This window comes from Lucilia sericata, unplaced genomic scaffold, assembly GCF_015586225.1.
Source record: "Lucilia sericata isolate MDLA Ls3-8-SP2 unplaced genomic scaffold, ASM1558622v1 Contig000628F_arrow, whole genome shotgun sequence".
Lineage (NCBI taxonomy): Eukaryota > Metazoa > Arthropoda > Insecta > Diptera > Calliphoridae > Lucilia > Lucilia sericata.
In genome coordinates, this window is record NW_023994634.1 from 86,487 (window position 1) to 189,067 (window position 102,581).

The window sequence follows — 102,581 nt, forward strand, 5'->3', positions numbered from 1 at the left end:
TATCATCAGGGTCACCCCATAGGATCTTCGTGGTTCTACCCACTGTTTCATTATTCCAAGAGGCCTTATGGGATTCTCACCCATATTTTTAGTTCAGCTTTTGTTGCGTCGAATGGTTTTGCGTTTGTCAGGTTAAGTGCCTCGAGCTCCCTTCCCTTTAAAGCTATTACAAATATAGCAAATATAATAGTTTTCATTTTTTGCTTTGCGTTCATAACTAATAATAAATTTTACATTTTCAAAAACACTATAAAACCATTAAAAATACTTCAGCTATTAGATAACAAAAAGTGTTAACATTTAAAATGATACTATTGACATTTTATTAAGCACACCTAACTCTAAATTTACACCATAAATTTTTGCACAATTTCACATTATTATGGTTTCTTATTTCCAGTGTTTTTTAAACTTTTGAAGGAATGATTACGAAAGTTAGAAAATAATTTTGTCTAATAAGTTGTTTCTAATAACAACTCTAACAACACAATCCTGAAAAAACTCAAACGATCGACGAATCTACATATATCTAGTTTCACACATATGAAATACATGAATAGTTTTCGTAAAATGTTATAACAAATAAACGATTTTAAAAATTTATTGGTGTATGCTGTTTAAAACGAGGTATAGGTGTAGGAGTATAAAATTTACTATTATATGTTTAACAACAGAGAGGGAAAGGGATAAGTAAAACTGCTTGGCTGATTAAAAAAGTAGTAAACACAAAAGTTAAAACTAGATAAAGACCATGAACTATAACAACTAACAAATATTTTTCTTGTTTTATTTTTTTTTTGTTATATTTTGCCATAAACATTCTTATCATGTTCTAAAAACTATAGTAACTAAAGACAATAAAGTGACAGCAAAGAAAAGTGGTAGAAATTTCAACATTGCCCTTAACAATCAATAAAATGTGTGCATTTTTTTGCAGATTCGAAACACGATAGTTAACTAATAAAGTTGACATTTAATAAACTTTTACCTTTCAGCTTTTAGATATAAAAATAATAAAATTTGTTGTTATGTATTTAAGTGCTGCAACAAAATTTGTATCACTAACACTAATGATCTCAGAAAGGCCTATTTCAGGTTGTATTGTTTCAGATTGAATGGTATCTTTGTTAAATGAATTTTATGTTTAAAAATTTAATAGACTTTTCTATGATTTTACTTTCTTGTTAATTTAACCTTTGCTTGCAGTATATATGCCAAACACATGTGTACCTAGAAATTTCTGTAATTAAATTTTACCATTTTTTTCATACATATGACATGAATGTTTCACAAACATGCCTGTATGTCGGAAAAAATGTAACAAAAAAAAAAAAAAAACGTTATCTCACATGTTGACTTCCGTTTCCTGCCATGAATTGTTAAGTGAACAAATTAATGACATTTGCTATTAAACTGATTTTCAATATTGATATTTGTACCTTTAAAATAGTATAGATATTTTTTAATTTGAATTCTCTGAAATCTCATTAATATTAATGAAGAAAATTAATTTTCCATTTCAGCGCCATGAAGCAGACATCGAAATTATTTGACATTTTGATATGGATTTTACAACATTATAAAGTTGTCAATATATTAATGTATATTTTAGATTAACACTTTTGTGTGAGTATCAAAAACAAATGCATTGATGTATTAAAATGTTGATATTAATCAAATTCATTTATCGTTGGTATTAAAATCGATTAAAGATTTCTGGCAGAGAGCCAAACGGACATAGGTTAATCGGCTCCGTTTTCTATAAGGATCCTGAATATATATGAGTCGGGACTTTATAAAATTGATTTCAACACTGATTTCAGATAGACAGACAGACAGACAGACAGACAGACAGACAGACAGACAGACAGGCAGACAGACAGACAGGCAGACGGACAGACAGACAGACAGACAGACAGACAGACAGACAGACAGACAGACAGACGGACAGACAGGCAGACGGACAGACAGAGATTCGCTTGATCGTCGCCGCTAGCTATAAAATTATATTTTGGAAATTACGAATAGAATGACAAACTTATACATCCCCAGCAAAAACTGGGTAATAGCTTTCAATTGCAACTACTTACCTAACAATATACTTTTCAATGACTACTACATATCGTCTGGATTATATAGAAGTAGTCTAATAAGGTCTTACTACTAATGTATTATATTAATACTTTCTAAATCATTAGTCATCTTGCCAGTGAAGATATAGAAGCTGTATACGTTTTTTCAGGCGATTTTCAATGACTACTTTTTCAAATTACTTGTAATCGTTAGTGGTAAGTACTTGCCTCCAATGACATCACCGTGTTAAAATAATGACTTAAAATGCTATTGTGTAAGTAAATTTTGGCATTTTAACCGCTTACATGGTAATGAAAGTTTTTACTGGGTCCTTCTCAAGAAGGAGAAGTTTATAAAAAGCAAAAAAGATATTAGAATCTTCTTTCCGATTTCCAAATATTCTCTGGAACATATGCGATATTAACCAAAACTTTCTACTATCTATTAATTTCCGATTATGTCATAAATTTCTATATTTAACAATGAATTTCTAACTAATTTCCTAAGTCATAGGACATTTCTAAAAACTCCACGTAACTTAAGTGCACTTGTACTTAAAATAATTTATATTCAATATCTAATTCAATATGATTTTGCCGCTACTAAACTCGCAAAATCATATACTATTCACCTTTGTCAGTTTCTAAGTAAATTCGTAATCATTTCTATGTACCTAATATTTAATTACGATATAATTACAGATACAACTAACTGAATAGTAGCATGAAATTATAGAGATTTGTTAAGAATACTAATGAATACAAGTGCAAGTATTTGTTAAATGATGTTTTGAAAATTGTTTTCTTTTTATTATTTTTACAAACAACAGCAAACAAGTATTTATTATTTGACTGATTTTGTATATAATTAATATGGTTAGAAATGTTATTTAAAATATTTGATGGAATTTTTATAACTATCATTAAAATGAATGAGGTATTATTTTGTTGATTTTGTCATTTCATGAGTAATACATTGAAATATCGTAAGGAGACCCATTTTTACTAGAATACTCCAAGTTATATATAACCTGTCTATGTTTTTTGTAACAATATTTTGTTGTCATAAGCAAACAACTGTTATTTTTATTGAATTTCATCAATACTTTAGTTTCTGTAAACATTTATATATTTATGACAATAATAAATTTGAGAATGATTCTCTGAAAAATAATTATTTTTATAACAAATAAATAATGATAACTATGTAAACATATTATATTATTTAGAACCATTTAAGCTTTCAAATAACCATTAAATGGTAGGTTTTTACATGTTTATCCACAATTGTGAAAAAAACAATATCTAAAAATATTATCCTAGACAATAATGTAATTACTTGAAATGATTATATGATTATATGAAACATAATATGGTTACTTCAAACTACAATAGGATGCTACAACATCACATTATGATTAATAAAACTATATCTAAATCGACTCAGAAAATGATTCTGAGCCGATTGGTATACTTTAAGGTGGGTATAGGACCAATATTATTGTGCGTTACAAACATCAGCACAAACCCAATATACCCTCCCCACTAAAGTGGTGTAGGGTATAATTACTTACAACATTTTCATTATATTCATGACATTTTGATTCATACAGCTGCTGATTGCTGCTGATCGCAGTAATTTATATTTTCACAATAACCGGTAGATTTGTTGTTCAATTTCTTATATAAAACGTTTTTTGATTTCAAGGTAAATATGTTGTTAATTCATTTAAATTTTTTAAAAATTGTATTTTACTGTTTCCTAGAAGTTGTCTTTAAACTTGTATGCGTTCCATTGAACTAGTGTAGTATCAAGGTATAACTAATGCAAAAGAATTGATTCCTTAAACCTCTTCAGAAGAACTTTGCATTCACAACAATGTTCCACAGAAAGGGTTCTACAAATAATAGCAACACCGATGATAACAAAATTTTTGTTGAAATAAAACTTAATTATGCCGAATCAGTCGTTATTCAGGTATGAGTTGGGGATCAACTCTCACGTCACCGTTATTATTTCTTAAGGACGGTCAGGCTTGTGTTTGCTGTCTGGCTAGAATGTTTTGCGTCTCGCTCGCACCAGTGTGGTGTATTACTTCGCATAACCGTTTAAAGTAATGCGTTGTTTTTCATCAATCTCGTGCTTTTTAATTCATGTTCAGGGGGCTCCTACTTCCTATATGAAGGTGTAGGTCGATTGTGGACTCTACCCTGAACCAATGTGTTAACCTGGTAAATTGTGTGTCTCTGACACCGCCATTAAATTTCGAATCACAAAAAACAATTTCATTGAAATACACGTGTTTATAAGGGAATTAATGACGGTCAAGTATTTTAAGAGGGAGACTAGGTTAGGGGGGTTAGGGTCAAATAACGGCCGCTCATTATGAAATTTTGTAGTCTTATGTTTGCTTGTATAAAATGTAGTTGTGCCTATTTTTGTAGGGATATTAGTATATTTGGCATAATTATGAGCTCCAAATCCCAATTTAGGGGGTCCGGTTATATGGGGGCTAGGTGAAATAATGAACCGATGTCAACCAAAATCTATAGGTTCCGTGGGTCAAAAGTGTACCAAATTTCATCTAATTATCGTCAAAACTGCGACGGACCGACAGACATACGGACGGACATGACTTAATCGACTCAAAAAATGATTCTGACCTGATTGGTATACTTAAAGGTAGGTAGGTTTAGGTTAAGAAGGGTTATACACCACATAAAAACAACGGTGTATATCCACTCGGGACCATAAGGTCCATTGTGATTCCCTTCAAGAAGTGAAGATTCAAAAACAGAGAAACAAGGACCACTACAAAAAGACAAGAAAGTAAGAAGATAGGTAAAGAGAATAGATGAAAACGGGTCCATTACTAAGGGGATACAACCTATAATATCCGATAAGGATAAATAAATAAATGAGAGAGAAAATCCATGTCCCCCTATAAAGCCCAGTAAAAGAAGGGACTAATTCCCTTGACAAAACCAAGTAGATTGCGCAACAAGTGCAACAATTTCCCCCAGTTTATCGTGGATTCTATTCGCTAGCAATTTCACCCTGAGATTCTGTATCCTATGGGACATTGGCAAATAATATGCTCGATCGTCTATATTTCCTCCTCAACTTCGCATAACCTGCAATAGTCCGGTATACTACTGTCCCATTTACTGACAAAGTTTCTGACTGAGCAGGACCATTAATTCTATACGTTAGAAATATCAGCACAAATCCTCCCCAATAAAGTGGTGTAGGGTATACATTAATATATTTACCTATTTTTTGTATTTACTTATTTTTGTCTAACTGCAATTTTTTTAGCAAATACATATATTTTGAAGGTCATTGAGACCTTAAGTATTTATATACTTCAGCTTTTTAATTAGATTAATTAATTATGTGCTTATACTAACTATTTAATTTTACTATACATACAAATGGAAAATTATTTGGAAATAAATTATATACCAATAAATATCTTATATATTTATTCTGGGAATTGAAATGGCTCTAAACAATTACTAAATTAGCTATTAAACAAAATGTTAAACTAGGAATATATTTACGAGGATAAAATGTTATAAAAACAAGAAATTAGCATTTTAATTAAGAACAAGTAAGAGTGGTATAACTAGTTAAGCTGTATTATTTAATTATAAATATCCTCCAACACAATATTTAATGAGTTTGTAATACAGAGAAATATTGGTCCTATATCAAACTTAAAGTATAGCCATAGGTTCTGAATTATTTTATGAGTCCGTACTTCTTTCCGCCCCTGTAAACCTCGTAATCAAACTACAGATTGAAATTTTTAAGATAATTTGTTTAAACTCGTTACGTGATCAAGGATAGCATCTGTTTACTATTTCACCTACATAATCCCCATACAAGCATGTTAGAACTTCTTAGAATCTTTAACATAATTGGTTGAACAGTTTAAAAACAATTGAACCGTTACTCACAAAATGAAAAAACCACAATACCACCCATATTTTCAACGTAAAACTAAAAAGCGTCTAAACGGAATAAAATGATTATTATTATATACTACGAGTGCACATGTACTCGTACTTGTTATTATTTTCTATGATTTAACAACAAGCAGACAACAAGCTGCAATCGTATAGAAGTTCATGCAAAAAAAAAATAATAAAACATTTCTTGTACATATATTGTTTCTTTCTATTTCGTGTGTACTTTGTGGCAGCTGTTGTTTCTAAAGACCAAATGTATGTGTGAATATATGGCAAATGTGAATAAACAAACACACACTTTTGTTCATGCCTCAAAGCAATTAAACAGCAATAAAATAGAAAATAAAAGAAATGAAAAGTTTATATTTTCATACAATCTTCAGCGACACTGTTATAGTACATGTGTTTTTAAACGTACGTGTATAAGTATTATGAAAGTTAAAATGAATAACAATTCTTTTGCAAAAAAAATATACATATTTATTTTTATTTATTTATATTTTTTGTTATAAAAATAAAATTTAATAGACAGCAAAAATTTAAAAAAATTGTTTGCAAATAATTTTCAAACTCATCACCAAATTATAATTTTCATACAAATTTTTATAAAAATTTAAAGTGATGAAAGTAATAGTTATTGACTTAAGTTCGAAATATTATGGCAAAGTGTGTTCAAATATCCTTTCACTTAAAAAGATATCTTGGGCCTTTAGAAAATTGATTTCAACAGGCATTCAGACAGACAAACAGACAGACGAACGAACAAAAAGTCATATAGCCAGAAGGATGGACATAGCTTAATTGACTTCGCTTTCTAATCCAAAAGATACATATCGTCACCTAAAACGCAAGCAGCCCTATCTAACATTTTTAAAAGTCTACAGGAGAAGAAAAAAAACTATTGAAATTGAAAAGTTTGTTTCTATCAACGCACAAAACTAAACCGTTGGACTTTTTATGAATATGACTTCACCACACACTTTATTTTGACGTATATTGATCATTTTTGATGAAAAATGGAAAAAGTGTTTTCGAAGGATATCAAATTCTAAAAAAATACTTGTATTTCTTTAGAAATAACCATTTCCAACTTAAAATTAAGCTCAAAATCGAGAAAAATTAAAAAAAATCTTGGGACACCGGTGTCCCGTATACGTGAAAGGGTTAATAGTGAAACAGATTAGTTATTATGATAGTTGAAAATGGCGTATATAAAAATGGATAAGTTGGACTTTTTACCTTTAATATTTAAAAGTTTTTGTAGATAGGGCCTTTTGTTTTTTGTCAATAAAATCGCTAATTTTGTTTTGATGCAATACATTATAATCAACAATAAAATCGATTTTGAATTTTTCGTTAGTTAGGGCCGTTTGCGTTTCAGGTGACGGTATAAACACTTTGTACTCTTATTGATGATTTGAAACCGCCTTGTGTTATCAATGATATTAAATTTGTAGAAAGTACCAAATGAAACTTACCCAGCAAAAACTCGTTAATGACTTGTACTTACATAACCACTTACTTTTCAATGACAACTAAATGCCATCTGTATTATTTTAAACTATTCTTATAATGACTTACATATAATAAGATAAGTAAGTACTTTATTTTTTATATCCACCATCAAAAATGATATCGCTCAAAGACCCCATATATTGTATATATTCTGGGTCCTTGTAAAATTCTAGACATGTCCTTCCGTCCGCCTGCTGAAGGCACGATATAGACTAATGTAATGGACTTAGGAAGATTAAATTTTTCCAAAATATTCTACATTGATCAGAAATGTTTGGTATTGAAAATGGGTAATATCGGTCCATGCTTTCATATAGCCCCCATATAAGTTACCCCCGTTTAAATCGTAGAAAAAATTTTAATTTGTCAGTAAATGTAATGAAATTTCGCACATGTTAGCTTTAAGTACCCATAAATGATTTTATAAAGTATGGCTGACATTCCCATATAACTGACCTTACCCCCCATAGAAGCACCACTTTCAGAAAATGACTTTAACGCTCACAACTGGCCTAAAAGTACAAGTATAGCAATGAAATTCGACGGAAGTAGAATTAATTTTCTGAAGGAGACTTTGTATGGGGCCTATAGTTAAATGAGGACCGATCGTCAGTATTATTTAGTTTGAAAGGAGGATATATATACATAAAATCCGAAGAAATACACCTAGGCCTCTATCGGGCTGTTGTGCGCTCCTTAAACAGTGCCTCAGATGGGAATCGAACCCACCACCTCCGGTCTAGCAGACTAGAATACTAAACACTAACCTACCGGAGGCCACAGACTTACATAAAACTATGTTTTTATTTTTTTTTTAACATAATTATGAGTTCAAAAGCTCTATTCGGGGAGTTCGGTTGCGTTGGGGCTAGGTTAAGTATTGGACCGATTTCAACCATTTTTAATAGGCTTCTTCCTCAGGGCTAATAGAAGAGTATGCATTTTATTAATTTAACTTAAAAATTCGACCTGTAGCATGTGTACAAGGTTTACATGGATACAGACACGAACAGACAGACAGACGGGCATAACCTAATCGACACAGAAAGTTATTCTGAGATGATGAGTAGAATATTGGAATAGTATTTATTACATATAATTAACTTAAAAAATGCGACCTGTAATAGACTCAGAAAGTTATTCTGAGCCGATTGGTATACTTTAAGGTGGATGTACAACCCCGCCACTATAGTGGTGTAGGGTATAAAAATAGTGTTTCTGTGTGAAAACCATTAAGCCAAATAAAAACTAAGCAGTGTCGAACAAGAAGCCCACGTTCGTGTTCTGTGTGAGCAATATTTTGTGCGTTAAGCAAAACAACTTTTTAACTTCATATTTGTAAGTACTTAAGTAAGTAGTTATATGTGTAAGTAAGCATGGTAAGCACTTGCCTACAAATTTTTGCTGAGTAGCTTAAAGAAGAAATATTTCATATAAAAATAAACTCTTTACAATTTTAATTTAAAACACAAGGATGTAACGAAATATATTTCCCATGAGTCATATTAAAAGCCAACAGGAAGATGTGGGCAATTTAAATTCTAATGAAAATTGTGGTTATAAAGCGCCACAATTTTTAATGAAATTTATAAAACTTCATTAAAAAAACTGTGTGGTAGCCAGCAAAACCCACACCCTAATAAAAAAAATGAAAAAAAAATTAAGTTTAAATTTTTAAAGCCAACAGCTCACAAATAGTCTAGAATATAAAACTTCTCTTCCAAAGGTTCTAACAACTTTTTTCGTTTATTATCACTAAGCATCATAACAGCAAAAATTTTTTTCGCTTAGTTTTGTATAAATAACAAATCATTTATAGACTGATTAGAATAAACAACAAATAAAAATATTTGAAAAAAATATTTAAATAAAAACAAATAGTTGATGAGCCAGACAAAAAGATAGACAAACAGCCAGAGACATAGATTTTTGTATACATATTTAAACGTATGTTTGTATGTATATAAGTATATAATATTTATTTAAATTGTGTATAATTTTTAGTTTTAAATGAATTTTTTTTGCAAACTCATCTGATAACAAAACACTAGACACGAGCGTAGACGTCACAGAGTCTAGGAATTTTACAATGATGGCAAAAAACTGCTATAGGTACAAAAGACAACAATTAAAACACAACAGCAAACACTCTCCTTTATTTTAAAATATGTACCAATTATTAATTGCATTTGCAATAGTGAGAAAAAACACACACACACTCACAATTTTAATTAAAACAATAGATACAAATTTTTATTTAATTGTATCTAAAATATAAAATATATTTTCATATATAAAAGTAAAGAGTAACCCTAGATAAAGAGTTTGAAATTGAGTGATATAAAGCCAAAGAGAGCACAAAAAAAGAGCAAACATCCTTGTTGGGACAATGAAAAGTAGGTCCTACCCTAATTTCATTTTTAGTAGGTGTGTTAGTTTCTTGCAAAGTTGGTATCCTTGTAAAAGTGTGTTTATAAAACTCTTAATATAAACTATAGGCTCTCTCTTTAAACTCTTTTTTATTTAGTTTTTGTTTTCCATTTTTTTTCTCTTTGTGTATATTTGTTTTTATTTTTCTTTAGTTTTTGGTACAGGAAATTACATTTCATGCCTGATTTATTCTCTTTTATACTCTTTTGCTTTAGGAAATAAAATTAGCGTTTTTTTTTGCTATTTGATAAGAATTGATTTCTCAATGAATTTTTTATTTGTTGTTAATAATTATGTTGTATAAAATTTCAATATAAAATTGTGCATTGAATCTTTCACAAATTATGAAACCGAGCTGTTTATTAAGAGCCTGGCCTTGTTTGTTAATTTAATATTTTATTACAAATGGTTGGTTATCTGTTCATTTTGAAATGGATATACAATTTTGTTCTAAAATCTATGGGGAATGGATTAGACATATTTTTTTAATTGTGTAAAATTGTATATATCAGTCGCCCTAAAGAATACGAAACTTATAATTTTTGTAGAGAATCTAACCGAATCTAATCTAACGTATTCAACTAATACCGGTATTTTAGATGAACCATCAGAGGTCTTACAAAGCCAAAACTTATATCAATCTTACTGACATAAGTACTTTTGATTATGGAAATTGGAAAAATTTGCTTAAAAAAAATGCAATATTAATAACAAATTTAGAAACAAATAAACAATTCTTCAAAGTTTTTCAGAGAAGAGTAGAGTAGAGAAGATTCCAGATCGTACGTTATACCATAGGGCGGGATTTTATCGCCATTACTCTGGTTAACCACAATTAAATGAGGAAGGACTTTGATTAGTTTACTATGCTGACGCTGTCGTTATACTTTCTAAAGTAGTAGCTCAACCGGAAAGCAGCATATGTGCAACCAAGAGAGCAGAACGTAAACCAAACTAAAATGAAAATCTTAATATTAGCAAAAAAGACTGAAATTCCTGTCTGTACCGAACTTAGGTTATTGAAGAGGAGTAAATTTCTCATAAAACTATTCTTCATAAAACCTCCCTACAATTACAAAGTTTCCGAAGAACAATTCTTCAAAGTTTTTGATTGATTATAAGAACCCTTCTATGATTTTAATGGAAAGTCAATTTACGAGACACAAAATTCTTATCGACCCCGCTCGATCGACGGCGCTTCGTGACTGGATCAACCAAATCCGAAGAAATAGATAGAGAAGATTCCAGATATTTTGCGATATACCATAGGGCAAGATTTTATCGCCAGTACTCTGGTTAACCACAATTAAATGATGAAGAAGGACTTCTGTCTGTTATACTGACGTTGTGTTAATACTTTTTAGAGGAGAGGAGCTCAACCAGACGGCAGGATATGTTCTACCAAGAGGGCAGAACATGAACTCAACTAAAATGAAAAACTTTTTATTAGCAAGAAGAACAGAAATTCCTGCCTGAACTAATGAATTCCGGTTTTTGAACAGGGCGATATTTGAGAACGACAGGGATAAAAACCTAAGCATTTGGTTTTCGGACACTAAAATGGAAATAGCAAATAGAGGCTAAAACCAGCAAATCATATCGATGTTGAGCGCTATGTACGTTAGGCTCGCCTGAGTCCAAATAAGAGTATTTACATGTTGCTTGGGTGTAAGTGAAGCCATGAGCACTACATCGACCAAAGTTTAAGAAACATCGCTGGATGTTCTTGGAAGGGCTCTTATCTTTAAGCGAATTGACCAAAGCCGTGTTTAGGGCACGTCATCAATGTATACCTGACATAATGGACGGCTAATATAAATAGTCTGAAAGATCAGATAATAACTAACAAAATCGTCGTCAAGTGAAACAGCAGATCAAAATACCGAGGGAATCCTACAATCATAATGAAATTACAGCAATATCAGGTGATCAAGTTAAATCTAAGTTCCTATTGGACTGTAAGATAGTTTTAGTAGAATATTTTAACAGATTTAAGATTTGCATTATATTGGTACCCTGACTACTCGAAAATGTACTTTTATAAAGGAAAGGAAACTATATGAAATAAATCTAATGAGTTAAAACCCGTTTGACTCGACGAGGACCGAAATAAGGAACTACATCAAGAGTTTCTGAAGACTGGATAAGGTTTTCCACCAATATTTTTCATAAAAGCAGTGCGTATTTTTCTTTTGATTTTATACTCCTATCAACTTAATCTAATATCTTATACCCAGCAAAAACTTTCATTACCATGTAAGGGGTTAAAATGCTAAAATTTACTTACACAATAGCATTTTAAGTTTTTAATTTAACACGGTAATGTCATTGGAGTCAATTACTTACCACAAACGCTTACAGGTAATTAGTTAAATTGTATGTCTATCCTTATAAATTTTTATAGAGGGATTTAAGTTAACATTAAAGTAATTTATGGAGAATTTAATCGTAATACTAATGTTTATAAAGGAATTATTAAATTTCAAGTCATTTACAGAATTGGTCTTTATATGAGTGCCAGGGTCAAATGAGGCCCGATCATTAAGAAAATCGGCAGAATAATTTAGACTTAAAATGGATCATTCCAGTAGAAGTACTTTTTTCAATAGCCTTTTTTGACAGATCAAGTGTGAGTCGTGTCAGTTTTGTTTGGCATTTCACAACTGAAGCCTCTCGACAAAGTTCCAAGAAGATTGGACGTTTTCGAGGCAAAATTTGTTTAGCGATGAGACCTATTTTTGACCCAATGTCTATATAAACAAACAAAATTGCCGCATTTGGGACGAAGATAAGCCTTAAGAGATTCAAGAACTGTCACTTCATCTAGAAAATTGCGACTGGTAATTAGAAATAGATGAAACTAAATCGATTTTGAAAAATATTTTGAAACGATAGGAAAACTTTAAAGTGGGTGTAGAGCCAATATTTTTATGAGTTACATACATCCGCACAAAGCCATTATACCCTCCCTACTAAAATGGTGTAGGGTATAAGGAAGATTAGTAATTTGGGTAAAGTATATATAAAAAATTTAATTTTGATTTTTGCTAATCCAGCACACAACTCATTATACACCTTAAAGTATACCGATCGACTCAGAATCACTTCCTGAGTCTATTAAGATATGTCCGTCCGTCCGTCTGTCTGTCTGTCCATGCAAACCTTGTGCGTACGCTACAGACCACATTTTTCAAGATATTTGGACCATACGAGTTTTTCGGCACAGTGACGATGCCTATTGAAAATGGTTGAAATCGGTCCATTATTTCACCTAGCCCCCATACAACCTGATCTTCCGATTTTGGGTTTTTAACACATAACTATGTCAAATATACTATAATCTCATATATAAGCATAAATGACCATGCCAATTTTTATAATGATCGGGGCGTCGTTTGACCATAGCCCCCTTTCAAAAATATCTTAAACGTCCAAAAATTTACTTATAACCATTAGTATCGCGATGAAATTCAGCATTACTAACCTTTATATAAAATTACATCCCTTTTACCAATTTTTTGAGGATCGGCCCATATTTGACTTTAGCTCCCATATAAAACCTCTTTTACAAATTTAATTTTTCATCAATAAATTGCTTAAATACATCGGAATTAAGGTAAATTTCAACGAATTTTTTATGAAAAATAAATAATTTTTAAAATATACCCATGGTGTAGGGTATCAAGTAGTCAGCCATGTTCGACTATACTTTCCTACTTGTTTTATGTATGTTTCTAAAATTATGAAATATTTTTCCTTTCAATAGCCCTAATATCATGTAACCAAATTTCTAACCCCATATGCAGCATAAGCTAAAAATTATGTGAAATAAATTATTATTCAAACAGTGTTCTGCATTAAGAAACATTACTACACAACGACCTTGAGCGTTTAAGTGGATCCTTTGCAAATTAATTAACTTTTCTTTTTTTTTTCTACAAAACTTTTCATAACTTATTTGCTATATACTGGGAAAAACTTTAAACTAATTTGAATGAAAAAGAAAGAATAAAAACAAAGATACTTTAAACTCAGTGTGGCATAAAAATTATTTTAATTGGTTTTACCGGTCATGACACCTACACAATTTTTCACCTTAAGACCACTTGCAAAAGAAATGTACCAAAAAAAAGGCAAGAAAAAAGAAAAAGCAAAAAAAAAATTCAACAATAACTGCCATTGAACCCATTGATGAAAAATTAAGATGAAAATCACTATAGAATAAAAGCATCATGTAACAAATTGAAGCTTAAAATATAAAAGAATTTTGGGCGCAGAATCCTTAAGAGCAGAGGTTTTACTTTCTCTTAAGAGAAATGGAAATACCAGGTATTCTTTTTTTTCACTGTTAGCTGCATGGTTTTTGTTAAATTTTTAATAAAAAATCTATAAGATTCTTTTTTCTTTTTTGCGAAATATCCAAAAGAAAAACTGATGTAAAAAGAATCTTGACCTTATTTTATTTTACTTTTTATCGCGTCTGATATTCTTGATATATTTAGGAGAAAATTTAAAAATTTTCATACTAAAACACTTTTATAAATTTTGTTTACATTATTTATGTATTTTTTTTCATATAAACAAAAATTGTTTATAAATTTTTGTTGTTATTGTGTGTATATAGAGAATTTTTGCTTGAGATACACTAAAACAAAACTATAGATACTAATTGTTATTTTGTGTTAAAAATGCTTTTGTTGTTTTTGTTATTTTTGTTTAAGATTAATTTATTAAGACTTGTGGCAATGCTGATGAAATATTGTATTTATTACACTGCTAAATGATGAATAAAATTAATTACTTTTTTTCCAATTTAAATTTTTTAATAATTTTATATTCTTAAGATATTTCTCTTTTTTGTAGCTTTACCTTTTCAAATTGCAAGCAGATACATAAAGATTTAATGCTGCGTATAGTAGATTCAAAATTAAATATTTTTATTTCTTATTTTTTTAAGGGTAGAAAATCTTTTTATTTATTTCATTCTAACGAATTCTATGGTGAAATGAAAAATATTATAATTATTATAAAAAAATAGTAAAATTAAAAAACACACTATATGTTTTGCAATATTTTTATGCTTTTGTTTAAAAATCGACAAACATATATATATAAACGCGCAGATACACAGAATACAAGTCGAATTTCTTGTTTTTTCTTTTTTTTTTGTATCTGTTAGATACAACAACAACTCTACTAAGTAAGAACACACTAATCACAAAATATTATTCCAATATATATATATTTATATGTCTATGTATAAAATACAAATAAAAAACTGAAACAACAATACAACAAACAACTTGAACGCTACGCTTACAAATAAGAACTGAATGAGCATTCACCAAACAGTTGGGTGCAAAGCCAGTGTTTGTATTTATTTGTATTTGGTAGATACTCTCGATACATACATAGATGATGATGATGATGTTGTACTATTATATGTACTATACATTTTATAGTTGGATGAATAAACGTGTACACAGAAATATATAGTCGTACAACAGCAAAAGCAACGGCTGTAGCAACATTCCACATTTGTTTGTGGGTTAGGGAGGTTGAGACATATAGAGCAAAGAAGGAACAACATGAAAACACAACAAAGAGTCAGCTGTGCGCAATCAAAAAAGTAGCACGCAAACATCTCTAAAATGTGCAGTTTTTTCTGTTGTTGTTTGGTTTTGGTTTTGTTCATTTCTTGTTGTGTATTCTATAAATAATAATAACAAACCATAACAAAGTAATGTTGCTGGGAACACTGTTGCTAGCAACATGCTGCTATTCATATATCTAAACATGTTCATTTTGTATCTGTAAGTATGTTTTGTATAGATAAAATTTTTTACTTTGTTCTTATACATACGTAAATAGAGTCGCAAATGGAAAGAAACAGAAAATACTTAATCGCAATAAAACAAAGGACGTTAACCCCATGAGTGGTGGTAATGAGAAAGTGAACTTAAAACTAAAGTTATTTACTAACTAACTACCTAACTTACTAACTAACTACTACTAACTAACTAACTAACTAACTAACTAACTACTACTAACTACTAACTACTAACTAACTAACTAACTAACTAACTAACTAACTAACTAACTAACAACTAACTAACTAACTAACTAACTAATAACTAACTAACTAACTACTAACTAACTAACTAACTAACTAACTAACTAACTAACTAACTACTAACTAACTAACTAACTACTACTAACTAACTAACTAATAACTAACTAACTAACTAACTATAACTACTAACTAACTAACTAACTAACTAACTAACTAACTAACTAACTAACTACTAACTAACTAACTACTAACTAACTAACTAACTAACTAACTAACTAACTACTAACTAACTAACTACTAACTAACTAACTAACTAACTAACTACTAACTAACTAACTAACTAACTAACTACTAACTAACTAACTAACTAACTAACTAACTAACTAACTACTAACTAACTAACTAACTAACTAACTAACTAACTAACTAACTAACTAACTAACTAACTAACTAACTAACTAACTAACTAACTAACTAACTAACTAACTACTAACTAACTAACTACTACTAACTAACTAACTAACTAACTAACTAACTAACTAACTAACTACTAACTAACTAACTAACTAACTAACTAACTAACTAACTAACTACTAACTAACTAACTAACTAACTAACTAACTAACTAACTACTACTAACTAACTAACTAACTAACTAAACTACTACTAACTACTAACTAACTAACTAACTAACTACTAACTAACTAACTAACTAACTAACTAACTAACTACTAACTACTAACTAACTAACTACTAACTAACTAACTACTAACTAACTAACTAACTAACTAACTAACTAACTACTAACTAACTAACTAACTAACTAACTAACTACAACTAACTAACTAACTAACTAACTAACTACTAACTAACTAACTAACTAACTAACTAACTAACTAACTAACTAACTAACTACTAACTAACTACTAACTAACTAACTAACTAACTAACTAACTAACTAACTACTAACTAACTAACTAACTAACTAACTAACTACTAACTAACTAACTAACTAACTAACTAACTAACTAACTACAACTAACTAACTAACTAACTAACTAACTAACTAACTACTAACTAACTAACTAACTAACTAACTAACTAACTAACTAACTAACTAACTAACTACTAACTACTAACTAACTAACTAACTACTACTAACTAACTAACTAACTACAACTAACTAACTAACTAACTAACTAACTACTAACTAACTAACTAACTAACTAACTAACTAACTAACTAACTAACTAACTAACTAACTAACTAACTAACTAACTAACTAACTAACTAACTAACTAACTACTAACTAACTAACTAACTAACTAACTAACTAAAACTAACTAACTAACTAACTAACTAACTAACCTAACTAACTAACTAACTAACTAACTAACTAACTAACTAACTAACTAACTAACTAACTAACTAACTAACTAACTAACTAACTAACTAACTAACTAACTAACTAACTACTAACTAACTAACTACTAACTAACTAACTAACTAACTAACTAACTAACTAACTAACTAACTAACTAACTAAGAATAATTCTTATTGATAAATATGTATGAATGTATAGACGGGAATGGCCGACCTTATGATAGATACCTATACCTGTGAGTATGTTAAAAAAATTATAAAACATTTATTGCTTTTTAATTTAATTCCGAAATAGTTTTACAATTTGTTGACAAAACAAGATATCGTCTACAAGAGGTTTTATGTGGGGATAAAGGTAAATATGGGCCTATTCTTACAAATTTTGGTTGAGAAGTTTACGTTTACATAGAAGTAAATTATGTAGAATTTCATCCCTTTATTAATGTTTATACGTTTATTTTGACCTTAAAGTCATTATCTGAATGGGAGTTTGTATGGGGCCTTGAGTCAAATGAGGCCCAAAGAACGGTTGTATGTGGGCTTGTCGTAATAATGGATTTTAACAATTTTCAATCGTCCTTGGGCAAAAAGAAAAGTATATGCCAAATTTCATCAACTTATTTTGCAAATTTGTGGGTGTTACAAACATCAGCACAAACGCATAGCACCCTCCCCACTATAGTGGTGTAGGGTACAAAGATTTTTTAATAAAAAAAATTATGTAACAAATATATTAATTTTCTTAAATATGTACTTAATACATACAAATAACCTTATTTGTAAACAATCCAATCGTTTATAATTCTCGAATGCTTTGTCGTTTACAGAATAGTACTTAAGCTTAGTACCATTGTAGAATTTTATAAGTTCTCGCTTTTTGGAGAATAGTCTGGTAAGGGCATGTTTTGATAGGGCGAATGATTTGGAGGCCATTCGGATGTTTAGATATCTATCGCCGGTGGATTTGTTGACCCTTAGGGGAGCTGGCCTCCTCTATGAGAGTGCAGACCTCTTATTTTATCATAGGAGAATCCACACTCTGGATATTCGTGATACGGTATATAATACCACACAATGAGATTGTCTTTCCTTTTGTATATAATTTTTATCTATTTCTTGTCTTTTGTAAATATCTTTTATCTGTCTATCCTTTTGTGAATATTTTTATTCTAGTTTGTAAGTTCTTTGTTATTAGATGTAAGTTTTAGTAAGTAAGCTTTGAATGTATCCCTTTTTTAATCCCTTTTTTGGGGAATGTATCGAGAGTGAACAGAATGTTTTAGTAAGCGTCATAGCATAGCTATATTTTATGAGGATATTGGAAAGTCCATTATTAATACCGTAGTATGTAGGAAGAATGTATTAATTGTTTTAGTTTTGTAAGAGAACCTAAATGTTATGTAATGAATTTTAATGGGTAAATAAATGAAATCTTGAAATCTTGAAATCTAGAATTTTATAAAGCATGATAAAGCGATTTAACATGAGCTATACAACAACAAAAACGACAGCTGGTTTTATCATTAAAATAAAGTTGGTATATGAAAAAATGAGAAGTGAATAGAAGGTAATCAAAATTGTTATAGAGTTTTAATAAGAAAAGTTATATTTGAAAGGATTTTATTGAGTGCAATTAAGACAAAAGTTAGGCATATTATATATCACTCGATAGGTAATTGTGTCTAGTATATAATTATGATTATACATTGTAAACATTTTACAGCATTTATGAGATAAATATTATATATATTTTTACTTGTTTTTGAAAAGCTTAGTACAGCTTCCTAAAGTTAATTTGTATGAGGACTTGATGAATTCATTGTAGTTCTTGAATAAATCATTTAAAACAATAAAAATCTAACAATAATAAGACAAACGAAGCTATTTATAAAGTCGACTGGAACAGAGGTCAGTGGAATTATCGTTATAATCATAGCCATTATGAAGTTTCAAAATAACTTTGCTTCCTAAAGGGTTAAGTAATTATCGCTAATATTTTATTGAATTGTAATTTTACATTCTTCTAAATTTAGTTCCTTAACGTATAATTCGTTTATTTTTGCAAATAATTCTTAATGAGTCATTTATATCCATTTGCTATTGCTGTTGTTACCACTATCAAATCATCATCGAACGTATTAATATTCAGCCTTTGTTTTTTAAACCACGTAAAATTCACATTATACTGTATTGTATCATTTAACCGACATCAATTGTATCTCAACATTTAAGTGCAAATGCACTTAGAGTATATAAACTAAAAATAAATGTTTATAACACGTTTGAGTACTTTCAAATAAAATTGTTTGTTATTATTTGCTTTTGCATTTGTTTTTCTTTTATAAATTTTTTATTAAACTCTCTGTAGTTCTCTGATGTTAGAGCACTCTCTCCAGCCTCTAAAAATTTTCTCTGGTTAAATATTTTTAGTTATGTACTCTTATATATTAAAATTATAATGTTCTCTTAGTTGTTTTATATCTTCGTACTAAGGGGTTGCAAAATTTGTTGTTTTACTTTCACTTAAATTTCGGTTGCCTTTTTGTTGTCCTAGGTGTTATGCTCGCTCCTATGTCCTTTTTAGAAGACGTTAATAGTAATTTTTTCCACAGGAAGCATTTAGTAGGTATGAGAAACTTTTTTATATATGAAAGGAAACTTAACGGATATATGTATGTAAATAAAGTATTGACATTATTATATGTATTGAAATTGAATAAGTTTTATTGCATTCAGTCCTTATACAGGCAATAGTTTCAAATACGATATTTTATATAAAATATAGCATTGCTAGTAAAATTTTGATATTAATTTAGTTTGTTACAAATCTTTGCCTTGATTAGTTTGAAATTGTTTCAGTATTTCCCATAGGCCTCATAAACATACATGAGTATTTCCGAAATGTTATACTCATGATTATAGGTCGTAGTCGTTTAGACCAATAACTTTTGTTCGAAATTGTCAACTTTGGGACTGGGTATGCAGAAGTATTAATAATGAAACCAGAACAAGAATGACAACTAGTAAATCAGATAAAACTTTGACGGTATTCGGTGGGAAATCTAGTATCTAGTATTTTGGGAAGCTCAAGACCTACATAATTATGCAAGGAATTCACCGCCTACTTGGCTATGTACAATGGTGCGATTTAGGAAAATTTACAGCAGTAGATTTGGTCTTTGGATTCTTTTCTCCGGGAAACCAATGCACAAGTTACCCCGATGAAGTTGCTCCAATTAAGTAGCGTTGGTTTCATACTATCGAAACAAGTGAATAGATTTTGTCGTTTGACCAATGTCACGACCCCATGATCTCAACTCAACAAAGAAATCTTTTTATGACCTTCCCGATAGTGTCTTTGTAACAAGGAAGACGTTATCATTCTAATTGGAGTTTTTAACGCTGAGGTAAGTCTCGAAGTTGGCAATATGGAGAGCACAATGGGCAGGCATGATCTAGGTTGACTGAAAAAATGTTTCTGGACAGCTGCCAATTTTTTCATAGGCATTACCTTATTCCCTCATCCAAGAACACTAAACATCATCCGGGTATTCCATGACAGTCTCATGGAAAATCAAATAGACCACATAACTATTATCAGAAAATGTCTCGGTTCGTTTTGGATGTGCGCCATGAACAAAGTGCCGATATTGCTAGCAATTTTATCCTTTGATCCAGCTCACGAAATATTGACGCCAGGACAAAAATTTTGAGAAACGGTATCCTAAAATCACTTAAACTTTAATTTTAGTTAGGAACATTGACACCTTAATTTTCCTACATACAAACGGAGCCACCCTAATGTACATATATGATTTGATGGTGGGTATATAACGATCTTAATTGTTTCAATAGAAAATAATTCTATCTAACAGAGAATATTAGCTTAGAATTTAAAATTAAATCTTTAAAATAATATTACAGTTTGTTTCAGTAATAAAAAAAAAAAATTATAAATAAATTAACTTTACACAACCTTTGAATTCTCTAAGTACAAAGTAATAAATCAATGAAATAAACTAAATAATTACAAATACGTTTTGCTTCCACAAAAATGATGATGATGATTGATTTGAATCTTTATTATTGTTATAATTACTAAATAAATAATTAATGGAAACTTTTTTTTTTAATAATATTAATGTATTATGCTTTATTGCAGTTTTTGAGAGTACATAAGTATTCATACAATTTTTATTATTTCATTTAAATCAGCAGTTTTTTGAATCAATATATACACTTATCATAGCATGTATATATGTATATATTTTATTAATTTTATTATATATACAAACTAAACAAAAACTATAGATTAGTTTATAACAGTGATTTAGTTTAGTTTTGTTTTCGTCTAAATAGTTACACAATCTCAAAAATTGTAACGCTATGAGGTGGTGATTGAACCGTAAATATTTTTTTTCATACAACGAAACTTAGTCTCTGATGACTGACTAAGAGAAATATTTTTTCATACACACTCAAACATTTACAGAAACTAAATATTTTTATTTATTTATAATTATTCATTATTAATCCATTATTTTGATTTGTTGATTATTTCTGTTGTTGTTTTTTTTTTAAATTATTTCTTATTATAAACGTCAATAAACTTCTCATTTACATTTTCATAGATCATGACGATTACGCACAGTGGTCGAAATATAGCAACTTCCGTACTAGAACAATTATATCTATTTAGTACTAGCATACCCAAACCAAAATTAAATACATAAGAAATTTTGTTTACTTTTATAGAAAATTAAAATTGATTAAACAATATCACGTGAATAAATTCGCATTCTGTAAGAAGCTTGTATTTTTAGTTTCATTCAATTAGCTTCCACATTTTAGAAACTTTCGAAAGTACTATTTGAAAAAAGTACTATAAAATACCTCTTATAGATTCTTATTTAATCAAAAATTTTATGTTTCTGTGTTCAATATTATATACAATTAAAAAAATATAATTTGATGTACCAAAAGCCCTTTTCAGTAGATTCTGATTCACTAAGGTCCCTAAATTTTAAATTTTATATTTCTATGTTCAATATCGTAAAAATATCAAAAAGTACCATCGGAAAAACGAAAAAGTACAAATATCCCTCTCAATAAATTCTCATTTAATAAGGGCCGTGAGTCATGTGTTCGGGTTAACCATTATAGAGAATCCAAAAGGTACCATTTGAAGAATGGAAAAGTACCAAAGAGTTCCCACTTACAGAATATTACTCAGTCAAGAACATGTATGTTAAAATTTTTGTTCCTAGGTAGAATATTTTAGAAAATTCATAAAGTACCATTTATGAGATAAAAAGTACTAAAAAGTTCTCTCTTAAAGAGTCTTATTCAATGAGGACCGTATATGTTTACTAATCATGTGTTTTGAATTCATATTATAGAACATACAAAGAGTATCATTTGAAGAAAGAAAAAGTACCAAAAGAGGAATAAATTCTACCTTAGTGGAAAGTACTAATAAAAATAGTAAATTTTTTCCAATTTTCGCTTAAAAATATTTTTTTATGAGAATTAGGTTTACAAAATGTTCCGTATTTAAATCTCTATATCGCAGATAAAACTCTAACGATTCAAATCTGCATTCATTTGTTCCAGAAAAATTGTGCTTTCAAATAGTACCAAACAATTTACTCGAATTTGGTCCTATATAGAAATACTTCAATAATTCGAAAAAGTTTTCGTAATGTGCTAAAAAAAGTACCAAAAATACACTTTTCTCCATTTTACACCCAAAAAGGGCTGAATTTAAAAAAAGTACGAAACAGGTGTCTTCTAATTTTGGGAGATATATTCAAAATATTTACAAAAATTTTATTTTGTTTATTAGTTAAAAATTTATAAAGGGCCAAAAAAGGTACCAAAATCACCTTTGTTACACATTTTCACCCCTTAAAAGTACAAAGTAGATACATGTGCATTTAAAATTTGTCTTTTATCACTAATATTAGGTAAGATAATTAAGAAAACCTGTTTTACCCGTTTTTCCCTTTTTAAACCCTAAATGTACAAATGTCCAAAAATCCCTCCTTAGTGGATCTATATAACTAAAAACACATCTACTATCAAAATTTCATGATTCTAGGTTCAGCCGTTTGGGCTGTGCGATGATGAATCAGTCAGTCAGTAACGCTGCTCTTTTATATATATAGATTAAAATTGGTGGTTTGATTAAAGTGGGCGTGTACCTCTCAATTCGACAAATATTGCACTGAGAGTATCAAAACACTGCTGGAATTTAAAAAAATATTTATTAGAAATAAAAATGATGGGAATTGAATAGGGGGCGTGGCATGTTATTGTAAAATTATTGCTTTTAAATAATATCTAAAATTAATTGTGTCCCAAAATGTTACAGGAGTAATTTCATTTTTATTTTACGTAATTTATATAAAAACGGGTGGAATTGAAAAAGTGGGCGTGGCACTTTCTAAAAAATTAAAAAGGTATTATTGAATATTTTGAAATGTTTAATTGTTAAATAGAGATTTTTTCAACAGTATTCAAGCGTTTTGATTACATCTTCAGTAATAGAAATTAAAATGGGCGGTATATATAGTGGGTGTGGCGTTTCACTTAAATAGTTAGTTTTGTATTGGTAAAAATGATGCGTCATGTTAAAATAACGCCCACCACACTTAAATTACATTCCTATTTTTGTCATAATATGTAAAAAGGATTTGCGGTCTCAAAATAGTGGGCGTAACGGGACCCAAATCTTAAAAAAAAACAACAAATAAGTTTTCGAATAAGCAACTTTTGTAATTCTGTCGAAACTGACATCGCTCAAAATCAATAATTGAAATTTTCTAATAAAATTCAGTTTTCATTGGACTTTACACAAATCAATCTGAATCTCAATTTAACTTCAATCCATTTAATTTTTGTTACAACCATTCCAAATAACAGTAAAACAATAAGGGTTACATTAATTGAACTCTTATTGATTTGATCTGTAGTTTTGTTTTTTTTTTTAAATACGACAACAACATCAAGAAAACATTTCAACCGCAATGACTCGAAATACATACATTCAGTGCATTGCAATTAAGTACAATAAAGTGCAAAATAGGTACAATTTAAGTGCAAGTGACCCAAAAATAGCTTAAACAAAGGAAAAAAACAATACATTCAATATGAAACCTTATTACTCAAATGACTAGACAGAATTACATAGTCACACTCAATCATATATACTTACACATTTAGTTGGCAAATGTTTTTCAATTGCACTTTGTTTTATTCTTTGTTGTTGAGTTGTTTTTCATAAACAAATATATTTTTGTTGTAAATGTTGTACTATTAAGTTTAGTAATCGTTTCGATGTTGTTGCTGTTGTTTCTAATTATATTCAATGCAACATAAATTTAAGAATCATATTACAAAGTAGAAGCAAATTTATGTGTGTAGTTCAGTTCAGTTCTAGTTCTATACACATACAGTATAAAAAGGGAGGGTTGCGTGAGAAGTAAACACCCACAAATTCAGAAGCACAGTCCCGAACTAGCCATTTATTCTCCCATTTAGGATTACCTCCTAACTACTTACTAATATGTGCTTGTCCTAAAACAATGTCAATCGTCACTGCATAGATTACAAAGAGATGGTCAGAAAGCTAGACCAAATGAGTCAATACATAATAATGAAACATTTCGCTCAAGTTTTTTTTTTGTTAACTTGGGACCGGTAAAGTGACGACTGTTTACGCTCTCGCTTCCAAAAGCGACATTAAAGTGACGTATGTCTTCCCTCTATTAGTTTACAAAGAGTGCATTCATGTAATTTCGAATGTATCTGTGGAACTGCTGGGTATATTTTTGTATACCAATAATGATGATAATAACTGTCAGAGCCCTTTCCATATCAACTTCTCGACCAGGGCATGTTACCTTGATGAACCATTTCACCTTGGTGTTATTGTAATCCTGAGTTATAGAGGTGTTTCCCATAACTATTGTCTTTTAGGGACTACAAACTGGAGTCGTCACCTCGGATTAAATCGTTGGAGTTTTTTGACTCGTAGTCCGACCACAGAAGCGTTTAATCGGGTACAATGGCAGTCGGTGGGTCGCAGAATTCGTTCTATGTCGACAATTTGATGAAGAACCTTTTCAGTGTTTGAAACTCAAATCGCAGAAGAATGATGGTAAAAAGACTGAAGCACGATGACTGTGCAAAAGTATCCCTCAGAGGAGTGATTGTAGGACTGAATTTCTTGTTCAATTCTAGTTCAGTTCAGTTCTAGTTCAGTTTTAGTTCAGTTCTAGTCTAGTTCAGTTCTAGTTCAGTTCTAGTTCTAGTTCAGTTCTAGTGCAGTTCTAGTTCAGTTCTAGTTCAGTTCTAGTTCAGTTCTAGTTCAGTTCTAGTTCAGTTCTAGTTCAGTTCTAGTTCCGTTCTAGTTCAGTTCTAGTTCAGTTCTAGTTCAGTTCTAGTTCAGTTCTAGTTCAGTTCTAGTTCAGTTCTAGTTCAGTTCTAGTTCAGTTCTAGTTCAGTTCTTAGTTCAGTTCTAGTTCAGTTCTAGTTCAGTTCTAGTTCAGTTCTAGTTCAGTTCTAGTTCAGTTCTAGTTCAGTTCTAGTTCAGTTCTAGTTCAGTTCTAGTTCAGTTCTAGTTCAGTTCTAGTCAGTTCTAGTTCAGTTCTAGTTCAGTTCTAGTTCAGTTCTAGTTCAGTTCTAGTTCAGTTCATAGTTCAGTTCTAGTTCAGTTCAGTTCTAGTTCAGTTCTAGTTCAGTTCTAGTTCAGTTCTAGTTCAGTTCTAGTTCAGTTCTAGTTCAGTTCTAGTTCAGTTCTAGTTCAGTTCTAGTTCAGTTCTAGTTCAGTTCTAGTTCAGTTCTAGTTCAGTTCTAGTTTCAGTTCTAGTTCAGTTCTAGTTCAGTTCTAGTTCATTCTAGTTCAGTTCTAGTTCAGTTCTAGTTTCAGTTCTAGTTCGGTTCTAGTTCAGTTCTAGTTCAGTTCTAGTTCAGTTCTAGTTCAGTTCTAGTTCAGTTCTAGTTCAGTTCTAGTTCAGTTCTAGTTCAGTTTTCTAGTTGTTAGTCAGTTCTAGTTCAGTTCTAGTTCAGTTCTAGTTCAGTTCTAGTTCAGTTCTAGTTCAGTTCTAGTTCAGTTCTAGTTCAGTTCTAGTTCAGTTCTAGTTCAGTTCTAGTTCAGTCTAGTCAGTTCTAGTTCAGTTCTAGTTCAGTTCTAGTTCAGTTCTAGTTCAGTTCTAGTTCAGTTCTAGAGTTAGTTCAGTTCTAGTTCAGTTCTAGTTCAGTTCTAGTTCAGGTTCTAGTTCAGTTCTAGGTTCTAGTTCTAGTTGCAGTTCTAGTTCAGTTCTAGGTCAGTTCTAGTTCAGTTCTAGTTCAGTTCTAGTTCAGTTCTAGTTCAGTTCTAGTTCATGTTCTAGTTCAGTTCTAGTTCAGTTCTAGTTCAGTTCAGTTCTAGTTCAGTTCTAGTTCAGTTCTAGTTCAGTTCTAGTTCAGTTCTAGTTCAGTTCTAGTTCAGTTCTAGTTCAGTTCTAGTTCAGTTCTAGTTCAGTTCTAGTTCAGTTCTAGTTCAGTTCTAGTTCAGTTCTAGTTCAGTTCTAGTTCAGTTCTAGTTCAGTTCTAGTTCAGTTCTAGTTCAGTTCTAGTTCAGTTCTAGTTCAGTTCTAGTTCAGTTCTAGTTCAGTTCTAGTTCAGTTCTAGTTCAGTTCTAGTTCAGTTCTAGTTCAGTTCTAGTTCAGTTCTAGTTCAGTTCTAGTTCAGTTCTAGTTCAGTTCTAGTTCAGTTCTAGTTCAGTTCTAGTTCAGTTCTAGTTCAGTTCTAGTTCAGTTCTAGTTCAGTTCTAGTTCAGTTCTAGTTCAGTTCTAGTTCAGTTCTAGTTCAGTTCTAGTTACAGTTCTAGTTCAGTTCTAGTTCAGTTCTAGTTCAGTTCTAGTTCAGTTCTAGTTCAGTTCTAGTTCAGTTCTAGTTCAGTTCTAGTTCAGTTCTAGTTCAGTTCTAGTTCAGTTCTAGTTCAGTTCTAGTTCAGTTCTAGTTCAGTTCTAGTTCAGTTCTAGTCAGTTCTAGTTCAGTTCTAGTTCAGTTCTAGTTCAGTTCTAGTTCAGTTCTAGTTCAGTTCTAGTTCAGTTCTAGTTCAGTTCTAGTTCAGTTCTAGTTCAGTTCTAGTTCAGTTCTAGTTCAGTTCTAGTTCATTCTAGTTCAGTCAGTTCAGTTCTAGTTCAGTTCTAGTTCAGTTCTAGTTCAGTTCTAGTTCAGTTCTAGTTCAGTTCTAGTTCAGTTCTAGTTTCAGTTCTAGTTCAGTTTCTAGTTCAGTTCTAGTTCAGTTCTAGTTCAGTTCTAGTTCAGTTCTAGTTCAGTTCTAGTCAGTTCTAGTTCAGTTCTAGTTCAGTTCTAGTTCAGTTCTAGTTCAGTTCTAGTTCAGTTCTAGTTCAGTTCTAGTTCAGTTCTAGTTCAGTTCTAGTTCAGTTCTAGTTCAGTTCTAGTTCAGTTCTAGTTCAGTTCTAGTTCAGTTCTAGTTCAGTCTAGTTCAGTTCTAGTTCTAGTTCAGTTCTAGTTCAGTTCTAGTTCAGTTCTAGTTCAGTTCTAGTTCAGTTCTAGTTCAGTTCTAGTTCAGTTCTAGTTCAGTTCTAGTTCAGTTTTAGTTCAGTTCTAGTTCAGTTCTAGTTCAGTTCTAGTTCAGTTCTAGTTCAGTTCTAGTTCAGTTCTAATTCATTTCTAGTCAAAACATGCAAAAAAATTTTTTTGATGAAATTTTCAGAGGTTGTCTCGGATTATTGCCCATATCTCCGTTATTTATGGACGGATTTTGCTGATTATAAATAAAATAAGAATGGATGTCTGATAAAATTATTGAAGATTTGGATCCCGAAGATATCTGGGGTCTTCGGAAAATTGATTTCCCCAGACACGGACCGACAGATAGACAGATATGACGGACATGGCTGAATCGACTCCTCTATCTATAAGAAATTACTTTGATACTTAAAACATATCATAACCCTATCCAAAACCACCCTCGTAGGCTCTAAAACATTTTGTGGATATATTGTGTCTTCAAACAAAAGCATACAAAACAGAAATAGACCAAATAATCTAAACTAAAATTGACACACTATAACCATGTTCAAATTAAATACAGGGAGTGTTTGTGTATCCAACATCTGTGAGTAAATAGATTTTAATTTATTTATAAGGATTATAGATTACAGATTAAACCCACATTCGTTCGTTCAATTCTATTTTATTTTATTTTATAAAATTAAACAATTTAGATGGATGTCTTCGCAAGTGTTATTTAAGAAATTAAAATTGAATTATTTAAAACTATTCGTAAATGAATTTTTAATTGTTGTCTTATTGTGTCCATATTCAAACTTAATTCTTAAGTAATTGTTTGTTAAATTTTAATTTGTTTTGTATTTGTGTAAAAATAGTTAGCATCCTTTTTCTTGCTCCAAAAAAAAAGACTACAGTTCCTTTAGCTTGCACTTGACAACTACATATAAATGTATGTACGTATGTGTGTGTTTTGTATGAATTGTTGTGGTGTCAGTTAGTTTTCCGCCTTTTTGAAGTTTTTGCAAAAATATAAAATAATACTTATGTAAGAAAAACTTCAATCTTATATTTTTGTTTTCAAACTTAAATTGCTTGATAAAGGACAACAATAAAAACCAAGGATTATGTATAGAGTAAATGTTATTGTTAAGATAAAGGTTATTAAAACAATATTCTTAGTTTGGGGTTAAACTAATCATTTTTTAGGTTAGAGCAGAAGACATAGTTTTAATTTCATTTTGTAGCTAACTATAATAGTGTAAAAATGGAAAATTTTTGTAATTTTTTGGAAAACTTTTTATGAAATATGTGTCTATAATGTCCATCTAATTAGTTTTTATTTGCATTTTAAAAATCTATCTGTTATTTTTAATAAAGCTTTTGTTGCTAAAAAGTTTTTTGATGCTGGCAATATTTTAGACTTAACATTTTTTCTTATTCTAGCCATCAACCTTATTTTACAAATTTTACTTTATTAAAGTCCCACACCATTTATTTACATACTTATGTGCATTAATTTTATACAGTACAAAAGCTTTCTTATTGGATTTTTGAGAAAATGCCGCATATTGTCGCTCTTCCATATAAATCACATTTTATTTCAATTCAAGCAGCAATTGGAATTGAATAAACTAATTGCGTGCATATGGAAATATAACAAAACCAGTCCATATATATTACTTCTTTATATTAAACCAATAAAGATTTTCCAAGACAATTTGAAATTGGAAAAAGTGAGAAAAAGTTTGAAAGATTGTAAAATTATGGGACCAAGATATAGTTGGACATATCCGTTTTCCTAATTTCTATATATTAAAGCAATTTTGATTTGCTTAAAGGGAAGTTAGGGCCAAATATGGACCCATCCTCATGAAATTGAATGTCATAATACTTAAGAAATTAGAATTATAAGATCAAATAATTTTCTAAAGAGGCTTCGCTAGACGGGATCGAATAAAGCCCGATCATTTTAAAAATCAGAAATATCATTAATGTTAGATGCATACATTTGAGTGGTCAGTTTTTAGAGGACCTATGTGTAATAATGGACTGAACCAATATTTCGACCTTGGTGAAATCTTCTATACATATGGGCAATTTCGTATCAAGTGACCCAACTTTTAAAATCGAGAAGCTCATCGCTCTAGAAGCTCTTAAAGTATAAGCTTTCTATTAAGCAAAAAAAAAGGCCCATTTTGAAAAAAAAATTAAAATTTAATATTTGAAGAAATAGCTATCTGAAATCCTTGGACAAAGGGCCAATAGGTGAAAAGTTACACTCATTTGAATAAAACCCTGTATAACCAAAATATTCAACTTTGACCTCCTCTAAGTACGGTAGTTGTTAACCGATAGAGCTGAAAATTTGTGTCTGATCTACTACCCAATAGTACTAATGCAAATTTCATTAAAATCGAAAGACATCGATTTTTAAAGTTATGTCACTTGACACGAAATGACCCATATATAACACAACCAGCCAAATATTACTTCTTAATGTTAATCCAATAAAGATCTCCCAAGACTGTTTGATATTGGAAAAAGTTCGAAAGATCGTAAAATAATGGGATCAAGATATAGTTAGACATAGCATAAAGGAAGGTTAGGGACAAATATGGACCTATCCTCATGAAATTTAATGTCGCAATATTAAAGCTTTTACGGAAATCGGGATCGAATCATTATATAATAAATAATAATGTTAGATGCATACATTTTGGTGATCAGTTTTTATAGGACCTATGTATGTGAAATAATGGAAATAATTATTTCGATCCTGATAAAATCTTATATATATGTATATAAACATGAATTTGTGTGTTTTAAGTCTGTAGACGACTTAACGGCTCGACCGATTTTATTAACATTTTCACAGAATCTTCTTGTATGTCTGGAAGGAATTATGGGATACTTTTAATTTCGAAATTTTGAGTAAGCGAGATGTCACGCCTACATGCAATATAAATATTAGAATTTGCATATCTCAGAAACTGCATCAGCTAGAGTCCTTAAATGTTATATGGTCAATTTTGACATTTGTGGTCAAAATGGGCGGACAGCATAGAAGGGACGTGGCACCTCCCATATAAAAAAAATATTAAAGGAGTATATCTGAGTAAATATAACAGTTAGAATCCTAACGGAGTCACTTTGTTATCATTATGAATATTTAAAATATAATGGGCGGAACATTTGGGAATAAAATGAGCCTACTACCTATAATGGTCGGGCACTTCCCATATAAAGAAAATATTAACTTAGTATATCTAAGAATATAAAACTGTTAGAGTACTCAAATTTTCGGAACCGCATTAGAATCAATTGGAATATTTACTCCCCAAATGCACTGACTAGTAAAAAGAGGCGTGGCACGAATGAATTAAATACAAAAATTCGTATATCTGTGAATCTACCAGAGCTAGAATCCTCCAAAATTACATGAATAACACTTTAACATTTATGTGAACATTTGGGTAATATATTTGCGGATAAAAAGTAAGGGGCGTCCCACCTCTCATATGAATTAAATACAACAATTCATATATCTGGGAAACCGTCGGAGTTGAAATCCTTAAACGTTAAACTACACTTGAATATTTGGAAAAATGGGTGGTGAACTTACAATAGTTGTACCTCCCATAAGAATAAAATACCAAATTGAATATAAAATTGAAAAGGCTTTCTTAATTACATTATTTACAGAGTAGCGAAGTACACTGGGTATTGCTATTAGACTATAAATTTGACTTAAGTACAATGTTTAGATGGAAAGACAGACAAACGAACGGATATAGCTAAATAGTCTTAGAAAACTATTCTGATTGATTGCTAGATTATAAATTTGAATTAAGTATTACAATTTGTAAATAAAAAGACAGACAGACAAACGGATATAGCTAAATAGTGTTAGAAAATTATTCTGAACCGATTGCTATACTTTATCTATACTTTATCTATAGCCATCGAAAAACGTTAAGTAAAAGGTTAAAATGCTGAAGCTTTCATGATCAAGCAGTGGTTAAAATGCTGAAAAATGACTTACACAATAGCTTTAAGTCATTACTATAACACGGTGATGTTATTAGAGGCAAGTACATCAGAATCGCTTATAAATTATTAGAATAATTGGTAAATGTGAATATGACCACAAAGCTTTTAAAGGAAATGGTCAAAGCTTTCTTTTGAGTAAAAAAGTGGAAAAAATTAATTAAACAAATATATTGAAAAATCTTATTTTTGAGTTAAAAATTATTTTTTTGCTCGGTATCCCACTCGCGTCCCACTAAACGCCTATAAAGTCCTTAAACGAAATTGTATAAACTTTCTTTTGAACAAAAAAGGCTCATTTTGGAAAAAAATAAAAAAAATATTAAAAAAATTAAACACACATTTTTGGAAACATTGAAGAAATAGCTATCTATAGTCCGTAAACAATTTTTTCTAGAACCAATTGGTGAAAAGTTACACACATTTGAAAAAAAAACACTGTATGAACAAAATGTCCAACTTTGACCTCTAACTCCGGCAGTTCTTGATCGATAAAGATGAAAATTTGTGTCTGGTCTACTTACATTAGAGCAAATTTCATCCAAATTAATTTTTAAGTTTGGTCACTTGCCCTTATATGTATGTCTCTCTGTCTCCGGTTTATGATTGATAATATCTAAATTTAAAATAAAATTTTTATGCACTGATAAATTTTATACATATATAAAATAGCCTGCAAAAACTGGGTAATGGCTTTCAATTGTAATTACTTACCTAACAACATACTTTTCAATGACTACTACATATGGTCTGGATTACATAGAAGTAGTCTAATAAGGTCTTACTAATAATGTGTTATATAAATAATTTCTAATTCATTAGTCATCTTGCCAGTGAAGATACAGATGCTGTATACGTTTATTCATGTGATTTACAATGACTACTTTTTCTAATTACTTGTAATCGTTTGTGGTAAGTACTTGCCTCCAATGACATCACCGTGTTAAAATAATGACTAAAAATGCTATTGTGTAAGTAAATTTTAGCATTTTAACTTCTTACATAGTTTTTACTGGGTAAGTTGTACTTACAATTAAAATTGTAAATTAAAGAATATGAAACACAATTTTTATTTTTATCTTATTTATTTAAAATTAATTTCGAATTATAATATCGTAATTTCAAAGAAGACCAACATAACTACATACTATTATTTTCATATCAGATTACAACCAAGGTAAATAATACCAATACTGCTGTGGAATTCAAAAAATTAATAAATACATACAAATACAAAAAAGAAAAATCAAAGAAATTAAAAAATAAAATGAAAAAAAAAAACACACACGCACAGTGTAACTACTAGCTTAAAGCGAATGGCAAACTTAACATCATTATTGTCATAATCATTGGCATATACGGGGAAAAAGGCATAAATATCGAAAAAAAACACAAATATGTATATTCATGTCATGAATGGTGAACGATTCGGAAAAACAATAAAGCAGCACAGAAAAAAAGTATTAAAATACAAAAACAAACAAACAACAGAATGAAAGAGGCAGGCAGCAGCAACTGCAAAAAAAAACTATTCAATATAACGATATGGAAATTCGTAATTAATTTATTTTTTTACGTATTAATTCTGAAACTGCCACGTTATCTCGTACACTCAGGTATTATTTATCTTTTCTGTATCGTGTGTGTGTTCACTGCTGTCACAACCATCCTCGATGGATCCATCATTAATGCCAACATCTTTGCCAGCACTGCCAATATCGCCGGTAAATAAATGCAGCAAACAGCTGCGTTTCACATACAAAAAGGCCACCAGTGCACACAAAAGAAAGGCGACACCAATCGAGCTGCCAATTAGTAGAGCACGCATTTTACGCTGCGATGGCACTTCAATTATTAATTCACCACTCGGCACTTGGTCGCCATCGGCGGAAATGGCCAATACACGTACTTTAAATGTGGAATCCTCTTTGAGGTGTCGCAATTGATAGAAATTGTCAAATGTTTCGACTGTGCCAACAAGATGATGTTCCGGTTCCTTCCACCAACGTACCGTATAGAGGCGTAACATGTCCAACCCCTGCTGTGGATGTTCCCAGTGTAGAAGCCAACCTTGTTGATTATTAATGGCACTTAAATTCCAGGGTGCACTTAAGCTACCCGTACTTGGTGAAGGATTGTTGTTGTTAGCGATGTCGTTGTCACTACTACTGCTGGGTTCACGATGCTGTGTGTATTCCACTCTAGTAGACTCTACGACGCCGACATTGTCTTCATCTGCTGTTACTTTCGATGATGCTGCAAACAGAATTGAGAGCGAAAAAAATTATATATAAAAGTATTAAAAAGTTTAATTTAAATAAAAGAAATAAAAACGAATTGCGAAAAAATTATTTAGATTTGTTTTTGTAGGACATATTGTAAAAAAGGAAAGTTTTATAATTTAACGTTGGCAAAAATAAGGACAGTAATAACTAAATGAAATAATTGTATTTGTATTCTAGCAATAATGAAGTACAAAAAAGTTTTTATTTAAATGCAACCGAAGTTAGTGTAATCTGAATACTAAGTCTGAAAAGTTAATGATCACTGAACTAGAACTGAACTAGAACTGAACTAGAACTGAACGAGAACTGACTGGAACTGGAACTGAACTAGAACTGAACTAGAACTGAACTAGAACTGAACTAGAACTGAACTAGAACTTAACTAGAACTGAACTAGACTGAACTAGAACGGAACTAAACTGAACTAGAACTGAACTAGAACTGAACTAGAACTGAACTAGAACTGAACTAGAACTGAACTAGAACTGAACTAGAACTGAACTAGAACTGAACTAGAACTGAACTAGAACTGAACTAGAAACTGAACTAGGACTGAACTAGAACTGAACTCAGAACTGAACTAGAAATGAACTAGAACTGAACTAGAACTGAACTAGAACTGAACTAGAACTGAACTATGAACTGAACTAGAACTGAACTAGGACTGAACTAGAACGTGAACTAGAACTGAACTAGAACTGAACTAGAACTGAACTAGAACTGAACTAGAACTGAACTAGAACTGAACTAGAACTGAACTAGAACTGAACTAGACTGAACTAGAACTGAACTAGAACTGAACTAGAACTGAACTAGAACTGAACTAGACTGAACTAGAACTGAACTAGAACTGAACTAGAACTGAACTAGAACTGAACTAGAACTGAACTAGAACTGAACTAGAACTGAACTAGAACTGAACTAGAACTGAACTAGAACTGAACTAGAACTGAACTAGAACTGACTAGAACTGAACTAGAACTGAACTAGAACTGAACTAGAACTGAACTAGAACTGAACTAGAACTGAACTAGAACTGAACTAGAACTGAACTAGAACTGAACTAGAACTGAACTAGAACTGAACTAGAACTGAACTAGAACTGAACTAGAACTGAACTAGAACTGAACTAGAACTGAACTAGAACTGAACTAGAACTGAACTAGAACTGAACTAGAACTGAACTAGAACTGAACTAGAACTGAACTAGAACTGAACTAGAACTGAACTAGAACTGAACTAGAACTGAACTGAACCTAGAACTGAACTAGAACTGAACTAGAACTGAACTAGAACTGAACTAGGACTGAACTAGAACTGAACTAGAACTGAACTAGAACTGAACTAGAAACTGAACTAGAACTGAACTAGAACTGAACTAGAACTGAACTAGAACTGAACTAGAACTGAACTAGAACTGAACTAGAACTGAACTAGAACTGAACTAGAACTGAACTAGACTGAACTAGAACTGAACTAGAACTGAACAGACTAGAACTGAACTAGAACTGAACTAGAACTGAACTAGAACTGAACTAGAACTGAACTAGGACTGAACTAGGACCTGAACTAGAACTGAACTAGAACTGAACTAGAACTGAACTAGGAACTGAACTAGAACTGAACTAGAACTGAACTAGAACTGAACTAGAACTGAACTAGAACTGAACTAGAACTGAACTAGGACTGAACTAGGAACTGAACTAGAACTGAACTAGAACTGAACTAGAACTGAACTAGGACTGAACTAGAACTGAACTAGAACTGAACTAGAACTGAACTAGAACTGAACTAGAACTGAACTAGAACTGAACTAGAACTGAACTAGAACTGAACTAGAACTGAACTAGGACTGAACTAGAACTGAACTAGAACTGAACTAGAACTGAACTAGAACTGAACTAGGACTGAACTAGAACTGAACTAGAACTGAACTAGAACTGAACTAGAACTGAACTAGAACTGAACTAGGACTGAACTAGAACTGAACTAGAACTGAACTAGAACTGAACTAGAACTGAACTAGAACTGAACTAGAACTGAACTAGAACTAGAACTGAACTAGAACTGAACTAGAACTGAACTAGAACTGAACTAGAACTGAACTAGAACTGAACTAGAACTGAACTAGAACTGAACTAGGACTGAACTAGAACTGAACTAGAACTGAACTAGAACTGAACTAGAACTGAACTAGAACTGAACTAGAACTGAACTAGAACTGAACTAGAACTGAACTAGAACTGAACTAGAACTGAACTAGAACTGAACTAGAACTGAACTAGAACTGAACTAGAACTGAACTAGAACTGAACTAGAACTGAACTAGAACTGAACTAGAACTGAACTAGAACTGAACTAGAACTGAACTAGAACTGAACTAGAACTGAACTAGAACTGAACTAGAACTGAACTAGAACTGAACTAGAACTGAACTAGAACTGAACTAGAACTGAACTAGAACTGAACTAGAACTGAACTAGAACTGAACTAGAACTGAACTAGAACTGAACTAGAACTGAACTAGAACTGAACTAGAACTGAACTAGAACTGAACTAGAACTGAACTAGAACTGAACTAGAACTGAACTAGAACTGAACTAGAACTGACTAGAACTGAACTAGAACTGAACTAGAACTGAACTAGAACTGAACTAGAACTGAACTAGAACTGAACTAGAACTGAACTAGAACTGAACTAGAACTGAACTAGAACTGAACTAGAACTGAACTAGAACTGAACTAGAACTGAACTAGAACTGAACTAGAACTGAACTAGAACTGAACTAGAACTGAACTAGAACTGAACTAGAACTGAACTAGAACTGAAGTAGAACTGAACTAGAACTAAAAAGAACTGAACTAGAACTAAACCAGAACTGAACTAGAACCAACATTTCAAAAATAACTTTTAGGTCGTTCATACCCAAATAATTTTGTTACTCAAAAATGCTACAGCTTACACTAAATGTTAAACAAACATTTTTAATTTTGCATCTCTAAATAATTGTTAATATTAAACAAGTATTCTTTTACTTCTTTCACAATTCATAGAAAACAATGGCAGAAATTCTCTTATTGAATTAAACTTACGTTGCGTTGAAAATCGAAATTGTTTACTGAACATGCCATCGCCATATTTATCCTGGCTCAGTACCATAAATTCATATTCGCGTCCCGGCTGCAGATGCTGTATTGTTGCTTCCATAACGTTCTTTTGTACGATACGCATTGTACGCCATTCTGGTGCATCCGTTAGACGATACCAAACAGTATATTCGAGATTCGGCCGCAAGTATCCTGTATGACAGTGCAAAAATAAAAATAATGCAGAAAAAAAAAATAAAGGGAAGAGGGTATTAACAAAACAAAAATAAAAATCATATATACTATATCCAATATATAGAACGAAATATGTTTGTGTGTATGCATATAAACTTAAAAAAGCAAACGGGTAAAAAATATTTAAATATACACAAATATGTGCGTTTAAACGGTAAAATGAAAAATTTTATTTGAATTTTTAGCTGCATAAGGAAAACTACTATCCATGGGTTTGTATAGCATATAAATATTTCTAGGTATGGTTGTATGTTTATGAAGAGAATTTAAATTATTTCTTTATTATAATTAAATTGCAATATAAATATTTTATTTCTGTATGGTAGCAATATATTTTTTCGTTAAATCATAACAATTCAGCGGGAAATATTGCAAGGGCTTCACTGTATAGGCCTTTTAAAGGACATATTAACACATTCTAAAAGTGCAATACTTATTACACCTTGCCTTCTAAGTATAGTTGTTCTGGACGTGGAGCCTCTAGATTAACATTGTATAATTTAAGCTGTTACAACAACATATTGCATTATTGCAAAAGGTGTTTAGGAAATAATATGAAATAGTCTAGTCTTTACTACTCTATAGACTAAAGACCTTATTCATAAAAATTTATCAAAAACAATTTTTAATACAAAATTAAAAACAATTTTTAATACAAAATTAAAAACAATTTTTAATACAAAATTAAAAACAATTTTTAATACAAAATTTGAACTATAAACCTTTGATAAATGTTTATTAATAGCACCCTAAGTATACATATATTGGCTTAATGGATTAGTATATTGGCTTGTCTATGGACTAGTTCATTGCCCAGTCCATGGGTTTTTAACTAGTCTATGGGCTACTTTATTGACTAGTTTTTGGACTTGTCTATAACTAATCTATCTAGTCTATGAAAGAGTATATTGACTATTGATTAGTATATTGACTAGTAAATGGACTAATCTATTGACAGGTCTTTGGACTAGTTTTTGGTTAGTTTTCATTAGTTTAACTTTAGCACTAACCAGCCCAGTCCATACACTAGTGGACTAGATTTTCGACAATGGAACTCTGTGATCTCCGATTGGAGTTGCACCTATTTGGTGCATAACCGTAAAGTTCACATATAAAGTAGATTCCTTCAGTCCGTAATCAAACTACAGTTCGCAATTTTCAAGATAATTTGATAAAATTTGGCACATACGTCGTTACTTTTCACCTAAGGACGAAGCCATTATTTCACCAAGCCTCTATACAACCGCACCCCCCGAATAGGGCGATCCAGTATCCCTACAAAAATCGGCATAACTAAGTTTTATAAGAGCCTAAATTATACGTCTGATTATCGTAATGATCGCGGTTCATTTGACCCTAGTCAGAAACAAAGCTCTTGTCAGACCTTCAGCAGAAGACAATTCAGTAACGGTTTTGCAACTTTGCGGTGTGTCCCTGGTCTTTACAAAACAATGCGCTTAGGAAGGCCTCTTTATTGCATAAATTTCCCGATGTTATATGTTTTTTATGCCCACCATCAAAAAAGATGGGGGTATATTGATTTTGTCATTCCGTGTGTAACACATCGTAATATTGTTCACAGACTCTATAAAGTATATATATTCTGGGACCTCGTAAGATTCTAAGACGATCTAGCTATGTCCGTCCGTCTGTCTGTTGTTGCACAAAAAAAAAAGAGATATTGAGATGAAATTTTCCTAAAATATTTTTTATTGATCAGAAATGTGTGGTATTGAAAATGGGAGCTTCAAACATTCACAAATTCGTTGTTTATGAAGCAAATACCAAAAAATTTCCCATAAGTCAGTTTTTTGACTTCTGAATTATGGCGGACATAGGACCATAATTGGCCCTACCCCCCATATAAGGTTCCCTTTAGAAAATGACTAAAAAGCTGATTACTGGCTTAAAAATGCCATAAGTTTTATGCGAGCCAATATCTCTCCACCAAATTTTATGTGGATCGGTACATAATTGACCCTACCCCCCATATAAGGTCCCCTTCAGAAAATGACTTTAACGCTCAATACGAGTATAGCGAAGAAATTTGTTATATGTTAGTACCTTAGGAGTCAAAACCTTTCCACCAATTTATATGTGGATCAGTCCATAATTGACCCTCCCCCCATATAAGGTCCCCTCCATAAAATTACTTTAACGCTCATTACTGGCTTAAAAATACGACTATAGCTGTGAATTACGTTTTATACTAGCCAAAACCTCTCTACCAAATTTTATGTGGATCGGTCCATAATTGACCCAACTCTCCATATAAGGTTCCCTTCAAAAAATGACTTTAACGCTCATTACTGGCTTAAAAATACTAGTAGAGCGATACCATATTTTATGAGGATCGGTCCATAATTAATCCTAACCCTGTATAAGGTCCCTTTAAGAAAATGACTTTAATGTTCATTACTAGCTTAAAAATATAAGTAGAACTATACAATTTGAAATAAATAAGGAACTGAAATCTTCACTGTCAATAGTTGAACCCCCATTAAGAGAACTATTTCAGATATTACCCTGATGTTCACAATAGTATCGATATATAATAATAAAATATTCAAAATATCAAAGTTTATTTATATGGCAGTGATTTGATGGTGGGTGGATAAGATTCGGCATGGCCGAATATAACACTTTTACTTGTTTAATAAAGTTTTGTGCAAAAAAATGTATGTGAAAATAGAATTGGAGTAAGAATATTTTATTAGTTTATGCCGAAATTTATTTATAATAATTTCTTCCAAAGGATGAACAGTTCTGCCCTTCGTTCGTTATTGTGCTTAATTATAGAATAAATTTTGTAAATATTAAGTTAATTTAAATACTCACAAAATTTATTAACTAAAATAGAATTGATACTAACTACGTATACATATAAAACTTTATAATAATTAATTAATGATAAATGTCTACAAATTACAAAATTTCTCAATACTCTGCCAATAGCAATTAATAACTTATTTAAGAAACACACATACATACAGAGGTATATGTATATAATGGAAATTATTTAAACAATCTCTAAATTGCAAACAAGACATTATTATTATGCTTCAAGATGAATTTCTAATAATTACTTTGAAAAAAAATTTAAACAGAAACTAAAGTTCAATTACTGAAAATTAATTAAGGACTAACAATAAGCCTGAAATATAAATTATTAAAGAATATGTTATGTATAAGAAAATAAATACAAATGTTCTTCTTTCCTTGAACACTTACCTGGTTGCCAACGTATGGTTATGGTAGTTTCACTACTATTTGCTGTTAAATTATATGGTGGCCTTGGCGATAAATTCTCAATCATTAATTCTGTTTCCGCAGTTATAGTGGCTGCTTCATTAGTTGCCACACATTCGTACATGCCACGATCTGTTTCAATGAGATTTGTTATGGTCAGTGTACCATCTTTGATGGTGGCACGTTCTTCGGGTAAGGGAGAACCATCCTTCTGTGGAATTAAAGAAAATATTAAAAAGAAAGTGGCATATTTTTGTGTGAGTATTACGGTAGTTAAAGTTTTGTGGGAACATTGAATTTAGGTATTTTAAATTTGAAAAATTTCGAGTAATTTTTGTTTTTAAATAGCTATCTGAACTCCTTTGGACAATTTTTGCTAGGACCAATAGGTGAAAAGTTACACTCATTTGAATAAAACCCTGTATGACCAAAATGTCCAACTTTTACCCCCTCTAAGTAAGGCAGTTCTTGACGGATATAGCTGAAAATGTGTGTCTGACCTACTATCCAATAGTAGTAAGTTTAGTTCAAATTTCGTCGAAATCGATTTTTTGCGTTGGGTCACTTGACATATATATAAAAAATGAATGTGTGTTTGTATGTTTGTTGGTTTTGACTTTATAGGCAGCTAAACGGATGTACCGATTTTTCTGAAATTTTTACAGTGTTTTCCTGTATGACTGGAAGGAATTATAGGCTACTTTTTACATCAAAATTTCAAGTGGACGAGGAACCACGCCCACATACATCCTCCCATATGAATTAAATACAAAAATTCGTTTATCTTAGAATCTAATAATCTAAAGTCTGGATTAAACTCTAATTAATTGTCTTGACTATATTATTTACTATAATTTAGTTTATATTAGTAGTGTTTTGTTGCTAACGTTCAAAGGCAATTTCATATAAATTTAAAATTTATAAACGTTAGGAGTTAACGTGCAAAATTATACAAGTTAATTTTAACGTCGATAAAAGTGCTACCAATTCAAAACTAAAAATACAAATATTAATGTGTTTATGTCAAACAATAAAAAAATATTTTAAAATCAAATTTAAATCAAAGAAAATTACCAAATAAAAAATCCTTTTCAAGAAATTGTAAATAATTTCAAGATTTAGCAGATTTCTTCTGTGGAGTGATGCCAAGTCAGGTAATGTTCGTTTTGTTGCTAACTTTAAGTGTTAACACTCATTGTTAGCAACAAAACACAACTATTCTATACTAGTGACTATATTTTCTATACTAGTGACTACGTTCTATGTTCATACATACATATGTATTTTCTATAGTCTAGTCCATAAGCTTTTTAAAGAATTAATCTAGAATATAATCTAGCCTAGTCTTGGGCAAAGTAATTATATAGTCATGACTATAGTCTAGTCTATAGCTTTGGCGCTACGAACGAAGTCCCCAATGAACTAAATCCTTAAACTGATATTGTTTAGTCTATAATTAAACTAAACACTATATATAATGCGATATACTATATATATAATGCGTTGGCTAATTCTCTATTCAAATAACACAGGTCTGTGTACAGAGCAGCATATGCTGGATTCCTGAACCCGATCGGTATTTCTTACCGGCCGTGTAGTAGGGAGCCGGTATATGCTGGGGAATTGTCAGGTTAGCGTTCAGTAGAAAGATCTTTATGATCATGGAATGGAACTGATGCAAAAAATGGTGAAAGATTATGAAGTCTCCATATATTGGAGACTAGTACTGATTTAGTATGCCCTTTTAGGCTTCGGGGAAGTTTCTCGGTGCTGTTGCCATCTCAACAGGATATATTGATTCATGCAAAGCGACTATTTATCCGGCCAATTATTGGGTTCAGTTGACTTTGGAAATTCTTACATCCTTTGTTACAGATCGGTTTATGAAGAGGGAAACTGATTTATTATCTTGGGTATTTCGGGCTACCAAATACGTTTCTAGGTGCTGTTGTCAAACTAACAGAAGCCATCTCAGTAGTGTGGTTGGGCGACATATAAAATCCAGGAATGCACTGGTCTTTAGATGATGAACTGGGATCTATATACATAAATTGCCACCGGCGTGTAAAAAAACACAATGGGGCGGTGGTAAGTCGTTATATTTTAGCTCACCCAGCGGATGAAAAAACCACCTTGAAATAGGCCAACATGGCAGGTGTTCACGTAAATCACTTCGACATTCGTGACTGTAGTCTAGTATTGACTGTAATCTAGAACATATGTAGTTTTATTATAGTCTAGTCCTTGATCTTGACTAAGTATGACTATTTAAAAGTTTTGTCTATAGTCCAATTTGTAGTCTGGACTATAGTATAGTTCATAGACTTAATTATGCCTAGTCTACACGGAGAATAATCCATGCCTATATGGTTATGTAATATACTAATTTATGTATATGAAATTGTAAGAAATATTTTTTATAATAATTATATAAATTGTAAAATTATAAAAGAGTTTGATTCGTATTATATACGAAATTTTCGTAAATATTACGAAAAAAGTAGTTACCATTTTTTTTCATTTTCAGTGTATGTTGTATATAGACTATTGTAGTCTAATTTATAATTTTAACAATAACCTTGTCTATAGGTTTATACATAATCTTCTATACATACTTTACTATATTAGAGTTTTTAGTCTTGTCTTTCTGCATAGATGCTATATCCCATATTTATTTGGAAATTTTCCAAAATTGGAACTAAGGGTTAAAAACCTTTTTAATCTTAACTTCATTCGATGTAAGTACTTTTATAAGAATTAATACTTTTTTCATAAGTGCTTCATTTAAAGCTAAAATTTGTATTGAGTAATAATTATTTTATTGATAAATTATAGTGTAAAGTATTTTAGTATTTAAACGTTTTGCTATAAATTCGGAGAAAGTTAACTTTAATAATTAATATTAAAGTACTGGACAATATTATTTGAGGGTTTATACCGTACTAAGTACCACAGTAGTGTCTATAAATATAAAATCATGCAAAATTGTTATTAACATTAAATTGCCATTAACAAAAAAATAAAATTTTTAAAATTTCACACGTGCTGTAGATGATATTTTTGGAATATCAGATATTTAGAAATTGTGAATATAAATGACCAAAAAAAACTTCTGGGAATTTAAAATATTTCAATATAATTTCGGGTTTTAAAATATAAAAAAAACTGGATCTGCTTGTTATTAAACTGAAAATCATGTATTTTTACAAAATGTTTGATTCTTTCTAAAATGAAGTGCCTTGATTTAAAATGGAATGAATTGATATCATTTATTGTTAAAAGTTAAATCTAATAAACCAACAAGCATTGCACTTACACTTCAATTTTACTTGTTTCAATCAAGTTAAATGTGTGAATACCCCAATAATTTGTAAAAGCACACGCAATTACAGTGGACAACAGGTGGAATATCCAAAAATAGTTAATATTTTAAAAATACAATATGAACAGTTTGAGTACTTAAGAAAATTCACATTAATCTTTAAATTTGTTTCATATAAAGTCCTACTTTTGACATTACCACTGTTTGTTGGGGATTTTTTTTCAAAATTTTGTGCACATTTTTTATGGCTATAAATTGTATTTGAACAATTAAGAAAACAAGTCTATAAACGAATGAAAATTGCGTAGTTGAGACGATTTAATAATTCCCTATAACAAATTATTATATAGTTTGTCACTTTTTTTCTACATGAAGTGATTTAATATGATGTTTTAGCGAATTTTGTGAAATTCATATTTTCTTCGAAATTACATTTTTTCTATATTAATCATTTAGTACTAATTAAATTTAGTACTATTTGCTGCATTTAATATTGTTAGTCTATGATTTTTGTGGAGATAAATACATATCGCTCATTTTCTACAAGACTGACATAATCCAAAAATAGTAGTTTCGAGAAAAATCAAGGGATCTGAAAAACTAAACCAGATTTAGATAGTAGAGGTTAACATGTTTCTCATCTAGATTGTAATTAGATTTTTTTATTACTCATATGAAATTATGAGTCTTAGTTTCTATATTTACAATAAAAAATCGATATCACACCGAAAATAATAGACATATTTGAAATATATATAAATCTATATGGAAGACTTTAGTCTGACACATGTTTTGTAGCTTTTAATTCACAAAAAACCCGAATTTTGGATTATGCTCGTCTTGTAGTAAATGAGCGTTATCGTATATAGTATAGAAAGAGCTTTGTTTATAATGAATTAATTTTTACAAGCACAACGTAGTACCCGTAGACCTCACACTTTGTAGGTAGTGGCAATAACTAAAATAATTTATTAACAAATTGAATTTACTAAGAAAACAGTTAAATAAAAGAGTGTGTTCATCAAAGTGATTTTCTTTATAAAAAATCAAGGCTTTGATCCAAGGTGGCTTGATGATCATAATATTTGACAGAAAGATATAAAACTAGTTCATGACGAATTTTATCGATATACTGGTATTTTTAAATCAGTTATGGCCGTTAATGGCCCAAACGGCTGAACCTAGAATCATGAAATTTTGACAGTAGATGTGTTTTTTGGTTATGTAGATCCACTAAGGAGGGATTTTTGGAAATTTGTACACTTACTGGTAAAAAGGGGAAAAACGGGTAAAACAGGTTTTCTTAATAATCTTACACAATATTAGTGATACAAGAAAAATTTTAAATGCACCTGTATCTACTCTTAAAATGAGCAGACGGGTGTATGGTACTTTTTTGAAATTCGTACTTTTAAGGGGTAAAAATGTGTAACAAAGGTGATTTTAGTACCTTTTTTGGCCCTTTATAACTTTTGAACTAATTAATATAATATATTACTTATAAATATTTTAGATACATCTCCCAAAATTATGAGACACCTGTTTCGTACTTTTTTAAAATTCAGTCCTTTTTGGGTGTAAAAGGGAGAAAACTGTTTTTATGGTACTTTTTTTAGCACATGAAGAAAACTTTTTCGGTTTACTGAATTATTCCTATTAAATTACGGACTAATTCCGTAATATTTATTGTAATAAAATTTTTGCTATTTCACTGGGGAAAAAAGTACCAAAAAGGGAAAAAACGGGAAATTTAATTTTATTCAAACACATTGAGCCAATTTTTATAAAATTTTAAAAAGTAGTTTATTTACTCAAACAAAATAAGTTGTTGGTATATTATTTTGGAATTCGAGTACTAAGATCTATATAGGACCAAATTCGAGTAAATTGTTTGGTACTTTTTGAAAGCACTATTTTTCTGGCACAAATGAATGCAGATTTGAATCGTTTGAGTTTAATCTGTGATATATAGATTTAAATAGGGAACATTTTGTAAACTTAATTCACGAAAGAGTATATTTCTAAGCGAAAAGGGAAAAATTGTACTCTTTTTATTAGTACTTTCCACTAAGGTAAAATTTATTCCACTTTTGGTACTTTTTCTTTCTTCAAATGATACACTTTGTATATTCTTTAATATGAATTCAAAACACATGATTATTAAACACGGTCCTAATTGAATAAGATTCTTTAAGAGAGATCTTTTTAGTACTTTTTATCTCATAAATACTTTTTTAATTTTCTAAAATATTCAACCTAGGAACATTAATTTTAACATACATGGTCTTGACTGAATAATATTCTGTAAGTGGGAACTATTTGGTACTTTTCTATTCTTCAAATGGTACCTTTTAGATTCTCTATAATGGTTAACCGGAACACACTGTCCTTATTAAATGAGAATTTATTGAGACAGATTTTTGTACTTTTTCGTTTTTCCGATGGTACTTTTTGATATTTTTACGATATTGAACATAGATATTGAAAATAAAATTTAAAATGTAAGGTCCCTACATGTGAATGAGAATCTACTGAAAGGGACTTTTGGTACTATTTCATTGATCAAATTATATTTGTTGAATTGATTAAATGATTAATCTATTAGAGGTATTTTATAGTACTTTTTTCAAATAGTACTTTCGAAATTTTATATAATGTGGAAGCTAAATGAATAAAACTAAAAATACAAGCTTTTTACTGAATGCGAATTTAATCACGTGATATTGAACGTATAAAACTGAAACATTAAAAAAATGTTTAATCAATTTTAATTTTCTATAAAAGTAAACAAAATTTTGTATGTATTTAATTTAAGTTAGGGTAGCGAAGCACCCAGGTGTTTCCATAAAACTTGTTTATGTCGAATTACATTGCTTTACTATAATTTTGAAGAAGTTGTTTATGTCGAATTTCGTTGCAATTTTTTTTATCAATTTCGTTGATATATTGGAATTTTGCGGCAAATTTTGAACATTAAAGTAATTTACTGAGACCTTATATGGGGCAATCTCTCATAAAATTTGGCTGAGAGATTTTAGTTTCCCGAAAACTTGTTTACATTGAATTTCGTTGCTTTACTGCCAATTTGCACCAAGTTATGAGCGTTATAGTCATTTTATGAGGGGACCTTATATCGGGGGAAGGGTCAATTTTGAACCGATCCTCATAAAATATGGCAGAAAGCTTTTAGTTCCTCTAACAGTTGTTTATGTTGACTTTCGATGATATACTGGAATTTTGAAGAAAGTTATGAATGGGGACCCTTGTATGAGGGCTAGGGTCAACTATGGGCCGATCTCCATTAAATATGGCAGAGATATTATAATTTTCCTAAAACATGTTTACGTCGAATATCGTTGCTTTACTATTATTTTGAAACAAGTTATAAGGGTCAAAGCAATTTTCTGAAGGGCTGCTTATATAGGGAGTCAAGGGTCAATTATGAGCCGATCTCCATAAAATTTGTCCCCTAAAACTTTTTTAAGTAGAATTTCTAGGGTCAGTTATGGACCGATTCCCATACAATTTTGTAGATTATGACCCGATCTCCATAAAATTTGTCATAGAGATTTTAGTTCCCCTAAAACTTTTTTTATGTAGAATTTCTAGGGTCAATTATGAGCCGATCTCCATAAAATTTGTCGGAGAGATTTTAGTTCCCCTAAAACTGGTTTATGTAGAATTTCGTTGCATTGCTATAATTTTTAAGCAAGTTATGAGCGTTATAGTCGTTTTCTGAGAGGCCCCTTATATGGGGGGTAGGGTCAGTTATGGACCAATACTCATAAAATTTGGTAGAGAGATTTCGTTCACATAAAACTTGTTTATGTTGAATTTCATTGACATACTGATGTTTTAAAGCCAGCTATGGCTGTTTACACTGTTTTTCGGGGATCACTTTTATGGGGGCTATGCGAAAACATGGATCGATATCGCCCATTTTCAATACCAAAGAAATAAAATAGGCTTTGTCCTTGGATCAAAATAACAGCATGTGACAAATTTCACAAAATTATCTTGAAAATTTATACCTGTACGGATGGAAGGACGGAAGGAAGGACAGATGGACAGATATTCCTAAAAAGTCTGTTTCTCGGGACACTTTATTGCCCATATATCCCTTATTTATGGAACGACTGATTTTTAATGGAAGCATGTCACATAAAATTAATCAAGATTTAGATTCCTAAGATATCTGAGGTCTTCAAAACATTGATTTCAAGAAATATACAGATAGACATACAAACGGACGCACATACCATAATCTACACCGCTATCTATAAGGATCCAAATTTCTTTATTGAGTTAGAAAATTATATTATCGAAATTACTAAAGGAATGACAAACTTCTGTTGTAGCATAATCATATAAGTTGAAATCTAAATTTCAATTACATGAATTCACTCTTTTACATCAAATACATCTTACAGAAAAACTTTGGTATAAAATCTGTTATCTTAACATGTTATGAAATTAAAAGCTTCTGTGGTTTACATGGGATCAGTTCGTATTAGATTGAATATTTGAACCGGTGTTTTAATTAAAATAGAAACATATTGGTTTATAAACAATAATAAAAGCTATAAAATAATAAATTAAATATCGAGTATAATGTATTTACGTTGCAAAAATGTATTTTTAATAGCATTATGTTTAGCATCAACAACAGCATATCCAAAATTCAAAAATGATTGTAATAAATCATTAACAAATATAAAAGAAATAAATAATTATAATAACAAAAACAGTGAGTCAAATCAACAATTAACGAATTGCTCAAAAAAATATCAAAGCAATAGCAAAGAACAGGTAAATTTTGCATATGACTTAAAAAAGTAATTTAAGTTTTCAATTATATCATATTTCCCAAGCAGTTGGATACAGTTTTAGAAACACATAAAGAACAAAAAAGAGATTTACAATGGGGATATAGTGCTCAATCAAAAGTATTCTTTCCTGATGACGAATATCTAACATATTTAGGTATACCCTATACAAATAATGACAAAGCCATCGAAATATTACATGCTGGTCCACAATCTATAGACTTCAGTAAAAGTCCAGAAAGCATTGAAACAACTACAATACCTAGCACTACTACTACCACTACTTCTAAACCCAAAGATAAATCTCCCGCCGATGATATCCTATTAAGTGAACTCACAAATTTATCACTGGATCTTGATGATGAAGTGTCTGTGGGTCAAAAAATCGAAATGAAACGTTCTGATTTGAAATCAGACACCGATTCCCTTAACCCAACTGGCGTGGAAATATTACAAAATACGTCTCTGATTTGTGGTTCATCGTTGGGTAAAAGAATTTCGTTTGCTAATGAAACTACTTTAATGGAATTTCCCTGGACAGCTTTACTTTTGTATAATACTAAAATACGTTATCATTGTGGTGGTAGTCTAATAACCACAAAGTACGTACTAACAGCTGCTCATTGTGTAGCTCAGGAATTTTATGAATTGTGAGTAAAAGTTTATTATCTTGAGTTTAGAGTAAATAATTCTTATATTTTTTTCTTAGAACTGGTGTACGTTTGGGAGAACATGATGTTACCGAGGATCCAGACTGTGCTCCGGACTTAGGTGGTGATGACATATGTGCTACGACAGTGGATGTTACTGTCGTTAAAATTATAGTTCATCATGCGTATTCACATTTATCGTTTAAAAATGATATAGCTCTGCTGATGCTGGATAAGGAATATTTAAGTAGTAAGTTTTTATATACAATACATAGTGTTTTTTATACCCTACACCACAATATACGTTTGTGTAGATGTTTGTAACATACCCATCTTAAAGTATACTAATAGGCTTAGATAATTTTCTGAGTCGATTAAGCCAAGTCCGTCTGTCCTTACAATCAAAGCACATTATGTCTAAGTGCTTAAGGTGAACACCTGCCTTGACGGCTTATTTCTTTTTCATCCACTAGGCTTGAGATGGTCTACCACGCGCCACTGAATCCTTCTATGAAGAACTCAGGTGACAATTTTGTACATGGCTGTGCCGGTCCATGTACAATCACTTTGTTGAAGTACTCGAGCTATCTAATCTTTTGCCATAGTAGCCCCGTTGTGGAATGATGGGCAGCATGGGATCAATCCCAATGCAAACTCCGACAAGGAAATAGCAATCACTGGTCTAAAGTCAATAGACTACCCAAACATTAGGTGAAATCAATCTTCCGGTATATCAGAAGGTTACCACACTTATGATGTTATGAAAGATTGCATTATTTAAACTGCAATCCACATCAACTAGTGACCCATTCCAGCGCATTCCTTAACCTCTTAAAGCCCACGCAACCACACTACTGAGGTGGCTCTGCTATTTCAGCAACACAACCTAGAGACGTATTTGGTAGTCCGAAATACCCAGTCAATAAATCAGGATCTCAACCATAAGTCGCGTAGCATGAAACTATATGAATCCTGTTGAGATGGCAACAGCACCGAGAACTTCCCTGAAATAAAAGGTCTACTAAATCAGTTCTAGTCTCCTGTCGGGCAGATGAGTCTTTCCCGATCGTTCAAGTCCAATTACATCAGTTCCATTCTCAGACCATAAAGAACGATCTACGGAATGACAGGCAACTACCAAGTGTCAACCTGAAAATTCCCCAACCTATACTGGCGCCCAACTACGCGAAGAGTAAGAGATACTCCACGGGTTCAGGATTCCAGCATAAGTTGCTCTGTCACATCACCCAGTGACATCTGTTGAGAAGGCAACAGCACCGGAGAGAGAGAATCCGCGAATTTGGGTTTCAACCACATCCACTACATGGATCCCGAAGGAACCTCAACCAACTGACCTGCCAGAACAAGTCCTGCGGGAAACTGGCCGCCCGTAGTGATAGATTATATGGTGCTCTGGCTAGACCCCATGTCAAATCATTCCAAGGAAAGGCCGAGGATACATTTGATCATCGCCAGCTTATAGTACCGGCAGACTAGAGGTACTAGTAGCACCTCTTTACTCCGGAATTGCAATACACCAAGATGCGGGTCATCAAGGATACATGGCCCGAGGGGCAATTAAAGCACAGGTCGAAATTTTAAAGATAATTTAAGATTGGTCCTACATCCAACTTAAACTATACCAATCTGCTTAGAATCATTTTTTTAGTCCGTCTTTCGATTCTTCGTCCGTCCATGTAAACCTTGTAATCAAAGTTCAGGTCGCAAGATTAAAGATAAATCATTAGGACAAGTTGAATGACTAGACAAATGCAAGACTGACTGCAGGGACACTAGTGGTCGAAATCTAGAAATTTATTCATATCGATGGCGCAAATTTCAGACTGAAGAACGACGAAGACAAAAGGCAATCTGATAGAGACCTAGCTTTCGAAAAATCCCAGAAGCATAAATACCAAAGGCCCTCAAACTCATCCTGCCTAGCCTTTGTAGGATGGTGCCACAATCAATGTTATCATTACATAATAAGGCAATCTCTTTGAAGCTAAGACTCCATTTTTAGCAGACCTATTACTTATAATGACAGATACTGTATTCGCACTATTGTCCTGAAATGATGTTCACACGTAGCTAATGAAGCTAGTGGGTGTATGTTTACCATAGATCAGAATAATTCTTAAGACCCCATCATAGAGTATTTTTAACCATCATTCTATTTCATGTATTTCAGGATCATTTTATCCAATTTGTATACCATCTCCCGATATGACATTTAACGATGGAAGAGCCCTTGTAGCTGGTTGGGGTGCTACTGAAAAAAGTATGTATAAATTGCTTACGAACCATCCAAATAAATATATGTCTAAAAATTTTTTAGAACAACTCGTATAACAAATTTTATTTCTTTCTCTTCCTAAGCAATACATTCGGCCGTTTTATTAAAAGCTGAGGTACCCATTTTAGATATTTCAAAATGTAGCGAAATATATCGTTATAGTGTTTTCAATGATTCAACGGAAATCTGTGGATCTGGTGTTAATGAAATTGATGTTTGTAAAGGCGATTCGGGAGGTGCAATATTTTATCGCAAAAGCAGTGGAAAGAAAGACAAATATCATATGTTGGGTATTATATCGCTGGGAGTAAGACGTTGTGGTGATAGCCGTTTCTTACCTGCGGTATTTACAAAATTGAAAGGTTTTTACAAATGGATTGAAAATAATTTGGAATAGTAATTAACTTGTTATTTTTTTAACTATTAGTAATTGTAAATATAAGAAAATAAACAAATACGACTTTTTATTATACTAAAATAAGTAAAACATTGATTGTCCTTCCAATCGATACCAACTTCAACATAAACTCCTTTTCGGCTTATTATTGAATTCATAAAGATAAAGTGACATCTGATTTGTTGGTTTATGTAAACAACAAATACAGTTAAATCACAAAAGTCGTATAATCAGAAATAATAACACAATAGGCACACAAACTAGATACACAAACATCTACTTACAAAACCCACTTTTTGATTTGAAATAATAAACATACATACACATTCAACTTACCCTTTTCCAATCAATAGACGGATGATTAGTGCCATCTCGATCAATGGCTTGACATGGCAATTCAGTAGTTTCACCTAATTTCTGTATGTAAATTGCTTTCGGTGTTATTGTGAATATTGGTGGTCGCAAAACAATTACATTAATGACAGGCGATGGACCATCGGTACCCAGATCATTGTATGGCGTACATGTATAACTGCCAGCATGTGATTCATCAACTTTTGAAAAGAATAAACTACCATTCATTTTATAGAATACACCCTGAAGATGTAAAAAAATAAAAATAGGAAAAAAGTTAGAAATTTACTTACAAATAGAGCAAATGAAAAAAAAGTATTCATATCAACACTATTTCTATTTGTAAATGTCTTTGTGTTAAGGGAAATTGTGTTGAATTATACGACTTACTGGTACATTGTATGAATCAAAGAGTAGTCCATCTTTTTCCCATCTAAGATTCTTTAATGGTGGATTCGCACGAAAATGACAATCTAAAACTGCTGGCTGACCGTATGGTAAATAAACCTCTGGTGGTGCATAAATTACTTTGGCTTTATCTGTGAATGAGAATGAAACATGTGAAATATAAAAAGTTTTCTTTTTTTTAGTCTTATGTACATTAGAGTATCCCAAGCAACCACCTTTGTAGGAATACCTCTCAATTGATGCCTCCTAATAAAGTGTATACGAACAGAAATTTCACTGAGGTCAGGATTTTCAATCGATGGTAGGGAACTAAATCACTTTAAAAAATTTTTTGTTTTTCTCATATTTAGCACATTAATACGCATTGTTTGAGAGAATATCCTACAAAAAAGTGGTACACGGGACACCCTAATATACATTTGTATGTATGTACGTCATAGAGTGGAAAATATGAGGGTCATTTAATTTCCCTTTTATAGTCTAGTCTATAGTCTAGTCTATAGTCTAGTCTATAGTCTAGTCTATAGTCTAGTCTATAGTCTAGTCTATAGTCTAGTCTACAGTCTAGTCTATAGTCTAGTCTATAGTCTAGTCTATAGTCTAGTCTATAGTCTAGTCTATAGTCTAGTCTATAGTCTAGTCTATAGTCTAGTCTATAGTCTAGTCTATAGTCTAGTCTATAGTCTAGTCTATAGTCTAGTCTATAGTCTAGTCTATAGTCTAGTCTATAGTCTAGTCTATAGTCTAGTCTATAGTCTAGTCTATAGTCTAGTCTATAGTCTAGTCTATAGTCTAGTCTATAGTCTAGTCTATAGTCTAGTCTATAGTCTAGTCTATAGTCTAGTCTATAGTCTAGTCTATAGTCTAGTCTATAGTCTAGTCTATAGTCTAGTCTATAGTCTAGTCTATAGTCTAGTCTATAGTCTAGTCTATAGTCTAGTCTATAGTCTAGTCTATAGTCTAGTCTATAGTCTAGTCTATAGTCTAGTCTATAGTCTAGTCTATAGTCTAGTCTATAGTCTAGTCTATAGTCTAGTCTATAGTCTAGTCTATAGTCTAGTCTATAGTCTAGTCTATAGTCTAGTCTATAGTCTAGTCTATAGTCTAGTCTATAGTCTAGTCTATAGTCTAGTCTATAGTCTAGTCTATAGTCTAGTCTATAGTCTAGTCTATAGTCTAGTCTATAGTCTAGTCTATAGTCTAGTCTATAGTCTAGTCTATAGTCTAGTCTATAGTCTAGTCTATAGTCTAGTCTATAGTCTAGTCTATAGTCTAGTCTATAGTCTAGTCTATAGTCTAGTCTATAGTCTAGTCTATAGTCTAGTATAGTCTAGTATATAGTCTAGTCTATAGTCTAGTCTATAGTCTAGTCTATAGTCTAGTCTATAGTCTAGTCTATAGTCTAGTCTATAGTCTAGTCTATAGTCTAGTCTATAGTCTAGTCTATAGTCTAGTCTATAGTCTAGTCTATAGTCTAGTCTATAGTCTAGTCTATAGTCTAGTCTATAGTCTAGTCTATAGTCTAGTCTATAGTCTATTCTATAGTCTAGTCTATAGTCTAGTCTATAGTCTAGTCTATAGTCTAGTCTATAGTCTAGTCTATAGTCTAGTCTATAGTCTAGTCTATAGTCTAGTCTATAGTCTAGTCTATAGTCTAGTCTATAGTCTAGTCTATAGTCTAGTCTATAGTCTAGTCTATAGTCTAGTCTATAGTCTAGTCTATAGTCTAGTCTATAGTCTAGTCTATAGTCTAGTCTATAGTCTAGTCTATAGTCTAGTCTATAGTCTAGTCTATAGTCTAGTCTATAGTCTAGTCTATAGTCTAGTCTATAGTCTAGTCTATAGTCTAGTCTATAGTCTAGTCTATAGTCTAGTCTATAGTCTAGTCTATAGTCTAGTCTATAGTCTAGTCTATAGTCTAGTCTATAGTCTAGTCTATAGTCTAGTCTATAGTCTAGTCTATAGTCTAGTCTATAGTCTAGTCTATAGTCTAGTCTATAGTGTAGTCTAGTCTAGTCTATAGTGTAGTCTATAGTCTAGTCTATAGTCTAGTCTAGTCTAGTCTCGTCTATAGTCTAGTCTATAGTCTCGTCTATAGCCTAGTCTATAGTCTAGTCTATAGTCTCGTCTATAGTCTAGTCTATAGTCTAGTCTATAGTCTCGTCTATAGTCTAGTCTATAGTCTAGTCTATAGTCTAGTCTATAGTCTAGTCTATAGTCTAGTCTATAGTCTAGTCTATAGTCTAGTCTATAGTCTAGTCTATAGTCTAGTCTATAGTCTAGTCTATAGTCTAGTCTATAGTCTAGTCTAGTCTATAGTCTAGTCTTTAAAACGTAAAAGTGGATTTGGGAATTATTTTCCAAAATGGAATGACCCTCATAACTACAATACAAGTGACACACATACTCATACACATAAACTTACATTGTATATTAAGAAATGCTTTGGCGGTTTGGACTTCATCATCATTACTGCGTACATGACATTCATATTCACCATAATCACTCATCATAGTTGGATCAATACTTAAACTGCCTTGTGGACTCAAACGTGAACGATGTATTAGATCGGGTATATCTTGCAATAAAACACCGTCCTTATACCAAGAGGTCTCTGATGTATTTGGATATTTCATGACACAATGAAAGAATGCTGTCTGTCCTTCCATAATTGTTTGATTCACTGGTGGTATTTTTATGAGAGAGCCACCTAAAAACGAAAACAGAACAGTTACAGATAAATGTAATGATAGAAAAATGTGAACGTATAAGTTTATAGAGGATGAAAAATGAATACAAGGATACACTTGGTATAACACAATAAAAGTTCATTAGTTTGTTAAAATGGATAAGGATGATAATACTACACTGATTGTTGTTTTTGTTTATGCCGAGTGAGTATCACATACTGCAATTGTGTTATTTGTATCTAAGGATTGTTTAAGTGTGTGTAACAAATTTTTCTTAATTATGATTGCCATAATTATCGCATGTAGTTAAATATGTCTATGCTAGTAAAGTTATGTTAACAACTCTTCTTCGATATATTTATTTGAGTTATTTTCGGGTTTCTGTGCTTCGCGAGAAGAATGAAAATAAGTTTTTTTTGTTAACTTACCTTGTACCGTCAGATAATACCATGTACCGTTATTGCGTATACTTGGTGTACGATTGGGAAATACTATTTGGCAGTGATACCAACCCTGATCTGATTCACGTATTGCAGTTAAATTTGCAGTTGCTTTACCATAATCTTCATGATTTGTAATGATATTTAAACGTCCGTTATATAATTCATTTGCTGATGCTTCACCTTCGTACCAGGTAAAGATTTTTTTATCCTTAAAGTAGAAAAAAAAAACAAAAATTTAATAAGATTAGATCACAAGCTATTATGTCTTAACAAGATGTCAGTTTTATTTACATAAGACTAACATCATGACGTCAATAAAGTACAGTTCGTTTTGGAACATAGGCATATGGAGTTTAAGACCGAAATGAGTTGATCCTAAAGAAATATAGTGCAACAATTTAGTCATTTAGAAACGCTAGCCAACAAAAATGTAAAAAAGTCGACACACAAAGATATGATCACCAAGTAAGAGAGAGTTATATTTGGCTAAGTCAAATCATTAAGCATGTCCTGCAAACTTAAAGTAAATTTATTTAATATCAGCATGAAGATTTTATCCTTCATCTGGACTCAATTATGGACCAATTTCTTTCAAAAAGAGTAATTCATTTTTAAAAGAAAATTATTTTTGTCCACATTTATATAATAATACTCAACTTTTGGAACGACTTACTGACAACAAACTGTGTTTTTTTAAGAGAGGTTATATGATGTGATATTATGGACTGATCCTTAAAATATTTGTTAGAGAGATAGGTTCCCATAAAATATATAAGTTTGTCATTCCGCGTGTAGCACCAAGAAATATTCATCTGAGACCCAACAAATTATATATATTCTGGGTTCTTCTCAAATTCTACGTCGATTTAGCTATGTCCGTCTGTCCGCCTAAAACACGCTTACGTTAAAACTAAGCAAATTAAATAAACCAAATTCACCAAAAATATTTGTTGTTATCCTAAGTAATGAAAATCCGCAAAATCGGTTTACAATGTTAAAAGTTATGAGTAAAAATTTCGGACTACCTCGAAAAAATTAAGCCTTTTTCATAATTTTTAAGTCGTTTTCTAAGAAACTACAAAATATAATATGATGAATTTTGTCACACGATACTTTTTTTTATTCAGGGATCAATTATGCTGAAAATCAAAACAAACGAACCAAAATTTCCCATAGCCCCCATACTAAGGTACAAATTTCCAGAAATGGATTTATCGTTAATAACTTAAACAAAAATATCGGTATCAACTCAAAATTTTGCACATATACTTAAATATAATATTAACAGAAACTATACTACTAACGTAGATTTCAGTTGGCCCACAATTGGTCATAGCTCCCATATAAGGCCCACTTCCGAAAATCACTTAAACGCGCATTTTTCACTGATAAATAAATCTATCGAGATAAAATTCGACATGAATATGTTTTGTGTATATATAAGGTCCACTTCCGAAAATCACTTAAACGCGCGTATTTCATTGACTAATTAAGCTGTCGTGGTAAAATTCGACATAAATATGTTCTGTGTGTATACAAATAAGTGGTCATATAAGGTCCATTTCCGAAAATCACTTAAACGCTTGTATTTCATTGATATATAAAGTTATCGAGATAAAATTCGGCTCGCATATGTTGTGTATATGTATCAATTATTCTACGAATTTTTTTCTGGATAGGCCTTTAATTGGTCATAGCTCCCATATGAGGTCCACTTTCGAAAATAACTTAAACGCATATAATTTATTAACTAATAAAGCTATCGGCGTAAAATTCGACGTGAATATGTTTTGTATATATATAAATGGTTATGCGAAATTTTTCTCGGATCGGTTCATAATTGGTCACAACTCCCAATAAGGATCATTTCCGAAAATATCTTAAATGCACAATTTCATTGACAATAAATGTTATCGGGATAAAATTAAACTTGAATACGTTTTGTGTATATATAATTCAGTATACGCAATTTTTTCCGGATCGGTCCATAAATATTCATAGCTCCCATATAAGGTTCACTTCTGAAAATCATTTAATACCACATAACTCATTATTAAATGATTATATTCAGATAAAATTCGACTTGAGCATATTCTGTGTATAGATAAATCATTCTGCTAAAATGTTTTCCAACTGATCCCATATAAGGCCAAAAAAATCCATATCCGAAAATGACTTAAAATAAATTGTTTCGACATCATCAAAATAAGTTCCATATATGAATAAAGAAATTACTAAATGATAGTACCCTCACCACGGAAACAAAACATATGCCGAGTTATCTAAACACTAGATAGTTAAATGGGCTTTAATAAAAAATAGCTTGCTGGTGGAGGGTATTTCGGCATTGCCGAATTGTTTTTGGTCGAATTCACTGGTATTCTGTAATTTTTAAGGTAGTAAAGGGTGTTGAAATTCATATGCTGAAGGGTCTTTATATAGTCAATAAAAAGCGTAACTAAAGAAGCGTGACTAAATAATTATAAAGAATTAATATTAAATGATATTATGTATTAATAAAACGTCATTAGAATACTTCTACGTATTCAGGACGATATGTAGTACTCAGTGAAAATTTAATATTTGGAGACTTTCAGCCCAACTGGGGTTAAGATCCAAATTTAAAACATAAATTTTGGAACACATTCTCCCTAGACATGTGAAGTCTTATTAAAATCTGAAATTCCAACATTGCATTGAACACTTGCTCTCTTGGATAAATTAAATAATGAATTAAATAAATTAATAAAATTTTGAACGATTTTGAAATAATTATTTTTATCAGTCATAAACATCCGACAAATGCAAAAAATATTATCTTAACTTTAGGGTGTAAAATTTAAAATGCCTAGACACTTTAAGTGCATAATTGTAATTTCTTGTTAAATAGAATTTTATAAAAATGTATAATAAAGACAAAATGTAATAATTACAAAAGTGGATAAACATTTAATAAGAAGCTCAAAAGAAAGAACCTAAATCATACATCACATAAATTGTAAATAGTCATAATTTACTAATAAGATCAAAATTATAATTAAAATAGTAACAATAACAATAGAATATATAAAACCGAGTTACTAAGTATCATGCATACATACATATATATGTACGTTCATACATGTGTAATTGTCTTTTGTTTAACTGTATTAGTTGTTTATTTCTTTGAAAACAAACCCATACATTTATTTTTACTTGTACCCTGTAAATCGGAATGGCAGTTAAGTGATGTATGATCTAGGGACATAAATGTGAAGAACGATTTGATCTCTGTTTCACAAAGAGCATAACCATGATAACTAAGTAGTTAAACAATTGGGATAAAAAAACCATATCAAAGATGTTCATGGGTCCCTTTAATGCTGCTGGGTAAGGACAGAATGGATGTACATTTATATATGTTTATAGAAAAAAAAAAAAAAAACAATACTAGAACTGCAACAACAATGACGACAATAGTAATATAATAAATCATTATGTAGAAACAAAATGCCAACCAAAAATTATATTTTAACAGTTCAATGTATATGAGAGAAAATAAACGCAATACCCACACAAAGACATATTATTCCCATATGAATGTGTTCGTATATACCCAGCAGTCCGGTCGGACAGTCCCGAACTATCTATTTAACCTACAACTTAGGATTACTTCTAGCCATGACTGACCCAGGTGACTAGTTATTTTAACATGTGCTTATAATCGCCACCTCATTGATTACGAAGAGACTGACAAAAAGCTTACGTTTGTGTTTGGAGAATTCACTCTCTCGCTTACAAAGGGTTAGTGTCCCCTATAACAATTATATTCACTCTCGTTAATAAAGAGTACATCCGTGACGAAAGACGCATTAGAGTCAACCAGGTGGTCAAACGTTAGTAGAAATTGTGGTGTCCCTTCGTTTTACATAATTTAATTTTTAATCTTAGTTGTTTTCGATTTTTAATTTGATATTTTGTTAAAATAAATTTTCCAATTTTTATTATAAATTTCAACAAAATAAGTCGTAAACTTATTTCCCAAAACTGGTGACTCCCACAAAAGCCGTAACATGTAAAACAATAGGTCAACAACAAGAAGCGTTACAAGAGCACAAGCTTCTCTTGCTGAAAGTGATAACAATATGGACGATAACGAAGAATTCGTTGAAGCACCACAATATGTTAATCAAAATGATAATTCTGGCACATCCTCTCCAGGAACACTTTCATACTCATCAAATTGTCTTTTTCGGATACATTGACTCTTTGTTGAACTGCTGGGTATATACATATGTATATGTGATTATGATGGTGGTATGTGTGAATATGCAAATAAATGCAGAGTCCACAGTGTCAATGGCAACTGGAAACACTAAATATGGGTCTTTATAGAGTTAGAAAAAAAGGGAAATAACCAGAGCTAATTATATATTGGCTGTATTCGATCTTATATTGCCACTATCACTACCAAAATTTTTGTCAAAATTAATTTTGTATTTCGGGAGTTTCGCATTTTGGAAAATTTATCTAGTAAGTTAGTTTCAAAGGTTATGTTACATCAAATCAGAAGGAAGCCTGTTGTGCGCTCCATTACCAGAGCGTTCTGTTAGACTAGAACACTAACTCACCGAAATAAGAACAAGATCAATTCCTACGATACGTTTATTTATAAGAACAAAGTAAAGATCGTCCAAACTACTCAAAAAAGTATCAAGACCAAAAAATGGAGGCATTATCCCATTACGATTGCTTTCAAACACAACAAAACTTTGTAAAAATTTTTGAAAGCATACAGGAAGCAATTTTAGTTTTTTTACTTTTCAATAAATTTTAAAAAATTTTAGTTTGAATCAATTATGGCTAAAATATTACATTAACGGCACGACAAGTTTAGTATACCTCTTACATCTATGTAAGTATATAGAAACTTGTGTGAACATAATAAAACATAAATTGAGCATATAAAACTATAGTTTGTTGGAGTGGTTACCATTGTTGGTATTGCTACTGTTCTTTTGGGAAGAGATAAATAGAAGAGAACATCATATTTAGTATAAAATGACGATAATAATTTTAAAATAAATTTTCATAAATTTTATAAATGTTTTTGTAAGCCTTTATGTTTGTGTTTGTAATTTTCTATGGTTATTTATGTATGTATAAGTGAGATTACACATACATACACACACACATACACACAAAACTACATCTCTATATGTATGTAAATTTTCGTTTGTTTGTTGGTAAATCTAATAAATGCAACCATACATTCATTGCTATTGTTGTATTTGTAATTTAAGAAATACCTATGTAAGTAATGAATGCATAATATGAATCAAAATTTTGAAATTTATTTGTATGTAGTAAGTATGTATGGATGTGCGCTTTTGAGAATATGCCATATTTCTTATTGTACACTCTCAGCCACCTGCTAAGTTTGACATTCAGTTTAGATTGCTTTATAGATAAATATTAAATTTATAATGTTTATTTACAACAAATGTAGCAAGTAAATGAGCTAAAATAAGTTTCGGATTTTGAAAAGTATAGGACGATTGTATTATACACTTCAGCAAGTTTTTTGTCAACAGTTCTATAACTAAGTTTCTTCTCAATTACTGTTACTGTTTTAGTTATAGGTGTTCTTGATTCATTTTGGGTTCAAAGTCGGATCTTCCGGTATCAGAGATTAAATTTATTACATATTCCTTCCGCTAGATGAATACGATCATTTAATATGTCAAGTGAGCCAACTTTTCAAACCGATGTCTTCCGATCGTGACATGAAATCCCGCATATGTATATAATTTTTCCCCCGAATTGTTTTATAAGGTCACATTGAAGTATTGCTCACAGAAACCATAAAATATATATACAGATTACCCTCGGGACTACATTTTAAACAGTCATACATATTTTGATGCATAAGTAACTTTGAAATACCAATAAATTGTACTTTAAAGAATAACGCAAATCAGAAAATCTCTATTAAGTGGCATAAAAATACAACTAAAGATGTAAGAGTTATATAGGAACTAAAATCTCTCTGCCTAATTTCAGGTGGAACAAACATTTTTTGTAGATATTATTTACTATTTCATATTCCGTAGAGTACGATAAGAAATTGATTCCAAACCCTATTATACTTCAAAGAACTAGTTAAAGTAAAAGTACCTGAATACGCCTTGAGCTGGGCTCAACCAAGAGCCCTCAATGTTAACCCGGCGAAGACAGAAATCTGTCTTTTCACAAGAAAGACAAAAATTTCTACGTATACTGAACCTTGCTTCCTGGACAAGAAGATACCTGTGATAGATAAAGTTAAGTACTTAGGTGTAATTCTCGACCGGAAATTAAAATGGAGTCACCACATAGAGGATAGGATCAACAAGGCACATCGGTGCTGAACGATATGTAGGAGAACTATAAGCATGAAGTGGGGTCTTAGTCCTACTATGACAAATTGGCTTTATAAAAGTGTAATTGTAGCTTATACTTCAATAATCTGGTGGACTGCTTTGGACAAAAAGTGCAATATCAAACTACTACAGGGAGTTCAGCGTACATGCTGCTTGGATATAAGTGGTGTACTACTTTAACCAAAGCTCTAGAAACGTTGCTAGATATTCCACCCATTGAAACATATTTAAAATATGAGGCTGCGCTTAAAGCTGAACGTCTCTTTACTTTAGGCGAACAGGCCAAAAGCTGTAATAGGACACGTCATCAATGTATACTGGACACATTGGAAGGTTATACACAATCATCGGACGTGCCTGATCGCATACCAGACACAGAATATGTTGGAAACTTTGAAACGCTGATCCCCGATAGAATGTCTTGGTTAAGAGGAAAACTAGAGCAAATACCAGTAGGAATCCGTTGTTACTCGGATAGCTCTAAATTGAGGGATAAAGTGAGCCTGGGGTTCTATATTGAAGTCCCCGAAACAGAAATATACCACCGTTTAACACAACCTTCCAGGCAGAAGTCCGAGCAATAACGGAATGTGTTAATTGGATTAGAATAAATATGGCGTTCACATCCCTTGCTATATTTACCGACAACCAGAAGGCAATTAGGGCGATATCGGGTGATAGAAATATAAGACCGTATTGGATGGTATGAAAGCTTTAACTGAATACTCCCCAGAAGTAAAGTTTACATCATATGGGTACCAGGCCACTCGGTAGCAGTCAGCAACGAAAGGGCGAATGTAATAGTTTTAAAGGGAAGGGGGCTCGAGGTAGTTAACCTGACGAACGCAAAAGCATTCGACGCAACAAAAGCTGAATTAAAAATATGAGTGAGAGAATCCCTCTTGGAATAGTGAAAAGGTGGGTAGAACCGCAAAGATCCTATGGGGTGACCCTGATGAGAACAAGACGAGAAATCTCCTCAAAATGAGCAAGTCTGAAGTAAGTATGATGGTACGTATTCTGAGTGGACACACAGTATTACGAGCACATCTATATAAAATTGGCCGTGCGGATTCAAACGAATGTAGAGCATTCGTCTGAAAGCTTGCCACTGTCAAGCTTTCGTCGATGTTAGATCCAAGTATCTTGGAAGTGATATTATTCCGGAAATTCCTCACTAACACTGGTTGGAAAATTTTTAGGCCCGCTAGTGGCCTAGGTGTATTTCTTCGGATTTGATGTACTATTCATACTAAAATAGAGATAGAAGAGAAAAAAGGAGAGAGATGAAACTATGAACATGTCGTTGAATAGAAACGTAGAGAGATGACTACATCCAGCCTTGTGAGAATTTGAAGTTTGGTGGTTTCAAAAACGCAATAAATCGTTGTAATTGAACATTTGATAGTTCACTTAGATGGTTGAAACTATGTGACCCCAGAGTTCGATTTCGAGCCTTTTGACAGTCTGGACAGTTACAGGAAAGATAAGCAACCATCCCCTTTTTATCCTCATTAAAATGGTTTCCAAATCTACAGTGGCCAGTATTTACCGATACCAGATTACCTAGTTGAAGTCCGTGAGAACCAAGGAGTTTTAAACAGGTCCATATGAGTGTTTTTAATGCAGATAGTGGAACTCCATAGAACAGTTATATTTCCGCTTCACTTAGCGTGGATCCAAAGTGTTCTTCTTCTTGCCAAAGTGTCGGCAATATTATTGCAACATATAGTTCCGTGTTCCTTGACCCACATAAGACTAATGTTTGAAAATCTCGCCATCTCATTGAGAGAAGTCCTGCTCATGGACATGTCAAGATGTGGAAAACAAATCAACAAATTCTGATATCCATTTTCGACATCCAGTAGTACCTTTTGGCACCCTCTTGATCGGTCATATTTCAGCTTGAAAGATACTACAGTCATCACTGAGTCTAATAGAGATTACAGTCTCAAATTCTTCAATAAAGATAGCACCAACAACTCCTTTTTTTGACTTGAATCCATCAGAATACTCGAAGAAATAGTTATTTAATGGAAGAAGGGATTTTTGAGACTCCGTAGAGATATGGTATTGGCATTGTGTCCGGTGCTTTGAAGATGGTTATATAAGATTCGCGACTACCAACTTACTTAAGATAAGACCAACTTACTTAATATAACCGATATACATATGGGTCATTTCGTGTCAAGTGATAATGGAAATGGGCTAAGCTTTCATTAGAGTAAAAAAATACAACAAAAACGTCCATTTTGAAAAAATAGGGGAAAATTAAGTGCCAAATATTGAAAAAAATTCTTATTTATAAGTTAAAAAATACTTTTTTGATAGATATCCCTTTCGCACCCCATTATGGGACTATAAAGACCTTAAAGTATTTTGTCGAAGCTTTCGTTTGAGCAAAAAATTAAAAATGGGGTTTTTTTTTAAAATTTAAAATTATTTTTAAAAAATTTTTTTTTGGAAACATTGAAGAAATAGCTATCTGAACTCCTTTGGACAATTTTTGCTGGGACCAATAGGTAAAAAGTTACACGCATTTGAATAAAACACTGTATGACCAAAATGTTCAACTTTGACCCCCTCTAAGTACGGCAGTTCTGGACCGATAGCGCTAAAAATTCGTGTCTGGCCTACCAATAGTACTAACATTGGTGCAAATTTCGTCAAAATCGATTTTTTTAGTTGGGTCACTTGATATGAAATTTACCATTTATTGGACAAATATTTCCATCTTTCTCAATTCCCTAACGAATTATAGAAAACTTTATCATAATGCAACTTATTAAAATATCTGCACAAATTCTCAGTTCAAATCAATAGTACTCAATACCACAAATTATTCATGTAGGGTATTTCAAACTCGCACACAATAAACAATAGAACTTTTGTTGTAATTCTAATGAAATCATGTGGTGCAACCTTAACATACAACAAATATAATTACAAAAAAACCTATAGACAGACAAGCTGACAGTTTGACAGTAACTAAAATGTACCAAAAACAGAAACAAAAAAACAATAATAGACAACAAAAAAAAAAAAAAAACAAACCAGCATTAGAGACATACATATATAGATTGTAGTGTCATTGACAGTAATTTTATAAATAAAGGTACTCGTAGTATGTAAATAGATTAATACGAAATAAGTAGATTTATAAATAAATTATTTTCCAAAGAATCGAATATATGTAATTCATTTTGTTTTTGTGGCCATTTCAATGCGGAAGTTCATTGGAGCAAATCAGTGTTTTTTTCCATAAAAAAAGGGCTTTGACATTTGGTAGTTAAAATAAATGTTAATTAAAATAGTTGCTTTTGAGGTGGCTGATGTTAATGGTTAAATAATTTCAAAAACGCAATAATATATATTTAATATTTATTAAAATTTTTAATTATTTTTTTTACAAAGAACAGATGGACATATATTTTCTAAAGTTTTTTCAGGTTTTTTTTTAATAATTCTAGGAAATCTTATACATAATTTGAAATATCCCTCGTATAGACAATTTGTAGTTCTTGTCATTATTTATACACGTTTTTTTTAAATTTTATAATTTTAATTTATTTAAATGACATTTATTAAATATATTTTTAAATATATTTACCCTTACCACCTACACGTAGACCTCTAAACATAAATACATAAACATCATGCATAAATTTGCATATTTGTACTTAGAATATGAATACATTTCCATATGCTCTGGAATCAATAAAAAACACATTCATCAACATAATCCAACAAATTACAAAACATAACTTGATTTATCCGGTAATTTCTATATTGCAAATACATATATTCCTATACAAGTACGATAACAAAACACACACACACACAAACGATCATAAACATTTTGCAAAAATTTAATTTCATGTATGATTTGGCTAAATGTCAAAGTATTTTTCTTCAATGGAAACAAATTATTTGCAAAAATAAAAATCTAAACTAAAAGAAAAACGTAAAGTGACAGTTGCTGAGATAAACCTTTTACGACACAGAGACAGAAAGTTAGAGAAAAACAAGTAAGAAACTATAGTCGGGCGAGGCCGACCATATAATACCCTACACCTGTTATAAAAATAAAATGTGATTTAGTTTTCATAATAAAGAATTTAAGCTGAATTGTACTTAAGCCATATATTGTTGAACAAAATTGTGGACATATAAGACAACTTTTGAAGGGGGATTTGTATAGGGGCTATGGTGAAATAAGACCCTATAATTATAAAATTCATGAGAGTCATCAAGGCTAGTATAGAACTTGGTTTTGCAGCTTTTTGTAGAGATACGAGTATATTAAACATAATTATGAACTTAAAATCCCTATTCGTCGGGTTCAGTTGTATGGGGGCTAGGTGAAATAATGGACCGATGTTAACCATTTTCAGCAGGCTTTGTCTCCGATACCATAGAAGATCATGTGCCAAATTTCATTATCTTCAAAATTGCGACCTGTAGTTTGATTAAAAGTTTTACGAGCCCTATTCAGGGGTTCAGTTGTATGGGGGCTAGGTGAAATAATGGACCGATCTTAACCATTTTCAATAGGTTTCGTCGGACAATAGAAGATCATGTGCCAAATTTCATTGAATTATTTTCAAAATTGCGACCTGTAGTTTGATTACAAAGTTTACATGGACGGACAGACAGACAGACGGACGGACGTCTGTCTCAGAAAATGATTATAAGCCGATTGGTATACTTTAAGGTGGGTATAGGACCAATATTATTGTGCGTTATAAACATCAGCACAAACCGAATATACCCTCCCCACTAAAATAGTGTAGGGTATAAAAATAATAAATAGATAAATGAGACCCTCCATGACCACATAATTATATTGGTATTTGACCGTGAAAAATTTTGTTTATTTTTTTCTATCCAATAATGTTTTTATGATTATGGTATGTACTTTATACGTACATACATTTTCATACGTGTGTATAGTTTTTTTTTTCGACGAGTAGATAATTTTATTTTCAAATTATTTAAATTTAAAATAATGTTGCCTTTTGGAGGTAAAAAATAACAAGATTTACTTATCAACATGTGGGTGAGAAAACAAAAGAAATTATTTATTTTTTAAGAAAATTTCAAGTTACAAGTTGGATTTTCTATATACGTATGTATGTGCATTAGGGTGGGCCCAAAATTGAAGTGGCTGATGTTCCCAACGAAAATGAAATTTAGTTCTTTTTAAGATACTATTTCCCAAAATTTTTGTCCTGATACTTGGTGAGGACAAAAAAGTCCTTTTTTAAGTTTCTTGTGATTTTTCATATTTCTATAAATAATAGGCTTCGATACATTTAAATAAAATTCGATTTCTCTCAAGGACCTTTCTTATGAACCCATAAGTTCATATCTTTCCTTTGGAAGAAATATGAAAAAAGTCATAAAAATCTCAAAAAAGGACCTTTGTATCATTTGATCCAGATCACCAAATTCTGACCAGGATAAAAATTTTAAGAAAAGGTATCTTAGAATCAATTAATCTTTAATTTAACTTGGGAACAATGACAAACGGACCACCCTAATGTACATATATGTACATTAGTGTGGCCTCTTTTGTATGGAAGAAATACTGATAAAAGTTTAGTTCATTCCAAGATATTGTTTCTCAAAATGTTTGTCTTAAGGTCAATATTTGGTAAGCTAGCTGAAAGGATTAAAAGGTCTTAAGAAGATTAAAAGGCCTCAAAAAGGTCTAAAAAACGATTTTTATATCCAACATCAAATAAGATGAGGGGTATATTGTTTTTGTTATTCCGTTTGTAACACATTGAAATATTCATCTAAGACCCATAAAAGTATATATATTCTTGGTCCTTATTAGATTCTAAGATGATCTAGGCATGTCCGTCCGTCCGTCCGTCTGTCTGTCTGTCTGTCTGTCTGTCTGTCTGTCTGTCTGTCTGTTGAAACACGATAGAGTCCAAACGGAAGTAGCTAGAGAGCTGACATTTTGCACAAATACTTTTAGTAGATGCAGTTTGTTTGGTATTGAAAAGGGGCAATATCGGTCCACGATTTCGCCTAGCCCCCATATAAGGTCCCCATCAGAAATTGGCTTTAACGCTTATTACTAGCCTAAACTAAAATCGTTCTAGAAAATTTGACGAGGATCGGTCCATAATTGACCAAACCTCCCCCCAAATAAGGTCCCTCTCAGGAAATGACTTCAACGCTTTGTACTACCTTAAAAATACAAGTACAGCGACAAAATTCGATACAAATTTCTCTACCAAATTTTAGGAGGATCAGTCCATAACTGATCCTATCAATATACATACATATGTATGATGTTAAATTATACATAGATGTAATAAATGAGAAAATTGTTTTGATAATAATAAAAGCATCGATTCTTATATATCAAAGTTTATTTATAAGGAAGCATTCATTTTCGGCAATGTTTTGATGGTGGATATACTAGATTCGGCACAGCCGAAAATAATATTCTTACTTGTTCATATTTGGGGATTTTCGTGTCAAGTGGCCCAACTATTGAAATCGCACCAAGGTTAGTACTATGTACTATGAGATAGTAGGCCAGACACAAATTTTCAGCTCTATCGGTCAGGAACTGCCGGACTTTGAGGGGGTCAAAGTTGGATATTTTGGTCATACATGGTTTTATTTTTCAAATGAATGTAACTTTTCACTTTTTGGTCCTAGCAAATATTGTCTAAAGGAGTTAAGATGGATGTATTATAAAGGGAATGACAAAATCATTATACCCCCAGTATAGTAGTATAAAATATGAGAAAGAAATGTATCCAAAAATGTTTTGTTTTTATTGGAAAGGTATTTCCTGTAATTTCCTAAAATTTTTTCAATAAGAACAAGTAAGAATGTATAGTCGGGCGTGGCCGATCATATGATACCCTACATCAGTTATCAATACTAAATGTGATTTATTTTTCATAATAAAGTATTTATCTTTAATATAACCTTGTTTCCGATATATTAAAACAATTTATGGACGAAAAATTTATTTTCTGAAAGAGGGTTTATATGGGTGCTAGGGGCAAATATAGACTGATCCCGATAAAAGTTTGTGATTCGATTTATATTTATATAATATTTATTTGTGCTGAAATTCATCGCGATATTAGTGTTTATATGTGAATTTTGGACATTGAAGTCATTTTCTGAAGAGGACTTTGTATGGGAGCTTGGGTTAAATAAGGGCCGATCTTTATGAAATTTGGAAAGGTCTTCTAGGTTTGTATAAAATTTATTTCTGCTGCTTTTTAACGAGATACAAGTATATTTAACATAATTTTGAGCTCAAAGGCCCTTTTCGGGGAATTTCTGTTGTATGGGGAATACGAACCGATTTTAACCATTATCAATAGGCTTTGTCCTTGGGCAAAAAAAAGCGCGTGTATCAAATTTCATCCAATTATATTGAAAATTGCGACCTGTACCTTGCGCACAAGGTTTACATGGACAGCCAGCCAGCCAGACGGACATATGGACGGACAGACGGACATAGCTAAATCGACTCAGAAATGATTCTTTGCCCGATATACAAAAAAATTAAAAATGAACTTTTTTTATCACTAAGTAAACTACCTGTAGGTATCATTTATTAAAAGAAAATATATATTCATTATGATTTTTATAACCGTTCAAAAGTGTTAATTTAATGCTAAAATTAAATCATAAAATAAAAATAAACCTTAATGAAAACTAAGTCTGATGAATTAAATAAAGAAACATTTAATATGTTACTACAAAAATTTAATGAATAAAAAATGTCAAATATAAAACACCAATTTTTCCCACAACTATTAAAGAAAGCGGTGGTAGTAGAGAAAACCACTCACACACACATTAAATAGTAATGAATGCACCAAATAATATGCTTACAACACGCCCCCAGACAACCACCTACAGAAAAACATTGACGAATGAATGACTAAACGAAAGAAGTAGAGAATTAATGAATAAATAATTGAATTAAAATCTATGATGAATCAATGACGAAATGAAGAAAAACGTATATTTACAATAAATTAATGAAGATGATGTTGCAAGGTGAATGAAAGAGCAATAAAGTGTCAACAATTTGGTTAAAACAATGTGAATATTTTTAATTAAATTAAAAACAGAACATTAAATAAATACTTTCTTAAAATTGTGCACAAAATAGAGAAATATACAATTGATGTGTAGTGGAAAATTAACATTTATTTATATGTGTGTGTTTTTCAAGCGAGGGGAAACTAAAAATTTAATTTAAAATTAAGGAAATGACGTTTGCCTAAGATGTTTGACACATGTCAGCCATGTAGATATTTGTTTATTTCTAATTTGAAAATGAGAAAAATAATCAAAATATACGAACAATTGTAAGGTAAGGAAATAGAATTGACAGATATGTTAGAAAAAAACTAATTATGTACATTGGGGAGAATGTTATGCGTTAATATTGATGGATAACGTTACCTAATTATATCTTGAAATGTCGTCTCAGAAACATATCATTTGTTTATATAATAATGTCCGAAATTAAACTCATTATTATGGGTTATATGCATTTAAATGTTTTTCTGAAGGGGACCTTGTATGGGAGCTATAACCAATGGTGGACCTATCCGAAAAAAATTACAGTAATTTTACGGATAGGTTAATTTAGTAATGAGTTATGTGCGTTTAACTGATTTTCAGGAGGGGACCTTGTATGGGACCTATGACCAAATATGCACCGATCGTTAAAAATTTTTAAAATTACATTTCTGACTACAAAAGTATGGATATCCTTATTTGGTAATGAGTTATGTGTGTTATTCTGAAAGGGACCTTGTATGGGAGCTACGACCAAATATGGACCAATCCGGAAAAAAAACATCTACAGTAATATTTCTGTATATAAAAGAAATCTTGTATGGATATCTTAATTTAGTAATGAGTTATATGCGTTTAAGTGATTTTCGGGAGGGGACCTTGTATGGGAGCAATGACTAGCTATGAACCGATCGGAAAACAATTTCACAGTAACATTTCTGTATATAATAGCAATACTTGTATTAATTTGTATATGGATATCTTAATTTAGTAATGAGTTATGTGTGTTTACCAAACACACATATACCAAACAACTTAGGAAAATTAAGAAGATTTTGGGTGAATTTGTTTAAATTCTGTTGTTTCATTTTATCGTGATCGTGTTTTACAGATGGACAGACGGAGATCGCTAGATCGGCTCAGAATTTGATAAGGACCCAGAATACATATACTTTGTTGGTCTCAGATCAATATTTCTTGGTGTTACACACGGAATGACAACGTTATATATACCCTCTATCAACACTGATGGTGGTGGAGGGTATATAATAAGCGATATACATTGTATATGAATGTTTGACAGTGACACACGCATAATATAATATAGCTCGTGCTATTTGCCTGATCTCTATTTTCTTTTACTCATTCACACATTAATTCTGTTATACACGGGAGACATTGTTTATTGACTGACTGGATTTTATTATTGTAGTTGTAATGTACACATAAACCATCAGTTTTACACAAAGTCAAAGTATCCTTTTTAGTCACTAAGCTTTGAGAATGTTTAACTACTTGTTTGACTTGATTTTATATACTTTTATCAGAAATATTGTATTCTTTCTACAACTAGGTCTAGAACATAAGATTTTGTATTGCATTGATTGCAGCTTAGCATTGAGACCAACTATTTTTGTTCCAAACTGTCACTCACTACTTCTCTATATATCTATGGAAAGGTTCTTCTATAAAAAATCATACTTATTGTATCCTACACCGCCATCAGGGGGGGGGGGTGTTTTATGGAAATATATATCTTATATTTTTCTTAATGTAGACCAATTTTGTAAGTCAATTTAGCTCTGTTCAAACTTTTGTCGTTCCGTCCAATAAAACCATATTGGTTTACGTGGTAGTTCACTACACGCGAACTGTAAAGTAGAGTCGAAGAAACTCCGTTTTGACCAAAAAAACATATAATCGAGCTATAAGTTATTCACCTCGGTAACAATCTTGTCGCGATATGAAGGCTTCTCTAATCTTGGTTTCCTGAGCTTACCATTAATGACCTCCATTCCTGGATAATTATAATTTTAAAGGTGTGTCCAGTCAACTATTACACATCCTTGTCAAGATAGGGAATTCTGGTTATTGATCAAGTGTATGCAGTATTAATTAACGGATCCAAGATGGACATTGGTACACAGAGGGAAGAAAAATATACGCACCTGGTACCAAATTGACACCAAATGTTTCAATAACATCCGTTGTCAAGTTGTCAACATTGCAAAAATTCGTTGTCGCAATCTAAATTTTATACACATCCGTTGACCAAAAGTTAACAAACGTGGTAAGCTCACAATCCGTTGTCAATAGTAAGCATACTACGTATGTTAACTTTTAGACAACGGATGTGTATAAAATTTAGATTTCGACAACGAATTGTTGCAATATTGACAACGTTGCGTTACATAGTGTTGTAGTACGTATGTATATACTTGACAACGGATGTTATTGAAAAATTTGGTGTCAATTTGGTACCAGACGTGTATATTTTTTTCCCTCTATGTACACTTGATAGTGTCTACATTGCTGTTATAGACATTAAACGGCCCTTCAGTCTCCATCATGAATGTAGTATCTTTCAGGCCCTACAGATCAGGAAGTTACGGAACTGATAAGTGATCAATGCTCATATCAATGCTCGTACTTGACAACGGATGTTATTGAAAAATTTGGTGTCAATTTGGTACCAGACGTGTATATTTTTTTCCCTCTATGTACACTTGATAGTGTCTATATTGCTGTTATAGACATTAAACGGCCCTTCAGTCTCCATCATGAATGTAGTATCTTTCAGGCCCTACAGATCAGGAAGTTACGGAACTGATAAGTGATCAATGCTCATATCAATGCTCGTACTTGACAACGGATGTTATTGAAAAATTTGGTGTCAATTTGGTACCAGACGTGTATATTTTTTTCCCTCTATGTACACTTGATAGTGTCTATATTGCTGTTATAGACATTTAACGGCCCTTCAGTCTCCATCATGAATGTAGTATCTTTCAGGCCCTACAGATCAGGAAGTTACGGAACTGATAAGTGATCAATGCTCATATCAATCGTTCTACATGTCTAGTAGTAGAATGTAAAAATGTTCTAAGAGATATTGTACGACTGTTTACAATATACAAAGTATGATCTTATACTCAGTATGATCTTCCTAAGATTCCGTGACATCATCGATCAATCCTGGAACAATAACATGAATTATACGGTCTCAAATGCGTTAGTCCATGATTTGATACAAAGGCAACCAGAATACTTATAGGACTACGTGTAGTCTAAGGACTCTGATAGGGGTTAAACAGGGCATATTATTATTATTGGTAGTATGTCCGACATGTGAGGATGTTGATGAGTTTGAGCACTTAATTTGTCATTTTCATAGATTACAGGATCTCAATCAAAAATGGCTGGGAAATAGGTTCAGGAAATTTTAGATATTGCTGGATGCAATCCATGCAATTTTTTAGATTTTGTCAGGGGTTTTAGCCATTCTTTTGGGTGGAGGATTAGCGAGGATTCTTCTTCTTTTACCATAATTATTAATTGATCTGAATCTGAAAAATTTATTTTATCTTTTTCATGTTTCTTCATTTTATGATCTATAAACATTCTTATTGAGAAGGATCACAATGGACCACAAAGGTGTACTAGTGAAATTGCAACTTCGGGTGGATTACCGTTACCTAACACAATTCGTAATTTTGAAGATACTTACATAATTAAATGAAATTTGGAACATGATGCGCTATTGTACTAGAAATGATGCCTATTAAAAATAGTTTGTTTTGGGCAAATCTTCTAATAAGACTTCTATGTAATACCACTTTCTAACAAAAGCGAGTGGGTAAGGTCTTGACTGCCAGTGAAATTGTTACACTTTCTTATGTGTTAAAATGTCCATGTACATTACGTTATGTCATCGTCCACTTATAAATGAGGAAAAGTGTAATTGTTGCTTTTTGAACTCTTTCTCTTCTATGTTTAAATAACTAAACCAATAGTTTAGTTTTGTAGTATGTACTGAACACAAAAACTATGTCTACCTTCTAATAGCCACCCCAAACTGCAGGGTCACACGCAATAGTTAGTTTTCCAAAATGTAAGTAGTATGTGTGTTTGCATGTATAATTGTATTGTACTTATTTGTATTGTAATTTATTCAGTTATTTTTGTTGTTGCTGCTGCTGTTGTTGAATTGAAATCAATTACAAACGGGTTCAATCGAATTGAATTGAATGGCATTTTTGTTGACAACTGTTTATTTTTTATTTCATTGTGAATATAATGCATTTTTATTTAAAAAAATCAACTTTAATTAAATTTTATTCAAAATTTATTTAATGTATGTATGAAGAAAAAAGAATTAACAATAATATGACAAAATAAAACGAAAGTGTTATAAATAATACAAAACATTTTAATTTTGGATGAATATAAATTAGAGAAATAGAATTTCTCTAGCATATATGTATGTATGTACGAGTTCATTTGATGAATCATCTTAGCAAAACACTGGGAATAAAAGGTGACCAGATTAAAAGAATTTTCTAGTCGAATTAGGGTTTATTAATGATTAAAAACATTGAAATTTTCACAGTGTGTTCCTGTAAATAGGCTACTTCTTATTTTGAAATTTTGAAGCGGGCGAGGTGCCACGCCTACTTACTAAATAACTATTAAAAGTCGTATATCTTGGAAACTTTGACATCCATAAGAATATTTTTTGACAAAATGGGCGGAATGTCTATAGTGGGCGTGGCACCTTCCATATTAAGAAAATATTAAATCAGTATATTTCAGAAAATATAACAGTTAGAGTCCTCAAATTTTGTCTGAGCCTCTTAAGTTTCAATATGATTGTTTAGGATAAAAAGTGGGCGCACTAGCAGTAGGGGGCGTGGCGCCTCCCATATTAATTAAATGCAAAAATTCATTTATCTTGAAAACTATTACAGTCAAAATCTTAAAATTTTGTACGAAGAACTTTAACAATATTTGGGTAATAAATTGGCGGACTACCAAGGGGGCAAGTGGCACCTCCCATATTAATTAAATACAAAAATTAATTTATCTTGGAAACTATTACAGTTAAAATCTTAAAATTTTGCACTAAGTACTTTCATATTCATCTGAACATTTTGGGGAAAAAAGTGGACTTTCATCAGGGTGGCTGGCCATAGAATTCCACGGGAACTTTGTAGATGAATATCAAGGGACAAGGGATGTAAATTTAATCGAATTATAGTGTTTTTCATTGGTTATACCAAAATAAAACTACAAAATATTGTTTACTAGTTTAAGCCAATAACAGTTTAAACATTTCCTTTACTTCCTATAAATTGTCAATAAGCGTCTGATTACTTGAGATTTAAACTTTCATACATTTTACTAGAATCCCTCCTCTCTCTCTCTCTGTGTGTTATAAATAATTAACTATTTGAAAAACATTTGGTCAATGGGTCATGATGTCACTTGTTTTAAAAAGTTTTCATTATTATTATTATTATTTTATCATACTTATCAAAGTGTATATAAAGTGACATATCAATTGAACCATTTTTGCACAATTAGTCAGCCATGCTGTCACTCATGCAGTCAGAAACACTTCAACGATCATAATTAAATGAAAAACCAATTGTATTTTTGTTATTCCCTCCTTTTATTTTTCCACAATATATATCAGCAGAAACAGCATCATCATTCATTCATTCATTCGCATTTTTAGAGATAATTATTTTATTTTTTATTTTTCACTAAAGAAAAAAAATATTAAAATATTGCAATACTTGTTTGTATGTTTTAAATGAAATGCAATGCAATAATTTTCTATTTAATTAACATGAAATTAATATATATTTTTTTTTTTCAAATGAATATTTCGTATTATAATATGGTCATTTGCAGCAAAAATTAATTAACTCAAAAAATTATTTATTAAAAAAACCATATTAATTTAATGATTTCATTGTAGATAATATAAAGCTATAGTTAGTTTTATATATATTTAGATTTATGACTTTTTTGTCGTAAATGGTAAATATTTAAATAAATGTATGTACTCACAAATGATAAATATTATATTAAGTAGCCTTATTTGGAGTTAAAATAATTCATCATTAATATAAAAGTTATGAATAAACGTAAAAAAAGATGATAATTTTAATTGATAAATACTTGTATTTTATGGTAAATTGTGGATTTTTTTCGAATAATTATGAATATGTCAGAAATAATTAAATTTTATTAAACAATTTTGCAATATGAGTTTTTTTTTTTGGAATTCTTTTGACTTTGATATTCTTTTGTATAGTACATTTATTTGGGTAGAGTAAAATGCATTTGGGGTAATGTTTGTAATGTTAAGGACAACAATTTTGTGTTGAAATCTCTTACTACATTTACTGAAATCTGTCCGTCCGTCTGTGTATCCATTTAAAGTTTCAGTTATTTTATTATATAGGAAGACCTACGGTTGATTTCTGATATTATATACAATCATCACAATAGTCCATAGATTTATTCCAAAAGCTAGTACAAAAGCCTTTCTATTCATAAGTCAGTAGAATAGTCTATTAAGTAGCTGAGATTAGTCCACAAACTAGGCTATTGACTAGTCTACAGACAAGTCCATAAAATAATTACTAGAGCAGTTCATGGACGGTGGCGTGTCATAATGTCCAGTGACATAATGTCCATAGACCTTATGACACACTAAATTGAGTCATAATGTCCATGGACGTTATGACTCATAATGTCTAAAAGCTATGTGACAGAAAGTCCATAGATTTCAAAGGATCCATTTATCAAAAAGGCTTAAATTAGCTAAGCCGGTATTCGAAATACCCCAAAGTTTAAAAGCCCTGCGTCCAGGACACGTTTTAAAAGAAATCCAAAATGCAGCATATAGCAAATTTAGGTGCAATTCTTTTCGGGATAAGTGTGCCCCTTTCCTAAATTCTAAACAAATTTTTCTATATATTTCTGTTTTGAAAGTGTCACAATGTCCATGGACATTATGACATTTTAAACAAGTTAGAGTGCTATATTCGGCTGAGCCGAATCTTAAATACCCTCCACCAACTACTTTTATATTAATACTTTTCTAATTGATCAAATATTTGTCCAAATAAGTCTTCTCATATCTTAAATAGATAAATCCCAAGATTTAAACAGCTTAGATCTATTACAATTCCAAGATTTATTGAACATTATAAACGCCATTTTCTTTTATATTTTTATAGTGTTTAGCAATATTTAATAATTTGCATGTATGCATGTGTGTGAAAGATTTAAGGATTTTGAAAATACATACATATATATAATTTTGTTTTACGCAAATTGATAATGCAAATAGTTAAATAAGGTTAAAGCGCTTTTAGGGGCAGTTCCTAGTATGGGAGATAAGATCAATTATAGACCGATCGTAAAAAATTCTTTAAGCAAAATTTCTGTACATAAAAGCTATATTTCAGTAAAATTTTGTATCTATATCGTAATTTAGTATAGCTTTATTTGGTAATGAATAATGTGCGTTTAAGGGATTTTCGTAAAAGGACCTTGTATGGGAGCTATGACCAATTATGTATATAAAGACAAAATTTCAAAATTCTGTATCTATATCATTATTTGGTAATGAATATTGTTCATCTAAGTGATTTTCTGGAGGGGACCTAGTATGAGAGCTATGACCAAATATGGACCGATCGGGAACAAATTTCACAGTAATATTTCTATGCATATGGGCAATACTTGTACCAAATTTTATATGAATATCTTAATTTAGTAATGAGCTATGCGCGTTTAAGTGATTTTCGGGTGGGGACCTTGTATGGGAGCTATGACCAATTATGGACCGATCGGGCAAAAATTCCATAGTAACATTTCTGTGCATATGAGTAATACTTGTACCAAATTTTATATGGATATCTTAATTTAGTAATGAGCTATGCGCGTTTAAGTGATTTTCGGGAGGGGACCTTGTATGGGAGCTATGACCAATTATGGACCGATCGGGAAAAAATTTCACAGTAACATTTATGTGCACATGACTAATACTTGTACCAAATTTTATATGGATATCTTAATTTAGTAATGAGCTATGCGCGTTTAAGTGATTTTCGGGAGGGGACCTTGTATGGGAGCTATGAGCAATTATGGACCGATCGGGAAAAATTTTCACAGTAACATTTCTGTGCATATAAACAATACTTGTACCAAATTTTATATGGATATCTTAATTTAGTAATGAGCTATGCGCGTTTAAATGATTTTCGGGAGGGGACCTTGTATGGGAGCTATGATCAATTATGGACCGATCGGGCAAAAATTCCATAGTAACATTTCTGTGCATATGAGTAATACTTGTGCCAAATTTTATATGGATATCTTAATTTAGTAATGAGCTATGCGCGTTTAAGTGATTTTCGGGAGGGGACCTTGTATGGGAGCTATGACCAATTATGGACCGATCGGGAAAAAATTTCACAGTAACATTTCTGTGCATATGAGTAATACTTGTACCAAATTTTATATGGATATCTTAATTTAGTAATGAGCTATGCGCGTTTAAGTGATTTTCGGGAGGGGACCTTGTATGGGAGCTATGAGCAATTATGGACCGATCGGGAAAAACTTTCACAGTAACATTTCTGTGCATATAAACAATACTTGTACCAAATTTTATATGGATATCTTAATTTAGTAATGAGCTATGCGCGTTTAAGTGATTTTCGGGAGGGGACCTTGTATGGGAGCTATGACCAATTATGGACCGATCGGGAAAAAATTTCACAGTAACATTTCTGTGCATATGATCTAGAAAATTTTTTCTCGGAATGAATTCTATTGACATAAGATTTTAATTTGTAAAATTTTGTGAAGATATCGACATACTGACGGAAGTTATTAACAAAAAACCCATTTTCCGGGAATATGTACTTTTGTATGGGAGGTATATGAAATTGTGGACCGATTCTGGCAATTTTCAGCAGGGATCAAGCTCTTGTGTAGAAACGAATGTGTGGTTATTTTCATTGAATTACCTTGCATAGTTTTCGAGAAAATTACATCAGAATGTTTAAAAAATGCTTATTTTTTTCGAGGTTGTTTTAAATTTTGATTCATAACTTTTCCCGGTGTGAACCGATTTTGCCCATTTTCAACACCAAACAACTTAGGAAAATGAAGAACATTTTGATCAATTATGGACCGATCGGGCAAAAATTCCATAGTAACATTTCTGTGCATATGTGTAATACTTGTGCCAAATTTTATATGGATATCTTAATTTAGTAATGAGCTATGCGCGTTTAAGTGATTTTCGGGAGGGGACCTTGTATGGGAGCTATGACCAATTATGGACCGATCGGGAAAAAATTTCACAGTAACATTTCTGTGCATATGAGTAATACTTGTACCAAATTTTATATGGATATCTTAATTTAGTAATGAGCTATGCGCGTTTAAGTGATTTTCGGGAGGGGACCTTGTATGGGAGCTATGAGCAATTATGGACCGATCGGGAAAAATTTTCACAGTAACATTTCTGTGCATATAAACAATACTTGTACCAAATTTTATATGGATATCTTAATTTAGTAATGAGCTATGCGCGTTTAAGTGATTTTCGGGAGGGGACCTTGTATGGGAGCTATGACCAATTATCGCCCGTTAGGGAAAAAATTTCGCAGTAACATTTCTGTGCATATGGGTAATACTTGTACCAAATTTTATATGGATATCTTTATTTAGTAATGAGTTATGCGCGTTTAAGTGATTTTCGGGAGGAGACCTTGTATGGGAGCTATGTCCAATTATGGACCGATCCAGAAAACTTTTTCTCTGAATGAATTCTATTGACATAAGATTTTAATTTGTAAAATTTTGTGAAGATATCGACATACTGACGGAAGTTATTAACAAAAAACCCATTTTCCGGGAATATGTACTTTTGTATGGGAGGTATATGAAATTGTGGACCGATTCTGGCAATTTTCAGCAGGGATCAAGCTCTTGTGTAGAAACGAATGTGTGGTTATTTTCATTGAATTACCTTGCATAGTTTTCGAGAAAATTACATCAGAATGTTTAAAAAATGCTTATTTTTTTCGAGGTTGTTTTAAATTTTGATTCATAACTTTTCCCGGTGTGAACCGATTTTGCCCATTTTCAAAACCAAACAACTTAGGAAAATGAAGAACATTTTGGGTGAATTTGGTTGAACTCTATTGCTTCGTTTTATCGTGAGCGTGTTTTACACAGACAGACGGACGGACGGACATAGCTAAATCGACTCAGAATTTGATAAGGTGTTACACACGGAATGACAAAGTTATATATACCCTCTATCACCACTGATGGTGGTGGAGGGTATAAAAAGTGACATAATGTCCATGGACATTATGTCGCTTTATGGTGTGTCATAAGATCTATGGACGTTATGACACGCCACATTCATGGACTAGTCAATAGCCTAGTCCAATGACGAATCAATAGGCTAGTTCAAGCCTAGACAATACACACGTTAATAAGCTAGTGGTTAGACTAGTGAATAAACTGATCTATAAATTGTTTAATAGACTAGTGCATAGAATAGTTCAAAGGCCAATCCATAGACAAGTTAATAAACTAGTAAATAGACTAGTCAATAGACTGATCAATAGACTGGTCAATAGGCTGTTCATTAGATTAGTTAATAGGCCAATCCAAAGACTATCCATATTAATAAATTAGTGAATAAACTAATCAATAGACTAGTAGATATACTAGTCAATATACTACTTTATAGACTAATAAATAGACTAGTCAATAGGCTAGTCCATAGAATAGTTAATATGCTAGTCCATAGACAAGTCTATAAACTATTAATTAGACTATCTATAATCTAGCCAATTATCTATTGAATATGATCGTTATACATAAGTCAATAGGCTACTTAATCTCACCATATGTATGTTAAAACATGTAAGAAATTATAGTCGGGTGAGGCCGATCATATGATACCCTACACCTGTTACAAAAATAAAATGTGATTTAGTTTTCATAATAAAGCATTTAAGTTGAATTGTACCTTGTCTCAGATATACTTAAGCCATTTATTGTTGAATAAAATTGTGGACATTTAGGTCAAATTTTGAAGATGGCTTTGTATAGGGGCTATGGTCAAATAAGACTCCATGAAAATTCATGAGAGTCATCAAGGCTAGTATAGAACTTAGTTTTGCAGCTTTTTGTTGAGATACGATTATATTAAACATAATTATGAACTTGAAACCCCTATTCGTCGGGTTCAGTTGTATGAGGGCTAGATGAAATCATGGATCAATACGCTTCGTCTCCGATACCATAGAACATTATGTGCCAAATTTCATTGAATTATCTTCAAAATTTCGATCTGTAGTTTGATTACAAAGTTTACAAGGACGGACAGATGGACGGACATAGCTAAATCGACTCAGAAAATGATAATAGAGGATATAATAGAATAATGATAGAGTAACTAGTCATTTTGCTCATTGTAACATATCCATTACTTCAATGCTGAATATATCATCACTTCTTCAGGTATTTTTCAGTACTACCATTATGTAAATTCTACTTCTTTTTCTCTTCTTTGGAAGTTATTTTTTGCTGGGTTTCTATGTTCAATATACATATGTTGTATGTGATACTGTACTGGAAGGAGAGGATTGTAAGACACTTGTTCAAAATGAACTATATGAAATGGTTTAGCGAAACCACCTGTCTAACTATGATGCCCCAAGTCTAGTTCATTGTTAAGCTTTCGCAGGGAACAAAAAAGAACCTTGCAATCGATAATAACGGGACACTATGCTATTGGCAATCATGCCAGAACTTCAGAACTACTTGTACTGGAGCCTCATTCTTCTGCTGCTGCAGAAGTTGTCACAATGAAGAGGAAGATACTATATCTCATCTCCTCTGTTATTGTCAGACATTTACTGGGAATAGAGAACACTATTTTGGATCTGCTGTTCTCTCTTGTATGGAGGATATCTCTGGGATAAATCTTTAGAATATCCTAAATTTCGTAAATCAAACCGTTTGGTTTAACTCTGGAAGTAATAAGTAGTGTTTTTATAGAAAAGGACTCCTACGACCCATAGGGCATCACAACGGGACCAAAATCAGACAGACCCTCCAAATTAAAACAAATTTCGGTACTTTTTTCCTACCTATTGACAAAATGAAAATTTTATTCCAAAAAGTTGCAATATTGTAGTGAGATCCCATCATTAAGTATTCATAGGACAGAATGATTTAAAAAAAGAATGTCCAAAAAATACTAAATTTATATTACAATTTGTTTCCGATTAGTTACGAATGAATTCTAAAATTTTATTTCTATGATCACTGGTTGAAAAGATACATGGGTTTTAAAAAAGTACCAAAATACAGTTTTTACCCTAAAACGACCGAATTTTAAAAATGTACCAGATTTTAACGATAGGTATGTATTTGTTGTTTATTTTTTAGTTTAGAAGATATGAGGTTACCGAATTTATCAGTTTTTACTCTTTTTCGCCTCTAAATATTTAATAAATTCTGTACGAGAATTTCTAAAGTTTTTTACTTATTACTAGTATTAAAAAAATCTCTATTATTCCATATGTTATAGAAGCAACATTTTTCGCAAGGTCAAATGTTTTTTACCTCAAGTTCGTTAGTAACAATAATTTTATTTACTTATTAATATTAAATTTCTTAATCAAGTTTTTTTCCTTTTGCTAAAGGTGTTTTAGTGTAAAAAATTCTCTAATGAAAATGAAAAACAAAAATTTCTCATATTTTTCGAAAATAATTCTAAATGTTATGACATTTTAGATTAACCACAGATATAAAATTCTAAATATTGTAAAAAAAAAAACAAATACAATACACTCGAACTCGAATACAAGTATATCTGAAATTTATTTGACACACTTCTGACATGTGTTTTAGTATTAAATTACAATAATTCAACTGACTAGTAAGTAGTCCAAGTACTTAAACAAAATGAAATATAACAATAAAAAATTTAGTTTACTATATTTAACGAAATATGTAGTAGCTAGCAAATAAATAAAAACTGACATATTAATCGTTTAGAAAAAAACTTCACTTTTTGACTATAACAAAAAAATTCCTAGAGTAGGTGCAATAAATGACTGTTGGTGGAAATTTTATTGACAGTTTATGGGTAACTTTTTTAATTCGTTTGATTTTAATTGATTATTTTGAAAAAAAAATTTTAAAATACTGAGAAATCAATTTAAAATACCTAAATGTAGGGTAATTTGAAAATAATGCTTAACACACCCAATACTATTATAGATGATACTAGATGTTATTGTGGTTTAGTATTTAAAGTATCACTTTATGCTGAACAGAACACAAAAAAAATATATTTCTACAACAACAACATGGCAAAATAATATAATTGCGGTTAGAATTCATTCAAATTCAGAAAAACAGAACATATAAATTATAGTAATGTAAAAATTATTATTTAATGGGTTTACCATAAATTAGAAGGAACAATTTTTAGTTAGTAATATAATTTGTTATTTGCTATTTTAGCAAATAAGTACTAAGTTCATAAGCTAAATAGTTGAAGTAATATTTTAAGTAAATGAAATTATAGAAAATACTAGAAATTATAGAAATAAGCCTTGGGGCATTCTGCTAAATCTTTGTAAAGAGTAATAGGAACTTATTGAAGTCTTTATATGTACATTTTAACTTGAAGTATAATTTGTTAGCAATTTATATATATAAAAGAGTAGCGTTACTGACTGACTGATTCATCATCGCACAGCCCAAACGGCTAAACCTAGAAATTTTGACAGTATATGTGTTTTTGGTTATATAGATCCATTAAGGAGGGATTTTTGGAAATTTGTACATTTAGGGGTAAAAAAGGTAAAAAACGGGTAAAACAGGTTTTCTTAATTATCTTACCTAATATTAGTGATACAAGAAACATTTTAAATTCACCTATATCTACTCTTAAAATACAGGCCTGTCACAGAATTTCATTCCGATCGAAAGTGGAATTATTTCCGTATTTTTGCTTCTTCTAAAAAAGAAAACGAAAAATTCTTTCGGAATGAAACCACTTTCAGTTTTTGAAGTGGAATTGATATTTGTATGTAATTAACGTTTTTCTTAGTTTTAATAATAAGAACCTTTACTAAAAACATGGTTCTTGTTTTGATTAGCTAAACAAGAACAATTTTAAATGAAATCTATATAATTTTATTCATTTTTTGTCAATTTACGAAATAATTCGGAATTTGGAGAAGCTAAAACAAAAATGATCGGAATAATAATACGGAATTGAAACCATTTCGATCGGAATGTGTGACAGACCTGATAAGCAGATGGGTGTCTGGTACTTTTTTGAAATTCGTACTTTTAACCCATTAATGCCCACGGCGATCTACGTAAGGTAGAAATGTGAAATTTGGATAAGAGAGTTTACTTGCGTATATAAACCGATTTCAATTAAAACATTTTTTCTATCTTGCCTTGTTTGGATTTTAGAAGACGTTACGTATACGTAACAGTGGGCATTACCCACGAATTTTTGACCCTTAAGTATTTTAAGTAAAAGTTACATATTTTTACCAAAAAATCGTAAAAGAACTGGTTAATTATTAAGTTTTAAGCTTGAATTAGCTAATTTGGCGTATCATACAAAATTTTTTCATATAAAATAAAAAATTATTTAAAAGTATAACATTTTAATTTGTGGAATTTTGTAATTTCTGTAATGTCAATTAATGAATTTAAAGAAATTTGTATATTTTCTTCCAGAAACAAATATATTGACTAACATTACACATTTTGCATACATTTACCAAAGGTCCTTGGTGCTAGAATCCTTGCAATTTCCTTAAAAACCCAAGTAAATGGTCATAATTTTCAACCCATGCTTAATTTTTGAAGGATAATTGCAATTATATTCCGATTTTCTTGTAAAAATATATATTTAATATTCGCCAACTGTGCCTTGAACAAGTTATAATGCGGTCAAATGGCATATCCTTTACAGAAATTCTTAAAAAATTTAAAATATCCACGAATGGACGATTTAATAGAAACATTTACATTAAAAATATATTGCTTGTCATCAAATATCAATATTTCAAGAAAATATATTGTTTTGAATTACGTTAAAAACCCATTCCTCTGATAAAAAACTATTTTTGAGGCAGATTTCATAAAAAAGTTAGCAAGTTGTTCATTATTTATGTCGTATGTAGAGTGGGACAAAAAGTACTGAGAACTGCCCACTGTTACATATACGTAGCACCTTTATTATCCTCTATATAAGTCTCCGCAAGGACATGGTATATGTTTATAAAAAATTAGGTAATAAACATTAATTACTTCTTTATAAGTTTACGTCAGAAACTTTTTTTAAAAACTAACTACATAGAAGTTATTAACATTCTAAGAATTCATTCCTCGAAAAATATGACTTTTTGCAGGTTTACGAAATAGACACTTTACAAAATAACCAAAAAATACGTTCCTATAGGCAAAAATTACTCAAATTCAATTTCTAATCGTTACGAACATGTTAAGTTAACCTATCCATCAGAAAAGGTAACTTTGCATTTTCCATTTCTGTGCATTTCGAGTTCAAATTCGAATTAATTTGCGTTACGTATATGTAACTGTGGGCATTAATGGGTTAAGGGGTGAAAATGTGTAACAAAGGTGATTTTGGTACCTTTTTTGGCCCTTTATAACTTTTTAACTAATAAACAAAATAACATTTTTGTAAATATTTTGAATATATCTCCCAAAATTAGGAGACACCTGTTTCGTACTTTTTATACCCTACACCACTATAGTGGGGAGGGTATTATGCGTTTGTGCTGATGTTTGTAACACCCAAAAATATTGGTCCTACACCCACCTTAAAGTATACCAATCGGCTCAGAATCACTTCCTGAGTCGATTAAGCTATGTCCGTCCGTCCGTCCGTCTGTCTGTCTGTCTGTCTGCCTGTCTGTCTGTCTGTCTGTGTGTCCATGTAAACATTGTGCGCACTCTACAGGTCGCAATTTTTGAGATAATTTGATGAAATTTGGAACATACACTTCTCTTGGACCAAGGACGAACGCTATTGAAAATGCTTGAAATCGGTCTATTATTTCACATAGCCCCCATACAACCGGACCGCCCGAATAGTCCTTTTGACCTCATAATTATGTTAAATGATCTACTATCTCTACAAAAATTAGAAAAATTTAGTTTTATATATATCTTAATAATGCTAGTGATTTTCGTAAAGATCGGGCATTATTTGACCCTAGCTCCCATACAAGTCCCCCTCAGAAAATGGCTTGAATGTCCACAATTCACTTATAAACACTAGTATCACAATAAAATTTGGCACAAATGAGTTTTATATAAACATAATTCCCAACAATAAATTTTATAGGGATCGGAACAAATTTTACCCTAGCCCCCATATAAGCGGACCTTCCGATTTGGGCCTTTTAGCTCATAACTTTGTCAAATATACTACTATCTCTCCAAAAATCGACACAACTAAGTTTGATATAATTATAAATAACACTGTTGATTTTTATAATGATCGGGCATTATTTGACCCTAGCCCCCATACAAAATCCCCTTCAGAAAATGACTTGAATGTCCACAATTCACTTATAAACACTAATATCACGATGAAATTTGCCACAAATAAATTTTATATAAACATAAATGTCGACATTAAATTTTATAAGGATCGGATCAATTTTTGCCCTAGCCCCCATACAAGCGGACCTACCGATTTGGGCCTTTTAGCTCATAACTACGATAAATATACTCAAAAATATTTGTCCTTATTAAGCTATGTCCGTCTTTGTGGCCGAGTAAACCTTGTATGCACGCAACAGATCGCAATTTTGAATATAATTTGTTAAAATGATTCACATACTATTCTCTGGATCCACTGACGATGGCTGTTGAAAATGATTGAAATCGTTCTTTTATTTCTCCTAGTCAGCATACAACCAAACATGAACAGGCATTATTTGGAAACTATATAAGATTAAAAGAAATGCTTCATTATTGAAATTAATCACATTTAATATTCGCAATTGGCCTCGCCCGACTATAATTTCTTACTTGTTTAAAATTCAGTCCTTTTTAAGTGTAAAAGGGAGAAAACTGTATTTATGGTACTTTTTTTAGCTCATTAAGAAAACTTTTTCGGTTTATTTAATTATTCCTATTAAATTACGGACTAACTCTGTAATATTTATTGTAATAAAAATTTTGCTATTTCACTGGGGAAAAAAGTACCAAAAAGGGAAAAAAAAAACGAGAAATTTAATTTTATTCATACTCATTGAGCCAATTTGTATAAAATTTGAAAAAATAGTTTATTTACTCACACAATATAAGCTGTTGGTATATTATTCTGGAATTCGAGTACTAAGGCCTATATAGGATCAAATTCGATTAAATTGGTTGGTACTTTTTGAAAGCACTATTTTTCTGGAACAAATGAATGCAGATTTGAATCGTTTGAGTTTTATCTGTGATATATAGATTTAAATACGGAACATTTTGTAAACTTAATTCTCGAAAAAGTATATTTCTAAGCGAAAAGGGGAAAAATTGTACTCTTTTTATTAGTACTTTCCACTTAGGTAAAATTTATTCCACTTTTGGTACTTTTTCTTTCTTCAAATGATGCTCTTTGTATGTTCTTTAATATGAATTCAAAACACATGATTATTAAACATACACGGTCCTCATTGAATAAGATTCTTTAAGAGAGAACTTTTTAGTACTTTTTATCTTTGATTTTTGATGCTTTGATTTTTTTAACGGAGATCTCATGGGGATTTATGGTCAATAGATAAGGCTATTAAACGGGGAAAAAATTAGATCAATATTTCTTACAGTTTAGCTGTACCTGCGATTTGAACTCGGCGGATTTCGGGAAAATCGCATATTTTAGAGAAAACGTATTAATTCTTTACTGTCGCACAGTAAACAGTTTTAATAGGGAATAAAAGTCATCACATAATAAAATAATAGAGAATAAAAGTCATCACAGATTTTCAATGTTTTTGCCTTGTTTAACCAGAAAATGGACTTTTATGTTTTCGCTCAAAACTCGAGATTTAGTATGGAATAAAAGTGATCTCAGATTTTCATTGCTTTTGCCCTAGGGCCTATAGTTTGGCCAGAAAATGGACTTTTATGTTTTCGCTTAAAACTCGAGTTTTAGTAGGGAATAAAAGTGATCACAGATTTTCACTCTTTTTGCCCTAGGGCCTATAGTTTAGCCAGAAAATGGACTTTTATGTTTTCGCTCAAAACTCGAGTTTTAGTAGGGAATAAAAGTGATCAGAGATTTTTATTGTTTTTGCCCTAGGGCCTGTAGATTAGCTAGAATTTGGACTTTTATGTTTTCGTTCAAAACTCGAGTTTTAGTACGGAATAAAAGTGATCACAGATTTTCATTGCTTTTGCCCTAGGGCCTATAGTTTAGCCAGAAAATGGACTTTTATGTTTTCACTCAAAGCTCTAGTTTTAGTAGGGAATAAAAGTGATCACAGATTTTCATTGTTTTCGCCCTAGGGCCTATAGTTTAGCCAGAAAATGGACTTTTATGTTTTCACTCAAAACTCAAGTTTTAGTAGGGAATAAAAGTGATCACAGATTTTCATTGTTTTCGCCCTAGGGCCTATAGTTTAGCCAGAAAATGGACTTTTATGTTTTCACTCAAAACTCGAGTTTTAGTAGGGAACAAAAGTGATCACATATTTTCATTGTTTTTGCCCTAGGACCTATAGTTTAGCCAGAAAATGGACTTTTATGTTTTCACTCAAAACTCGAGTTTTAGTACGGAATAAAAGTGATCACAGATTTTCATTGGTTTTGCGCTAGGGCCTATAGTTTTGCCAGAAAATGGACTTTTATGTTATGGCTCAAAACTCGAGTTTTAGTACGGAATAAAAGTGATCACAGATTTTCATTGTTTTTGCCCTAGGGCCTATAGTTTAGCCAGAAAATGGACTTTTATGTTTTCACTCAAAACTCGAGTTTTAGTACGGAATAAAAGTGATCACAGATTTTCATTGTTTTTGCCCTAGGGCCTATAGTTTAGCCAGAAAATGGACTTTTATGTTTTCACTCAAAAATCGAGTTTTAGTAGGGAATAAAAGTGATCACAGATTTTCATTGGTTTTGCGCTAGGGCCCATAGTTTAGCCAGAAAATGGACTTTTATGTTTTCGCTCAAAACTTGAGTTTTAGTACGGAATAAATGTGATCACGGATTTTCATTGTTTTTATCCTAGGGCCTATAGTTTAGCCAGAAAATGGACTTTTATGTTTTCGCTCAAAACTCGAGTTTTAGTAGGGAATAAATGTGGTCACAGATTTTCACTCTTTTTGCCCTAGGGCCTATAGTTTAGCCAGAAAATGGTCTTTTATGTTGTCACTCAAAACTCGAGTTTTAGTAGGGAATAAAAGTGATCAGAGATTTTCATTGTTTTTGCCCTAGGGCCTATAGTTTAGCCAGAAAATGGACTTTTATGTTTTCGCTCAAAACTCGAGTTTTAGTAGGGAATAAAAGTGATCACAAATTTTCATTGTTTTTGCCCTAGGGCATAGAAAATGGAGTTTTAGCAGGGAACAAAAGTGATCACAGATTTTCATTGTTTTTGGCCTAGTTTAGCCAGAAAATGGACTTTTATATTTTCGGTCAAAACTTGAGTTTTAGTACAAAATAAAAGTGATCACAGATTTTCATTGTTTTTGCCCTAGGGCCTAGAAAATGGACTCTTATATTTTCGCTAAAAACTCGAGTTTTAGTACGGAATAAAAGTGATCACAAATTTTCGTTGTTTTTGTCCTAAGGCCTATTGTTTAGCCAGAAAATGGACTTTTATGTTTTCACTCAAAACTCGAGTTTAACTCCCGTATTCAGTATCTCGGACGAAAATTTTATTTTCAATATTAATATGAAAAGCACTCAAAAATATTTAAAAACTGAGTAATTTTCATACAAATTTTAAAAATAAAATGTCCGTCTGAAATACTGAATACGGGGGTAAGTACGGAATAAAAGTGATCACAGATTTTCATTGTTTTTGCCCTAGGACCTATAGTTTAGCCAGAAAATGGACTTTTATGTTTTCGCTAAAAACTCGAGTTTTAGTAGGGAATAAAAGTGATCACAGATTTTCATTGTTTTTGCCCTCGGGCCTATAGTTTAGCCAAAAAGTGGAGTTTTATGTTTTCACTCAAAGCTCGAGTTTTAGTACGAAATAGAAGTTATCACAGATTATCATTGTTTTTGCCCTAGGGCCTATAGTTTAGCCAGAAAATGGACTTTTATGTTTTCGCTCAAAACTTGTGGTTTAGTAGGGAATAAAAGTGATCATAGATTTTCATTGTTTTTGCCCTAGGGCCTAGAAAATAGACTCTTATATTTTCGCTCAAAACTCGAGTTTTAGTACGGAATAAAAGTGATCACAGATTTTCATTGTTTTTGCCCTAGGGCCTATAGTTTAGCCAGAAAATTGACTTTTATGTTTTCGCTAAAAACTCGAGTTTTAGTAGTGAATAAAAGTGATCACAGATTTTCATTGTTTTTGTCCTAGGGCCTATAGTTTAGCCAGAAAATGGACTTTTATGTTTTCACTCAAAACTCGAGTTTTAGTAGGGAATAAAAGTGATCACAGATTTTCACTGTTTTTGCCCTAAGGCCTAGAAAATGGACTTTTATATTTTCGCTCAAAACTCGAGTTTTAGTAGGAAATAAAAGTAATCACAGATTTTCATTGTTTTTGCCCTCGGGCCTATAGTTTAGCCAAAAAGTGGAGTTTTATGTTTTCACTCAAAGCTCGAGTTTTAGTACGAAATAGAAGTTATCAAAGATTATCATTGTTTTTGTCCTAGGGCCTATAGTTTAGCCAGAAAATGGACTTTCATGTTTTCACTTAAAACTCAAGTTTTAGCACGGAATAAAATTGATCACAGATTTTCATTGTTTTTGCCCTAGGGCCTAGAAAATGGACTTTTATGTTTTCGCTCAAAACTCGAGTTTTAGTACGGATTAAAGTGATCACAGATTTTCATTGTTTTTGCCTAGGGCCTATAGTTTAGCCAGAAAATGGACTTTTATGTTTTCGCTCAAAACTCGTGGTTTAGTAGGGAATAAAAGTGATCATAGATTTTCATTGTTTTTGCCCTAGGGCCTAGAAAATAGACTCTTATATTTTCGCTCAAAACTCGAGTTTTAGTACGGAATAAAAGTGATCACAGATTTTTGGCCTAGGGCCTATAGTTTAGCCAGAAAATTGACTTTTATGTTTTCGCTAAAAACTCGAGTTTTAGTATTGAATAAAAGTGATCACAGATTTTCATTGTTTTTGTCCTAGGGCCTATAGTTTAGCCAGAAAATGGACTTTTATGTTTTCACTCAAAACTCGAGTTTTAGTAGGGCATAAATGTGATCACAGATTTTCATTGTTTTTGCCCTAGGGCCTATAGTTTAGCCAGAAAATGATCTTTTATGTTTTCGCTCAAAACTCGAGTTTTACTACGGAATAAAAGTGATCACAGATTTTCATTGCTTTTGTCCTAGGGCCTATAGTTTAGCCAGAAAATGGACTGTTATGTTTTCGCTCAAAACTCGAGTTTTAGTAGGGAATATAAGTGATCACAGATTTTCATTGTTTTTGCCCTAGTTCCTATAGTTTAGCAAGAAAATGGACTTTTATGTTTTCACTCAAAAATCGAAAGGAAAGTTATCACAGATTTTAATTGTTTTTCCCTAGAGCATTGTATTTTTGACATAGGGGTCTAATTTATCCAGAAAATCAATTCTTTAGGGGGATATTAGAGTGATCACACTTTTATATTTTCACTCAAAAATCGATTTTTTGTGGTTTTTCACTAAAAAATAAGGTTTTGTTAGGGAATAAATGTGACCACAGATTTTCATCCGTTTCCTCTAGCTGCTCTTGTTTAGCTAGAAAATAGACTTTTGGATTTTTATTAAAAAAAAAATTAATTTTGGTAAAAACTAAAAGTGATTACAGATTTTTATCGTTTTCCTCCTAGCGCTTCTCGTTTTGTTAGAAAATGGACTTTTAGTTTTTCATTCAAAAATTGAACGAAAAGAGCTAGAGAACTAAAATTTTCCGCAAATATTCTTTATAGGTAAGGTTTATGTGGTATTGCAAATGGGCAATACCGGTTCACGATTTCGCATAGCCTCCATACAAGTGGCCCACCGAAAAACAACTTTAACAGTCATAATCGTTTTAAAAATACGAATATAGCTGAGAAATTCGACATGAATAATTTTCATATGAGCCAAAATCTCTCGGGTGGTCGATCTATAATTTACCCCACCCCCCATATAAGATCCCCTTTAGAAAATGACTTTAGTACTCATTACTGAAATTACTAAAAATACGAGTATCGCGATGAAATTCGACATAAATAATTTTTATATGGGCCAAAATCTCTCAACCAAATTTTATGAGAATCGGTCTATAAGTGGCCCTATCCCCCATATAAGGTAATCTTCAGAAAACGACTTTAACCCCCATTACTTAAAAATACGAGTTCATGGATGAAATTCGACACAAACATGCCGAAATATTGTTATCAAATTTTGTGAAATGTTTCTATCAAAATTATTTGAATGAAATGTTGATAAAACTCATAGGTTTCATTAAAAATCAAAAATTTAAATCAAAATTTAAAAAAAATAAATTAAAATATATATATATGGAGTTTAATTGCAGTATTTTATGCAAAATATAATATTCCAAGCTATATATAAATACAACATGGATAAATAAACTTTATCTTAATGAAATTTTAATCTGTCTATATTAGTCAAAATTTCTAATGGGAATTAAGCAAACAATCAGTATTGATATTGATGTTAACAAATGTTGAAATAGAATACTTATTAGGTTTGCATTTAAGGTTAAATAACTGTCAGAATCTGGAAATGTAACTGACAATTTAAAGTCTTTTTTTCAAATGTTAACCACTTTAAGAACTAATCACAAGACATTAACACATTAATACTTACATCTTTACTCCAGTGTACTACATATGGTATGGGAAAATCATATGGAAAATCAATATAACAATTAAAAACAGCATATGAACCAACTTTTGCCTCCATATTTGTTGATTTTTGACGATCATGACGTGCACCTGACACACAGGATACACTAATTAAAATTAAAAACAACGACAACAATAACAGAAATGCAAAAAATCTATAGCTGCCGCCATTATGATGGCAAAATATCATCATTTTACTTTTCATGATGATGATGATGTTGATAATGGCGTTGTTGTCCCCGCTGTTTCTTATTATTATTTTTTTTTCTATTTAATGACGATTAAAACAAATATTTATTGTGTGGTATTTTATAAAGCGTGTATTACTTTTAATTTAATAATATTAAATATTTTTCTTTTAAATTATTTAATTTATTTAGACATTAGTTAATAAGCACAAAAATGTAATGATGAAAATGCTTGAAAGCTAAACCACAAACACATTAATAAACATTTCATAGTCTTGGCATATAATTTTAATAAAATTTGTTGTTCTTTTTTGTTTAGGTTGTTGTTGTTTTTGTTTTTGTTTCTTTCTTGTATTTAATTAAATTTGTACCATTTTACAGTTTTATATGATGCAATTAATATGTGGTTTTAAGAGCTCTTTGGATAATTATGTACGAAATGAACTTTATTAATTAAAGAATTTAATTGAAACAACAACAATTTATATGAATTTTTTTTTGAGGGTTAGACACAAGTACTTGGTATGTGATAACAAGTAATTTTTTTTTGTATTATTTTTTTTTCTTGTGTCTTTTTGTAAAAACAAAATTAATTAATTGCGTCTCTTTTATTTGATATTTTGTTGTTTTCGTATTTGGTTTCAGTTGATTAATTTAACTTGTGCATTTAAAATATATGGTAAATTAAAATATTCTCAGTATTAAAAATATTTTCACAATTCATTGAATTTTTGCTATTTATGATAGGAAATCAGTAAATTTTAAATTAAATAATCTCTGTCTTCTGTTCGTTTTAAACAAACGGGTCAAGTGTTCTTTTTTTTGTCGTTTTTATTTATTTCAGCTTCAAATGAACATGTACACTGTAAAATCTTTTAGTGATTCGCTTTCATAAAGATTTATTTAAATCAAAGAGCTCTTCTAGTCACACAAATCCACTCTCATAATATTTAATTTGCACTTTTTCTACTGCTGATGTTGTAGGAGTCGAATTTTCCGTATTTAATTTAAAACGTAACGTTCACAATGATCTCAAAACCGCAACTGAAAATACTAAGCTCGAAACTACAACGTTAGAGCAGTTAGCTAGTTAAGCAATCATCACAATGGTGATGATGATGATGACGATCTCTAGTGATAGTTGGAAATTCTAATGTCGTTCAAAGCTTTCGTTCTTTATCGTAATTAGTTTGTTTATTGTTATATACAAATACGTTACAAATTGTAATTAAGTTTTAGTTGAGTACATATTTTATTTTGTCTAATAGAGAATATTACAAGAGAATATTGCTAACAATTTACAATTAGAGAAATGCTTAAATAGTTGGTTTTTAAATTCTCAGAATTAAAAACAAAGAATTTAAATTCATTACTCATGCATTGGAAATTTTTCGAAGGCATTTAGTTTTAAATGTAGGGTGGGTCAACAATCTAAGATGTTGTCGTCATTGTTTTAGAATTCTGTGATAGATTTATCTAATTATTAAAGCACTTTTGTAGGAAAAAGTATATGTATTCTTCCTGCAAAATCCGATGATAAGTACCAGCAAGAATAAGTAGCCGCCAAAATTTAAATTTTGTTGCCAAGTGTATAAGAAATGTCTGTGATCAATCACGGGTAGATCATAAAGAAATATGTATGTATAATCGTAGCAACGCATTCAGGAACCCAAATGTTCGGCCATAAAGAACCAACTAACTAACTAACTAACTAACTAACTAACTAACTAACTACTAACTAACTAACTAACTAACTAACTAACTAACTAACTAACTAACTAACTAACTAACTAACTAACTAACTAACTAACTAACTAACTAACTAACTAACTAACTAACTAACTAACTAACTAACTAACTAACTAACTAACTACTAACTAACTAACTAACTAACTAACTAACTAACTAACTAACTAACTAACTAACTAACTAACTAACTAACTAACTAACTAACTAACTAACTAACTAACTAACTAACTAACTAACTAACTAACTAACTAACTAACTAACTAACTAACTACTAACTACTAACTAACTAACTAACTAACTAACTAACTAACTAACTAACTAACTAACTAACTAACTAACTACTAACTAACTAACTACTAACTAACTAACTAACTAACTAACTAACTACTAACTAACTAACTAACTAACTAACTACTAACTAACTAACTAACTAACTAACTAACTAACTAACTAACTAACTAACTAACTAACTAACTAACTAACTAACTAACTAACTACTACTAACTAACTAACTAACTAACTAACTAACTAACTAACTAACTAACTAACTAACTAACTAACTAACTAACTAACTAACTAACTAACTAACTAACTAACTACTAACTAACTAACTAACTAACTAACTAACTAACTAACTAACTAACTAACTAACTAACTAACTAACTAACTAACTAACTAACTAACTAACTAACTAACTAACTAACTAACTAACTAACTAACTAACTAACTAACTAACTAACTAACTAACTAACTAACTACTAACTAACTAACTACTAACTAACTAACTAACTAACTAACTAACTAACTAACTAACTAACTAACTAACTAACTAACTAACTAACTAACTAACTAACTACTAACTAACTAACTAACTAACTAACTAACTAACTAACTAACTAACTAACTAACTAACTAACTAACTAACTAACTAACTAACTAACTAACTAACTAACTAAACTAACTACTAACTAACTAACTAACTAACTAACTAACTAACTAACTAACTAACTAACTAACTAACTAACTAACTAACTAACTAACTAACTAACTAACTAACTAACTAACTAACTAACTAACTAACTAACTAACTAACTAACTAACTAACTAACTAACTAACTAACTAACTAACTAACTAACTAACTAACTAACTAACTAACTAACTAACTAACTAACTAACTAACTAACTAACTAACTAACTAACTAACTAACGAACTACTAACTAACTAACTAACTACACTAACTAACTAACTAACTAACTAACTAACTAACTAACTAACTAACTAACTAACTAACTAACTAACTAAACGAACTAACTAATCTAACTAACTAAACTAAACTAACTAACTAACTAACTAACTAACTACTACTAACTAACTAACTAACTAACCTAACTAACGACTAACTACTAAACGAACTAATAACTAACTCTAAAACTAACTAACTAACTAACCATAACTTCGTGGATGATATCTCGGCAAATGCAAACGATTTTCAACGACTCACAAAAATATGAACAACCAAGATTGTTACATTTTAAGTGATTTTTGGGAATAAGACCTATATAAAGACTTTTAAATTCGGTCCTTTTGTTATTTTACCACGATTACATGAACATTAATACTGTTTTCGGAATAATGCATTTAATGGGGTAGGGTCTATATGGGGGGGTATGATCAATTATATACCGATCCTTATAAATTTTTTAAGAATATTTCGGTTTATATAAAACATGTTTATGACGAATATCATCGCTGTACTCGTATTTTTAAGTCTGTAATGAACGTTAAAGTAATTATCAAAAGATGACCTCTTATTTGACATAAGGTCAATTATGGACCGATCGTCATAAATTTTGTTAGACTGATTTTGGATCGTATAAAACACATTTATGTTGAATTCTATTGCTTCTTTGTCAGTAATGACAAAGATACTGTTTGTGTAGTGAGATTAGTGTGTTTTAGCCAGTTATGACTGTTTAAACTGTATTCCGGGGGCCATTTGTATGGCGGCTATGTGAAATCATCCACCGATATAGCCTATTTTCAATATGAAACTAATTGCATTAATGGAGAATTTTTGTGTATAGTTCAAGCTCCCTAGCTCTTCATATTCGTACTCTATCGTGCTTTCAACAGACAGACGGACAGACCTTAGGACAAGGCTATATCGTCTCAGAATTTAATAAGGACCTAGAATATATTATTTTGTGGGTATTTAGAAGTGTTATAAAAGTAATAATCAGATAAACAATTTTTTTAAATTTAAGAAGACTTCATTCGTATTCACTTCATAAGTAATCAATTAATCTTACCTGACAACCAGTCCAGTACAAGAATAAAATCATTTCTCATTTATTTTTTTATAATTTTTTTATTTGTTTTTTATTTTTGTCATTTCTTATAATTTTTTTTATATGTTTTTAAAAATTGTTCACTCAACTTAACCACATAAGAGTTTGTTTTTCTTTTTTTTTAATTTTAATTCATAATTTCTCTTTCTTAAACTTGTTTTATTATTTTTTTTCTTTTTGATTTATAATTAAATTATAATTTATTTATTTTTGTGTTTTTTTTTCTAAAGAAAATGTACAGTAGTTGTTGTGGTTGACATTAATTTAAAAATAATATAAATAAAAAATTATTATTATGATACAGATAAAGAGATATTAGTTTGTACTTAAATATTTTATTTTAGTTAGAAATAAAAACAAATTATAAATAAATTATTTTATATTGAATAAATTTAAAATAAATTTAAAAACAAACAAAAACTTTTTGTTGATGTTGCAATAATTAGACTTTTTTGTTTTTATTTTATATAAAAGTATTTTTTTTATATTAATTTATTAATTGTTATTTTATTATTATTAACTATTTAAATAGTTTTAGTTTTTTTTTGCTAATTTTTTAAATAGAAAAAAATTAAGTAATGTTTAACATAAATTTTTAGAAAGTTTACTTTATTGGTTTTTTTCATGGAATTTAGAAAATACGTTTTTTTGTTTGGTTTATAATTTTTTTATCTTCACATTTTTTTTAGATTTATTTAACAAAAACATAATTTGAAATTTTGTTTTAAATTTTTTTTTTTTTGTTAATTTTTTGTGTTTTCTTTTTTTAATTTAATTTAATAAATATGTTAATAACAGTTAAAACCCTTTTTGTATTTTTTAATATTTTTTTGTTATTTTTATGTGTGATTAATAAAAGGGCTTCTAAAGCGTCAGAATTTTTTTTTATGTTTTGTTCTTAAATAATGTTTCAATAATCGTTTAATCTTTTTGTTTTCAGTAATTTTACTTTGTTATTTTAGAATTTTTAAGTTTTATTTTATTTATGATTATTTTTTCTTTTCTTTTAAAGTCTGTTTTAGTTTTGTGTTTTTTCTTACTGTTCATGTTTTAGTTAAAATTTCTTATAATTTTTTTCTTTTCGTTTTTTTTTAACTTAATTATTTTCATTTATTTATTTATAATATTTGCTAATTTATTAAGTAAACGTGTATGTTTTGTTTTCTGTTGTTTTAATTTTATTTATTCTTTTGCTCATATTCAGTTTTTATGGATTTTTGTTTTTTTTTAATATAAAAAATGTAAACAAAAAAATTTCACAACTTACTTACAATCTAAAATTGTTTTATATTAATATTTATTACATTCCTAATAGCTTTGGGGTAAAATTAAATTCAAAAAATTCTGTAATATAAAATCCAACAAGTTTTCACAATTTTTATAGAAAAAATTTTTAAATTGCTAGAAAAGCTTAAATTTTCATTAAAAATTTCAAAAAAATCTTAATATTAATAAAAAGCTAAAAGCAACTATATTTTGTTTATTTGTCGCAAACAATTCTGACAACTTCAAATTTATTAATGATTTAATAGCTTTTTAATTGTATTGCCTCGGTTTTGTTAATTAACCCCCAAAAGTATGCAATTTATCTCAGTATTAATTTGAAAATAATCATACGTCATGGTTGTATGCTTTCATTTACATTTAATAGCGACAATAATCATACGTATAGTGGTCTTTTATATGTTCTATGTACATACGTGCTCCATAAAGTATGCACTAGTTTTAAGTATTATAATATAATTAAGGACTTTGCGTGTATGTATTACGACATTAATCATACGTTATGTAGTCTAACACCTTTTATAGTTTGAAAAGTAAAATATTGATTTTTTGAACATAATTTAACATGTTCTTCAGTGTTTTAATCAATGGTTGGAAATTAGGGTGGCCCCGTTTGTATGAAGGAAAACTAAGGTGTCAATTTTCCCAACTAAAATTAAAGTTCAGTTGATTCTAAGATACCATTTCACAAAATTTTTGTCCTAGAGTCAGTATTTGCGGAGCTGGATGAAAGGATAAAAAGGTCCTTTTTTGAGGTTTTTATGATTTTTTTCATATTTCTTACAAAAGAAAGATATGAAATATTGGTATCATTAGAAAGGTCCTTGAGAGACGATTTAAATTCCATATCAGAAATTTTTGCATAACAGCAAAAGTAGTAGAAATTTTCTAATTCTTGAGAAAATTTTCAGATTTTTATTTTTTTTAAGTGTGTGAAAATCATTCTCAAAACTAACTTCTCTGGTGAGATGAAAAGATAGGCTCCTTTCCCAAAATTCCTGTCTTTCTGATGGGACAGAAAAAGAAATTGTATCAAACTTCAGATATTGTAAATTTTTAAGAATATCAGAAGAGATCCATAAAGACGATCAAGCTCAAAGTTTACTCAGCTATAAGGGAACACTGGGACAACTACAGTTGACTGGTATCAAAAGTAAAGCCAGATTATCAACTCTCCTGCAAGGATATTGAAGGTATTGTAGAGATTTCTCCAGAAATCTTCAATTAAGATGAGAATGGTGGAAGAATGGACATTTTGGCAAACAGTACGTAATCATCCTTCACTGAAACTACTGACTAATGTCATACTTGTAAATCCCCATAAATTAGATCAGAAGAAGATAAACAGCTTTATGGTCTGATGAGAACAGTTTGCTATGTCAACCATTTCTTCTTGCATGGATATTGTTAACATTTTTAAAGTAATTTATCCTAAATGCAAACAGAGACACTTTATCAAATAGCAGATATAGTCAAATATGCAACTAGGTCGATAAGGTTTTACATTAAAACTTGTTCTTCCCACAAAACAACTCCTTCTTGCGGTTTAAAATGAGGATATGAGGACATTAGTTCGATAAAGCTTCCTATGGAAAGCTCTTCTTTCAAACTCTTTTAGCTAAACTTTAGGTACAAAGAAGAGATGTCATTAAAATGGATAAGAAACCTAATTTCTACACTGAATCCATGGGTAGATATCAAACTCTGAGATCCTGTTATGCGAGAAAGAGATACAGAATAGAGTATGGAATGCTTTTCATTATATGCTTTTAAATTTCTCAAAACATGATTTATTTCTACTTGGTATTTAAAACTTATCAAATCTCCTAAAATTATGCAATATTTTTCTTTTTCTAAATAGAATATTCATGCTTCCGACTTCAGTCCAACGGTTAGATGGATATTTTAATAGAATAGGAGATTATTTGCTTTTAAATGTCTCAAAACAAGATTTATTTTCTACTTGTTATTAAAAACTTATCAAAGGTTAAACAAAAATTCCTAAAATTATGCAATATTTTTCTTTTTCTTAATAGAAGATTCATACTTTCGACTTTAGTCCAACGTTTAGATGGATATTTTAATAGAATAGGAGATTATTTGCTTTTAAATTTCTCAAAACATAATTTATTTTCTACTTGATATTTAAAACATATCAAAGGTTAAAAAAATCTCCCAAAATTATGCAATATTTTTCTTTTTCTAAATAGGAGATTCATTCTTTCGACTTCAGTCTAACGGTTAAATGGATCTTTAAATAGAATAGGAGATTATTTGCTTTTAAATTTCTCAAAACATAATTTATTTTCTACTTGATATTTAAAACTTATCAAAGGTTAAAAAAATCTCCTAAAATTATGCAATGTTTTTTTCGACTAGGAAATTCATGCTTTCCTCTTCAGTCATAATAACAATATCATAATTTGATAAGTCCTTATAAATATCTCAAAGTGTTGTTGCTTTTAGCTTTAAGTTTAACATTTTGCAAAGTTGAAAAAAATCTCCTAAAAGTATGCAATAATTTTCTTACTGAATGTAAAATTTAAAATTTTATTTAAAAATATTGAACTGAAACAAAAAAATGTTTAAAGTTAACAAAAACTATTGTCATAATGATAATTTATATTAATATTTCAAACATTATCGAAAACCCTCCTAATGTTAGGCTTTAATAGTTTAATAACTAATTTTGAAGCATAGTGTTTTTTTAAGGTATCATAAAGTATTTAATTCTACCCCACTGCTATTTAGTTTATTAAATTTTTGTTAATTAATTTAATATATTTTCTAAGTATTTTAGTATTTTTTTTATTATATACTATATATTTTGAATATATATTTGTATATATATTTCTTGAAATTATAGCTAGATTACAAAACAATAAAATGCTATGATGATTTTATTTTTATTATTATTACGAATTTAACATTAACTATTAAATTTTTTCTTCATTCGTCAATGGCGCAGCTGTTTCGTTAATTTCTTTTTAACATTTTCATGTTCATTTTCAATTGTGTAATTGTTTTTTTTTTATTTAAAGGTAACATTATTAAACTACAGTTTAGTTAAGTGCAATTATAGGGGGGGCTTT

General features: G+C 30.8%; 3 protein-coding genes across 3 annotated transcripts in view; 1 reads left to right on the plus strand and 2 right to left on the minus strand.

Moving 5' to 3' along the window:
• The window catches only part of LOC119606845 (ATP-binding cassette sub-family G member 1), a 91,345-nt gene extending 76,034 nt beyond the window's left edge, over positions 1 to 15,311 (minus strand). The window contains 1 exon segment of the mRNA XM_037960493.1: positions 14,862 to 15,311. The gene's annotated coding sequence lies outside the window, so the exon portion shown is untranslated.
• A 17,793-nt stretch (positions 15,312 to 33,104) lies between these two features.
• On the minus strand, positions 33,105 to 95,152 carry LOC119606847 (protein borderless). The gene is made up of 9 exons (XM_037960495.1): positions 93,881 to 95,152; positions 56,274 to 56,496; positions 55,581 to 55,865; positions 53,138 to 53,286; positions 52,730 to 52,990; positions 40,885 to 41,113; positions 37,405 to 37,611; positions 33,603 to 34,282; positions 33,105 to 33,541 (listed from the first exon to the last, which is right to left on the minus strand). Exons 1-8 carry the CDS (start codon positions 94,121 to 94,123, stop codon positions 33,639 to 33,641), a joined length of 2,241 nt encoding a protein of 746 aa, XP_037816423.1. The 5' UTR covers positions 94,124 to 95,152; the 3' UTR covers positions 33,105 to 33,541; positions 33,603 to 33,638.
• On the plus strand, positions 48,724 to 52,430 carry LOC119606848 (spaetzle-processing enzyme-like). Its single transcript, XM_037960496.1, has 5 exons — positions 48,724 to 49,033; positions 49,099 to 49,700; positions 49,760 to 49,950; positions 51,892 to 51,981; positions 52,080 to 52,430. The coding sequence occupies exons 1-5, from the start codon at positions 48,836 to 48,838 to the stop codon at positions 52,391 to 52,393; spliced, it is 1,395 nt and encodes a 464-aa protein (XP_037816424.1). The 5' UTR covers positions 48,724 to 48,835; the 3' UTR covers positions 52,394 to 52,430.
• Positions 95,153 to 102,581: the final 7,429 nt, after the last annotated feature.

Bases quoted from the DNA above. Each gene is read 5' to 3' on its own strand.
- LOC119606848 (XM_037960496.1), top strand. From the start codon at position 48,836: ATGTATTTACGTTGCAAAAATGTATTTTTAATAGCATTATGTTTAGCA. The intron at 49,034-49,098 runs GTAAATTTTGCA...TTTCCCAAGCAG, and splicing joins AAAGCAATAGCAAAGAACAG to TTGGATACAGTTTTAGAAAC. The intron at 51,982-52,079 runs GTATGTATAAAT...TCTCTTCCTAAG, and splicing joins TTGGGGTGCTACTGAAAAAA to CAATACATTCGGCCGTTTTA.
- LOC119606847 (XM_037960495.1), bottom strand. From the start codon at position 94,123: ATGAAAAGTAAAATGATGATATTTTGCCATCATAATGGCGGCAGCTAT. The intron at 41,114-52,729 runs GTAAGTTGAATG...TTAATTCCACAG, and splicing joins CGTCTATTGATTGGAAAAGG to AAGGATGGTTCTCCCTTACC. The intron at 34,283-37,404 runs GTAAGTTTAATT...TTCTGTTTGCAG, and splicing joins ATTTCGATTTTCAACGCAAC to CATCATCGAAAGTAACAGCA.